The 144,179-nt window shown below is 44.5% G+C and overlaps 5 protein-coding genes, 2 long non-coding RNA genes and 1 pseudogene across 21 annotated transcripts; 2 read left to right on the top strand and 6 right to left on the bottom strand.

The window, feature by feature from the left end:
- Nucleotides 1-24,998: 24,998 nt before the first annotated feature.
- On the bottom strand, nt 24,999-32,006 carry LOC117866875 (uncharacterized). Of its 2 annotated transcripts, XM_034751166.1 has the most exons (4): nt 31,891-32,006; nt 31,520-31,813; nt 25,825-27,544; nt 24,999-25,701 (listed from the first exon to the last, which is right to left on the bottom strand). In XM_034751166.1, the coding sequence occupies exons 2-4, from the start codon at nt 31,777-31,779 to the stop codon at nt 25,228-25,230; spliced, it is 2,454 nt and encodes an 817-aa protein (XP_034607057.1). In that variant the 5' UTR covers nt 31,780-31,813; nt 31,891-32,006; the 3' UTR covers nt 24,999-25,227. The 2 variants fall into 2 exon arrangements, with proteins under 2 accessions (XP_034607057.1, XP_072151906.1); XM_072295805.1 differs by having other exon boundaries at nt 31,520-31,954.
- A 25,944-nt stretch (nt 32,007-57,950) lies between these two features.
- LOC140220162 (uncharacterized) lies at nt 57,951-67,062 on the bottom strand. 2 transcript variants are annotated; one of them, XR_011896280.1, is made up of 3 exons: nt 58,958-67,062; nt 58,398-58,881; nt 57,951-58,329 (listed from the first exon to the last, which is right to left on the bottom strand). XR_011896280.1 is itself a non-coding variant. In XM_072290187.1 (2 exons), exons 1-2 carry the CDS (start codon nt 60,029-60,031, stop codon nt 58,477-58,479), a joined length of 1,479 nt encoding a protein of 492 aa, XP_072146288.1. In that variant the 5' UTR covers nt 60,032-67,062; the 3' UTR covers nt 58,383-58,476. The 2 variants fall into 2 exon arrangements, 1 of the variants encoding a protein (XP_072146288.1); XM_072290187.1 differs by lacking the exon at nt 57,951-58,329 and having other exon boundaries at nt 58,383-58,881.
- A 4,722-nt stretch (nt 67,063-71,784) lies between these two features.
- LOC140223685 (uncharacterized) lies at nt 71,785-78,068 on the bottom strand. Its single transcript, XR_011899089.1, has 6 exons — nt 73,471-78,068; nt 73,061-73,386; nt 72,910-72,996; nt 72,783-72,842; nt 72,580-72,705; nt 71,785-72,508 (listed from the first exon to the last, which is right to left on the bottom strand). It is a non-coding gene; the product is annotated as an uncharacterized lncRNA (long non-coding RNA).
- Nucleotides 78,069-82,589: 4,521 nt separating this feature from the next.
- LOC117866676 (uncharacterized) lies at nt 82,590-107,325 on the bottom strand. 12 transcript variants are annotated; one of them, XR_011899064.1, is made up of 7 exons: nt 106,990-107,244; nt 105,793-106,895; nt 105,568-105,660; nt 97,406-97,670; nt 97,247-97,324; nt 96,577-96,994; nt 82,590-86,751 (listed from the first exon to the last, which is right to left on the bottom strand). It is a non-coding gene; the product is annotated as an uncharacterized lncRNA (long non-coding RNA). The 12 variants fall into 12 exon arrangements; XR_011899061.1 differs by lacking the exon at nt 82,590-86,751 and having other exon boundaries at nt 96,716-96,994; nt 105,793-106,284; nt 106,389-106,895; nt 106,990-107,299; XR_011899060.1 differs by lacking the exon at nt 82,590-86,751 and having other exon boundaries at nt 96,716-96,994; nt 105,793-106,683; nt 106,768-106,895; nt 106,990-107,299.
- LOC117834248 (L-type lectin-domain containing receptor kinase IX.1) lies at nt 91,093-93,735 on the bottom strand. Its single transcript, XM_072295615.1, is given in 4 exon segments — nt 91,093-91,942; nt 91,945-92,046; nt 92,049-92,203; nt 93,276-93,735. Coding segments are annotated over 4 exon segments (1,383 nt in total). The 3' UTR covers nt 91,093-91,276.
- A 9,761-nt stretch (nt 107,326-117,086) lies between the features above and the next one.
- LOC117834247 (uncharacterized) lies at nt 117,087-118,238 on the top strand. The gene is made up of 2 exons (XM_034713866.2): nt 117,087-117,256; nt 117,340-118,238. The coding sequence occupies exons 1-2, from the start codon at nt 117,119-117,121 to the stop codon at nt 118,156-118,158; spliced, it is 957 nt and encodes a 318-aa protein (XP_034569757.2). The 5' UTR covers nt 117,087-117,118; the 3' UTR covers nt 118,159-118,238.
- A 400-nt stretch (nt 118,239-118,638) lies between these two features.
- LOC140223623 (uncharacterized) lies at nt 118,639-119,886 on the top strand (annotated as a pseudogene).
- A 3,978-nt stretch (nt 119,887-123,864) lies between these two features.
- On the bottom strand, nt 123,865-126,713 carry LOC117866831 (L-type lectin-domain containing receptor kinase IX.2). Of its 2 annotated transcripts, none has more exons than XM_034751117.2 (4): nt 126,408-126,713; nt 125,570-126,243; nt 125,311-125,445; nt 123,865-125,185 (listed from the first exon to the last, which is right to left on the bottom strand). In XM_034751117.2, exons 1-4 carry the CDS (start codon nt 126,545-126,547, stop codon nt 124,278-124,280), a joined length of 1,857 nt encoding a protein of 618 aa, XP_034607008.1. In that variant the 5' UTR covers nt 126,548-126,713; the 3' UTR covers nt 123,865-124,277. The 2 variants fall into 2 exon arrangements, with proteins under 2 accessions (XP_034607008.1, XP_034607010.1); XM_034751119.1 differs by having other exon boundaries at nt 126,395-126,548.
- Nucleotides 126,714-144,179: the final 17,466 nt, after the last annotated feature.

Genomic DNA, 144,179 nt, shown 5'->3' with positions numbered 1-144,179 from the left:
CTCCCAGTGTTCTGAAATGAGCAAAAAAAACAAAGTTAAAGCATCGTCCTTTAGCATACCATTCAAAGTATTTTGCCTGAAATAGTGAAAATTTCAAGTAACCTAATTTGTGCATAACATTACAGGACCAGATTTCAGAAGAACAGGATATAGACTATCTGATCACGAATTTAGGAATGAACCTATGAAGCATACATGTTTCAACAATAAGCCATCAGCTTTGAGAAGGATAACTGCATACTCTCCACAACAAAGAGCTTCCAATCATCCTTGGAAACAAAAAAAAAGTGGTTTTGCAACACAGTCAGCCATGATGTCACAGTGAATGAAACGGAAGAAGCCATTTTAATTTAGAAAGGGAAATCATCCCTGTCTTTTTTGGAGGTTATTTTGTGGGTGTCACGGCATTAATCATGAGAAAAAAGAAGAATAAATTTACTCCTGAACAGATGAAAAAAAACATGAGTGCTTACTTGCTGCAGGTAATTTAGCTATGAGTGAAGGATACAAATAAGCCATCTCAATTGCATACATTGATGGCCTTATTGGTTGTTACTGATTACAAGAGTTCAGACAACTAACATTGAATTGCATCTCAGAAAAAATGAAAATCTAAGAGAAATTTCTAATTAGAAGGAAACTAGAAATAAATTTTGTAGGGCAACAAAAAGCTAGGAAATGTTAAATGAATGCCAGAGAATGGAGGGAGAGAGACTTACATCAGATACCAATGATCTGAATGCCAAGTGTTGCCATAACAGAAGAAAATAAAATGTATTCCATAAACAAAACATTTTAATAATAGCTACTTACATGTGTCTTTGGATTCAACAGGTACATGATAAATAAAGATACAAAAGTCAAAATAAAGGGAAGTTTGAAGGAGCGTAAAAGGAATCGCAATGCAGTTTTATTTGAATCCATGTATGCATGTACGTGCATTCTTGTGTTCAGTTATGACAAAGAGGGTTAGGAGGAAAGAGAAGTACCTGCTATGCTGCTGCATCTGGTTCTTTTCCTGGCAAGAGAAACAAAATAAAAAATGAATAAGGTGCATAAATAACATAGTGCTGCAATGCTAAAGGAGGAAACACAAAAAACATTTATGAAATTGATTATGATTATTAGTAACTAAATACATTCAGAAAAAAATAAAAAACATTTGCATTAGGGCTAGGCGATATAACTGAACCGTTAGTTCGCAAAGATCAAGCCATGTCACTATAAGCAATGCTGGTAATGATAGGGAAAAAAAGAAATAACAGTTCTGACAGAATCACTTATGATTTGGTTGCACACACAAAGTAGCGAGGAAAGAAAATAGTGCATAGACAAATGACAACTTCATAAATCAAACTGCCGAATGATTGCAAGGGAGGTGCATACTTCCTCTTTCCGTTGCCCATAGCATTTGTCATGTCATCCTTCGGCATATTGGTGCTTGGAGTTCCCACACTGTTCAAGAAAGAAAAGGTACAATTTCAAGTTTCATTAACACAGTGCTGATAGAATCACAGCTGTTACTCTGTTAGAATCCATTGAGTCCAAAGTCTAAACATGTATATATGAAGTCTAAATATATAGGATATGCAAGTAACAGCAATTATAATGGGCAAATGAACATTGCACTGCCTGAATTGCCATGTCTACATGGCATTTAGCCATGCAAACTGTACAGAATGGAAAGAAAATTTGAAGTAAACAACGATCAGTCTATCCAAATATAGACTCAAAGAATAATTTCACATACAGGCACAACATCTCGGCCTGGAGAATGGCACAACATCTCCAGCAGGCCGTCCTCCAGGCCTTGTTTCATAATTCAGAAACCAGGTTTGGTGCCTTCCAGCAGTGGGCTACCATGCACACAGTACGTCCATACCTAACCAGATGGGCCAAATAGAGGCGCATCACCAAACCAAATCAATTTTCATACTCCGTCCCTCCCAAATTATAAACTATTTCGGTATTTCTAGATTCATAGGTTTTGTTACGTATCTAGATATATACTATGCTTAGATACAAGCACTAGTAGAGAATTGGCTTTCGATCCGCCCCCTTTTGTCCCGGTTTAAAGTTGGCCCGGGACAAAAGGGGGTGCGCCGGGGTGGGGAAAATTGGAGGGGAGCATTACTCCCGGTTGGTAATTGCAACCGGGACTAAAGGCCCCCCTTTAGTCCCGGTTGCAACGGCTAGCTGGGGGGCGTCGGTGTCGGGACCCTTTTATCCCGGTTGGATCCTCCAACCGGGATAAAAGGGACACCCTTTTATCCCGGTTGGAGGCACCAACCGGGATAAAAAGGTTAGTCCCGGTTGGTGCCTCCAACCGGGATAAAAGGGTGTCCCTTTTATCCCGGTTGGAGGATCCAACCGGGACTAAACTTCCAACCGGGACAAAAGGTGTTTCCTTTTGTCTCGGTTGGAGTTTTTAACCGGGATAAAAACTCATCCCCCACTATATCCCGAGACAGAGACTTTCTTCTTCCTCCAGCCCGAGCCAGTCCAGCACATTGATAGAGAGCTGAGCTTCACCTACTCTCCGGTGGTGTCAAAGCAAGGGAGGTGCTGCCCGAAGTTTTTTCCCTCATTTTCGTGGGAATTTGACTCAGCCAACACAAGTGTTGCGAAGGTTTGCTACTTCATCCTCGTGTTATGCTTTGATTTATGCTTTGAAGATGGAAAGATTATTTGCTACAATGTGATGATGAAGTAGAAAAATGGAGAGGTATTTTGAGCTAGAATGTGAGTGAGATTGATGTGTCATATATAGTATGCATTATTTCAGTGGTTTAAAAATGATGCTACCTTGTCTAGATGGTTTATCTTATCAAATTCAATATGGTTTTTTAAATCCATATACTTGTTGAACTTGCATACCGTGTTCATTTCTGCTACGATGTTCTCCGCCGAGTAGCAACGTATGTCAAGAAGGAGGTTCGATTCTACGAGAAAGAGTGGATACGGACATCGTGACCGTGTCCCCTTTTCCGTAGCATCTAACCTCTTTCATGACGAAGTGCGGTGCCGCCCAGCTGAGGACATCCTCGCGAAATGAACACGGTCTTCAAGTTCAACAACTTCTGTAGTGGTAAGGAAAGAATTTTTGTACATAGATGACTTCTGCTACTTGTTGAACTTGCATACCGTGTTCATCTCGCCGAGGATGTTCTCCGCCGAGCAGCAACGTATGTCAAGAAGGAGGTTCGATTCTACGAGAAAGAGTGAATACGGACATCGTGACCGTGTCCCCTTTTCCGTAGCATCTAACCTCTTTAATGACGAAGTGCGGTGCTGCCCAGTTGAGGACATCCTCGCGAGATGATCACGGTCTTCAAGTTGAACAACTTATGCAGTGTTAAGATAATAATTTTTGTACATAGATGGCTTCTGCTACTGGAGGAAGTGGCGATGGTGGGGGCGATCGTGGTTCCTATTATGGCAAGGTTCCAATCATAGTTGGCCCTCAGCATAAGCCGAAGAAAAAGAGCGCGCTGGAAAAAGCAATGCTTCGTTATTTGCAGCAACGTCATGAAGAAGTCCTCCATGATAATAACCAGTGGATGGCTTGTTGTATTGTATAATGTTGTTTGGGACTTTAATTTAAATATGTGTATTTGGATCTTCATGTTGTTGTATTGTACCATGTTGTTTGGATCTTTAATCGATTTTCACGCGTAATCCATTGTCAAGTGTAATCCATTTTCATGCGTAATACGATGCAGATGGACCGGCAATGGATGTATAATGCAGACAGGCGGAGCAAGGCGTTTATTGATGGCTTGCATTATTTTTTCGAAGTGGCAAAAGCGAACAAGCCAGAGAATGGGTTCGTATGTTGTCCATGCTTCCAATGCAATAACAGGAAGGAGTATTCAAAGGATTCCTGGGGGACTATTCATAGCCACTTGTTTAAATACGGTTTCATGCCTAACTATTTGGTTTGGACCAAGCACGGTGAACTAGGGGTTGTAATGGAAGATGGCGAGGAGGAGGAGGAAGATGACACCATTCCGGACTGGGTTGCAGGCCAAGCTTTTGCAGGTACTACAATGGGCGAGGCTGATGAAGATGAGTTTGCAGAAAATGACCCTACTGATGACCTTGGTCAAGTGATACGAGATGCATACAGAGATTGCAAAACTGAGAAGGAAGCAGCAAAGTTGCAGCGCATGATAGATGATCACCAAAAATTGTTGTACCCAGGTTGCCAGCAGGGCCATAAAAAACTAGGTACGACACTAGAATTTGTGCAATGGAAGGCAAAAAATGGTGTGTCCGATAAGGCATTTCAGGGGATGTTGAACATTGTCAAGAAGATTCTCCCTGAGAATAATGAATTACCGTCCACAACATATGAAGCTAAACAGATTATTTGCCCTCTCGGATTGGATTTTCAGAAGATACACGCATGCCCTAATGACTGTATCCTCTATCGTGGTGATGAATACGAGAAATTGGATGCTTGTCCCGTCTGCGAAGCCCTGCGGTATAAGATCAAGCGAGATGATCCTGGTGATGTCGAGGGGCAGTCTCCCAAGAAGAGAGTTCCCGCGAAGGTGATGTGGTATTTCCCTATAATACCACGCTTGAAGCGCTTGTTCAGGAACAAGGCGAATGCTAAGTTGATGCGATGGCACAAAGAAGACCGTAAGGAAGATGAGATGCTGAGACACCCCGCAGATGGGGCACAGTGGAGATCAATTGATAGAACATTCCCAGACTTTGAAAGTGAAGCAAGGAACATAAGGTTTGGTTTAAGCACTGATGGTTCAATCCATTCGGTGAGTTGAGTAGTGGTCATAGTACTTGGCCTGTGACCCTTTGTATGTTCAACCTTCCTCCTTGGCTGTGCATGAAGCGGAAGTTCATTATGATGCCGGCGCTTATCCAAGGCCCAAAACAACCCGGCAACGACATTGACGTGTACCTAAGGCCGTTGGTTGATGACCTTTTACAGCTCTGGAAGGAAGAAGGTGTACGTGTGTGGGATGAGGATAGACAAGAGATCTTTAATCTACGAGCACTGTTGTTCGTCAAATTCCAAGGCTATGAGATAAATGGTTACACATTTTACACGAGAGCCCAGGACCAGAAAAGCACGAACCAGAATAGTGCTGTCCGCATAGATGCCATGGACAGAAATAATAGCAAGGAGTCGTATTATGGTTTCATACAGGAGATATGGGAACTCGAATACGGACCGCTGTACATCCCTCTATTTCTTTGCAATTGGGTGAAGCTAACTGCCGTCACCAAAGATCAGTACGGAATGACAATAGTAGATCTGAGCAAGACTGGATACAGTGATGACCCATTCGTACTTGCCAATGATGTGCATCAGGTGTTCTATGTGAAGGACATGTGCAGCAAACCCAAGAGGAATCCAGAAGAGACATGGGAGCCAAAGTGCCACATAGTTCTTCCAGGTAAAAGAAAAATCGTGGGAGTCGAGGATAAAACAGACCAATCAGATGATTATGATCAGTTTGATGGCATGCCTCCATTCGCCGTTGAAATTGATCCAAGCATCCTGCTATCCAAAGAAGAGGCTCCGTACTTACGCCGCGATCATGATAAAGGAACTTTCGTGAAGAAGAAATTTTACAACGTTGTATTGTAATACGTTAAATGTACATGACATTTGTGTATTAATTGATACAATTTGTAATTTACCCGGCCTATGTATGATTTCATGTGTTATTAAATTTGTTAGGTGAAGATTTTTTAGATAAACATGAACATTGTTACCCACATACTAACATGGATTTTTCTGCGCATTCAAATAATTTAATTGAATAATTTCTTGATCACAGCAATGCAGTAAAATAAATATTTTACAGGCTAAATGAGTTGGTATAGAATTAATGATTACTTCATACTTATTGTCAATTTACTCGTTAATTAAATATATTTTTGCATGTACAAAATCTGTGAAGGTTTTGTTTTTCATCCTGAAATGCAGTGAAAAGGTAAAATAAAATCCATTTTCAAAAAACAGGCGGGAGAAGAAAAATAGGAAAAAAGACCTTTTGTCTCGGGTGCTAACAGCAACCGGGACAAAAGGCCCCCCTTTTATCCCGGTTGCAGTTGGCAACCGGGATAAAAGGGTACGTTTCGTCTCCCGCCCGAACGTACCCTTTTATCCCGGTTGCCAACTGCAACCGGGATAAAAGGCCCCCCCCTTTTATCCCGGTTGGTGACGGGACCCGGGATAAAAGGGTGCGCTCCCAGCCCCACCTGGCGGGGCACCCTTTTATCCCGGGTCCCGTCACCAACCGGGATAAAAGGCCCCCCCCTTTTATCCCGGTTGGTGACGGGACCCGGGATAAAAGGCTCTTTTGTCCCGGGTCCCATTACGAACCGGGATAAAGGGGGGGGGTTAAAAGGCACTGTACTCCCTTCTACCCCCCGCTAGTTACACACTTAGCCAAAATTTCGCAAGTCCCGCGCGTTCTCCGCCGTCGCCGCCCGTCCGCCTCCCTCGCCGGCCGCCGCCGTCGTCGTCCCCCATTGCGCCGTCGACGTCCCCCATTGTGCCGTCTTCATCCCCCGGCCGGCCTGCCTCGATCCCCTCCTCGTCCGTCGACGCGCCCGGGCCCCGGCCCCCTCGTCGCCTCCGGCCACCGGCTCCACATCCTCGTCGCCCCTCGTCGCCCCTCGTCGCCGTCCCGCCTACGCCGCCGTCGTCGTCGTCGCCTCGGCCGCCGTCGTCCTCGTCCCCTCGGCAGCTGCCGTCCTCGCCGCCCCAGCCGCCGCCGTCCCGCGCGCCGCTCGGCCGCCGCCGTCCCGCCGTCCCACCGCCCCGGCCGCCGCCGTCCTACCGACCCAGCCGCCGCCGTCCCGCCGCCCCGCGCGCGAGAGGTCCGCTGCCGCGCCGGCCGGCAGCGCCGGGAGGGTTTTCTTTTTAAGTTAGAAAATTGAGTTTTATTTTTAGATAGATTTCTAATTTTGTTAAGTTAGATTTTTAGATTTCTAATTTTGTTAACTTAGATTTTTAGATTTCTAGTTAGTTTGTTAAGTTAGATTTCTAGTTAGTTTGTTAAGTTAGAGTTGATACAGAGATCGCCGAGTAGCCGCCGTGATCGCCGCCGTCCCGCCGAGTAGCCGCCGTGATCGCCGCCGTCCCGCCGCCCATCACAACCTAGTAGGCACCGCCCGTGGTTCTGGTGAACCGTCCCCGCCTCCGCCGTACTGCCGCCCTGACCGCCGCCGTCCCGCCTCCGCCGCCCTGATCGCCACCGTCACAACCTAGGCACCGCACGTGGGTATTGTTACAAATTCGTAGAAATTCGTCAAAATTCGTAGAAATTCGTAGAAATTCGTAGAAATTCGTCAAAATTCGTAGAAATTCGTAGAAATTTGTAGAAATTCATATAAATTCGTAGAAATTTGTAGAAATTCATAGAAATTCGTAGAAATTCGTAGAAATTCATACAAATTCGTAGAAATTCGTCAAAATTCGTAGAAATTTGTAGAAATTCATAGAAATTTGTAGAAATTCATAGAAATTCGTAGAAATTCATACAAATTCGTAGAAATTCGTAGAAATTCGTAGAAATTCATAGAAATTCGTAGAAATTTGTAGAAATTCATAGAAATTTGTAGAAATTCATCAAAATTCATAGAAATTTGTATCAATATTCTGGACTTTGTACGATTCATGTTATTTTATGATTTCATTATATACATGTATGATTCCGGACTTTGTAGGACTTTGTACAAACTTGTAGTAAGACGATTTCTATGGCTGTCATGTATGATTCCATGTATGTTTCCATCAATAGTTGAAATGGCAGACGATGAGACCGCAAGGTATATCATGGAGCAGATAATCGCTGGTGATGGTAGTGGCGACAACGTTCCACTATCATACACGGATGAAGAGGGCACCCAGGCGGACATGTTCCTCAACATGTCCGCCGATGGGAATGAAGAGCAACAGCCGCAGCAACAACTTGCCGTGGCGGAAGGTTCCGGCGAGGTATATACAACCATTCTTGTATTGTTTCACGCCACCGCTACTACTACATACTAATTAACGAATCTTGAACTGTTAGCCCTCCGGATCGACACAAGGGCAGAAGACCCGAGGTCATACAAAGGTGATGGAAGGGAGGCTTGTCATCACCGAAGTTACAGATGAGGGCAGGCCGGTTGCTCCCGAGAAAGTAGCAAAGAAGTACGTGAGTCAAATCGGGGCAATGGTCCGGGACAACGTGCCTATCAGCATCAGAGAATGGAAGGGCAGAAGCGATAATCCGTACGCCCTTCCAGAGACAGAAAAGAATATGCTGTGGGAAGACGTGAAGAGACATTTCACATTCCCCGAAGGATATAGTGAGAAGGATGTCAAAGCGTGGACGCTTAAGAAGATGGCTACTCAATTCCAAACATTCAAGAAGATGCTGGATACCCACTACATCAAGAAGGGCAAAACTCCAGACTTCAACGCGTGGCCAAAGTTGAGGGACCACTGGGATGCATTTGTTGAATACAAGATCAACACAGCAAATGCTAGTCAGAAGGGCTACCACCTTCATTTGGGGCGAGGTGGGTATGGCTCAGCAATTCCCAAGTGGAGGAAGATGGAACAAGATCTGATCGAACGGGGAATCGTACCTGCAACTATTGAATGGCCCGAACGATCAAAGAACTGGTACTACGCTCATGGAGGCTCCCTAAGCCAAGAGGATGGGACGTTGATTTTCAATGACACAATACGTGAGAAGGCCGAGCATCTCATGAAGAACATTGAAGATTCCAAGGCTGGGAGGTTGAGGGTGGACCGAGAAAATGATGAGCTCACATTGGCCCTCGGTAATCCAGAGCACCCAGGACGTTGCCGGGGGTTCGGGGTGGTTCCGTGGAAGTTCGCTTTCCGAGGCGACAGCGCCTCTTACAGAAGCCGGAAGCGAAGAAAGGAACATATCGAGGAGAGCTGGCGGCAGATGCTAGAACAAAGAATGATGGATGAAATCAATCGGCGGGTGGCCGACGCAGTTGCCGAGTTGGCCCAATCTGGAGCAATGCCGAATCCTAACACCGCCAGCCCTTCTCAACGCCTCAGGAGCAGTTGTGCTTCTACAGGGGTCCCCGATGCGCAGACGCCCAGGTTACCCGTGGAGGAGCAACGGTTCCCCGTGGATGCCATCACGCAACGGACCTCATGTGAGCTGCATGCACCGTTCGGCAACCTCACTATTAAGGTATACTTATACATAATATTTATGTAATCTTGTCAATTAATCCAGGCCTCGAGATCGGAGTTCAACTTGTTTACTTCTGCTATATGTACAGGTAGCGTACGGGAGTGCGTTAGCAACCCTGGCAGGGCAGAACAGTCATGGCATGGACATTCCAACAGGCTACGCCAGCGTCTGCGTCGAGCAAATAGTTGATCCCCAGTATGAAGGTCTAGAGCTCGACTTCCCGGGAGGCGACGGGGAAAAGACATTGGCAGATGCGCTTCATGGGATCATTCTATGGAAGAAATGCTACATCATTATTCCCGGCACGGAGCCATCTCCTCAGACCTCAAGACCGCTCCCCGTAGATCCCCAGCAGCGACCTTCTCCTCATACCTCGAGACCGGCATCTCCTGCTCCAGGACCGTCCCTTCCATCTATATCAAGGTCTCCATCTCCACCACATCCTGGTGCTGGGAGCGACGACGACAATAACAACACCCCTCCCCGATCACCGTCGCCGGCACCAAGAGCGGCCCCCTTGAAGGAACCTGCAGCACCACTAAAGAAGTCACGAGCACCGCCTCCCAAGCAAAGACAGAGAAAGAAGAAAACAAAGGACCCTGAAGTGGCTCGTAAGGAACGCTGGGAGGCAATGTCTCATGAAGAACAGTGGGCAGAAATCCAACGAGAGGCCAGTGAGTGGTTCAAGAAACAAGCCGAATTAAAAAAGGCAAGGGAGATGGAGCCACCGCCAGTAAGTCGGCGAGATTTAAACGTTTTTATCAGGATGGAAGAAGGAGCCAAGAAAAGGATACCACTCTTGTCAAACTATGAATGGGCTCTAGTAAAGGCTGATGAAAAGGATAAAAGGAAAGGAAAATCATCCTCCAGCGGTCCAGTCCCCGACCTCAGCCATTTATCAAAAAAAGATGCTCAACGGGTAAAAGCAATGCCCTTGGATCAACAAGCAAATATATTGAAGTTCATGGAAGAAACAGGTATGGGACTTGATGAATGCATAGGGCAAGTTGAGATGCCAACTGCACCGCCCCCTGGGCCGAAGTGGACTTATGAGCTAGGCAAACCTCTAGTAAAGCCTTCAATGCTACAGAAGCTATCAACAAAGATGTACGAATTCCATCAATGGTACATGATGGCATCCGCCAACTCGAGGGAGATGATCGGCATGAAGGTAAAACCGATAGATTTTCACGGTGAAGGGGAGAAAGTGCTGTGGCTAGACTTCAAGGATATATACGAAGTGTACCATCATGATGCCCTGGACGTCTCTCTGATCAGCGCTTAGATTCTGTAAGTGTCCGTTTATTATCTCTACATGTAAATTTTGGCGTGCGTCACCGTACTAACTTCATCTTCCATTTCATGTAGGATGCTAATTCAGACATGCCGCCGAGAGGCGTACCTACATGTAGGCTTCATGGATCCATCTGTAGTTAACCAACAACAGATACAATTAGCGCCAGAAAAAACCTTTGCGGAAATATACAATTTCCTACACAAACAAACATTCAAGGATTTCATACTACTTCCATACAACTTCAAGTAAGTGTGTGTATACCGTCTACTTTCGATGTCTTTTTCCTTATCTCTACATGTTAGTTAGCTCTAATATGCATGAACATTTTACGCACGCAGCTTCCACTGGATCCTTATTATAATTGAGCCTGAAAGAAGCCACGTCACTGTCTTTGATTCGTTAAGGAAAGATCCGGTGGACTACCAAGAATTGCAAGACATGCTAGGCTTGTAATAATTCTGGACCTTTATCTCTATGCAAAAAATTATTTCCTAAATTTTATCCCTGTTACACTATGTCATTCATTATTCTAATCCGCAGCGCATGGAAACAATTCATAAGGACACACAAAGGTCCATTCAAAGAAAATCTTACATGGAACACAGACTTCCCGGTACGTATGCAGTCTGCACATTTATTACATTGTATAACACGAATATTTCATAACTTATTTTTTTCTGCACTGAAGTGCTTAAGACAGGAACCCGGGAATAATCTATGTGGCTACTACATCTGTGAGCATATGCACAGTTTTTTGGGACCCAAGGGACCGAAGATGACGCCGCACAACTTTAAAGTACGTAAAATAAATATATTACTAGTTAATTATTTTCTAGCTCCATATATGTATTTGTTCATGTAACATTCACAAATTTCCAAATTATAGATGTTAAATATTCAACAAGGACTCTTGAAGGAAGAAAGAGTAGCGGCAATATGTGAAGGTCTCATTGGATTCATAATGGACGAGGTGGTAAATCCAAGAGGAGAATTTTATTACGATGGACGACAATTAGACACTCCGATCAGCAACACCACGACGGGAAGATCGTAGGAAGATACTTTGATTTATTTGTATATATAATACGCGCTAATTATGATCGATTTGTACTAAGCTAGTTGAATTGTGTATATGAACTGTGTATAAGGATTGTGTATATATATAGTAATTGTATAATTACAAATCCCATTCGTTTAAATACTAGTTGATTTCGTTCTAAAAAAATCTCAACTACAAGGTTAACAAATTAAAAGGGCCGCGGTACTACGTATACGTGATGCATGCATGAAAAATTCAGGCGTCACGGCAGTGCCATGCAAGCGCCATTTAATCCCGGTTGGTATCGAGCCGGGACTAAAGGGGACCCCTTTAGTCCCGGTTGGTGTCACCAACCGGGACTAAAGGGCCTGTCCCGCGCCTGGCGTGGCAGGCCCTTTAGTCCCGGTTGGTGAAACCAACCGGGACTAAAGGGGGTCCTTTACTCCCGGTTAAAAGACCCGGGACTAAAGACCCCCCCCTTTTGTCCCGGTTGGTTTATCCTGGTTGGATATCCGACAGATATGCACCCTACCAACCGGGACTAAAGGCCAATTCTCTACCAGTGAAGTAAATTCTATGAAACTAAAAATGGCAAAATGATCTACAATTTGGAACGGAAGAGTAGTATGCAACAAATGTCAAATGTGCTATCGACAACCAGGTAATTTGTTTCTGAAAGTGAGTAGGGTTCAGTTTAGATATTGCAAGAGTTGCAGAAGCATCCCCTGTAACGACAGAGCGGCACATGGAGATTAGAGTTGAAGACATTGCAAGAGTTGCATAAGCATCCCCACCGAGATTATCTTGGATCGAAGGTTGGCATCCATTGGTGTTCCAAATCTCTAATCACCGAGAAAATCTCCAAAATTAGCAACGCAATACAAGCACGAGATGACACGAACCTGCAGCGCGGCTGGTGGAGCCGTCCTGGATCCCCAATCCCTTGAGGTGCTCGCCGACCTTGTTTATGTCCTTGCCGCCACCGCCATTGCCTACGTACCCGACCAGATCAACCACAAATTAGATTAGGCCACACCAGAGACTGCGGGGACTGCGAATGGAGGGGAAGGACCACAACATATTAGAATAGATTAGGCTGCACCACATATAGTTAGCTTGCATCATATACCGCAACATTCAATATAGTATGTACATGCATGAAATTAGGAAAGGGAAAAGAACCTGTAGGATGGAGCAGGCCCTGCATGAGGCGAGCGCGGACGCCGACCTAGCGCGGGAGAGGCGACAGCGCGGGGAGGGGGTTTAGGGTTGGGAGGTTGGGGGCTGATGGCGGTGACGCACCTGGACGTAGACGCTCTCCTTGGCGCACTCCTCCTCGCTTAGCAAGCAGCCCTTACCGTCGCTGAGGAGGGGCCGGCTGCCGTGGGGGCCGAGGGGGCATGGAGGCACGCGGGGAGGAAGGTCAGCGCGGACCGCATCGCCGTGTCATCGCACTCGAATCTGCCTATGGTGGCTTGGTAGGGTTGAAGGGGAGGAGAGTCGCCGGATCACAAATCGAGCTAATGTGGAATTGAGGTCGGGAGAGCAGACGGGAAGAACGAAAGAAATGGGGGCGCGTGATTCGCGGGCGCGATTGAGGTGGGTAGCGCAGGCCGGAAAAAAAACGCGCGGTATCAAAATGGGCGCGGGCGGGATTTCACAAATCGAGCTAATGTGGAATTGAGGTCGGGAGAGCAGACGGGAAGAACGAAAGAAATGGGGGCGCGTGATTCGCGGGCGCGATTGAGGTGGGTAGCGCAGGCTGGAAAAAAAATGCGCGGTATCAAAAAAAACGCGCGGAATTGATGGTCCTCCCTCGTTCATCGTAGTTCCACAGCTGAACGGTGGGGCATCCGTAAAGGGAACACCTGGACAGTGTGACCTCCTTGAGGGGTACGTGGGTATTACTCTAGGTGGGAATTGACATCAATTCTTTCGCTTCTTTATAGTATAGATTATAAGCCGATCTCTTTTCTTGACAGATTATTTTTTAAATAACTTTTCTTGAAAGATCACAGAGTAGTTTCAACACACAAAATTGGACATATACGGTCATCGTATACATATATATATACTTAGGCAATAACCTTTTCATAGTGTACACCATGCCATGTATATGCATATATTATGAGTCGAATTTTTCATCTCAGGTTGTGGTCGTCATATGATGATCAATCTTCATTAATGTGACACTATTGGCTCACTCACGCTTCTTCGAGCACAATTTGTATTTTGTGCACACAAGTTTGAATGAACCTTTTAATATGTCATCGTAATTAAGAACTTTTATCTCACATCGTAGTAAAGGACCTAAATCATACAATGTCAAGTTAATAGACTTAGAAGAATGAGCTTACTTGGTGCGAGATCATTTAAAATGTAATGTCAACTACAATTAGCATGATTTAAGAAGTAGAAATAGAAAGGCACGTCCTAAATAATAGTCTTTTGAACTCAGTTCCGAAAGACTCAGGAATTTCTCAAGATCAGTAATACAATTTAACTCCAGAGTTTTAAGTTTATTAAGCTTTCCAATAGACTGAGGCAACGTCACAAAACCTTTGCAAATAATACAATGAAGTGATTGCAAATTCCAACATTCTGAGATAGCTTCTGGAAGTTCTGTGCATCTAACACGATGGATTTCAATATATCTAAGATGTCCCAACTTGAATATGAATAGTGGAAATAGAATGTCAATCGCATCGTCTACAACAACACTACGGATATAGCAACTCTTCTCAACAAGGTTATCAAATTTTGGGTTATATCCAGAGACATATACAGCACGGACTTTGTCAAATAGGCCCCTCTTAACATTGTCATTGCAAGTTACATTGTCAAAGATAAATAGGAACACAGGAGTGATCGAATTCATGTTTCCTCCTCACAGATATAGGAACACAGGAGTGTGTACCAGTGTGATAGTTGGTACGGTTATCCACTAAATCTGATCGTTACAGGTCGGTTGTTGTACAAGAGTACTAGTCGGATTCGACTTGAGAGTCCTACTCTAGTTGCTATGAGTAGTTTCCTAATCCTTGACTAGTCCTTGTCCGCCATGTAGACCACGCCGTCCAGCACCATAGTCTCTATGTCTGATACATCTTGGTGTACAACCCAGTATTTTAGGACTGTCTAAGCCTCCCAGTGGACCCATAGATGTATAGCCGACAATCCCCCGAGTACTTTTTAGTCAAATGTAGTAGCCCGAGTACTTCTGTAGACATCAACGACTAGTTTGTGGTGCTCCTTTGAGTACTCCATCGAGTTGTATCTTCGAATGTGCTCGAGTACTGCCATGCGGCTAGAAGGTGCTCAAGCCTCATTTAACTTAGTCTTGAATCTTGAATCTTATAAGGAAGTGCGATTTGAAAACATTGCACTCCATATGGAGTAGCCCCCGAGCCTTAGGTTGAATTGAAGAATCAGGCTGAGGGTCAATCTTGTAATTTCACACATTTTTCCCCTAAAAAATTTGGAGAAAAAACTTTTTATCCAACGGACACGTGGCACACAGCCCTCAAGCCATTGCATGACTAGTTTGGGTGTAAGGGTCAACCACTGGTCCAATGTGACCGTTCATCCTCGAAAACTTATCTCTTCCAAAAAACTTTTTAACTGTTCCAGCAATAACTGATGGCTTAAAAAATGGAATATTCCCCGTAAGATTCGCCGCTCAGTTACCTTGTGCCGCGGTTATAAATGATGGAGGAATCTTATCCCTTCTGTTTACTTGAGCTTGTGTGCCCGAACCATTCATCTTCTCCACTTTCGCCCTAGCGCCGCTGCTTACACTCCCCAATTACTGTTGCCCTAGCGCCGCCGCTTGCCATCCCGGAGTGCCGCCACCCCCCCACTATGTAGCCATCCAACTGATGTGCCAGAAGACCATCGGAGCAATGGCGCCCAAGAAGGCATCCTCGAGCAAGGCGGCGGAATCAAAGAAGCACAAGGCCACCAAGAAAGAGAAGGAGGTCCAGCTACCGGTGCCCAAGTATGGGAAGACCGACCAGACGGCGTAGCCGAACCAAGCCATGGCCTGGAAGCCATCCACTTTGAAGGAGGCGGACATCCAGGTGCTAGTAGATGCGAATCTGCTCTAGGAGAAGGAGTTCAGTGATTGGAGGGAGGTAGTTGGAAACCCATGGCCCTTTGAGACATACTCGGATGAGATAGTGATCTTCGCGCACTTCATCGAGCACAGGCTAGCTCTGCCATCGTCTGAGTTCTTTAGGGGGTTGCTAAGGTATTACAATTTGAACTTGTCCACCTCAACCCCAACTCCATTTTGCAAGTTGCCATCTTCGTGCACCTCTGCGAGGCCTTCCTAGGGTTTCAGCCCCATTTCTAGTTGTTCAGGAAGTTCTTCAGAGTAAAACACCAACCCCGGATGGACCACACGCTAGTAGTCGGGAGGACGGGGATCCAGCTTCGGGAGCAGTACAAGAGCCAGTACATTGAGTATGAGTTGATAGACTCCCATTTTGGATGGAAGCAACGGTGGTTCTACATTGCAAATCATGAGCCCCGTCTTCCTCGGCCATCGTCCAGTGTGGAAGAACCATTGGCTGGATGAGCCGAGTAGTTTTGACATGGAAGTCTGTGATGACAGAGATGCTATGTTCCTAGAAGTAGTGTTGTAGCTTTCGCGAGGTGAGTAGTATTGCATATAACAGCTTATGTACTGGCGAGCTCCTGGTTTTGGAGTTTGACAACACCTCGCTGATGAAGTAGATTGGCCTTTGTACTTTGTATACATGGCCTGGTTCTGGTCTTTCGACCATGATCGCCGTGCTGACGATGTTAGTAGTCATAGCAATGTAGAGCAGCAAGTCTTCATTGGGAGTAGGCTCCATGAGGACAGGTGGCTTTGATAGGAAGTCTTTCAACTGTTGAAAGGCTTGTTCCACCTCCTCAATCCACTGGAACTTGTCTTGTTGCCTGAATAGTTTGAAGAAGAGTAATCCCCATTCCCCAAGTCTTGAGGTAAATTTGTTGAGGGCCGCCATGCATCCAGTCAGCTCCTGGACGTCCCAGATGCACGATGGAGCATGCAAGTTGGTGATGGCAGTGATCTTTTCGGGATTGGCCTCAATTCCTCGATGCCTGATGATGAACCCGAGTAGTTTTCTAGAGGGTACACCGAACATGCACTTTGTTGGGTTTAGTTTCCACCGATATGCTCGTAGGCTTAAGAAGGTTTCTTCCAGATCCGCAACGAAGTCTTCAGGATTTCTGGTCTTTATGACCACATCGTCCATGTATGCCTTTACATTGTAGTGTAGCTAGTTCTTGAAGCACTCCTGGATGGCTCATTGATATGTGGTGCATGTGTTCTTGAACCTGAAGGACATCATGGTGTAGCAGAAAGCTCCACTCGAGGTGATGAACATGGTCTTGATCTGGTCTTCTTCCTTGAGTGCTATCTGATGATACCCCGGGTAGCAGTCGAGGAAACAGAGTAGAGCGCACCCAGCTGTCGAGTCGATGACTTGATCAATCCTAGGGAGCCCGAAGGGGTCCTTTGGATAGTGTTTGTTGAGGTCTATGTAGTTGACACACATCTTCCACTCATTGTTGTTCTTCTTCCGTACCAAGATGGGGTTAGCCAACCACTCTAGATGAAGGACTTCCTTTATGAAGCCAGTCGCGAGTAGTTTGGCCCACTCTTTTTTGATGGCTTGTCTTCTGTCTTGGGCAAACTGCGTAGTCGTTGTCAATTGGGCGTTGTTTTGGGATCCACAATGAGTGAGTGCTCGATCAACTCCTTGGGCACCCCCGGCATACCAGATGGCTTCCATGCAAAGATGTCTCGGTTGGTCTGAAGGAAGCAGATGAGCGCATCTTCCTATTTCGGATCCAGCCCTGAGCCAATCAGAGCTATCTTGGAGCTATCGCCGATCTCGAGGTCAATAGCTTTGAGGTCAACCTCTCCTACCGGCTTAACCTTGGTTGCCCCTGACTTCTTCTCTAGGGTTTCGAGTTCTGTCGAGGACAATTTCTTGGAGGCGGCGAAGACTTGCATCATGGAGTTTGGCACTTGAGTAGTCGCCGCTAGCTCCACAGCTTCTATATCGCAGTCATACGATCTCTTCAAGTCTCCGCGCAGGGAAAGTACTTCCTTGGGTCCCGACATGTTGAGTACTAAGTACATGTAATGTGGGATGGCCATGAACTTGGCCAATGCTGGTCTTCCGAGGATGGCATGATAAGAAGTCTCAAAGTCAGCCACCCCGAACCGGATGTACTCAGTCCGGTAATGAACCTTGGTCCTGAAAGTAACTGGCAAAACCACTTGACCAAGTGGTACAGCCGCGTTACCCATGACAATCCCGTAGAATGGAGAGTTCGTCGGGGTGAGCATATTTGTCATGTCGAGGCCCATCTTTCTCAAAGTCTTGGCAAAGAGCACATTGAGGCCGCTGCCGCCATTGCTGAGTACTTTTGTCAGGTGAGAGCCTGCGATGATTAGATCCAGGACAAGAGGATAGCATCCTAGGTTGGAGAAAGTAGTCCACTAATCTTTTCTTGAAAAGATAATTGACACCTCAGAACACTTAAGGAATGTAGGCATTACTGGCTCAATGGACATGATTTTTCGAAGGGTTAACTTCTGGGACTGCTTGGTAGCAGTACCCGGAAAGCCACCGAATATGACATCGACGGTGTTGGACGGGTTCTGGAATTTTCCATTGTCATCCTTGTCTCCGTCTTCTTTGGCCCTTCCCTTGTCTTTAGCTCCAGAAGATTCTGGTATATCTTTCATGACTCTACGAAGGCTTATGCAGTTCATCATAGAGTGTTTGGAGTTTGGGTGCCATGGGCATTGCTTTTTCAGGAGCTCCTTGAAAGGAGTCCTCTCTTGGTTTCCACCGCTCTTCTTGGAGGACTAGGACATTGCCGCGATAGTATTGTCTGGCTTCCTCTTGCGGTTTTGACCACTTCAGTAGTTGCCTCAGTTGTCATTTGGGTGATCGTTGCAATTCTTGCCGTTACCTTGGCCGTTGTTTTGGTTGTTGTTGTTCTGGCCTCTGTTATGACTGGATTCAAACCGCTCAATCTTCTTGTCTTCTTCGTCTGCCCAGGATTGGATCATGGTCTTGAGAGACTTGATATCCTCCGGGCATCTTCTACCAAAGTCTTGGAACGTCCAGCGGTCATAGAGACTATTCTAGAAGCACTCTATGGCATCCTTCTCCGAGTTGTCCACGACAATAGCCTTCTTGTAAAAAAATGATGTAGGTAACTACGCAGGGTTTTGCCTTGTTGCTGTTTGACTTGTGACAAGTTGATCTTGTTGCCAGGATGTTGCATCACCCTAGCAAAGTTGTTTGTGAATGCTGCCTTCAGTTGACTACACGTATCGATGGAGTTCCTCTTCAGGGACTCGAGCCAAGTGAGTGGCCCTACCTCCATGTAGATGGGGAAGTAGGTGACCTTGGTATCGTCGTTTCCTCCTGCTGCTTAGGCCGCTAGCGAGTAGCACCTCAGCCATTGGACTGGGTCCTGCTTGACGTCGTATTTGTTGATACCCAGAAGTTTAAACTTGTCGGGTAGAACTGTCTTGCGTACTCAGCTTGAAAAGGCAGGGAACCCGTCAGTGTGTTCTCCCAAGTAGTCGACTTCTTGATCGCATTCGCGGCGGTGCCCTGCAATGATGTCACGCATGTCGTGATTCTGGATGATCTGCTCGCGAAGGTCGTGACGTTGCTCAGGTTCCAGGAAAGGCTAACGGGGGCCAAGGCCTCCCGAAGGTCCTACCCGACTACCTTCCGCCCTATTTGGACTTGCCCTGGGTTGCTCAATCCTGGGAACCTCATTTCTAGCGGCTTCGTGGTGACTTGGATGCCTGCCACTGCTGCCATGGTGGGAAGAGGTGCGTCAGACCGAGTGGATCGGGCTCTGTCGATTGAGTAGTTCGTACGCGTGCTCCGCCAAGAAAGCTAGTTGCCTGGTATACTTGTGTTGCACCATTGCCCGAGTAAGCAGGTCAATGAAGGTGACGGTGGCAAGAGGAGTGTTATGTTGATGCACTGAAACTGCTTCGAACGCTTGGTCCAGGTTCGTGATGGGTAGGTCATTTGCCAGGCAGCGTCGACGTCCTGCTTGCTTCGTGTTTCTTGCTCGTTGGTGCGCCCTTTGATCTTCTGTCTCTTCTCCTTAAACATTGGCAAAGAGTTCATCTGCTGACACATCGTGTGGATGGCGCTCGCATCGTGGAGTTCTTTCTGGTTGTTCTCTGCCGTCATCATTGGCTCTTTGAGGAGTGATAATGGTGAGTAGTTCTCGATCTGGGGAGAAACTACTCAAGCTTGACGTGATGATCTCCGTAGGGCCATCTTCTTCATAGATAGGAGACAAAGGTGTTCCATCTTGGTATGGGAGGTTGTCGAGGTACGCGACGAGGTGTGACTCGTCGTCCCTGATGAGGGCAGATGGTTTCATGCTAGGCTAGTAGATGAATCTACCTTGTGGAGTAGATGTGATTACCAGGCCCTGCTACGAACCTGATAAGGGAATCTCCTCGTCCGGATCCGAGTAGTAGTCAAAGCCCTCGATCAAATCTGAGTTAGATATGGATCTGGACAAATAAAGCTTGGTAGACGGTACTCGCGTTGCGGAGTCCAAACGGGAACTGACTTGTGTGGAAGGTAATCTGAGTTGGACTACAATACACGTTCCATGATATCCGGGCAGATTTGAACTGTCTGGTTGCCTTGTCTTGTTCTCCAAGTATCTTCATGTCCTTAGCCTATACACCCTAGTCAGGCGGGCCCACTTGTTAGGTCCGACCAGTATCCTAGTCAGTTGGGACCCATGGGGTACCCATATTCCTCATTAACTAATACGAAACATAACACACAAAAAATTTAGCTCAAATGTATGTATAAATAAAATTTTCCTCCATTGTAGCTTAGTCTAAAAATCACAAATTACTTTATCTCTAAAGCACAAAACATAACATATTAAACATGAAATAAGGGAGGATGAAATTGCTAACCTTTAGAACACTTGGATATGTGATATCCCCATGAAATGGTGAAAAATCGGGCAGCACCTCCCCTAGGACGCCATGGAAGAATGAAACCCGAGCTTTGGTGGGTGGCTCGGGTAGGAGGAAGAAGACCCCAGCTTTATAGGAGCTAAATTAGTACCGGCTGAAGGCTCCAACAAGTATTCTCTTTAGTACCAGGTGGAGACTTCACCCGGTACTAAAGGGCCTCAGTCCCTTTAGCACCGGGTGGAGGCTTCACCCGGTACTAATGGTTTACCCATTACACTACTAGGGAATCAACGTTTAGTAGCAGTTGGGAACCCCCTTTTGTTCAGTTTTGCAACCGGTAATGGTAGTTCAGTACAAAAGGAGAGGCTTTAGTACCAGTTGAAATAACCGGTACTAAAGGATTATTAAAAAATTAAAAAAAAAGAATCCCGCCGCCGTCCACTGCCGGCCCCAGCCTCCAGCCGTCCCGCCGCCCTCTGCCTTGCCGCAGTCCCGCTGCCCAGCGCCACCCCCTCCACGCCGTCCGGCTCTACCGCTGCCGCCCTCCGCCTTCAGCCCCGCGGCCCTCCTCCCGCCTCCGCCCTACCACCCTTCGCCCCACCTCTGCCTCCGCCCCGCCTCCCCTCTACCCTCCACCACCCCCTCTGCCTCCGCCCGACCCCGCTGCCTCCTCCACCTCTACCCGACCCCGCAGCCTCTGCCTCCACCCAGCCCTGCCGCGCCTCCGCCGGCTCCCGCCCGCCCGCCCACTGCCGCTCAGCCCCGCCGCCTCCGCTGCCATCGCTCCCGCCCTCCCGCACCACCACCGTCGCTCCCGCCACCTCCTGTCTGCCGTGCCTGTGCGAGAAGTATATGCATGAGAGCCTGTGAGAGAAGTGGGCGTGAGAGGATAAGGCCGCCTGCTGTGAAAGAAGTAGTGTGCCTGCATTGGAATTGGGGAGAGGAGAGAACCTTTAGTACCGGGTGGAGGTTCCACCCAAGTACCAAAGATGACCCTTTAGTATCTGGTGGAGCCTCCACCCGGTACTAAAGGCCCTCAAGCACATTAGTATTAGGTGGAGCCTCCACTCGGTACTAATAAGCGACTGTAGTACTAGGTGGAGCTCCCACCCGATACTAAAGGGCCTTTGGGGGATCTTAAATTTTAACCCGCTACTAATGCTAACATTAGTACCGGGTCAAAATATGACCGGTACTAAGGGAGTGGATGAAAGGTCCATTCCCTAGTAGTATTAGTACCGGGTGAAGCCTCCACCCGGTACTAAAGGGCCTCCTAGGGGACTAGCCGTTAGACCCGGTATTAAAGCTCGCATTAGTACCGGGTCAATAAGCAACAAATACTAAGGTCGAGGACGAATGCTCAATTTTTAAGCAGTGATGTACATAGCACGGTTTGATGCAGTATGTACAAAATAATACACATCCAGGCTCTCGTTTTGTCAACTGATATGGACCATCAACATAGGGCCACTACAAGCACACAGGACTAATGTTTGATTTGGTGGGTGCCTGTTCTCTTTCTGCCAGATAGAAGTTTAGAAGTACTTTTAACAAGGTCCGTTTACATTTAAGGGAAGTGAATATTACTTCACTTTTTGTAGTCCCTAGCGTGCTAGTGTTTGCTCTTTCCTCCTATAATGTAACATAGTGTCCCTACTCCACACTACGGGAAACAGTAAGTTTGCACTCGGCAAAGGCCCAAAAACACTCGGCAAAGCGTTTGCCGAGTGTAACACTCGGCGAACTTTCCCTCGGCAAACAGTCGATTTGCCGAGTGTCAAACGTCGGGCACTCGGCAAAGGCTTTGCCGAGTGTCAAAAAACACTCGGCAACAATTTCAGAAAAAAATAAAAAAAATCCAGTCGCTGGCCGCCACCGCCGCCACCGCCGGCCACTACCACCACCACCGTCATTGGCCCAAGCCCTCTTTGAATCTCATCGCCATCTCCCTCCCCCTGGCCAGCGGCGCCGCCATCTCCCTTCACCTGGCCCGCGCCGCCATCTCCCTCCCCCTCCATGGATCTCGCCACGCCACCGTCGTCTCCCTCCCCCTGGCCCGCGCCGACGCCGTCCCCTCCGCCCCTGCCCCGCGCGCGCCGCCGTCTCCCTCCTCCTCCCTGGATCTCGCCGTTGGGTGAGGGAGGGAGGGGGCGGCCCCAGCCGCCGGATGTCGCCGGTAGGGAGGGGACGGCCAGAGAGGGAGGGGGGCGGGGAGAAGGAGGGGGCCTCTGCCGCCCGAATCTCGCCGGTGAGAGGGAGAAGGCGGGGGCCGGAGCCCGGATCTTGCCGCTAAGAGGGAGAAGGAGGGGCCGCCGCCCGGATCTCGTCGAGGAGGGGTGCGGGGAGGGGGCGGCAGCCGGGGGAAGGAGTGGCGGCCGGCCACCGCCAAATCTAGCCCCGAGGGGAGGAGCCGCCGCTGGATCTGGCCTGGAGGGAAGGTGCCGCCGCCGCATCCTGCCTGGAGGGGAGTGGCACCGGGGGAGAGGCGCCGGGGGAGGGAGGGCCGCCTCCCATCCTCGCTCGGATCTGGCCCCTGCCACCCGGATCTGGCCCGTCCGCCGGGGGAGAAGGGGAGAAGGGAGGTGCCATCCGGCAGGAGGGGAGGAGTGAGGCGCCGTCCGGCGGGAGGGAAGGGGCGGCGTCCGGCGGTGTGGGTGGGGAAGCCGGGGTCCGGCATGGGTGGGGGAGGAGGGGGGCGGCGTGAGGGGAGGTGGGACAAGGGGTGTGGCGTGCGGCGTGGGGGTTTGCGGGACTTGAAGGGGGCGGCGTGAGGGAGGCGGGCCCGGTGCAGGGAAAAAAATCACCGAGTGTCCTATGTGTGACACTCGGTAAAGGGTTTCTTTGCCGAGTGTCTAACCTAGGACACTCGGCAAAGTTTTTTTTAAAAAAAAATTTAAAAAATATCCAACAGTTCCAAAAGAAATACCAAATTTTCACATGAAATAATATATGTTCTCTATTGACTATACAAAAAGTTTGTAGTCAAACCAAAACTCGACCGTCACTTTGACTCCAAATCTTATCGAATCCTTCTCAAAGTTACTATTCTTCTTCTGAGATCCTTCGGTTTGTAAACATTGTACGTGATGAAATGTGCAAAACCTTCTCAATTTTTTCCACAGCCTCCACGTATTATATCATCACATCATGACAAATCTCATGATTTTTAGACTTTGCTTGTTTTTTTACAATTTAAAAATACTACTGCCACACGTTCATGGTCGTGTTTCCTGAACAAGATGTTCGAAATTTCTTTTTATTTCATGGGTCAGGTCTCAAATTGGGCCAAATAACCTGAATATCATTTTTCTACTCATTTTATTCTATAATTTGAATCACTTGCAGTTCAAATTTGACTTATACCAAAAATTTCTTTAAAATGCAATTAATTAAATAAATATAGCAAATAAATTCAAAAATATACCAAATTTTAACATGGAGTACCATATGTTGTATGTGGGGAGTAGAAAAAATTTCAAGGTGAAAAGAGAAAAAAAACTTTTTGCCGAGTGTCAAAAAAACACTTTTTGACACTCGGCAAAGCTCTCTTTTTGACACTCGGCAAAGCTCACTTCTTGCCGAGTGTTTTTTTTGACACTCGGCAGAGAGAGGGGTTTGCCGAGTGGTTTTTTTTTTGACACTCGGCAAAGCCCCGATTTGCCGAGTGTTTTTTCTTTGCCGAGTGTTCGAAAAAAAACACTCGGCAAAGAAAAAACACTTGGCAATTTGTTGTGATAGTCGAGATGTGTTTTATTCCATTGGTTAGACAAGTCTGACATATTTCGTGATCTACGAACTGCCACAATGAGAAAGACACATTTATTCCATCCAAAGAAAATTTGTTCTGAAAATGTATATGATTTTTAAGGTCTTGTTCTATGCCAATTGTTTACCCGCAGCGAAGCGCACGCGGGCACAATTGCTAGTATCCTTAATTTCATGCCTCAAACCAACATAAAAATGACAGATTTTATCATTGGTTTCCTCTGCTACCCCACAATGGATCGTGCTCTTTTGAAGCTCACCATTGTACTCCTGAACAGACATAGTATCTTGTTCTAGGTGTTGCAATTTCTTATGCAAGTTATGTTGATAAGAAGGATGAACAAATCTATTACGCATGCCCTCTTTCAAAGCGTCCCAAGTAATAGGTTGTAAACGTGTGTTACCTAGCTCATTCCACCAGGTTATAGGAAAGTCCTTGAATTCACTAGTGGCTTGTCTAACTCTATGTATCTGAGGAACTAGGTGTGAGTTACAACTACATCATCATACCTATTGGGATTATTCCATTCTCAGCCACTTACCTTAGTTACACCAAACCTAGTTCTAGTTATATCACCGATTTTATCTGTGCAAAAACAATTCTTGCACATGGAAAGCGCATTAAATTACGTACAAACAAAAGTCCATGACTTCGACTTGGGATCAACCCGTGCTAGTTACAATACAAATTCACACGAATACATTGAAATTCATCAAAATCCGTAATAAGCATACCATGCGACGCATGCACATTACATTGTCATGAATTAAACCACTTTGTAATGCCGGTGTCATCTGAAGAAAAATTTTAATCACACGATCTCACAATGCCATGCCTATGTTGCAGAACAGAGATATAAAAGAAGCCAAGGCGTAGTCTGTCTTGGAGAATCGGAATAGCACAAGGGTATCAATCTCGATTAAGTTCTTTCTCTATCTCGGAGAGGAGAGGCGTGGCTATCATCTTCAGTCGAAGTTCTGTCCCAGCAAAAAGAACGCAACTTTCAAGATTAGACATAATTTTCTTAGCCTTGGATAGTGATTCTGCGAATCCCTGGTTTTTGAAATGTTCAGTATACTGGTTGCGCATCATCATTGTTGCAGCAATCTGGCCGCAGAGCTTCACAATTCTCAAACTGATAACTGTTTCCTTACAGTTCTCTTCTACTATAGTCTTGAGCTTCACCACGAATTCTCCATTTCCTAAGCCGTTCTTTTGAATTGCATAGTCGAAATCATCAAAGCTGATCAGCTTGTCATATATCACGAGAGTAAGCGATAAAAAATTTTCTTGCAGTCCTTTTGTTTCAGTTTGCTCATCATCTCCTTGATCGTCGGCACCTTGGGGCGGTTCCCTTTTATTGGACTGTATTCCCGTAAGGATCTGCAAAGACAAATTGATGTATTTTTAAGGAATTATAATGGCAATGACATTCAAATAACTGCATGCATAGTTTTTGTGCTGCTTGATATGTTTTCATTTAGCGAAACATAATTTTAGAGTTACCTGTGGCAGCAATGTGTCCTTCACACATTCTTTGTCTAAATCACAGTGAGCACATATATTTTCCAAGACCTGTGCTGCTATCATTCTGTATGTGGTGTTGTTCTTGGCGTCAAGTAGTTCAGTGAGATGACCAAAGTTATCTTTGACCACGGAAGAGTTCACTTTGCTGTTGGTTGTCAGGAATGTCAGTGTTCTACCTGCTGTGGCTTTGAGATCCTTGGATATGGCAGCAGATTCTTCGTCAAGGAAGATCTCCAGCTGCTTCTTCATGAGATTTTCTTTCGTTTCCATGGTGAGGTTGGTAGATGAATCCAAGGCCAGTTCTGTTAGGATCTCCATTGCTCGCATCTGCAGCTCCTGGCCAGCTTCATTGCTCTGGTCGAGAATGCTCTCCAGGTTGCTGATTCCTTGTTCGCTAGTAGCGATGTCCCGGCGCAGACATTTGCCGGTCCAGCCAGGACACCTGATGAGCCTGTACAACACCTTGAAAGATCCATTTACCACGTCAGCCCATGCACTGGTCTTGGCCCCTTGTATCAAGGTGTTGGAACAGAGCGGAGCCATGATCCTGGGAAGGAGGCTTGGGTTCCTACATATGTCCATGCAGTTATGCTGGTCGGACGCTAGCCTCTCCAGGATCGTCAGTCCTTGCAGGATCAGCTCGTTGCAGCCACCACCTTTTACGTCGACCACGTGCTTCTTGTGCTGCCTATCATCATCATCATCACCTTGCCGATTAACCTCTTGTTCACGTTCCTTTGGCATAAATTTTTCAGTGATATTAATCCATGTATGCATTGTGGATCGGGAACCAGTACAAAGATGGGTGTGGTCTTGTTTCTGGTCGCAGTTCCACCAGTACGTCAGAGTGGCTTCATCTTGGAGCAAAGTTGATATGCACCGGATCGCCCCAGGGAACTGGGCAAGATGGATGTCGCTGGCAAGATGCGCCACTATGCAAGCGGCAGCCTCCCTCATCTCCCTGCTGGCACTAGCTCTCCATCCCAGTGTGTTGATAAGCTTCTGGATTCTAGCCCTGGAGGGAAGCAGTAGTGACCTAACATCTGCTTCCTGCCTGATGAACGTGGCAAGCATCCTCAATCCAGAGAGGTTATCGTCCCAAGATTCAGAGTCTATCAAGTCGACGGCGTAGCGGCTCATTGTGCTGCCTTGGATGGATGCTGGGTCCTGCCAGCACTTCGCTCGGGTGTCGAAGAGGTAGTCGACAAGCCATATGTAGCCCCACTTTCTGGGTAGGTTGTAATCTTGGCGGGATGTTACGATAATAAATGCTCCCCCAGGAGGATGAAACCAAAGCCACGTCATGTAGAGCACACCTTGACAGAGGATTAGACAATAGAACAAGTCTAATGCCGGCGTCAGGTTTGCCTTGGTGTCGTCTCCATCATTACTGCCGTAGTCACGCTGCACAATGCGCCACAGCGCGAGCCCTATGCAGACGACGGGCCCACCATAGCCATAGAGGAACACTACAATGTAGCATCCGGCTAGCAACGGCAGAAAAGGTATGTATACCACTACGGCGTAGATAACAAGGAGAATCCTGAGCCAATTGGCTATCTTTTTCCGAGGTATGGGCTTTCCATCAATAGTCTGAAAAGCAAGCCATTCCCGTGCTAAGGAAACAGCTCTGCGGTTAAACGCAATCAGAAGATTGAAAAACTTTGTGACCAGTTGGTCTCCCAGATCGTTAAAAATCCTGCGTGGTACCATAGCAAATTACAGTGAATGACTGTTGTACTATCGTGGACAAAACATAATAGTAAATCATTTAAACAAAGCTACAGAACTGTTCATCTTGTAAAATGCATAAAAGATATGCACCAATCAATGATGACAAGTTCAAGAGAACATGAAGGGCGAGGATGAATAATAAAGCTAATCTTCAAGCTCATGAGAACTTATCAAAGGGATGGACAAATTATGAAGAAATCTCCGCTCTGAAGGTATTCCTGTCACCATGAGGGACATTGCCATCGCAGAGAGAAGGAATAGGCAAAAAAGGAACGGTACCTTGGACAATGTGAAAAAGGTCTCTTCGTTAAAGACCAAGGAGAATGAGGAGAAAAAACTCATGCAAGACCAAGGAGAGGATGAGGAGAAAAACCAAGCTTAAGAAGAACGAGAAAGATGGTAAGAGAAGAATGTAGAAATATGCATGATGCGTGAGTAAATGAGTCATGCTCAAGTGATGAACTCTCAAACCACAAAAGGTGCATTTATTCATGATCATGGTCTAGATAAACAAGCATATGCCTCATGGCCGAAGATAAAACTAAAAGCGATGTGAGTGGTGATGGAACTTTCACCTTGGAGTTTTCACCTCAATTGAACACCTTGGCATTCATGTTTCAAACCTTTGGGGGTACTTATAGAAAAGCTAAAAGACAAGGTCCTTAAATGAATGCTAGCTAGCTTATTAACAAATTGTAAGTGTTAGTAATTAAATTTAATGTGATTTTAAATAATAATGATGAGCCAGCCATACAAGTTACGGACCTTGAAGGAAAGAATAAAAACCACCAATAAATCTTAGGCATCCAAATATTTGTTTCATGTCACACCTAAAAAGTATGTCTTTACATTTTGCAAGGATTTAATTGATATATCTAGCTCATCCTCTTGCAATGAATCTTATTTTGATAATGTTATTACATAAATATGTGATGATCTCATTGCTATGTAAAATAATATGCTCAATCAAGAAATTTAGAACCTTAAGAAGGACTCGGAAATATCCAGAAAAGAAATTTCAGTCCATCTAATGATATATGTGACATCCCAGGTAAAGATAATGAAGTCTATGTGGTATAAGTTAGGGAAGATGGATCCCGAGTATAAGATCCCATTTGTAGATTTCCTTGGTTTTTAAGTTTAGTCTCCTGTATAAATAGATAGCCCGCAAACCCCACCCCCTCTCCCCTCATAAGCCCAAAACATTTAGCTTCCTAAGGGCATTTACAACAGTCAGATTGGAACTGTCTACAAGTTTTTGCCATGTCACATGAAGACAACACTATAGACAGCTCATATAATTGTCCTTTATTTATTGGATTGCCTTTCGAAAACTCTATATCGAATTATTAATTGATGATTACATATAGATGACATGTACTCCCATCATCCCAAATTAAATCAGTTTGTAGGAAGATTTGGACAGCTTACCAACATGGAGAAATATTTCTTTGCCCTAAATTAGTCATGACTGCCCTCCAAAAGGTGATTTTGATGTTTCCACTAGGTCAAAATGATTTGTGCTGGCACATCATTTTTAATTTCTGATGAACCGCCAGCACAAATATGTCTTTATGTCTTTATTTTTTCTTGGACCGTACTATAAAAGGAGGGGGGCCAAAGAGTAATAGATTGACCTAGGTGAGCCCTAGAGTTAGACGAAGAGTTAGGCACTAGATAGCCAAAGTTAAAGCCCAGAAAAGTGAAGAAGTAAAGTCAAAACTCAAACAAACTGAATTGGACAAGTTTTACAAACTTAGGCTGCACCGGACGGGGGTCACGGACTGAATCAGCATCGACAAATACATCACCATACTAGTCGGTGACAAAGGATTTAAACTATGCAGTGTCTCTAAGTGTGTAAGTGTTACACCGACTGGTCCAGTGTCAATGTGTCAGTCAACGTATTAGTCGGTGATCATCTGCTCTCAGCATCAGCTCTAGAAGTGTTTCGTGTCCCACCGTATGCTTCGGTGTGAACTATGTTTCACATACCAGATTAGTCGATGATCATCGGCTTAGCTCAATTTTGACTCTAGAAGTGATTTTGTCACACAAGATGCCACTATGTAAATAGTAACAAGCATCAATGGGACTTTTCTATGACTGCCGTGGACCATTGTAAAAGTAAAGTTTAAGTGCCACCGACTAAACCAATCACTACTGGAAACCACTTTTCTCATGTGTGTCCACCATTTTTTTCCTGTGCAAAGTGTTTATGCATCAGAGAAGTTATCTGGAAGTTTCTTAATTCAAGATCAAGGACATCATTTGTTCTTTGAGAGTAGCAAGTGTGCATCCACCTATCTCTTTGTCTTTGTGTAGGTCAAGTGAGATTCTTTGCTTATTACTCTTGGTGATCAGTATCACCTAGACGGCTTGGTTGTTATTTCCTTGGTGAACTATCAAGGAGTCATGTGAGAAGCTCGAAAGAGGTTATGCTAGGTTTGGAATCCATCAATCCAGAGTTGGAGAATGGATTAACAATAGAGAGCACTTGATGCTTGTGCCGATCCAGGAGGAGCGACAGCCTTGAGCAGGTGCTCCAACGGGAGTAGAGGAGAGTGCTGATTCTTCGATACCTTGAGAACAAATCGGTTTTCGAAGAATTTCAATTCCTAGAATTATCATATTAGTATAGGGTTGGAACTAGGTTGCAAAAATTTGGAACACCTAGTGTAGCAACACTTTTTCTAAAGTTTAAGCACAAGGGGTGATTAGGCTTATTTCTAGTTTTTAATTACCACAAAAAATTTGTTGAAGTCTAATTCACCCCCACCCGCCCCAGCATCTTGATCCTTCCGGTGTCAAACCGATATATTTTTTAAGAGGCACGAGCGTACGAAATTGATTTTTTTGTGGAACAAAAGCTTGGGGTAAAAACTCGTTTATCTAGGACACAGAGAGCACATTGGTTAGGTGCTATCTAATAATTTTGTAAGTTGTGTTAGACATATATCAAGGCAACTAGATTGTGTGAGTTTTCAGTTGCCACATCTTTGGACTCCTAGTGATGGCTCGCTATATATGTAACAACTTGTCACATTGAGATTAATAAATTATGTTAAGCCACTATCGTTTCTAACAAGTTGCGCTGTCATCGTATCTTGTGTCGTAGCCATCTCTTTCTAACAATTTTATTTTGCTCTCTGTTTCTAACAAGCCTCTCTGCTAATTTGCTTTCTGTTTCTAACAAGTTTATTTTGAATCAATCTTATACTAGGAATAAGTTTCTTATATATTGTGTCCACGTGACACCACCAGTATGAAAACTATGAAGTTGTGTCGGGGTTGAGAGTTTCCTACTGTTTACATGACGCTTGTACATGAATTTGCCCATCATCTTTTCGGAAGCTAGTATGCCCGAGTAGTGAACATCTTCTCCCGGAAGTTTTTCTTTACTTCTTTCACCTTTCTTCTTCCTAAATAGGGTGCATAGAATAAGGAAGGGGATACTATATATGAATTTCTTCTTCGGGTAAAAACAACTCTCCCCACACCTGAATTTATAGTAGTCATTTTATACTGGTTACTCCCTCCGTCCCAAATTACTATTAGGTGCATAGTAAAATCCATGTACTTAGAAAAGACAAAATGAAGAGTAATTTCGGACGGAGGGAGTACTAGAGTAACAGTTTTATTTCTGCTGTAACGGCTGTGTAGAAGGAGTAATAACTAAAATTTGCATGTGCAATTCATCTAAAATACCCGATTTTTACAATACGTTTATTCTGGGTGTGGAAATCATCTCAAATGTCTGTAATTTTTTTTCAAGGAAGTTGCATGCATGTTCACAAGATTCGGATGTGGGTGGGAAAATTTTCACCCGATTGTGAAGTAGACGTACGCGTTCCCGGCCGTGACCAGGGATCAACATGCATGTTTTTGGCCTAATGTATGGGCGAGAAAAAGAAATACCAAGGAATATTGCATTACTGACCTGGCAGCCTGCAGCATGCTAATGACCGTGAGGCACCAAAAATCCTTCCTCTGCAGCGAAGTGACGAAACCTCCGAGAAGGACTACCGTTGACCACGTCAATGCCAGGTAGCCCAAGCCCGTGATGGCCATGAGAAGGTACGTGAGCAAGTACACGTACCCGGTGAACGAAAACCCTCCTGGGCGAAACGAGGTGCCCATCTTCCGCGGACCGGACTCCTCGCCTTTCCTTCTCCTTTCTCTTCTGACGCTTCCGACCATCCCTTCACCAAGGCTACTGACCTTTCTTGCTTGCCTGGATAGCTGACTCTTGTGAAGGCGGCAGATTGCAACTGAACTAGACGATGAAATTAAAGGTACGGTGTTACGTACCCTTCGTGAACAAATAAGCTCTTGAGCGAGCGAGCCAGCCTGGGACCGGCAGCCTTGTTTATAGCGAGGAACGGAGGAGGAAGAGGAAGAGGGCGTCCTAAGCTCTTGGAATACCGAGCAGGGCTTTTAGAAGAGGGGTGCTAAACTTTAGCACCTCACTTTTAGCTCCCTTTTAGCACTTGGGCTTCCAAATAGGGGTGCTAAAAGGTGAAGTTTAGGACATCTATTTTCATTAGCATACCCAAGGGGTGCTAAAAGGTGCTAATGGGTGCTAAAAGTGGTCCCAAGCCCACTTTTCCCTATTGCCCTCCCACATTCCTCCTCTCTCTCTCCCGCAGTGCAATAAATGAGGGACACTGTTGTCATTTGCCACCAAAGATGTTTAGCACACTATCCAAACAGCCCAAGGTGCTAAGCTTTAGCACTCCATTTGAGAGTACTAAACTTTAGCACTTGGTATCCAAACAGGGTCTAATTCCTGTTGCTTTCCTGGATGCTCGAACTGTGTAGCGCGACAGGGTCCCGGCCTCCTGGGATGCTAATAATTCTGATTTCTGTGCAAACTCGCATGTCCTTTTATCGCAAACAAGAGAGCATTGTTGCTGCAACATTTATTACACTACTTAAAAAATGATTTGTAGGAGGGTCTGGTTTTTTTATGGATGGACTACAAGTACCACTAGCCTAGAAAATCCCAAGCAACACTGTAGCATCCGGAGCGTACCTGGAAATCATTTTCCAAGGGCAGACTACGTTGCGAAAAAATATATGTCATTGCAACATTCACAAAACTTTTTTCAAATGTATTTCGTTATCAAGGCCAATATGTATCTCATGTAAGGAACGACTCCCCAGACGCAATAAACGACTTAGCTTCCTCGCCTTGGATCCATGTGAAACAATGGAGACTCTACAAATCTACCCCTCTTGTTAGCACAATGACCACTTTTGGTTCGTTCTTACTCTTACACCCAATCAAACTCTTGGACATCCAGGTTCTTCCACAAGACAACTATAGCATAGGTGGTTTCTGCATGGGGAAAGAAAAAAAAAGTAGTGATGGAGCAATGCACGTATTATTTTACTCCCTCCATTTTTATTTATAAGGCGCGCACACATATCAAGATTTAAATTTTGCAATCTTTGACCAATAATTTGATTATTACTTTTTTATTTTATGATGTCAACTTTATATGGTTGGATTCGTAATCAAATATACTCTACAATAATTATAAGTTTAAAAAAATAAACATAAGATAAGATAAATTAAAAGTCAGTGTTATTTGGAAGATGGTACCAAATCATACCATACCTTATAAACATAGATGGAAGCAGTAGTGTTGCAGATGCATGGGAGACATTAATTGTGGAGCCAATGCATGTGCCGCTCCTAGCTAGAAATTTTTTCGTGCAGTTGACGAAGCAATGTAGCACTCCAATGTACAGTAGAATATTTCCTGATTGCTGTTGGCGTGCAGGCTTTTGCACTGGAACCGAAACGAGATCAGAGTACCTCACAGGTACCAACGCGGAATCTCGATAGGATGCAGTCAGGTCAATGGTGCGAAAAAAGAAAAAGACAAAAAAGGCACGGTGGGAGCGAGTTCCCTGGAAAGACAAAGAAAACCTAGCTGTGGATGGTAATGCAAAGGGGTCAAAAGCTTCTCACCAACCGATCCAAAAGCGTGATGTGAACGCTGGCTGAACTAATAGATGCGAAAAGCAAAGAGTGGAGACAGGCCGTTTGGTTCTTCTACCTTATTTTTAACACCTATCACATCGAATGTTTAGATACTAATTAGGAGTATTAAATATAGACTATTTACAAAACTCATTACACAGCTGGAGGCTAAACGGCGAGACGAATCTATTAAGCCTAATTAGTTCATGATTTGACAATGTACTGCTACAGTAAACATTTGCTAATGATGGATTAATTAGGCTTAATAGATTCATCTCGTTGTTTAGCCTCAATCTGTGCAATTAGTTTTATAATTAACTCATATTTAGTCCTCCTAATTAGCCTCCGAATATTCGATGTGACACGGACTAAACTTTAGCTTAGGAACCAAACGCCCCCTAAAAAACAGAGTGTTAAGCAAACTATCCCGTTTGTTGCGTTGGTGCACGATGCGCGGCTGGACGGTCGCGAGCTGATGGATCCTGTAACGCGACCAGTTCAGTGAAACGGCTCATGTTCACTCTGCATACTGGGTGGACCACACCTACACTGCAATCTGCTTACGTTTTTGTCCTCGTTGCTCGTAAAAGGATTAACCCAAGGTTACAATGCTCCCTAGAGTTAGCTATTTAAGTTGGCTAATCTCACTCTCCACTTCCCATTTAAAACTACTTTTAGAGTTACCATGCCTCATGCATGGTACTCAATTGTTGCCCAACTTAGACTCATGGGCTGTTACATATCCTCTCCCACTGCCGCCGTTCTCGTGCATTCCGTCGAACAGGGCGCAGCCGCCTGTGCTTCCTGCCAGTGCGGAGAGAAATTAGTGATAAAACATGCCAGCAACGGGAAGGAGTGAAAAAAAGACGGGGAGTTGCCGGCCGGTAGGAGACGATTATGACTGCAGGATCATCAGATCGAACGACTGTGATGCAGAGAGAATTTTGGCCCGGAATGCAAAACCGGCTGTAGAGAGTTATGTTCACAGAACCGCTAGTCATTAAATTTTGCCCAGAAATTTGCCCGGAACACAAAATCATGCTTCCCTTTTGGCGTGTCCTGGGTTCTCAGCCTGCTACTAACCATTAATCATATTTCCAACTTAGGAATGTGAGAGACAAAGTGCCAGTCCGAAACAATACCTTGCTTGTAAAGCCTAGTCAATTCAGGACATCATTCAACGGTATTTCCCAATAGTATAGTCCAAGTATTCTCCGGCATATATGGACTGGGGCATTTTCCCTCTCCCGCGCTCAGCCAGCCTAGCTCGCGCGCAAACTTGCGTCAGACGGCCCACCGCTCAGTCAGCCCAGCCGCGTAACCCTAGATCCTCTTCTCCAATTTTCCATCCACCCCCTCCCACTCGGTCTCACCCAAATCCCGCCGCCATGTCCGCACGCTCTCCCACCCCTCACGAAATCCCGCTCGCACGCTACCCCTCGTGGAATCTCCCTGCCGCACTCACCAAAACCCCGCTGCCACGGGCGCGCGCTGACCCCTCGCGCCCCTCGCGAAATCCTGCCGCGGCCACGCGCTGGCCCTTCCCCAAATCGCCGCCCCGCGTGCTCGCACTTCCCCAAATCGACTCCGCACTAGCTCCACCAGGCCAGAAATGATTTTAGCTGGCGGCTAAATGAGCTTTGTGCTGGCGGGCCGAGCACACGCAAGTAACTTTGAGCTAGCATAAATGGTGATCTATGCTGACGGGTGCTCGTCCGCTAAAACAGACCGCTCTGTGTTGGCAGGCGACGTTATCCACCCGCTAGCACAGAGGCTCTCTGTGTTGGCGGGTGGCATAACCCACCGCCAGCACCTGGCATTCTGTGTTGGTGATTGGTTATGCCACCTGCCAGGAATATTTATTTTCCCACCCTATTTATTATTTCCGTGATTTATTTATAATTTCTATTTTCCTCCAGTTTTTAGTCGGCAAATTTAAATATGTATCTCCAACCACGTAACAACGAACTTAAATAATAAATAATTCACATTATTCAAAATTGTATCGTAAAAAAAAATAATTCACATTATTCAACAAACTTGAAATATTAAATAATTTCATAATTCAACAATTCATCCGGCTACGAAGATGTTCGCAACCGTCCACCGCGAACACGCTATCTGGATCAACGAAAATAAAGTCTAGTACACATTAATAAAGTCTTACAAGATAATTAATAAATCTTACAAGAATATCAATTAGTCAAACAACATAAGAGAAAATAAATGTAATTTATCCTTGAACAATTCTTCCTTCACAGTCAGTACGTAACCATGGCTTCATGGATTTATCAATGCTTGCTTCAACACGCTTGATTCTTCGCTCATGGTCTTTGAAAAGGTCCAATTCCTCATACTGATTGTAATCCTTAATGTTCACTACACCTTCAACTCCAAGGATCCTTTGTTTTCCGGAGACGGCAATGTCCTTCTTTGCATTCATAGGGTCTGTTATATAGAATACCTGTGCGAGATGCTTAGCGAGTACCCATGGGTCATCTTTGTAACCTACATTGGCTAGGTCTACATAAGGCCTTGTTTCTCATGTATCCATTTGGATTCGACATGAACCATTCGTATGTCCACATCTGATGGAAGTACATAGGCCCTAGTTCAGTTATTTGCTAGACCATGTGGACCATGAGATGTTCCATGATATTGAAAAAGGATGGAGGGAAGCACATCTCGAGCTGGGCCTGAGTTTCCGACACAAACAGTTGAAGCCTAGCCAACTCAACACAATCAATCACTTTCTACGAAATCACGTTGAAGAAGCAACACATCCGTGTGATAACCATCTTCACGAATACTGGTTTGATAGTCTGAATCACAATAGCGAGAAAAACTATGATCATCACATGGCAATCATGAGAGTTATAGCCAGCAAGCGTCATGTCCTTCATGAGACTAGTGACCGGATGTCTGATGAGAATCCGGTCGGCACTTTCAACCCACGCAAGTACTTGCACATGGCCAATCTCTCTGCTGGTGTTAAGTTGTAGCTAGCTGGGGGAAGCTAATGCTTACCATTAGGTACTTCTTGCGGGTGGAGCTCTGGCCTGATTTGAAGGTCAACAAGATCCTTTCGTGATTTTAGTCCGTCTTTCGCCTTGCCTGATAAGCCCAAGAATCCGATGGTGCTATCGAACACATTCTTCTAAAGATGCATCCTATCAATGGCATGGTGCACCACCAGCTCTCGCCAGTATGGCAAATACTTAAAGAAGATAGACATCTTCTTAAATGGCACATCTGCGACGTCTGTAGTTTTAGCCTGCTTCCTTCCCCTTCTCGACTTATTAGCACCACCTAATGACTTCTTACCGAGTTTGAATTTAACCTTCTCGCACATTTCAAATACTATTTTACCAGTAGTCGGTTTTGGAGCAAAGGCATTCTCATTGGTGCCATCGAAGAAGTACTTCATCCTGCGGTATTTGTGCGTCTTCAATAAGAAGCACCTATGCTGCATGAACACTGTCTTCATAGATCCCTTAAGGTACACAGATGATGTTCCATCCAGGCAAACTACGCATGTTGTCTTACCATTTACCTAACCTGTCAGGGCAAACAGGGTGGGATAATCATTGATGGTAACAAAGATAATGGTCCTTAGTGTGAAGTGCTCATGTCTGTACTCATCCCACATTCGAACCCCATCTTCCCAAAGCTTCTGCATATATTCCATCAATGGTTCAAGGAAAACATCTATGTCGATGCCAGGCTGCTTCGGGCCTTGTATGAGAATGGTTAGCAAAAGAAACTTCCTTTTGTGACATAGTCATGGGGGCAGGTTGTATATGACCTCAGCACAGGCCATGTGTTGTGCGTGCTGCTTCTTTCACCAAACGGATTCATGCCGTCTATACTCAACGCGAACCGTACATTTCTTTTCTCAACTGAAAACTCTAGATGACTGGCATCTAAGGTCCTCCACTGGCGAGCATTGGAAGGATGTCGAAGCTTTCCATCATCCTTTACTAGGTGATCAGCATGCCAACTAATCATTTCAGCGCTCTTTGGATTTGAGAACAAATGCTTCAGACGGTCCACCACCGGCAAGTACCACATCACCAAGGCAGGGACTCTACGCTGAGTCATCATGTCAGTACCTATACATGACTCATCCTCCACTTGAGCACCAGCACTTTTATTTTCAACATTCTTTCTCTTATTCCCGATGGAGGAACCGGCACGGTCCTCACAGAAATCGGCATTACTTTTGTAATGGCTAGCATCGCAATTTGGACACTTTTCCAATGCCGCGTACTCACCGCGGTTTAATATGCAGTGGTTCCTGCACACGTGTATTCTCTGCACATGCATCTTCAATGGATTGATAATCTTCTTTGCTCGTATGTGTTTTTTGGCATAAAGTTCGGCTTCGGGAGCAAATTGTCCAGCAGAGTAAGGAGATCATTGAAACTATTGTCTGACTAGCCGAATTTAGCCTTCAGGATCAGAATATGAAGGATGAAACGCAGCACTGTCCACTCCTTCCCAGATCCCACATACATATGGTCCTTTGCTGCCTTCTTGAGCATCTCAAAATTCTCTAACCCTTTAGCACTCCCTAGCAACACTTCCGGTTCAATGTGGTGCAACATGTCCTCCATATCAACATCACGTTCCTTATCCACCTGTGGTTCCACACGCACATTTGTTTGATCACCATTTTGATCTCCACGGTCATTATCATCATCCATCATAACATGATCATTGTCGTTTGCATCATCATGACTCACTTCATCATAGCCAGTATTGATGTCAGTGTTGTTGGAACTACCTCCTGCCTCTCCATGGCGGGACCAAATTTTGTAGCCATCCACAAAACCTCGCTTTATCAAATGCCTCTTGATGACATTAGTATCCTCCCATACAATTTTGTTGCTACATTCAAAACACATACAACGAATTTGCTTTGTCTTGCAAATGCGAGCGAGCTTCTTCGCAGCCTCCACAAACATCGCTACCTCTAACATGAAAGTAGGCGAATGCCTCCGTATGCCATACATCCATGCTCTTTGATTCACCTTTAACAACCTATGACAAGATTTCTATGTTATATTACCTAATTTAATGAGCTATTCCATAAACTAATTGAATTATGGATGTATTAACTAAATGATGGATAGAAGTTGAAAAAGAAGGTTGGAATGGCACAAACTCACCTTATGTAGCCGCCTCCTCCAGAGAAATCAAGAGCAAAACCTCCCCCCTCAAATTTGGTGTTTTTGGAGCTTTTCCTGAGCAGTTAAACCTAGGATGTAATAATTCATAAGAAGAATGAAACAAAATTCAAACTCAATTATATATTAATTCAATCAAATTCATTAATTGAAACTATGGATGTAATAATTAATAAGTAGGGAAAATATAATAAGAAACCAATTCTATATTACCCTAAATGAGAATCAATTGAACCATGGATGTAATAATTAATAAGAAGGGAAAAATCAAACTCAATTAAATATTAAGATAATCAACTTCGTTAATTAAAACTATGGATGTAATAATTAATGAGAAGAAAAAATATAATCAAACTCAATTGTATATTACATTAAAATGACAAACATAGCATTGTAATGCTTATAATAAGACCATATAATTTTATTCAAAAAATAATCCATGTCTAGTTTTTTTTCTCTCTTCCCTCCTCTCTCTCTTTCCTAGTTCTAGACCTAGATTTGTAATTTCCATGGGACAGCAGACATCATACACCGTCGGGTTGCTCTTCACCACCCTGAACTGCCGCTGCAAAGAAAAAGTGGACCATCACTTCACAGCTGCCTTCACCTCATCCCCACTAGGGTACAAAGAACCTATGCAAACCTCATTCTTCCTGTACTCCCAAGGGACATTTTCCCCTACATTGACCTGTAGGGCAGAATGGTCATAAGTTGACAAGTTCCACGGGACAGGGTAAGCATCTTCCTCATCCGACGAGTCATCATCCATGGCACCATTGGCCTCTTCTCCTTCCCTCTCCACCTGCTCAACTAACTCAGGGATGTCTTCCCCCTCATCAGCCTCCCTATTTGCCTCACGGGTTGCAACATCATCCTCTGCATCTCCCTCTTCTGCCCGATCTTCACCATCTTCTTTATTTTTCCCATCAGTACTCTCCACACCTTCCTCAGCTTCAACTTCAGCACCTCCCACTTCTTCTTCCATCTGATTGCTAGACCCAACCTTCGCGAACACTTGAACATACAATATAAGCGGTAAACCGCGCTTCGTGCAACCATTTACATAAGCCCGGTAGTTCTGGGTTCCTTCAAGCAGGATCAGCTCCCAAAAGTTTATGTCAGGCCGTCTCCTCACTATAGCCCTAACAGATAGATCCACTTGATCTCTATTAAGATCGAAAGCCTTACAAAGCCACTTGCATATTGAACCCCAAGTCCTCTCTCTTGCTCTTGGTAAAGACTTGCATAACGACTAAAATCCACTCAAATCTACCCCTTCTGGACCATATCTAATCTCCCCAAGACCATAGAACACTTCGAAATATAACCTTTCCGACATGCCTGCCAATATACACCGCACGATTAGTAATAACCATTTTAGAGTAATCTAAAATTACGAACAAATTCATTTCATTTTACCCGGTCAATATACACGATACTACCATAGGCAATTACTAAATATTACTACATTAATCTAACACTAAACAGTAGGTCAATATACGCGACAAGAACAAAAATTCTAACTAAATCTAATAATTCCAACCACCCCTGAAACAACTACATTTTGAATACCTATACATAATATAACCCATAATATTCATCTAAAATTAATCTACATAAATCAACAAACTAATTTTATTGTCAACTAAATACCTAAACTAAATCCACTAAACTGACTAAGCTAACTAAGCTACATTTTTCTATGTCTCAAATGCACTAAACTAACTAAACTAACTACTAGATCTATGTATTATGAGCTAACCTAAACTAGGGGATTAGAAAAAATACCTCTAACGAAGCGAGGAACGGGCCTTCATTCTCCCCTCCCCTCCCCTCCTCCCTCCCTTCCTTTCTTTCCATTCTCCTCCCTCCCTTCCTTCTTCTCTCCCTCCCTTCCTCTTCTCTCGCACAAGCTCGCTTTTGCTCTGGCTTCTAGCTCGTGCGGGCGCAAATGAAACGGAAGAAGTGCCCGCGGCGGCCGCGCACCTCATTTTATAGGGGGAGCTACCACCGCTTCAATTGGCGGAAGCTTTCCCGCTTCTTCTATTTCAAATGGCGGAGCATGCTTCCACCAAATGAGCTGGCGGAACAGCCTCAGCCCCCACGCCGCTCGTTTCTGTGTGTGGCCTGCCGGATGGGAGGGCGGTAAGGTAGCTACCGTCGTTTCACCTGGTGGTACCTTCTCTAACCGCCGGTTGAGATGGCAGTAGCCAGTTACCATCGTTTCAACCCACGGCATAGGTCCATTTCTACAAATTTTTTGATCAATTATTTATTTCTGCAAAATTGTAAAATAAAAAAATATAAAAATAAAAAAATTCCTCAGCCTGGCCTGGCTCTACCACCATGTAATGCCTGGCCTAGTAACACCGAGCCGTGGCGCCCATTTGGCTATGCTTAGTCCAGACGGAGAGGCCACGTCGGTGGTGGTTAACGCGGTCTCTTGTGCGACCAAGAAAGACAAGAAAATGAATAGAGAGTAGTCAGCTATCTCTTATATTATTGGTTTTTTTTTCAATTGATTGGCAGAGGACACTGAGGTACATCAAATGGTTCTTACAGCGAATGTTACTTTTTACCCTAAGTAAAGCACTAAGTTTATTGGTGTGAGGATAAAACCACCATATCCTCTTACTTTTACTCTAGTATGCTAAACATCATCACATACGAATTGAAAGAAACATGGGCCTTAGAGCATCTAGAAGCATAGATGGACAGATAGGCTAGGCCCGCTGGGCGGCATGAGGCCCGACCCTAAAAATCCCATCCCTAACAGGGCCCGACACGAGGGCAATAGTGCTCAGGCTGGCCCAGCCCTATGCTCAGTCTAGTGCCTGGGCCGCCACCTTTGCACGCTGGGCCAGCTCGAGCCCGACACAAAAAATGGGCTGGCACGACAGCAGCCCATAAATCCCAGCCAACCGTAGGTATATGATGGCATCATCTTTCATCTCCTGCCTTGCCCTCCCTAGTCCCCACGCCCTAACAGCTGTCGCCCCCTCTCTTCCCTAGCTCCCTCATCCCACTCCCCCTCAGCTCTCCAATCTCCCCCGCCGGCAGCCCCTTCCCCGCTGGCAGCTCCTCCCTCCCTTCTTGTCCTTTAGCGAGGCCACATGTTGACGTCACTTAAGCATGCCAATTTGTGAACCGCAAGTGCACGAATCAGTTGTATCTTTTCCCTCAGAGTATTCCCCCAAGGTTTATCAATCCGTGCAACTTATAGCACAAGATCTATTTCAACTAGCATTGTTAGTATTAACTTGATGTTTATGAGAGATTCAGATCCAATCTACAAAACATGTGCAGATAGATAACAGATAGAGCAAAGGTAACAAATCTAGAGCAACCTAGACTATGCATATGTTGTAATTCTAAGCATGGATAGATAGCAAAGCAACACAGATGTGAATCTAGTAAAAGCATCTTTCAATCTACACCTCCAGTCCGGATCCCAAAACCCCCCACCATACACAAGCAAGATCCTATCACGATCCTCTCTATCGGCGCAAGTAGGTTAAGGGCATGATCAAAAGAACATGTCATACTCATCGGTGGATCACGCATGCAAATTTGGTCACCACAACCACAAGAACACCCTAGGAAATCTATCATCAATTCATAGATTGAAAGTAAGCAAACCTGATAAAGCATGACACCATCAAAGAAGATATTTAGATCGCTAAGAACATGAACACATCTATTACTTGACCATGAATGATTGTACATCACAAGATCACCACCAGGATCCTCCCTTGATCTTAATGACTCCTAGCTCCAAAACTCCAGCGTGATCTTCCTCGCAGGGTGATCACGCCAGCAGAGGTTCGCCAACACTAGCCTCCGACAACTGCATAGCCCTTGGCTCTCCGGGGAGGTGTCCCTGAAGCTCCTTTTGCTTCTCTGCTGCTTCACATCATCTACGAATTGTTTATTCATGCCTCTGCCAATTTTTTGCATGTATTCATAGTCCAAGAGGTGGTGGCAAAAATTGTAAGGCGAGGGGGCAAAGGAAACACCCAGCCCGATCAGCCTGGGATCTTCCTTTTGCCCTCTCGCGCTCTTCTTCGTCCCCAAGTCTTCTGGAAAGCTGAGGAGTGTGATTTTCACTTGCATGTGGGCCTGACACATTGATTGCTTCAGGATGAGGTCGATCTCCATTGTCTTTCCAAATCTCATGTTGATCTTCTCTGATTCCTCTTTGATCCCGAAGTGGTTGTTGCCTTATCTTCAATTTCTTAGCCCTTAAGCAATGTTGGAGGATGACTTGCCAAAGATGAGCACCAGGGGGCACCAGAAGATACCAGGACGATTGGCCTGGGCCTACCCTCTTTCTAGGCTCTTTGACCTTCATCTTTGTCTGGATCGATGCTCGTTCATTGCTTTATCCAAAAATATGCTTTTAAGCCCAATTTCCTACAAAAACACAACATCCTCCAAAACATGTTGCATCTGTGAAAATAACCGGTTTAGTAGGTGCGATTAATAATTTAGATATTAAGTTCATGTCATTATTGAAGATAAGCAGGGGTAAAAGTATGTCAATAATGCGCGTAAATAATTCCCCGATGCTTAAACCTTGCTTGTCCTCGAGTAAATCTTCAATAGAAACCAGTGTTGCCTTTCAATGTTTAATCCTGCACTTTATCACACACAAGAAAACATAATGCTCTCATCAAGTTTGTGAGTTAATGTTCAAGTTGTAACTAGCCTTTTCTAATATGGAAGGTAGATATCATTAAGCACATCCCACAATAATTTAATTTTCTTGCTCTCAATTTTAAACAAACCTCAAAAGATTTTCAATACAAAACTTTTTCAAAAACAAACTGAACAAAGACCAACAATTTAAACTTCAATATAATTGCTCGTGTTCTCTCAGCTAATCAAGTCTCTAAAGCCTATGCTATAACTCCTCCAACCTATCATCACTCATAAAATATGTGTAAGGCTTTATCTGGATCTTTGGGAAAGGTTGGTCCTAACAAAAGTATTATCATCAGGATATTATCAAGACAAGAAAGACTTCTGATGGATCTTACTGAGACTTGTTAAAAAGATCATGGAAAATAATTGCTTATGGAGAGGGAGAAAATGAACACACATATTTAGATAGGTGGACACGTGCAAGGGCAAAGAGTGATCGTGAGGCACAACTGAAGTCCTTGTAATCAGATTGCACATGGTTGGAAAAATTGAGTATGGAATAGTCCTTAATCTTGAAAGCACTTGGGATCTTTATGAAGCTCAAAGAACTTAGGAGTATTTTATTTCTCTTTTTATTTTTCTTTCTTTTTGTCTTTTTTCGATCTTCTGGAAAAAAATATTTTATTCCTCAGGAGAGACGTCCATGCGAAATTTCAGAAGCAACAGAAGGGGGAACACCCCAGGCCGATAGGCCTGGCCCCTTCTGGGCTCTATTTTTTTTTCAAAATTTTATTCCACGCACTGATGGATGCCTCTTGGTCTTGATTTTCTTGAAAAGACACTGATTATCCTTCCATATCGATGTAGAAAAAATTTCCATACTCAATTATAGGTTGTGGTCCAGGAGGTAGTCACAAAAATGATATATTTAGGTTTAGGTTTAGATGCCCAGCGAAGTTTGTGAAATTTTCGGTGTAGAAACTCACAATGCATGGACAGAAAGGCTAGCAAAAAGAGGTTACACAAAAAGAAATGACCAGCTTTTAATTCTCATACCATAGAGGAAAATCCTGTATCAATTCATCCAAAGATAAACTTTGCATTCTAAGCTTTATCATGGTAGAAATATATGGTTTTGGATAGGTAGAGCAATTGCACAAAGTATTGTTGACAAGGTTAGTGTAAGCAACTTTTCACAAAACAAAACAACTTTTGATCCATTGAAAAGAGAGAGCAATAAATCAATATATAGGTCCAAACTATCATAACCTCCACAAAAAGATAAGCTAGTCTTTATATAAATTTCAGTTCGTGTTAGAGAGAGCATTAGTTCAATGGTGCAACAACCAAGTACAAAAATTAAATAAAGCGGCAACTATCAGTATCTTTCAATATGACAAGAATTAAACCATCACTATTAATCATATCATTAAGCTTAAGTGATGCATTTTATTCAAGGTGAAACACAAACTGAAAATAAAGAAAACAAAACAGAAAAGAACTGCGCATACTCAACACACATGCTGAAATAAATAAAAAAATAAAAGAAAATGCAAACCACATGTGTGGGAATTTTATTAAACATTTCGATCTTCAAACCCATTCATTCTGTGATGGGTCATAATGTGGCTCTCCTAGTGGTGCATCTCCTTGCTGCTGATATTCATGATAGCACTCATAGTGCTCTGTGCTCCGCCCTGGTATTGATTTGGGGGCACGATACCTAGCATTCCGAAGTGATAAGCTATTGTTGCACTCCCATCATCAATCCTGTTGGCAGCTTGCCTCATACTTTCTGAGTCTTCCAAATTTCTCTGTATATATGCACCTATGATGCACGCACTCCTATGAGGCTATGATAGGTCACCATATTGAGCAGACAGTGGTGCATGCAGTGGAGGTCCCTGAATGGGTGGTGGCATGTAACCGTGAAAAGCATATGGAGGTGGTGGTGGAGGCTGCGCTTGTTGTTGAAAATGTGATGAATAAGGGCCCTATGCCCATGCTTCTACCGATGCCTTCGGCCACTGCTCCGGTTGCCACCCTTCAGACACTCCTTCATAACTGGTGAATTCAGAAATTCTGTCTGCCAATAGCTTGAGCTGGGATGTGGCATTTGTTCTTCCGGATCTGCTTGCGAGGACGAGCCTTCCTCAATTATTTTTCCCCTTTTGTCCTTTTTAACATGAAATAAAATACCTTCCTCTCTCCAGTTGGTCTTGCCAACATGATAAATCCCGAGTCTTCTATGAGGCAATTTAAAATTAGTGACCCCCACTATGTATCCTTTATCTCTGTCGCCGCCAATTAGATGTGCATTCTTCATGGTCTTGGCGTCAACGCCTCCTTCTTTTATAAACCACTCGGGGACCCTTTCAATAACTGGCTTTAGAGATGATGCAATCATAGTTAGGTAGCATCCGAACCCAACCATGCCAGTCCATGAGGTAGCTTCTGCAAGCCATCTTTCTATCATAAATAAAGCAACGTTGGTCACTTGCTTCCCCACTACTGCACGGTAGAGCCAATTGAGTTCAGAGTCAGTAATCTTTGTTTCTCTCATTCTTCCAGAAACTCGGTGGCTCATCCAAAAATGAAAGACCTGAAGTATGGGGTTGCAAATATTCTTTCGTTGCCTGTTCTCTTCTTTTGCAATTTTCTTCCAAAAATCCATTAATTTTTCTTCTTCTATTTCACCATAAATTGGAGCTTTTGGATTAAAGCCCAGCAGTGTTGTAATGGCTTCAAATGAAATAAGCTTCCCTTCATCTTTTATCCTGAAATATAAGTGTGGAACCTATTCATTCTTCTCTTCATCCCACTGCATGATTTTCCTCATAGTCATGAACATTTCCACCACCACTTCTTTTTGCACGCTAATCAGACCATTTAGTGCAATTTGTGTCCATCCGAGATTCCCTAGGAGCTTCTAAATATCATTACGAAAACCAATAGCTTGAAGGAAATCATCATCGAAGTCATGGTTGGCAATGATCCTTGTTTCAACATTTTTCAGCCGCTCCTCCTCTTCCTTGCTTTTAATTACGAAGCTGTATCCCGACTTCTACTCGGCGAAGCCTCTGCGTGAGTGAGTCGTTCTTCCTGATGTTTCTAGGATGGCTTCGGGAATTCCACATGGTTCACCAAACCGCATGGAAGAGCTTCTTGTGTTCATCCCACTGAGCAACATACGGTCGCTGTGTGGTGGTGCTTCGGTCGATGTCCATGCCTCGCGGCGACTCGGAGACCGAGTGCCGCCACGAAGCGCTAGATATAGATGATGCTTCGGCCGACAAGCGCGACTTCTTCTTCCCGAAAAGCCTTTCAATACTCTTCATTGCTGCACACTTCAAAGAAAGTATTCCGCCGAGGTTTCTTGCCGATGAAACATTCGGACAAGAGCAAGAACTAGCAAAAGGGTGTTGCTGAAATTTTTATTTTGCTGGAATTTAAGTGGAACTTTGATTCTCAAAATTTTCAGAGGCTACATGTGACACCCAGTGTTAATAACAACTTAAGTATGACATCAAGAAGTAATGGTGAAATTTGGATTAAAGGAAGGTAATTTGAGCAAAAATCGAATTTGAGCCGAATTCGACCAAATTTGCAATTTGGAGTTTCAAATTTGGATAAATTTGGCAAAAATATGAAATAGAGTCTTGAGAGTATTCAGAACTCAAAGGAATGAATCTTGAAGTCGAAATCAAGTCATAAAGCTCTCAGAAATGCAATCGAAGATGGAATCAGCAAAGTCACTATTCGTCGTCCGAAAACGTGCAAGTGTGAAAATAATGTTGAGTACATAACTTCGGAGCCAATTTCTGGAAAATTTTTCTTGTAAATGAGCAGATGTTTTTGGACATTAGTGAAATATGGCTATGGAGAAGGTAAATGAAATGTTGTTGTCCAGAGAAAGTGGGAGGTTTAAATTTAAAATGAAGCCCAAAATCAGCAAATGAGCAGATTTCAGGCTTCTCGCTGAAATTATCCTAAGTCTGAAAAACAGCATTGATTAGCAATGTTTGGGGCCAATTTCAGAAATATACAGTGTGTAAGAGATAGGTTCTTATGTGCAAAATGGAACCTTTGTTGTATGTTGGACTAAGATCAGTGGAAGTTGGGCAAGGTAAAGTGAGTTTGGGTAGTTGGAATCGAACCCAAAATGGAGCAAATGGCTCTGCCGAGATGACTGACGAAACTGAATCGTTCGATTCAGTTACAGTCTCGGGTTGTCAGGAACTTTGGAGCTCGAATTCACGGTCTTAGAGCGATCCTTTCAACGCGAAGCAAAAATAACAAATGGAGTACTTGGATTACTCTACAAGTTTACTTAAAGGAGTTTTACGAGTTGAGATAGAAAATTTTGAGTAAGGGAGACCTGAACATGTCGGTTGGGAAGGGATAAAAGAAGAAAAGGAAGAACAGAACAGAGACGGCAGGAGCCGTGCCACCGCCGGCACTTCTGCCCGCCGGCCAGTGCGACAACCTTATCCGCGCCACGCATGCCCGTGAGCCGCCGAGGTGGCCTCCATGCACGCGGTGAATACTTGAATATATACCGCTCCCGCCTCATCCATTCACCCTGCCGCCTTATTCACCAGGGCAAGTAGAGCATGACAGTAGCGCCGCCGCCGGCCAATTCCACCGCGCCGCCGCTCCTCTCCACAATTCCTTCCACCCGAAGCTCCGCTAGCACCTCACCAACACCCCACACACCTCCGTTTTCCAGTTCCCTGCCGGTAAGCCCACGCCCGCCACATCCTCTGTCCGTCGGCCGCCACCACCTGCTCCTTCGGTGAGCCCTCCTCGCCGCCTCTTCTCCACTCTTGTGCTCGGGTCTAGGGGCTGCTTAGGTAGTATAGAAGGCGTAGGGCCTGGCACCGGCCGTTCTTGTGCCGCCAACAGGGCCTTGCGCCGGCCGGCCGAGACCTTGGCCGCCGCCACCCGCAGGGGGCTCGGCTCAGGCTACCGCCGGGGGCCAAGCGCCGCCTGTGGGTGCTCCGTGGCCTGGGGATTCTCCCCAGCCCGGCCACGCCGCCGGGGAGGCCGCCGCCGGCGAGACCCCGCCCCTGCTGCCGCGCCCTGCCTTGGGGCGCCAGGAGGAAGAAGCCCTGGCGTGGGCCACGTGGGCCAGGGAGAGTAAGGGGAAAAGGGAAGGGGGCGCCAGGTAGAAAAGAAAGGAAGAGAGGGGCCGGTCCAAGGGGCCCCACGAGTCTGTGAGGGTGGGTAGCAGAGGCCCGGTAGGAAAAAGAATTCCGGGGGTTTTCGGATAAGGTTTAGTTTTTCCGGTTTTAAAAATAGATTTAAATAGCAGCCAAACCATTTAATTCACTGTAAATTGTATAGGTACCCAAAAATAATGAAATAAATTTTAATAGGTTTATTTTTATCTCCTTTACTCATTAAAATTTTTAAAACCTATTTATTTATATAAACATTTTGGGTATTTATTTAGTGCCTTTAATTAAAGGTATTAAATAAATACTTAATAATTCCAAAGTACATAAAATATGAACTAATGATTTTCTAATTACAAATTAACCATAATATATAGTAATTAGGAGTTCAAAGTTAGAAAATATTTTTGATGCTTTTCAAAAATAAAAGAAAAGGCTTGCTTTTAAAAGATAAATATTTAAGTATTTATTTAATGCCTTTCCTTAAAATGTTTAAATAAATGCTTAAGCTTTATAAAATAAATAAAATTCTATTAATGTTTTGATTAATTTCAAACAAATGTTAATCTATAGTTTTGCATTTTCTTTTACATTAGAAATTATTTCAAATGCTTTTCAAAAATAAAAAGAAAAATCTAAAATGGGTTTACTTAAGGGAGTTTTAAATCGCGAGTTAGACGTTATGGGTAGAGTTTTGTTGGCTTGCAACTTTATCATGAAGTTAAGTTGTCTAAGTCACTGTTGGCTTGCAACTTTATCATGAAAGAAGTTGTAGAGTCCTGTGCTTAAAACGTTGCATCTCTGACTCATGCATACGCTTTATCGTAGATACTGAAGCTCGAGAAGTGGAATTTCTGGAAATTTCTGAAGAACCTCCAGAGTTTGAGGAAATTATTGAGTTGATCCCTTGTGAACCCGGACCGTCGGGCAACAGTAACATTTTTACAAATCAAGGCAAGCCCCGGTGCATCTATGCCTATCTATTTTGGAGCTATTATTTCATGTGTCCAACTTTTGGTTATTTCTTTATGAATGCATTAAGTCTAGGAGTTGATTGAAACCTTACTTTTATGCACAATCCAGCCTAGTTATTAAGGACATCTTTGCCACTTGTTCAATAATTAGTAAGTATCCCATGCTTAGCAAAGCATAGTCGCGCTACCTTTACCATTCCTGAGTACCTATGGTACTCAGCAACCTAAGGTAACATTGTCATACATATGTATATCAGAGAGATGACCTGTTTTGAAAGATAGTGGACGGAAGGTTGGATGGAATCAAGAAAGGAGTCTTGAGTTCCGTAGTTCCGTCTACTTGATTAATTTGATTAAGGACCGATCGTTGTTTTAACCCGTGATCAAGTGATATTACCTGGTTGCTTACTGCTATATGGGAACCATCAAGTCCGGTTGGTTGGTTGGCTCTCTGATCGGAAATATTTCGTACCCGTTCTTGGCGTGCAGTGGAAGGGCAGGGCGTAGCCTGAAACTCACAATGGAGATCACCAGACGTGGGGTTCCATGTGGGGGTGCGCCCCTGGGTTCGAGTAGTCATATTTCCGATCGTTGGGTACATCTAATCAAAAGGTCATTATGTGCAACCCGGACAGTTGTACATGGCTGGTGGTCGGGTATCTCCTGCAGGATGTAAATCGGTCCGGATCGCCGCAATTCTCGGATATGAATGCACTTGATCATTGCTTAAGCATCGTAGTGTAACAAAGAGAAAGGAACCGTTGCTTTCGAATAAATATGTTGTATGACTTAGTTCCATCTGGTTGCTAAATTATTTTTCATCATCTAGACTGATCAGGTAATAAACTCAACCTAAAAAAAAAGATAAAACTAAGGTTTCACTTATAGTAAGCTCTTTCTGCAAAAGGTGAGTCAGCCAGTACACCATAAAGCTATCATACAGTGTGTCAAAAATATTTATATTGGTTAGACGAGTCAAACTTGCTGAGTACTTCGTACTCAGGGGATCCTTTGTTGTTGTTTTCAGAAGCCCAGCACAGACCCACCGAGGAGGAAGCACCGAAGAACTAGGGTATCTTATGAGTCTCATGATACCCTAGAATAAACTTAGATGTTTAATTACTTACCCCGGACTATTTTATATTTTAAACCTTAGCAATGGTTTAACTTGCACTGTTAAGTTTCTGCAATCTATGGTTTGTAATAAATCGTACCCCTGTTATGTATGTAAAAATGTAATGTTTGTTGATGCTATCTCATCGTGGAAGCGATCCTGATGTATGGCTATGGAACACACCGTGGAGGTTTTGAAGGAGTTCTGTGAACAGAACCCTTGACGGACTACCGGACTTACACTGTTTTAAGTGCGTTATGAATAATTGTTGTTCTGACAGCAATTAGGCGCACTTAAGCCAGTTTAAGTTGGGCGGTTCCGCCACACTACACAAGGGTGTTCTTGGTGTTCTAAGTAGAACAAATGATGAACAAAGGTGTGAGGGGGGTACTGACCAAAGGGGAGCTGCTGGAGGCTTAAAAAGAGCTCAGACCGATCAGCCTGGTGCTTTTTCTCCACCATTGCTTATCATCTTTTGTCACATGGTTGGTCATCCATATTTGCACTGAATTTTTGGGTCTCCACATGCCTGCATTGCCCAAGCATTCTCCACCACTCCTTGTGTTGTCACTTTGTTGAAATTTATGCACCTATGGGTCATAGCTCCATTCTTTTCTTCATTGTCACTCAATTCATCATCTTGTAACCTGCACAATGAGACATGGATGCCCACTTTCTTGGATTATTTTGCATGTGGTGGTAGGTGGCAATGTCTCCATAATCATTCCTGTGCACTTCAATCAAGTGATTAGTGTAAAAGAAACTCATAACCCTTCCAAATCATGTTTTGATGCTTAATCCTCCTCTAATTTCAAAAATTAAAAATTAAATCAGAGCTAACAATAGGTTCAAATAAATTTTAGAGGAGTTTTGAGGCACAAAAAACATTTGTAAGTCGAAAGGATTTCCGACTACATTAATTTCGGTTGCACCGGTATCATTCAATCTCATGAATTGAGATGAAGCAATTTTGATTCCAACCACAGGGTTATAGGTTTAGGTCCTAATTTTAGCCAAAAGAAATAGGAATTTTGAATGAAATAAATAAAGGTGGCTTAAGAAAATTCTAATTCTAGGAAAACTGATCAATTTTTTCAAGTTTTGTTGAAACCAAAATCTTATGGTTACGCGAGTCCTAGCATGCATAAAAAAATTTCAAAATGAGAAAAACGCGGCTCTACTCATGTGTTTATCATAAAAATAAGTCAGACTAAACATCATGGTCAAGATGAAGAGTCCGATAGGATAGGGATATATGGTTCTAGTTTGCCAAAAACATTCAAATAAAACTTAGGATGGCTCAAGTCATTGGTTTATGAAAAAGAGAGGAATAAAAAACGACCAAGCGAATAAAACTCCAAATATTGTTCTGGCTGAAGGTTCAACTTATTAAATGATTACTAGGTATGACGTAGTAAAATCTGCAACTAACTTACTTGACTCTTGAAACAACTTGAGGGTTGTCCTCCTAGTAGCTTATTCTTGAATCGACGATAAGGTTGCCTCCCGCAAAGCGCTTCGTTTATAGTGAATAGCTAGACTCTTCAATTCTTCACTTCAGACCAGCACTCGGTGTTGGCACTGCAGTCTTTGGCACCTACTTCTGTTGACACCGTTTTTTGACATATGTCAAAGATGGCATCAAAGAGAAGCAGAGATGCCGATGCATAGTGGAAAGACAACGGCTAGTAGGATCGGCCGATGAGGTTGCAGAGGGCTCAGCCGATGAAGCTATAAGAGATCAGCGATGATGGTGAAAGCCTTGCCAATAGAGGAAGGTAGAGGCCTAGCCGATGAAATCACAAGGGTGTAGCCAATGGAAGATGACAGGGGGATAGCCGATGGGGTTAGCCGATGCGAGCAGGAGGATTCCAACCGATTGGAGATGTTGGGGATTCGGCCGATGAAGAGCAGGTTTTGGTCGGTGGAGGCCAAGTTCATTTCTGACTCCTATACGAGTCATTTTTGTTTTGTTTAGAAAGTTTGTGTCTTTAGAGATAGATCTTGTGTTTTGTCGTAATCGACTAGGACTAGAAGTCTTGAGGTTTAGGGTATAAATAGAGGCCATGCGAGGTCTGGAAGGATATACACATCACAATCAATACAAATCTACTTTTCTTCGCAATTTACTTTCAAGTCAGCGACTTCGCCATCATTTTCTTTTTCTCACGAGTTCTTTCAGCTAGTTGGGCTGCATCGTCACGATCTCCGGTTAGACTGTAAGTTCCATGTCTACCAAATATTTTCTAGGCTTTAACTTTGGGTGCATCGTTGTCGTTTTGTCTAGATTTATTCACAAGTTATCGATATTTGCTAGATCTCCAAGTTTTTCTTGTTGTTTTAGCTCTTATCACAGTTATCCAGCTTGGAATACGTTCAACTCGGCTTTCACATTGCTTCTCTATTGGTTCATTATCATATAACCGATTAGATCTATTTTAAGTGTTGATCGCGTAGTATTGTTCAGGTCGTGTTTTATGTTTCCTTTACATTAATTACGCTTACATCGGCTGATCTAGCCGATTGTCTTTTTCTGTATCGGCTACCTGGCCGTGACTTTTCTTTGGAGTTAATTGTAAAACTAGCCGATTCGCTCTAGTATTTAACATCTTGTTTATCCTTGTCAATCAGCAGGTCAAATTGACTGGCACGCCGCGGATCGAGAGGGCTACAACCCGAACAGGAGCTAAGCAGATTCTCCCAGGTTTCGTGTGTTAGTGTGCAGGAATCAACAGTCTGATTTTTTGCGTCAACACACTTTTGGCACGCCCAGTGGGACCATAACGTTGTTCTTCCAGAAGCTGCTGAGATCTCAGATGAGAACATTCTGGATGTCATCAAGGAAGATCTTAAGGATCATTAGAAAAGTGAACTGGCCAGAGCTCTGGAGGCATACAAGTTGCTGTGCTTGAAGTCCTTCAGTAAAACCAAAAGAGGAGACGTTGTCAAAAAGGGTGACTTCCAGGCCCCTCGTCAGATCACTATTGAGGAGAATCCAGGGAAGATGCAAGAGATGGTCAACCAAGCAGTACATCAGGCGTTGATCAATCAATCCTCTGTGATGACCAATACCGTCCACAACACCGTCGTCAACACTTTGTTGGGTGGAACTTCTCAAGGACATCGAGGCCTAGCCTACGAACCCGCTAAGGATATGAGTAATGCTCCAACTAGACAGATCACGACAGCGCATGCCACAACTTATTCGGCTTCTCAGCCGACGCAACCGGGCGGAAGTTTCGTAACTGCGTCACCACTGCATTCTGGTGCTATACCGCTTCCATCGATACAGGCGGCGTCTCAGGTTTTGCCTGCCTACTCTACTCCGTCGTTGCTGACTTCACCATCCGCACTCTGGAGGGCAACGCAAGCGCCGATCGGATGGGATCCGATCACTGGGTATGGGATGCCTCCAGGATCATTTGTCTCAACTATTGGATGATATCAATCAATACCTAGTGTCACCCCTTGTGTTGGTTCCTCCACAAGCTAACAAGCCATTCAAGTTGTATCTATCAGTCGATGAGCTTGCTATCGGATTAGCTCTTGTCCAAGAATTTGAAGGGAAGGAACGAGTAATCTATTATGTGAGCAGAAGACTCTTGGATGCTGAGACCAGGTATTCTCCAGTCGAAAGGCTGTGTCTGTGCTTATATTTCTCCTGCACTAAGCTTAGACACTATTTATTATCGGTCGAGTGCGTTGTAGTATGTAAAGATGATGTGGTCAAATACATGTTGTCATTGCCGATTTTAAATGGAAGGATTGGGAAGTGGATTCTGGCTCTGTCAGAGTTTGATCTAAACTACAAATCGACTAAAGCTGTCAAAGGGCAAGTAATGGCCGATTTTGTTGCTCAGCATTGTGAGCCAAAGGTTACTATTGTTGAAGTAGCCCCATGGACTTTGTTCTTCGATGAATCTTCATGTGGGACTGGATCGGGAATCGGCATAATCCTCATATCGCCTAGGGGGGCAAACTACGAGTTCTCGCTGCCGATCGAAGCTTCTGCTACCAACAATCAGGCTGAATATCGAGCCATGTTGAGTGGTATCCAATTGTTGAGAGAAATCAAAGCTAATGCTATTGAGATATTTGGGGACTCTATGCTTATTATCAATCAGCTGACTGGAGGATGTGAATGTAGAGATGATGTCTTGAGAATTTACTATGAGCAGTGCCTTCAATTACTTAAAGAGTTCAAGAGCGTGACTATTGAGCATATTTCCCGGATATTACAATGAGGATGCTAACAAACTCGCTCAGCATGCCTCTGGTTATCGGCCGATTCGTGGTGCTGTGGCCTTAGAGTTGATGACCGATGACTGGAGGAAAGAAATAGCCGATTACTTAAAGGATCCCTCCAAGAAATTTGATAGGCGAGTTTGATTTCAGGCTTTGAAATATGTATTTCTTGAAGATGACCTTTATTATCAGACGATCGATGGGGTCCTGCTTAAATGCCTCGGTATTAAAGAAGCGAAGAATCTGATGAGCAAGATCCATGAAGGGGTTTGTGGAGCTCATCAATCGGCCTTTAAAATGAAATGGATGATTAGAAACAATAGATACTATTGGCTGACGATACTTGAAGACTTCTTTAAATACTATATGGGTTGTTAGGATTGTTAGAGGTTTGGCAATGTGCAAAGGGCCCCGACATAGACTATGAATCCGATAATAAAGCCGTGGCCATTTAGGAGTTGGGGCATTGATTTGATTGGCCAGATTTATCCACCTTCAAGTAAGGGCCATAAGTTCATATTAGTAGCAACGGATTATTTTACTAAGTGGGTCGAAGCAATACCCCTGAAGAATGTGACATTGGCGAGCATGGTTGATTTTGTCAAAGAACACATCATCTATCGATTTGGTATTCCTCAAACTATCACGACTGATCAAGGGACAATGTTCACTTTAGGAGAGTTTGAAGAATTTGCTACTAATATGGGAATTAAATTGTTGCATTCTTCTCCGTATTATGCCCAGGCAAATTGCCAAGATGAATCATCCAACAAGGGAATCATTAAATTAATTATGAGGAAGATCGAAGAGCAGCCAAGGCGCTGCCATACTACGTTGAATGAGTCCTTATGGGCGTATCGGAGGCTTGTCACAGAGCCACGAAAGTATCCCCTTACCAGTTGGTTTATGGGCATGGAGCAGTGCTGCCTTGGGAGTTAAAGACTGGATCTAGGCGTGTGTCATTGCAAGATCAGTTAACAGCCGAGGAATACTCTGCCTTGATGAAAGGGGAGTTGGAAGACTTAGCAGGTCATCGGCTAAGGGTTTTGTTCAGTATCGAAGAAAATAAGAAAAGGGTGGCTAGATGGTATGACAAAAAGGTCAAGGTCAAAGAGTTTTTCCAAGGAGATCTAGTCTGGAAACTGGTATTGCCAATTGGGTCTAAAGATCCTAAATTTGGAAAATGGTCGCCTACGTGGGAGGGACCATATCGGATAAACCGGTGTGCTCCAGGCAATGCGTATATTTTGGAGACACTTGAAGGAGAAGAGTTCACAAGGGCTCTAAATGGAAAATACTTGAAGAAATACTACCCTAGTATATGGGTAGATGCATAGCCGATGGCGCAATGCTTTAGGTTGACATAGCCGATACTAAGGATACTGAAAAAGAAAGAGGCAGACATATGGATAGCTGATGAAACATAAACTGATCACAGTTTGGTACATCGGCTGTGACACGGCCGATGCAATACAAGTCGCCCTTAGAACAAATAATACTTGCAACACTTGGGATACAGAAGGTTCTTACATCGAAGTCATCGTCATACCATGGCCAAGATATTTTATCACATGCAAATCTGGCTGGCTCTATATTGGTATCGGCAAATACCTATTCCCTTTGGCAAGATATGCTTGGGAGACGCCCCAGTTGGGTCTCAGTAGTGCTGATTTCCCTATCGACTCGGCCTAGTTCCAGTAGAAGTTGGATCCTCCTTGCTTCCAAACTAGTCAACTTGTCTTCAAGCGATACGCGAGGGGGAGGTTGATAGCTTTGAAGGGTTGGCTACTGCACCTGCTGGCTTGAGCCTGCAGCTTCGATTGAGGACAGGATTGATTTGACGTTCGCAGGTAGATGGTCTCTGAGTCGGTCACGATGAGCTTGGATCAAGGCTTTGTATGTCTGGGTGAGAGGCTCGTTGGAATGGAGGATCCGGATGGCTCGTTCAAGCTGTTTGTCCACTTGATTTGGCTAAAAAAGAACGAAGAGTTAAGGTTTTCTTCACAATAACCAATTCAGAATTGAGAAAGCATAATGATACCTGATTGACCGATGAAGAAGATGACATTTTGGAATGAGGGTTTCGGTTCGAATCAAGTGTTTGCAGAGGCGAAGGCTAGTGCAGTTGTGCGAATGCGTCTAAGGGGAACAACTGCTGCTCCTATTTATAGAACAACATTGGAGGATTCGGACGCTAAGCAACGGTCGGCCAGAAGAGGCGCATTAAATAAAATAGCCGTTGGCGAGTCAGAGAAAGCTGCGAAGAATTGGCCAATCCACATTCAAGGCGGACGGTGCATGATGACATCACAAAAGAAAGATACATGAAGGCCGATAATGTTTCGTTACAGCTATTCTAGAAGGGTTTGGATAGCATTTATCGCACGCAGGCGAATCTGATCGGCCACTTCTATTATTCTCTAGTCATCATTGGCTGAGCCGGGGGTATCTGGTATGCTTCGATGAAGCCGGATAGCTTGACGAGCATGGGTTTGCTTCTCGTGCTCTAACTGCTTGAGGACGATTGGGAGTTGAGCGAGCTTGTTTTCCTCTATAGCAGTGGCGTCACTAACAACCTTCATTTCCTTGGCGAGTTCTGCCCGCCGTGCTTTAAGCCAATCTATTTCACTGACTATGTTCGGCCGAGAATTGCTTAGGAAACTGATCCTGTGATGAAGTTCATCAGCACGGAGCCTGTGGGATTCTTTCTCTTGGTGCAACTGCTCCCGCCTGGCGCGATCGGCTATACGCTGTAAAGCCCTTAACACCGAAATCCGCAAGCTCTCTATGTATGCTGCAGGAAACAGAGCTTCTTCCGTGTCCTCGGGGACATGGCCTTTGAGCTCAGAGAGGATTTTGCGTATCGGCTCTGCATCTTCCACCAACTGGCCAATATTCTACTAGAGGAAATCCCGCATGCTTTGAAGCTTAATTTTCACATCATCAGACAAGGATTTAATAGCCGGCGAGTGCGACAAAATCTCTTCTTCCTCATCAAGTCTTCCAACCTAGAAGGAGAAGAGACTGTTGTCGGGGCTGTCTTGAGCCAATACAACGTAAACAAAATATAAGCTAATGATGTTAAAATAGAAATCAGCTACACATGAAAGGTGCTTACCTGCTTCAACTGGATTTCTCTGGTCTGTGCCGATGGTTCTGCTACATCCCATGGAAGTTCTTGATGAGTCGGCTCGTCGGAAGGCAGTTCGTTCTCTGGAATTGCACCAGTTGAAGAGTCTCTGGTAATTATTGGCTCGTAAAGGGTTGCTGATGTTGGGTTCGGGAAAATTTCTTGAAAAAAGAATGTTTTCAATAAAATAAAGGGTGTTGAACTGAAGAATGACAAATGATCCTTTACCTCTAAAACCAATGCAACTAATGGTTCAAGAGGGTCGCCTGATGCATCTGGGTTAGCCTGTATAGAGGATTGGCAGAGTTCAGCAATGAAGGTTACAAAGATTAAAGCAAAACATACTTGGTTACCTTGGTTGGCAGAGTTGTGACAGGTACGGTCTCCAGAATGACCTCAGCATGAGGATCGGCTGATGCTGGTATAGGTTGCTCATGTGCGGATTGTGCAGACAGTTGAAAGAAGCAAAGTTAGCATCGATAAGGTACATACAAAGTTTGAAAGCAATGAGATTACTTGGATAGCCTCTATCAAGAGTGATGCTGCCACCAATGCTACTTCTGTCAGGACGGCCGTTTGGGGTGCCGCTGCTCCCGTCGGATTAGTCTCCGGGGCTGACGTTGCTACTAGCGGATCAGTTGCTTGAGCCAATGTTGAACCCTTTTGAAGACGCTTCTTGCAGGTAGTCTTCTCAAAGGTGGAGACTTTGCGCTTTCGGATTGTGGCTATGTCCATTAAGGATGGCGCACCATAGCTGATGAGAGGATCAGCCGATGGAGGGGCATAGGCAATCGACTTGTTGCTTTGGCTAATGGTTGGAGGTGTAAATTCAATACCCTGCAAAGAGGAGAGGTATTAGTGAGAAGAAAATATCTATGACCAAAGAAAACTCGGCGAAATCGGTAGTAATTACCCCTCCATCAGGATCATTGAAGTCTGGGTCAAACTTCCTGCAGTATGTCCCTGTCGCCATGCAGAAGAGATGATTCTTCCATTCCTTCCACCACAACCTGAATTGTTTAACGTTGAAGGTGGCAGCTGTCCATGATTCTAAGTTGATGGTGGTGGCGTCTGGGATTAAGTTGCTAAGTCTGTTATATTCAAAACCGCTAGAATGTTTCCCATGGGGCTTCACAAGATCAGCGAAGTAAGCTCTTATCGGCAATTGTCCAAAGCCGAGTTGACGAGCTGCTGCCGATGGGTGATTAAATTCATACGTCAGGTATTGACCTTTACCAGCAAAGAAATTAGCTGGGAGGATTCCAAGTTTGATGATCGCCTCTAAGGTTTCTCCATTAAAGGTGCACGTGACGAAGTCGAAGCAATCTGGCAGCTCAAAAATGGGGACTTCACTGTGATAAGCGTACCAGACAATAGCCCCTTTAGTGAGTCCGTTGTAACAACACTTGAAGGCCTCAGCTACCATGGAAGGGGTGAGTTTACTGCTAGGAACAGCTGATGCTGCTTCACCATAAGACATGCATCGACGGGTTGTAGCTGGCTCTTCCTCTGGTTGATCTATGGGAAAGGACATACTCTTAATGTCATACTCGTAGGCATGTTGCAAGTGAAGATTGAGCCATAGATTGATGAACCACGAGGGGCCGCCCAGATTGCCGATGGGTTCTCCAGCCAATAGTTTGTTGGATACTTGATGCAGTAAGTGATAGGCCGATCCAAGAAGATGCTTTCCTAGGGGAATTGAGGATCCCATCGCCAATGCTTCGGCCAAAGGTTCCAGATTAGTGGTTGGGCCGGCTGATCTCCCACAGAACACAAATTTGTCCAACCACATATTCAAAAAGGCTACATGCTCCTTTTCATCAATGATTTCGCTTTTGATGTGACGATCAATGTAACCTTTCCATCGGCCGATGGATTTTGTCTCTAGCCGACGAGAACCCTTGGCCGGGAAGTGAAATGGCAAATCGGCGGAAGTGATATCCAAGCCCGTCAACATTAGGACGTCGGCTAAGGTTGGGGTCATCGGCTCGTGACTGAATAAGAAGATGTTTAGGGCATCCGACTAGAAATATGATGCGGCTATGAGCATGGGTTTGTTTCTAGTCATATCTGACAGAGAAAGGGTAATGCATTGGTTGATGCGGCGCTCTTGCTAGAAGACCCTTTTGGAGTTGGCCATCCTAAGATACCACTTTTTCCATCCAGGTGTGCGGTTGGTCCAAGATCTAAAAGCATGATCCCAATGGGCCAGATTCATCGATGCAGATTTGAAAGGGATTCTATTGGTCTCCAAATTAATCAGATTTGTCGGATCAGGGTCTCCCATAGGGCCTAAAGCAATGAATCCAGAGGTGTCAACTATGGGGATAGTGATTCTATCTCTAAACTCTTGAAAAGTGCGCAAATGGCTAAGTAAGAAAAGGAAGATAGAAGCATAGGGAAAATGACAAAGGCGGGGAAGTGTACCTCGGGGACGGTGGTAAGAGTGGCCATGGAGCTGGTTGCCTGAGATTTGTGGTTTGAAGCAATCAACAAATAAATCACCGATGGTCACTGAAGGTCGCCTTTCGCTCGGAGGAAAGTGGAAGCAAGGTGTGGCGGTGCGAGAAGATGAACCGGTGGGGAAGAAGATGACAGCTGTAAATTTATAAACTCACCAGAGAGGGTAAATGTGAAATTTCATCCGCCGCCTGCGCGAAACCCGAAGAGCTGTTACCCCCGCGCGCTTTTTTAGGCAATCATGATTGAGGAGATTTCGGGATGAAAAAGATCTTGTTACTTGGTGATTAGTAGGCATTGGCGTTTTCCCAGAGAAGCTGTAAACCGTGGTTAAAATAATTTCGGAGCAAAAGATATGTTTCACTCCGAAACTGGGGGGCATGTGTTGACACCATTTTTGACATACGTCAAAGATGGCATCAAAAAGAAGCAGAGATGCCAATGCATAGTGGAAAGACAACAGCTAGTGGGATCGACCGATGAGGTCACAGAGGGCTCAGCCGATGAAGCTATAAGAGATCAGCTGATGATGGTGAAAGCCTTGCTGATAGAGGAAGATAGAGGCCTAGCCGATGAAATCACAAGGGTGTAGCCGATGGAAGATGATAGGGGGATAGCCGATGGGGTCAGCCGATGCAAGCAGGAGGATTCCACCGATTTGAGATGTTGGGGATTCGGCCGATGAAGAGTAGGTTTTGGTTGGTGGAAGCCAAGTTCGTTTCCAACTCATGTACGAGTCATTTTTGTTTTGTTTAGAAAGTTTGTTTCTTTAGAGATAGATCTTGTGTTTTGTCATAATCGACTAGGACTAGAAGTCTTAAGGTTTAGGGTATAAATAGAGGCCCTGCGAGGTCTGGAAGGATATACACATCACAATCAATACAAATCTACTTTTCTTCGCAATTTACTTTCAAGTCGGCGACTTCGCCATCATTTTCTTTTTCTCATGAGTTCTTTCAAGCTAGTTGCGCTGCATCGTCACGATCTCCGGCTAGACTGTAAGTTCCGCGTCTACCATTTATTTTCTAGGCTTTAACTTCGGGCGCATCGCTGTCGTTTTGTCTAGATTTATTCACAAGTTATCGATATTTGCTAGATCTCCAAGTTTTTCTTGTTGTTTTAGCTCTTATCATAGTTATCCAGCTTGGAATACGTTCAACTCGGCTTTCACATTGCTTCTCTATTGGTTCATTATCATATAGCTGATTAGATCTATTTCAAGTGTTGATCGCGTAGTACTGTTCAAGTCGTGTTTTATGTTTCCTTTACATTAATTACACTTACATGGGCTGATCTAGCTGATTGTCTTTTTCTGTATTGGCTACCTAGCCGTGACTTTTCTTTGGAGTAAATCGAAAAAGCAGCCGATTCGCTCTAGTATTTAACATCTTGTTTATCTTTGTCAATTAGCAGGTCAGAATTACTGGCACGCCGTGGATCGAGAGGGCTACAACCCGAACACGAGCTAAGCAGATTCTCCCGGAATTTGTGTGTTAGTGTGCAGGAATCAACCGTCCGATTTTTTGCGTCAACAACTTCTTCACCACCTTTGGCTTTGATGTAGGTACAGGCTCGGCTATCTTTATGGTCTTCACAGGCTGGCGTTCTTCCTTCTTCTTGACGATAGCAACCTTTTCTTTTGGCTTGGTTTCTTCTTCCTTCTTGTTCTTTTCCTGCTTGACACAATGGTGTGGTGGTATATACTTTCTAGAAATCATATTACATACCTCAAAGCATGGGTGAAACTAGAATGCGCTCATAGTGCCATTGATATCAAACTTGATCTCGCCCTTCCAAACATCTATGTTTGCTCTTGCGGTCTTTAGGAACGGCCTTCCCAGGATAAGTGGGGATTTAGCTTCTTCTCCCATTTTGAGTATCATGAAGTCAACAGGGACAAAGTGATTCCCGATCCTCATAGGTACATCTTCAACAATGCCTTCAGGATAGAGAACCGAGTTGTCTGCCAATTCTAGGCACATAGCAGTTGGTTCCGGCTGACGCTCACTTGCGCTGAGGTCACATAATGCCCTTTCGAACTTCAACGCTCCAATTGAACACAGGATGGTTGGACATCCAGGATCTCTCTTCTTCTCGGGAGCTTCATTAGTGATTGCAGCGCTGCATTCTTCTGTCATCTTGATGTGATTTGTAGTGAACTGTGGGATCTCTCACTTGTTATTCAGGATATCTTTGAAGTAGCGGGCATAAGTTGGAACTTGTAAAGCGTCTAGCAATGGCATATTGATGTTCAACCTGTGCACAACTTCAAAAACCTTTTCAAATTATATGCCAGTTTTACCTAGATGATGGCATGGCTTTTCTTGCAGAATCTTCGTGTCATCTTGATCAACTATTTCAAACTCAGGCTATTCTATCTCCTTCTCCGGGGCTGGGATAGGTGTCTTCTCCTTTGAAGTCATCGCTGCTTCAACAGCTGGTTTAAGTTTCCTAGCTCCTGCTGGACGTTCTGGATCTTCTGTTTCCTTGCCTGAGCGAGTCTGAATAGCTTTAGCTATCTCTAGATTGATCGGTTGTTCTGGTAACTTTCCTTGATTACTTGTAAAATTCCCAGTTAGCTGTGAAACTTGAGTCTCAAGCATCTTCATCGTGTTCATCACTTGGTGGTTGGAAGTTCCGACCTCTGTCACCTTGCTATCAATATTTTCCAGAATTTTGTCCATAGCCTTGAACTTAGTGACAATATCTTTGTTGATTTTGCCTTGCTCCTCCATGAATTCCTTCAGTTTAATGCGTAAAGGCACAATGTTCTGGATAGATGAGCTTGCATTAAATTGAGGTCTATTATGTCCATACCAAAAGTTGGATTGTGGAAACCACTCCCCCTTGTTCATGTATTCTAGCAACTTAGCTTCCTCTAGACAGTTTCTCCCAACATGACCGCAATCACCACTTTCTTCACATGTTGATCTTTCTTCTGCTACCTTCAGGTCGGTAGCTTGAGCTTCCTTTATCTCCATCTTCTCTAGTCTCCTCATCAGCGAGTCAATCTCTCCTTCGAGTAATTGATCACGCTCTACCTTCAGCACTCCTTGTGTATTTTCAGTAGGTTGAGCTAGGAATAGGCACCCAAATGATGCCCATGCATCGTTGTCTGCAACCTTCTTGAATAACTTGAAAGCTTGAGTTGGGTTGAGGTCTATAATTCATCCTCTAGCTGATGCATCGATAATTTCCCTTGATGATGGTGTTAGCCCTTGATAGAACTTCTAAACTAGGTCTTCCCTTGGGTACTTATGATGTGGAACTATGCGGACGTAGTCATTGAAGCACTCATGAGCTTCAACTATCATCTCAAAAGCATATTGAGCAAAAGTATCTATCTTGCTTCTAAGATTCTGAGTCTTGACTAGCGAATAGTGTTCCGTTAAGAAAAAAGCCTTCATTAATTCATCCCAATTCTGAATTGTTGTCACAGGTAGAGAGTAAAACCATTGAAGTGCTCTTCCAAGTAGAGAATAGGGGAACAATCTCGTCCTTAGTTGATCTTGAGTCAATCCATCCACATCGAAAGTGTTGCATAGCTGAGTGAACGCTTGTAGATGAAGGTTAGCATCTTCCTTGCCAATGAAAGTTGAGCTTTGCAAAATCCTTAGTCTTGAAGTATTGATCCCAAACGGTCAACTAACACCGCCCAATTCATGGATATGTAAGTCATTGATGTTCGGGATGCAAAGTTCCCCGATAGTTGGCTCTCGCTCTGGCTGTTGATGGTCTCCCATTGCAGGTTCTTCTGGTGTCTTTGGAGCAACTGCTGCTCCTCCTCGACTTGCTAGTGGTGTCGACTTTGGAGTAGATGACGACGATGATGATGATGTTTCCGAAACTTCCACTTCGTCCTTAACAACTGAAGCCTTGATTTCCAATTTTCTTGCTTGTGCTAAACATTTTCCTTGCCTGTAAAGTTTTTCTGGATCATCCACAAAATTTTTCAGTTTGTTCAAGAGGTAGCCATCCATCTCCTGTTAGCGTTAGTGAAAACAAAACACATATATACAAGAAGTAGATGTGAAATTTTGATTGAGATTCAACAAAACCAAAAAGATTAAAAACAAAAGACTGAAAAAATCATGAATAAAGTGTTATATCTACAGATGCATAGTTAAACTAGAAGTTGACTATTAGTTCCCCAGCATAGCTGCTAGAAAAGCTTGTTGACGTCACTTAAGCACGCCAACTTGTGAACCGTAAGCGCACGGATCAGTTGTAGCGTTTCCCTCAGAGTATTCCCCCAAGGTTTATCAATCCGTGGAACTTATAGCACAAGATCTATTTCAATTTGCATTGTGTTGATGCTGGATTTTGACACGTGTTTTGAATCAGCGTCAAGGGAGGAAAAGATTGGCCGATGCGGCAAGCTAAAAGCTACAGTTGGAAATCGGCCGATTGAGGCTTCAGTGTTTCGACCTATTGACGAAAGGAGTCAGCAAGGATTGGCCGATTGGGAGCTGGAGCGGCTTGGGCAATATGGGCCGAAGGTGGGCCGGAGAGAAGATTAGCTAAAGAAGAAGGTTGTCCCATGGGATATGATAACCAACTCCGATACGAGTTGTGTTTGTGAATATTTATTATCATTTAAAATTAGAGATAGATCCTAGTTGTTTAGGAAATCAGTTGTAACAGGCTATAAATAGCCATCTCTAGAGTTTGTAAAAATACATCAATCAATACAATCAATCTACTTTTTCCTCGTACTTTACTTTCAAGTCGGCGACTTCGCCAAAACAACTTTTTCTTTCACGAGTTCGTACGGCTTGGCCGATTCTGTAAGTTTCGCTTATCGAGTAATATCTAAGCTTTAACTTCGGGCGCATCGCTGTCGTTTCGTTTAGATTTATTCACCAGTTATCGATAATAACTAGGATCGTAGGTTCTACCTATTATTTTAGTTTTTATCACCAGTTATCCAGCTTGAGATACGAATTGTCGGCTTTTATTGCTTTCCTTCTCTATTATCATACAGCCGATTAGATCTATCCCAAGTGTTGTTTCTCTGGCGTTGTTTAGTTTGCTCTAGTAGCTTTTCTTTACGATCGCTACGCGGTATCGACTATTTTATAGCTGGTTACTGCTACAGTGAATCGGCCGATTCGCCGATATACTTCTGAAGACAGATCGGAACTCTAGCCGATCGGAGTCCCTGGAATTTAATACTTTTATTTCCTTATCAATCAACAGGTCAGATTGACTGGCACGCCACGCGAACCGAACCAGGGCGATAACCCGAACAGGAGTTAAGCAAATTCTCCCGGGTCGTGTGTCCAACGCTAAGGATCATCGGTTGATTTTTAGCACCAACACACTTTTGGCACGCCTGGTGGGACAGAAACAACATGCAGCATGTCGAAGGCTGCCGAGATCTCCGAAGACAACGTCATCGAAATTACTGAAGTAGATCTCAAGGACGACCAGAAGGAAGAATTGGCAAGACAACTAGAAGTGTACAGGAAGACATGCTTGCAATCCTTTAGTCGTACTAGAAGCGGGGAGACCGTCAAGAAAGCTCCTCTTCCAACTCCCTGCCACATCACCATCGCTGAGGACTCAGGGAAGATGTCTGACATGATTCAACAGTCTGTTTACCAGGCCATGATCGACCAGTCCACAATGATGACCAACACGGTATACAACGCCATCATCAGTTCCTTGGTCAGCGGAGCAGCTCAGGGGTATCAAGGATTAGTATACGCCCCGCCCATCGTAGCTCCAATCAAAGGCTTCTCCGCTGTACCGAACGCGTCTCACTCGGCTCCTCAGCCGATACCGACGCAACATGGAGGGTACAACGCTTCAATGCCCCTAGGGTACAATGGTGCGCCATGCTACCAATCGCAAGCGCTGTCTTAGTCTGCCCAAATTTCCTCCGTGCAATCGCTGCCCTCAAACTCAGTGCCTTGGGGGGCACCAGCAACGACAGATGGGCTGGATCAGTCAACCAGTTACGGGAACTCTCCCGTCCAAGCATCATTCCAATCAGCCATCCGGCCAACGGTCCCACAAAACCAGCCGGCTTCGTTAGAAATCGGCAGGGGGGCAGACACTGCAAAAACACTCAGGGGTGCCACGCCGATGATACTATACGATGGAGCGGCGGATCCCCTGCACCATCAACTATTGGCTGCTCAGCCAACTACGCAACCGCAAAATCTGCAGCACGCTCTAGTCCATCACCCAGCCACGGCACCGCCGGTCCAGCAGCATGTTCTGATTCCTCAACCGGTCATACATCAATAGCAGGTGGATTGGACCGCAAGGATAGCAGAAGTAATTCAAGATCAATTCGGGTTGAAACCAAAGGTGCAAACCTATACGTACAAGACGCCATACCCGCCTACCTACAACCTGTTGCCGTTTCCCTATCGGTACAAGGTTCCCGACTTCACCAAGTTTTCGGGACTGGATGACACATCAACTGTGGAGCACATGAATAGATTCATTATCCAGTGTGGGAAGCCACCACACAAGATGCTCTGTGAGTACAATTATTCTCGTCATCCCTATCTGGATCGGCCTTCCAGTGGTTCACTACGCTGCCACCCAATTCCATCGTCACTTGGGCCGATCTGGAGAAGTAGTTCCATAAGTACTTCTATGCGGGAGTCCACGAGATGAAGCTCTCAGATTTGACCAGCCTCAGGCAAAGGAGCGACGAACCAGTGACCAATTACGTACAAAGGTTCAGAGAAATCAGGAACAAGTGCTACACCCTAGTCCTGACTGACGCTCAGCTGGCCGATATCGCCTTCCAAGGTCTCCTGCCACACATCAAAGAGAAGTACACCTCCTAGGAGTTCGAAAGCTTAAGTCAGATCATCCACCGACTGTCCGGTCAACAAGTGCGCCCTTTCGACCAACGGTGGAATTTTCAGAAAAAAGTGGCATACTTGGAGGGGTCTGAATCGGAGGAAGAGGCGGAAATCAGCCTAGCAGAATGGATAAAAGGGAAAAAGCCGATATCGTGCCCGTTTGGAAAGAAAGAACTAGAAGCATTCAGCTTTGACATGTCAAAGGCCAACAAAATCTTCGATTTACTTCTCCAAGAGGGGTAGATCAGGCTTTCACCTTATCACACGATTCCATCGGCGGAGCAGCTCAAAAAGATGAAGTATTGCAAATGGCACAATGCCATGTCCCACGATACGAACGAGTGCAAGATCTTCCGACAGCAATACAATCGGCCATTGAGTAAGGCAGACTCAAGTTCAAAGTTCTGACAAAGCCAGTAAAGCCAATGAAGATTGATTAGCATCCTTTCCCTACTAACATGGTCGATGCGGGAAGGAACGTGCCCCAGACCAAGGTGCTGAGGTCAGAATCAGCTAAGAGAAGTGGCACCGTGGACCCCAGAAATCAGGCCACGGTCGAGGATGTCAAAGGAAAAGGACGGATCGAAGACAAAGGCGAAAGATCAGAGAGATCACAAAGACCTATCACCTCCCAATACTTACTCAGCAAGTATCAGCGGCAACAAGAAAGTTCGAGATGCCACGAGGAGATGATGTGCCGACACGAGGATCACTGGCGATGCCCGTTCTTCATCCACTGCTGGGAAAACAACCTCAGGTTACCATCAGCCGATAATTGTCCTGAGTGCAACGGTTAGTATCGCAGCGGTCGCCTGTTCAAGAGGTCACGCTCCAGGGATTGAGGATCAGAGCCGATCAGCAGATACTGGCGTGAACAAGAGGATCGGCGCGTTTCAGTGCGTGATCGGCTAGGGGGAAGAGTTGAATAGTATGATCGGCCGGGGGGCAAAGTTGACCAGCGTGATCGACTGGGGGGCAGGGCCAGCGCACATGTTCGGCTGGAGAAGATGGCTGATGCCAGAATGTCTGACAAAAACCCCCTAGGATGAGAGCTAGACTGGGAGCGTGCAAAACCGCTGATCAAACCAGTGAACCCCAGATGGTGCCCAGACGGCTTGACCAAATCCCAGAAATGAAGAATCCAGCGAATGCGCCAATGGGAACAACAAGAAGAGGAACAGAGGTAGACGATGGATAAGAAGGACGACAGGTCTCAAGTCTGGCGCCCCAGAAGAAAAACCGACGAGCAAGACGACAATCAGGGGTCGGCAGCTGACGTGAGCATGGTGTTCATCTTGCCGATGGAGTTCATGGCTCCCGCTGATCCGGACGACGCAACGGAAATAGAGGAGCAAATGGCACATTTGGCTTTGGAGCCAATAACAGCCACTTTTGAGAAACCCGAGGATGAAAAATGACAACATCTCAAAGCTCTGTTCCTCAAAGGACACGTCAACAGACGACCAATTACTAGACTACTGGTAGATGGAGGCGCTGCGGTCAATATCATGCCATATGCTATGTTCCGGAAATTGGGCAAAAGTGATGAAGATCTGACCAAGATGGACATGATGCTCAAGAATTTCGAAGGCAACGTGTCCCCAGCTCGCGGAGCACTCTGCGTCGACCTCACCATTGGCAGTAAGACCCTACCTACTACTTTCTTTATCATTAATGGCAAAGGGTCCTACAACATGTTGCTCGGGCACGATTGGATACACGTGAATTGCTGCGTCCCGTCTACAATGCACCAATGCCTCGTCTAGTGGATTGGCGACAACATCGAGATAGTCACCGCCGATTCTGCCTACAGTGTTGCTGCGGCCGATGCACAACAGTGGAGCTGTGAACACGTCAGGTGCATATCTGGCAGAACCTGGGACACCGATTTCCTAAGGGTCTCCGATTTTGGACTACAGCCAATCCAAGCAATCAGCTCTGAAGAATCAGACTAGATGGATCAGTTCGTCCGAGAAGACGGGAAGCTTGGGCACGGATTTACGTCAGCCGATTCATTCGAAATGGTCAACTTAGGAGATGGCAGCAAGCTAAGGCCGACGTATATTAGTGCTACTTTTGACCTCGAGTATAAACGTGAATTGACAAGTTTATTAAAAGAGTTTAAAGATTGTTTTGCTTGGGAATACCATGAGATGCCTAGTCTAGACCGATCCATCGTTGAACACCGGTTGCCTATAAAACCAGGATATCGGCCGTATCAGCAGCCCGCACGACGATGCAACCCTAAAATCCTACCTGATAAAAGGCTAAGATTACAAGATTGATTGAAGCAGGATTTATTCGGTAGTGCTGTTATGCCAAGTGGATTTCCAATATTGTACCTGTATACAAGAAAAATGGAAAGCTGCGCGTGTGCATTGACTTCAGGAATCTTAATCAGGCTATGCCGATGGATGGGTATCCAATGCCAACAGTTGATGTTTTGATAGACGCCGCTGCAGGACATTTGATGGACGGTAATACTGGGTACAATCAGATATTAATGGCCGAAGAAGACATTTCAAAGACAGCTTTCAGGTGTCCAGGTCTCCTCGGTTTGTTTGAGTGGGTGGTGATGACCTTTGGTTTAAAAAATGCCGGAGCTACATATCAATGGGCTATGAATTATATTTTCCACAAGCTTATTGGTGTCCTGGTGGAGATTTACAACGACGACGTCGTGGTCAAGCAAAGAGGACATCAGGAACATCTGGTCGATTTGCAAGAAGTATTGGAGTGCACAAGGAAGCATGGACTGAAAATGAACCCAAACAAATGTGCCTTCGGTGTTTCGGCTGGACAATTTCTAGGATTCATGGTCCGTGAGCGCGGGATAGAAGTCAACTGGAAGATTATAGCTGCCATCAATAAAGTTGTATCCCCACAGAACAAAACTGAGCTACAGTCCCTAATCGGCAAAGTTAACTTTATTAGAAGGTTCATATCCAACTTGTCCGGGCGTATTCAAGCCTTCACCCCTTTGTTGAAATTGAAACCCGACCAGGAATTCGTGTGGGGAGAAGAACAACAAAAAGCGTTAGAAGACATCAAGCAATACCTGATCTCACCACCAGTGTTGGTTCCACCACAGGCTGACAAGCTGTTCAAACTATACTTGTTGGCCGAAGAACAAGCTATCGGATCGGCGCTGGTACAAGAATTCGAGGGAAGAGAAACGGTAATCTATTATGTCAGCAGAAGACTCCTAGACGCCGAAACTAGATATTCCCCAGTAGAACGGTTGTGCCTTTGTCTATATTTCTCATGTACCAAACTCAGGCACTACCTGTTATCGGCGGAGTGCATAGTCGTGTGCAAAGACGACGTGGTAAAGTACATGTTGTCATTGCCGATTTTGAAGGGAAGGATTGGAAAATGGATTCTAGCTCTATCAAAGTTTGACCTGAGGTACGAATCAGCCAAAGCTGTCAAGGGCCAAGTAATGGCCGATTTCGTGGCTCAGCATTATGGACCAGAAATCGCTGTCATTGAACCAGCTCCATGGACACTGTACTTCGATGGTTCCTCATGTGGGGCCGGATCAGTAATCGACATCGTCCTCATATCGCCTCGGGGGGCAAGTTATGATTTTCTCTCTGTCGATAGAGACATCCGCCACCAATAATCAGGCGGAATACCGGGCTGTATCCAATTATTGAGAGAAATCAAGGCTGATGCAGTGGAGATTTTTGGGGATTCCATGCTCATTGTCGATCAATTAACAGGGAAATCTGAATGCAAAGATGATGTCTTAAGGATTTACTATGAGGATTGCCTCCATTTATTGAAAGAGTTCAAGTCTGCGACCATTGAGCATATTCCCAGAAGTTACAATGAAGAGGCCAACAGGCCTTCCCAACATGCTTCCGGGTATCGGCCGATTCAAGGTGCCATGACTCTAGAGCTTGCAGCCGACGATTGGCGAAGGGAGATCACCGATTACTTAAAAGATCCATCCAAAAAAGTGGATCGGCGAATATGTTTCAGGCCATGAAATATGTGTTACTTGAGGGTGATTTGTTTTACCGGACGATTGATGGGGTTCTGCTCAAGTGCCTTGGAGCGGAAGAGGCGAAGGTTCTGATGGGAGAAATTCACGAAGGCGTATGCGGGGCTCATCAATCAGCTCACAAAATGAAGTGGATGATCAAGAGCAATGGTTATTATTGGCCGACGATACTCGAAGATTGCTTTAAATATTATAAATGGTGTCAGGGTTGCCAGAAGTTCGGCAACGTGCAGCGTGCACCAGCCTCGTCTATGAACCCAATAATTAAGCCATGGGCGTTTAGGGGTTGGGGAATAGACCTCATCGGACAGATTTATCCTCCATCAAGCAAGGGACACAAGTTCATATTAGTAGCCACTGATTACTTTACAAAGTGGGTGGAGGCAGTACCCCTGAAAACTGTGACGTCGGCCGCTATGATCGATTTTGTGAGAGTCCACATTGTTTATCGGTTCGGTATCCCTCAAACCATCACAACCGATCAAGGGACAATGTTTACTTCGGGAGAGTTTGAAGAGTTCACCGCCGATATGGGAATTAAACTGTTGAATTCTTCTTCGTATTATGCTCAAGCTAACGGTCAGGCCGAATCATCCAATAAGGGAGTAATCAAGTTGATCAAGAGGAAGATAGAGGAGCAGCCCAAGAGGTGGCACGCATCCTTGACTGAATCTTTATGGGCCTACAGGATGGCCTACCACGGAGCTACTAGAATATCTCCCTATCCTTCGCCGTTTGAGGCAATCTATGGTACCAGCGATGTCCGAGCAAGAGTTTTCGAGAAAGCTGATTCGTTGGTGTACTTCTTGAGCTCGGTGTTTGTAGGAATCCTCCTCTTCACGTGCTTTTGCTAGTTTGGCACGATCAGCCATGTGTCGTAAAGCTTTGAACACCGGGATTCGCATTGACTCGATATATGTTGCGGGTGCTAGGGCTTCTTCTGCCTCTTCTGGAACTCGGCCTCTGCACTGAAGAGCTGCCGAATCGGCGAGGCAGCTTCCACCAGTCGGCCGATATCATCTTGGAGAAGAATCCGTATGCTCTGGAGCTTGGTGCAAACTTCATCAGCAATTGAACTCAGAGCAACCTGGCGTGAGGCGACTTCCTCGTCATTAGAGATTGCAACCGCAACAGAGAAGAGGCTGTTGTTGGGAGTGTCCTGCTCCTGATAAAATAAAGAGACGGATTAGCCGATGGCAGTAGAAAATCAGCCGATTTGGACATCAAGTTTCTTACCTCTTTAAAACGGATTTCTTCTGTTTGTGTTGGTGCGAGTGCTACCCTCGTTTCGGGAATCGATGCAGTTGGCTCATCAGAAGAAGAGGATTCGACGGTTATCCGCGCCACACTCGGGCCAGCCTCCTGGAAAGTTACAAGAAATGGATCTCTGTAAGTATGAAGCAATGGTTAAATCTGATGATGAATAATAGCTGCTCTACCTCTGCGAGTCATCCAGCCGGTGATCGTTGGAAGGGCACAATCGACGCACCCAAAGTAGCCTGCATTAGAAATCGGTCAGATTCCGATTAAGGATTAAGAGATTTGAGTAAAACAAATATTCTCTACCTCAGTGGGAGGGATTGCTGGCATCTCGGTCTCTGCCTGGAGTGTGGCCGATTGCTGCGGAGATTGCTTTGGAATGATTTGTGCAGCCTAACAGAAAGAAGAAATTAATACTGACAGAATACTTTGAAAAATACAAGGCGCATAAAGTTACCTGAAGAGCTTCTAACAATAGTGACGCAGCTGCTGCTCCAACTTCTGTAGCAGCCTGAGGGTCGAATTCTTCAGCAATCGGCAGAGTCGGTGTGGCTAAAGACCCGGCCGATGCCACCGCCGATTGGTCGGCCGATCTATACGGGCGCGCACCCGGCGGCTTGTCTTCTTTGAAGAAGATATCTTCAGCTTCTGCTTCAATCGACCGGTGGTGATGTCTTCGATGGACAAGGACTGAAAGCCGATGAGTGGAAATGATGTATACGGATGGCGATTTTCTATCGGCTTGCCGCTTCGGCTGCTTGTTGGAGGGAGTTGGCTTCCAGACTGCAAGGGGAAAAATAAAAGTCAATGGTAATCTTGCAGTACAGAAGGAGCGACATTAAAATTGGCTAAGAAGGGGAGAAGTACCGCTGCATTTGGATCAATGTTGGCGGGATCCAGGTCGTTGCAGTATGTTGCGGGGGATACACAGAAAAGATGTTGCTTCCATTCTCCCCACCATAATTTGAATTGCTGAATAGCAAAAGGAGCCACCACCCAGTTGGTTAAGTCAATGGTACTGGAGTCTGGTGCTAGACTGCATAGCCAATTATAGTCAAGTCCTTTGGTATGCTCATCCCGAAACTTTGCGCGGCCAGCAAAGTAAATTTGAATTGGCAACTGTCCGAGGCCAAATTGCCGTGCTGCCACCGATGGGTTATAAAATTCATAAGTTGGAGAGTCCTTCCCTGAAAAGAGGTTCACTGGTAAGATCCCTAATTTGATCAGGACATCTGTGAGCTCATTGTTGAAAGAGTTGGTCGTCGAGTTGAAGCAAATGGGATGTTCAAAGAGTGGTTTAGCTCTTTGGTATGGATACCAGCTTATGGTTTCTTCACTGAAGCCGTTATAAAAGCATCTGAAATACTCGGCTGTTTTGGTAGGAGTAAATTTGCTGCCAGGAAAAGCTGATGCCGCCTCACCAAAACAAGTGCACCGTCGTCGTACTGTTGGTTTTCCTCTAACTCAATATTGGGAAATGTTTTGGTCTCTACTTGCTGCCGGAAAACCTTACTCATGTATAAATTGAGCCAGAGAGTAATAAACCACCAGGGACCACCAGGGTTACCAATCGGCTCTCCGGTTGACAGCTTGATGGCGATCTGATGCATCATATGGTAAGTCGATCCTAGCAAGTGTTTTCCTAGAGGGACAGTAGATCCTCTTGCCAGGGCTTCGGCCAAAGCTTGTGTATTAGAAGAAGGGCCGACTGCTTTACCGCAAAAGAAGTGCTTCTCTAACCACATCATTAGGAAGGTCGTGTACTCTCCGTCACCGATCGGCCCAGCCTTCATGTTTTTATCGATATATCCTTTCCACCCGCCGATTCCTTTTGTCTCCAGCCGATGGGTCGGCTTGACTAGAAAATCAAAAGGGGAATCGGGAGAAGAGATGTCGAGGCCGGTCAACATCAGGACATCTGCCAAAGTGGGGGTCATGGGTCCGTGTCCAAAAAGAAATGCATTGAGTGCGTCGGACCAGAAGTAAGAGGCCGCCATCACCAGGGGTTCGTTCTTCTCCATCTGGGACAAAGACAAATTTATACATTGCCCGATTTTCAGTTCGCCCCAAAGAACTCTTTTGGAGTTGGACATTCTTTGGAACCATTCTTTCCAGCCAATAGTTTTGTTCGGCCAAGATCTGAATCCACCCGTCCACTGGTTCAAATCCATGGGTGACTGCTTAAAGGGAATCCTATGGGTTTCTAGGTTGATCAAATCGGTGGGATCTGGATTCCCCATAGGACCTAGGCCGATAAGATCAGGTGCATCAGAAATGCGGATAGTGATTTGCTGCCTGACCGCCTAAGAAAGGTAAAAAAGGGAAATTGAGAAAAGATATAAAAAGCGCATCAGCGGTGAAAGGTAAAAGGGTGAAGCTTCAGATATTTACCTCTCGAATAAAGCTCATAGTCGCTGATGGAGCCGCCATTGGAAAGAATGAAACGGGGTGAGGACGAGAAGAGGACCACCAGAAGGTTGCGACCGGGAGGTGAAAGGGCGCCGGAATGTGATGGAAGATGATTTGCCGGGGAAAGGAGAATTTCTGAGCTCGTGGAGAAGAAGCGGCGGAGAATGCTTGTATTTAAGGACGGTTCGAGAGAAAGGGTAAAGGCGGGAATTTTACCGTGCCGTCTACATGAATTTCGGAGGAGCGGTTGCCTCAGGCGCACAATTCGAAAAGATTGCAATCATCAGGTAAAAGACTGCAAAACAGAAAGGAGTCTTGGCCACGCTTGTCTCGGAGAGAAAGTTAAGATTAAAAAAAATTCGAAGCAAAAGTTATGTTTGACTCCGAAACTGGGGGGCATGTTTTGACGCTGGATTTCGACACGTGTTTTGAATCTACGTCAAGGGAGGAAAAGATTGGCCGATGCGGCAAGCTAAAAGCTACAGTTGGAAATCGGCCGATTGAGGCTTCAGTGTTTTGTCCGATTGACGAAAGGAGTCAGCAAGGATTGGCCGATTGGGAGCTGGAGCGGCTTGGCTAATATGAGCCTAAGGTGGGCCGCAGAGAAGATTAGCTAAAGAAGAAGGTTGGCTCGTGGGATATGATAACCAACTCCGATACGAGTTGTGTTTGTGAATATTTATTATCATTTAAAATTAGAGATAGATCCTAGTCGGTTAGGAAATCAGTTGTAACAAGCTATAAATAGCCATCTCTAGAGGTTTGTAAAAACACATCAATCAATACAATCAATCTACTTTTACCTCGTACTTTACTTTCAAGTCGGCGACTTCGCCAAAACACCTTTTTCTTTCACGAGTTCGTACGGGTTGGCAGGGCTGCATCGACACGATCTCCAGCCGATAATTGCACGGCCCTGGCTCTTCAGAGAGGTGTCCCTCCAGCTCCTTCTGCTTCTATCCTGCTTCACATCATCTACGAATTATTGATTCATGCCTCTAGTGAATTTTCACATGTATTTATAGTCCAGGAGGCCATGAGAAAAATTGGAGGGCGAGGGAGCGAAGGAAACACGTAGGCCGATTGGCCTGGGATCTTCCTTTTGCCCTCTCGCGCTCTTCTTCATCCCCAAGTCTTTTGGAACGCTCAGGAGTCTTATTTTCACTTGCATGTGGGCCTGGCACGTCGATTGCTTCGGGATGAGGTTGATCACCATTGTCTTTCCAAATCTTGTCTTGATCTTCTCTGATTCCTCTTTGATCTCGAACTGGTTCTTGCCTTATCTTCAATTTTTTAGCCCTTAAGCAATGTTGGAGGATGACTTGCCAAAGATGGGCACCAGGGGGTGCTAGAAGACATCAGGCCCATTGGCCTACCCTCTTTCTGAGCCCTTTGACCTTCGTCTTCATCTGGCTCGATGCTCGTTCAGTGCTTTATCCAAACATATGCTTTTAAGCCCCATTTTCTGCAAAAACACAACATTCTCCAAAACACATTGCATATGTGAAAATAACCGGTTTATTAGGTGCAATCAATAATTTATGTATTAAGCTCATGTCACTGTTGAAGATAAGCAGGGGTAAAAGTATGTCAATAATGTGTGTCAATGCCACAACCAGGAGGTGCGCGCCTACCGCCAGTGTTCGCGAGCCGCGGCGGCGGCCGCCACTTTGGGCTCTGGCCGGGAGCCGCCCCGACCGCTACCGCCTTAGGCTCCAGCCCGAGATGCCCCACTGCCGCTCCTCGATCTCCAGCAACCACTAGCTACCCAACCGCCGCCTCCCCTGTAGGCGGAGCCCGACCCTGGCAGTGGACCTACTTCTCAAAGCTCGGCGATGTCAGGGTACGAGATGTAGGTGCTTGACCGACGGCTGGGGCCGGCGGCGGTCCACCAGGCAGGGTGGCGGGGGGCCGGAGGGCGGGGGGCAGCTGGTCCCTTGTACTCGGGCTGGACAGACACGTTGGGCCGGATGTGCCGTCAGGCCGGACCGGCAGTTCAGCACGATTGTCTAGCCCGACCTGGCGCGAAAAAGCCATTAGGCCTCATAGTATCGGGCTTAGCCAGCCTAGGCCAAATTGGGCTTGTGCGAGACGGCCCATCTAGCCATCTATATCTAGAAGAATTAGTAAGAAATGAAAGAAAAATCATTTAAAAAATACCATGGCAGGTGTGGGTGTTGTCGTGTTGTTCCTGTATATCGTGGGAGACAAGACAAGGTGGTGGGCCCTCAATCCTCCTAATCGTATATACAAACATCATGAATATGGAAGATAAGGTGCCAATAGGACCCCAGTCCTTGCTTAATGTCTAGCCAAATTAGGGCAACCCATAATATCCAAATCGATTAGAGCTGTAGGGCTTTGTGTGGATTGGGGCAGGCATTGAAGGGCAGGGCAATTCTCCATTCAAAGCCGTCAAAGTACAGAGAGTTGCCCGATGCACTAAGGCACCACGACAAGATGAGTTGTTGAAGGGAGGTGAGGTCCTGAACTATGGTAGGCAGCTGTCCACTGTTAAGTTGCAGGATTCGTTGAGATGTAAGGTGATCTATCGATTGAGGGATGTTGTCCAACATTGAGGTCCCAATGACACCTAGATCCTGTGAAGAGTGCAATTGTCCGAGCCACTCAGGCAAAGTGCGAAGGGAAGGGCATCCAGTGATGTAGGGCACCTTGAGGGACGCGAGGCTTTGTAACCCTGGGCAAAAATAACCGAGAACGGAGAACCGAATCGAAATAAACGAGAACCAAACCGAACTAATCGAGAACAAAAATCTCGGTTCCCTGTTCAGTTCTCATTTCCTAGGAACCGAACTTTGTTTGGTTAAATTGGTTCCTCCTCTCGGTGAACAAAACTAACCGAAGAACCGGGCCCAATAAGGCCCACTTCTGCTTCTGCTTGAGACCCCGAGCGTAACCCTAGCCTGCTAGCCAAACGCCGAGTCTCTGCTCTCCAGTTCCACGCGCGCTACACCCAGCTCCTCAGTACTTACCCGCGCTGCCTCTCGGCTCCTCACCCACGCCGCCTCCCCACCCGCGGCGCATCCCCTGCGGCCGGCGCCCCCCTAGTCCTGCGTCCTCCCGCGATGCCAGCATCCTCCTGCGGCGCCGCATACCCACTAGGCGACCGGCGCGCCCTCCCAGAGTCCCACACCGGCGCCCCCCTTGGCCCTGCATCCTCCTGTGGCGCCGCATCCCCGCCCGTCGGCCGGCACGCCCTCCCGCCTCCTGGAGTCCCGGCGCCCCCCTGCGTCCTCCCGCGGCGCCGCATCCCCGCCCGGCGGCCGACGCGCCCTCCCGGAGTCCCGGCGCGGCGTCCTCCCACCAACCACCGCCGTCCATTGCGTCGCTGATTTTTTGGAAGCCGGAGTTGGTCGGTTAGTTCGGTTTGGAACCGGAATCGAACCGAAGTAACCGAAACCGAACTTCGTCGGTATCCATTTTTTAGAAGAACCGATTGGTATCGACTTATCTAGGAACCGAACTTCGTCAAAAACCGAAGAACCGATCGGTTCGGTTCGGTAGTACCGAATGCCCAGGCCTAAGGCTTTGCATGCCTCTCAGGTAGTTGTGACAGGTCATTGACGCCAGAAATGTACATGTTTTACGACTATAGATCTCATGATAACCCTGCCCGAATCACTTATTAGGAGTTTAAGGAAGCTTTTCACGCATTCCACATCCCAAACAAGTGTTGGGCAACAAAACTGAAGAATTTCATGAGTTGACTCAGGGGACAATGAGGGTGCAAGAGTATGCACGACACTTCACCGGAATGATGCAGTATGCCCGCAACCATACCAACACTGAAGAGAAGAAGTAGTTTTGGTTTCACCGATTGGTGAACGGAGCCTTAGAAGTTGAGAAAGAACAGATTGGTAGAGATGAAAAACTTAGTGCTAAGAGGACAAGAGCTGAGTACCAGTCACACATTAGCCCATCTCAAAGGCCTCAGAGTTTTTTTTTGATGAAACAGGAGGGGATGATCCCCTGCTGGATATATATTAATTAAAAGAGGGAAAAGAAAAACAACAACAGTTTGAGAGGTACAATTCAGGAAACAAAGAAAGAAAAAAAGAAAATCAGAAAGATTACAATGTATGCTCTAGCCATTCCAACATTGGTTGCTTCCAAGCCTCTTTTACTCGAAGGATAACCTGAGTAAAAACAATCTTGAACCGCAACATGGCACCTTGAACTGATGGAATAATACCTCTGAATATCCAGTCATTTCTTGCCATCCAAATACACCAGCTCATGAGAATTATGATTTCCATAAAAAACTGAACTTGCAGTTGAGATTTGAAGCTATTGAGGATGGTGTAAGGCTCATCTGACAAGTTAGCAAACAGGCTTATATTGATCCAACATTCCTGAGCAAAAGGGCATTGTAGGAGGAGATGCAACAAGGTTTGCTCATTGTTATGCGGGCACAAGACACAAGAATAAGAGGGTAGATCCATATGTTTTCTTCAGAGTACATTCCTTGTACTTAGTCTGTCATTGAGGAGTAACCAAAAAAAAAATTTGTGCTTGCTCTGGCATTTAGATTTCCAAAGCCACCTAAAAACTGGGTGAACTTGTCGATGTCCTGATAGTGTATGATAGGCTTTTGATGAAGAGAAGTGTGAATTACCCCAGATATATGTCCAACAGTCTTGCTCCTCATTAAATTGGACTGAATTCAAATCTGTAGCTAATTGAAGTAACTGAGCCATAGCTTGAGCTGATAAAGGCAAGTTGAAAAACTGATGCAAATCTGACAGCACATAGGCCTGCCTGACGGAGATATCATCCTTTGTAGTGAAAGAGTATAAGTGTGGGTAAGTTTGTGCAGGGATCTTATTGTTCCACAAGTCATGCCAAAGTAGACATGTCACACCATTATGTACAGTTACTGATGCTAAACCTTTGAATTTATCCAGAAGCTTGACAACATCTTTCCACCAAAAGGAGCCTTTTCTTACTTGTCCTGGTAACCTACCAATAGCATAATGTTTCTCCCAGATTAGATGGACCCATGGAATATCTGCCCGGTTAAAGAATTTATGAAGATATTTGAGTAGAAGAGCTTCATTTTGAGTCCTCAGGTTTAAAACACCAAGACCACCCTCTTCCTTTGGCAAACAAACAAGTTCCCAGGTACCTTTTGGTGGCTCTCTGTTATTTATATCAGATTTTCTCCAGAGGCAACATTTTCTATATTTGTCCACTTGTTTGTACACTGTCTTATGTAGCAAAAAAGTGCACATATGGAACATTGGCATAGCTGTGAAAATTGAATTTGTCAACTGGAGTCTTCCTGCATCTGACAGAAAATTTGAGGTGGTTACCAATCTTCTTTCACATCTAGTTACCATGGGCAAAAACTCTTCAATCTTGGGCTTGGTAAGACCAAGAGGTAACCCTAGGTAAGTAAAGGGAAATTTACCAATAGCACATCCAAAAGTCTGTGATAAGAACTGTAGTTTATCCTCTGTGATATTAATGGGCACCATCATTGATTTACAAAAATTAACTTTGAGACCAGTGGACAGTGCAAAATTGTGGAGAAGCTGCTTCAAGTGCAGCAGCTGATTGGGGCATCCCTCCATGATTATTAGAGTGTCATCTGCATACTATAAAATGGGGAAATCTTGACTGTATGTCAGAGGAATTGGTAGAGTGAGATGACCTTGTTCTTTGGAGGCATTAACAATAGATTGTAGAAGATCAGCCCCTCAAACAAATAAAAGGGGGGAAAGAGGATCCCCTTGGCGAACTCCTCTCTTGCAAGTAAATCTTTTCCCAGGCACACCATTCAAAAGTATGGAAGATGTACCTGAGGAAAAAATCTGTTCCATCCAGTGAATCCATTTTTCTCCAAAACCCTTCTGTTGCATGATTGACAACATAGCTTTATGCTCAATTTTATCAAAAGCTTTTTCAAAATCAAGCTTGAGGATGACTATCTCCTTTCTGGATTTGTGACATAAATGGAGGTATTCAAATGCCCAGGCAAGACAATCTTGTATTGTCCTTGTCTTGATAAAACCATATTGATTTGCATGTATGAGTGACTGGATCAAATTTTGCAGTCTATTGGCTAGTAGTTTAGTCAGGAGCTTCATAGATGTATTCAGTAGGGAGATTGGTCTATAGTCAGATACCTTTGCTGCACCCTAAACTTTGGTTATTAGAGTGATAAATGAGCCATTTATGCTTCGCAAACAGACATTTCCCGAATGAAAATTCTCACAAAGAGCATAAAAGTCTTGCCTGATGATTGGCCAACACCTCTTTATGAAATTTGTATTAAATCCGTCTGGACCTGGGGCCTTATCATTTGGCATATTACTGATTACAGAGTCTATCTCTTCATGTGAGAAAGGTTCATCCAGACAATTCAGATTCTCAACTTGGTGTAGAAGTTGTTGCACATCAAAGAACATGGAGTTATACTCAGAAGTGCCCAGCCTTGCTTTATATGCTTCCCATAGAATTAACTCCTTGACCTGATGGTTATATTGAGGGGTCCTAGATGTGTCTTCTAGAGATCTAATATAGCTTTTACCATGTTTAATGGTTGCATTCGCATGAAAGAATTTTGTTGATTCATTACCAAACTTTACCCATTTAATTGATCCTCTTTGTTTCTAGTAGATGTTCTGTTGTTTGAGAAGGCTTTGTAGCTTCTCCTGCAGAGTCGCTTTGAAGTTCCATTCTATTAGAGTCATGTCCCTATATTCTTCAATTAATTCCATAAAAGAGACACATTTGAGAGAAGAGACTTTAGATTTGAATGTTGAGACTGCCATGCTCTTAGGACCCTTCTAAGATTCTTGAACTTTTGTGTAAGAATTTTTGCCTTATCAGTTTCTTGAACTGAAACTGACCAACCATGTGAGACTATGTCCATGAATTGATCATGTTCGAGCCAATAATTTTCAAATCTAAAAATCTTGCCCTTCGGGATATCTGTAGCAATGTTGATGACACATGGGGAATGATCTAAAGTTTCCATCACCAATGGGTAGGCCGTTGTGTTTGGATGATTAAGGACCCAGGAGCTAGAGGAAAAGAACCAATCTAGCCTTTCTAACAAAGGTGTTTGCTGTTTGTTTGACCAGGTGAACTGCTTGGATTTAAAAGGAATTTCCACTAAACCAATAGTGTTAATGGCCTCGTTGAACATGAACATGTCATTATAATTACCCCCTGGCTTGTTTCTATTAGATGGGTCTCTTATGAGGTTGAAGTCCCCCACTACCAACCAGTCAAAATCGTCCGGCATCTGGATGTGTTGGAACCATTGGATGAATGCTATTTTCCCCTCCACAGTGCAAGGTCCATAAATGTTTGTTAGAATCCATTCCCAATCAGTAAGATTGGAAGATAACTTCACTGAAATAGCAAATTGGTTCATGAATACCAATTCCCCATGAAACACAGATGATTTCCAGATTATGGCAATCCCACCAGAGGCCCCTGGCGAGGGCAAAAACTCAAACTTGTCAAAAGATGAAGAACAAAATTTTTTGATGAAGAGACTGTCTAAAGCTTCTCTCTTTATTTTTTGGATGCAAATGATGTCACAATTACTCTCAGAAATTTTATCTTTAACTGAGTACCATTTCTTGTCAGAATTAATGCCCCTTACATTCCAGCACAAAATCTTCCAATCTCTTTTGTTATGAGAAGAGTTCATCAAAATGTATAAAAGAAGTTTAACATCCATGGTACTGAATGGACAGCATCAGTACAGAGGTAGAAAAGAAAGACACTCCCAGAGGGACAGAAGTCCATAACAATGAAGCATAACATAAAAGGTTTTTTTCTGACTAACAAAATAAAGCATCTAGTCACCCTTCCAAGTCTACTACTTTTTCGGCTTTTTCTTCTGATCCGCTTTGACATCACCATCTTCATTCTTGTCAGCTTTTTTCTTGGGCAGCTTCCTTCCACCAGTGGGGCTCCAGTCTTCTTCTTCTTCTTATTCAGAGCAGCTACTGAAAGCTTTGAAGATTCAATTTTACAAAAAGTTTCTCCAAGATTGCGAATCACTGACTGTGATAAGAAAGGTGGCTTTACCGAACACCCAATGCAATTTTTATCTTTACATCCAGAACCTTTGAATCCTTTGTTGTGATTAGCAGTCCTTCTGCTTCTTCTAAGGTCTTCATCAGAAAGAGTATTGCCAACAACATCCTGCGTTAACTTATCCACCATGCTGGCCTGCTGAAGCAAAGACTTGGACCAGGGACCAGTGGAAGATGTAACCTTCTTAAGTAGTCCCTAAACAGGCGTAGCAGGAGAACCAGTCTGGGTACTATTGGGGGAGCCTAAAGTAGGCATCCCAGGGCACTGAGAATTATTTGCTGAAATAAAGGGAGTAGCAGAGGAACTGGCAATATGTGATTTATCAGTCCCTTCAAACAAAATATTCTTGCCTTTGCTGTCAACTATTTTATTGGCATACATGGAAGAAGAACAAACAGTTGCTGCGGTATAAGGGCATTTCCTTGGAATGGAGAAGTTCAGGGCTTGATCAGGCTCAAGATACTGCAAAGCTGGAGAGGATAAAAACTTCTTGGCCCACACAAACTTCCCTAGGTTAATCAATTGAGCCATAAAGAAAGATGCCCAAGAAATAGGTACCTCTACCTTGGGTTCATCAGAACCTGAAGAGAAGTGTTTTGCCCACTACCTATAAAATTCAACATTTGGCTGGTTAAAAGTAGGCTAATACAAAGATTCCATTTGAGCAAAAACTGGATCTTGGCTAGGCTGAATAAATTCTACATAGCCCAATTGCATGATATTATTATTTCCTTCTTCCAGTTATATATCCTGATCATGATTAACTCCCATGAGTTCATTTTCATTTATTTCATCTTGCACCATATGAACAGGTTGCCCATCAGCATGAGGGATGAACACTTCAACTTGTACAGGATGCTCCATCCCCTATTGAACTAGAGCAAGATCATTGTCAGAGTTGTCTGAACCCTCAATCACTTGATTATTATCTTCTTCATTGGCTGCTCCATCTATTTCCTCATCTGACTGCACCAGATTTTCAATTCCCCCAGATCATCACCAATGGCCATGTTCAGATCAATATCAAGATTGTCAACAGCTACCCCCTGACCATTACCAACAGGATCATTATTCCCAGGATTAGGTGCAGCCAGTGCCTGAACAATAGGGACATCTGGATCCTCCTGGGCTACTTGAGGACCAATGAAAGGCCCATCTTCTTGTGCTTGTGGCCCATCAGGCCAGAGGCCCCATTGTGGAGCCAGCTCTTGATTAACAGGCTGATTAGCATTGGGGTTAACATTCCCTGCATTTGCTGCATTTCCTGAAGGTTGCCCATAGCCAACGAAATCAAAAAGAGTAGGTTCCACATCATCTGGCGGTTGGCCTTCATCAGCAGGGCCCCCACCTAACATCCGGTATTGTAAAATTTCACACTGAGCAGTCCATGAGTTGCCTTCAAAGTCTTCGCCCTCTGAACAGACTAGAAACCAAGGTATTTCAGAGAGATCAACCACTCTTATTTTAGCAACAACTCTAGCAAGGTTGTTAGGATCCTCTTCCTAAACCAGAAGCCTACCAAACTCAGCAACAACCTTTTCTAAGTCCGTCTTTGTCCAATAATCAATGTTGAATCCCAGAATCATGATCCAGACTTCACAGTTCATTGTTATAAGTCTATTATTCCAACCCTTGTTATGGTCAGAAAAAGAGATTCTATACTGACCATATTCATGAGGCCCCCCTCCAATCAGGAAATCTTTTTCATGAACAAAATGAAATCGAACATAGGCTTGACCATAGGGGCATGGTTGGATAGAGTGAACACCCATTCAACAACGATTCCTCAAAAAGTCATCAAGCAAATCTCTTATGGATTGAAAAGATACCTGTTGCTGTGGAAGGGGCTCAATGGTTGCTATTGCCACATCACTCTGATTTCTTCGTGGACCACCAAGAATAACCCTGGACATTGGCTTGCGGAAGCCCACCAACTGCCGCTGACTACCACGAGGAAGGTTTTAAATGAAGTAGGATCCACAAATCTGTATGCCATGGGAGACAAAGGCGGATTCTCCGGAAATGCCGCTTGCCACAAAGTAGGATCACCTGAGAAAAGCAGATGGCAAATGGGGTGGGAGCAGCAATGCGGATGCGCTTCAGCAGGATGAGGTAGATCGCCGTGACTGGATTCTCGTGGCAAAGAAGAACAAGGCAAATGCGATGACGGTGAGGAAAGCTTGGAAGTTGGAGCGACAACACCGGAGACTGGGGTTGAGGGAGAGAGTTGCCAAAGAACTGTTATTTCGGGAGCAACGGCAGGAGCACCCAGCAGGGACCGACCCAGATGTTGGAAGTTTCCAACTACTGGCAACCTTTTTGTAGTAGGTCCACTCGCCATAGACAGAGGGGATTGAAACCACAAGTGAACATTTGCATTTTCCCAACCGGACTGAGGCACCGAGGTAGTGAATTGCATATCCATGGAGAGGCCTGGGAACCGTGGAGGATATCTGCAAGAGTGAGCCACATGGTCCAATCTAAAACAAAGGCCACATCTTACAGGCCGAGAACATGAGGCCCGAGTATGCTTGTTAGAAAAACACCTAGAACATGATATTCGGCCCATTTGAGAGTTTGGCGCCGCATTCAAATCCAGCGCCAATTTATGAGACAATCTTGCATAATCATTTGCTGGAGAAACCTGCAATGATGGCCCCAAATTAAGCCCCAGATTAATTCCTGAAAAGGGGGAACTTGAGTTTGAAATCCTAGAAGGACCCGTGTTCTTCGCTGAATGATGCGGTTTCTTGATCCAATTCCTGCCCAATCGATTAAACACAGAATTCTGACCTCTATGATTAATTCGTGCATATGAACCATCAGAGGAAGATCTGATTGGGATTAGATTTGATCCATTCAGAGGAGGGTAGCCATTAAAACTCGCTTTCTTAGAAATCACTGTTGTCCAGTCCGAACAAATTCCTTGAGCTGAGGAAAGGACGGATCTTGCAAAATGAATCCCCCGGTCATTACAGAGATGAAATGCCACTTTGAAAATGTCACATTGAAAGATGCCCAATTGATAAACCAGTAACCCAACTTTCCTTGGAAGAGACACAAAACTTGAAAATCCAATCTTCCAATTCAGAAACTTGGAAGAGGTTAGCTGAGCCTCCCAAGACAGATTGCAATAAGAAACTAACATTCTCAACTGACAGCTTTATCTTCGATCTGGTGAAGGTTGCAAGCAGCCAGAAACTCGATCCAGAAGATGGAGTGGTAGAAACTGACGCTCCAAGGAGGGATCGTACCTTTGTTGAGAATTGGAGACCCGGACGAAGGTCCACCATCGAAGTATCCATGGAGGAGCAGCAAAGAGAAGGCCACCCAGAGAGTAGCAGGAGAAGCAGCTGACGCCAAAAGCCGGCGACTTCCAGCAGGCGAGATTTGGACCCCGGAGACCAGAAGGTCACCGGCGGGAGAGCGCCTCCGCGCTCTCTCCAACCCTTAGCTCCTCCATCGCCCTTTCACCCACATGTATGTCATAGCCTTTTGAGTTTTTAAAGGCCTCGGAGTTGACAGAGCAACCTATTAAGGCCCAATGTCCGCTCAGTTCCAAGTCGGTAAAGCAGTGACTCTCGAAGAGGGACCACCAGAGCAGTGATGTAAGGCAAGACATTGGACAGCTGCGGGATGGAAACACTTTGGAGCAACAGCCTGAGAAGGCCAACACAAAAAAAAATAGATCAGGCGTTTTTTCATTAAGAAGAAGAAATAGGTACCCAAATTCAAGTTAGAAGGGACTTGAACCTAAGTTATTAGAGTGCACGACCCCACCTCCCACCCTAACCAATTGAGATAGGCTCACTCTGAGAAGGCCAACACCACTGAGAGTGTCGTGCTCAGATGCCATAACTATAGAGGACTTGGACACAGGATGTTGGAATGCCATGGGAAGAATCGAAGAAACAAGTCGAAATCAACGAAGACACCAGCACCTACAAGAAGAACACCACAGCCACGTGACAAGGCACCTGAGACTGCAGATCGAGGAAGATTGAACCACTTCATAGAGGAAGATGTAAGGTATGCGCCTGAAGTTGTCATTGGAGAGTTTCTCGTCAATGCAACTAAAGCTTGGGTTTTGTTCAATTCTAGAGCAACTCGATCATACATATTCTCAAAGTTTGTTGCAGAGCAATTGATCACTTCCGACAGCACCGAGATGGAAGGCAATTGTCACAATCTCACCTCTTGGGGATATCAGAAGCGCAGAGATCTCCAAGTCAGTGCTGAAGTCAGATGGAATAGAGGTGATACTAGGAATGGATTTGTTAACAAAGCACAAAGGAATTATCTCATTCTCACCAAGACTTGTGCTTTTGGAGCACCCCTGTGAAGGAAACATGCAGTTTGAGCCTCCGAAGTCCAGATATGTACCGATGGTGTACAACCTCACAACACAGACTTTGGTAGATGTACCCGTGGTTTGTTAGTACCCAGATGTATTTCTAGAAGAGTTGACAGGACTGCCATGTAGAGTTTGTGATTAACTTGGTCCTAGGGACCCATCGATAGCCAAGAGGCCATACCGGATGTCAGTTAAAGAAATGGAGCTGAAGAAATAGTTGAAAGGTCTATTGGAAAAGAAGATCATTAGGCCGAGTGCCTCGCTATGGACATCACTAGTTCTATTTTTGAGAATGAAGGATGGATCCTTGAGAATGTATATATTTTTTGTAAAAGTTATATTTTATGCCTTTATTTAGAAAAGTTATTTTGTATTATGAAAATCATTATGTAATTGATATCATTGAAAGAAAATTTATTTTATATAGGTTTTTATGGAAAAATTATGTTCATAATTTTTACATTGTTCTTTTTCTAATAACCTTTGCGTTTGAATGGTATAAAATTTTTTGTGGAAAACGTTTAGACTAGGGGGTTATTGTATATTATGTTTTATAATGGTAGATGTGATTAATTTAGATTAAGGCCAGGGGTGGTTTAGATTATTTTCATAATGTAGAGGGTTTGTAATTTAGATATAGATTTAGGCGATATTACTTTTTTACTGTTTTTATAATAGCAAAGATTGGTAATTTTCTCAGAAACAAAATAAATGTAATGGCTATTATTGTCTATGATGATTGGAGCCTATTGAAATGATGGATGGACATATGTATCTGATTGCCATGAGATTTATAGGATCTATGTTTTTTAGCATATCTTGTCAGAATTAACGCGGATGTTAAAAAAAGAGCCTCCCATCAGTGATAGTATTGGATGAAATATGATATACCGCTAAAATTTTGTCGGACTGTCGCAAAATCTGCTTACAAAACAAGCAAGGCACTACGGGAAAGCATAACGTCGCCGAGTGTAATTACTTCGCCGAGTGCTTTTTTTCGGGCACTCGGCGAAGCACCGTTTTGCCGAGTGTAACATAAAAAACACACGGCAAAAACAAAACACTCGGCGAACGACCGGTTTGCCGAGTGCCACACAAAAAACACTCGGCAAACACCCAACAGGCACTCGGCAAACTTTGACACTCGGCAACATGACGCCCACGTGACTTCCCCGTGCCGCCGGCGGCGCCCCTCCGTGACAGCCGTTAGTGTTTGCCGAGTGTCAATATAGGGCACTCGGCAAAGGCACTAGTTTGCCGAGTGCCATGATGGGACACTCGGCAAACTATAGTCTGTGCCGAGTGTCTTGATGGGACACTCGGCAAACCCTATAGTTTGCCAAGTGCTAGGGGGTACACTCGGCAAAATATAGGGTTTGCCGAGTGTCTTTTCACACACTCGGCAAACATAATTTTTTTTTCCTCTCCTCCACCCTCCAAACTTTTTACACTCCACATGTATGGCATTTGGCACTGCATGGTAGAAGATGGACTATTTTTTGACCTGTTTGCTATATTTAATCAATTAATTTCATTTAGAGTAATTTTTTGATTTAAGTCAAATTTGAACTGCAGGTGGTTGGAATAATGGAATAATATGAGTGAAAAAATCATATTCATGTTAGTGAGTCTAAATTGAGGTCTCACCCAGAAAATGAAAAGAAATTTCGAACATTTTGCTAAGGAAACACGACTACGAACGTGTGGCCAAATGATTGTTTAATTCTCAAAAATACAAACGAAGTTTGAAAATCATGAGATTTTGCAAGATGCTTTGATTTCATATGCAGAGGCCGTGTAAAAAATTGATAAGGTTTCGCCCAAGTTTTGACATATGATGTTTACAATTCGAAGCATCTCCGGAGAGGTTTCAGAGAAGTTCAAAGGATCCGCTAAGATTTAGAGATGAATCGATAAATGTAATTCTCATTGAGTCCAAATTTTTTTTTATAGGCTATAGAGAACATAGATAGGTTCATGTCAAATTTTGGGAAATTTTCAGTTCCGTTTGGTAATTTTTATTCATTAATTGGACGTATATGAATTTAATAGATATAAATTAAATATGAGCTATAAATCCATGAAATAATGGTACAATATTACTTAAAAAATGGAATACGCAATGTTTAGTGAATTGGACTAGGTTTACGCAAAGTTTACGTACTTTTAATTACTAAAAGTGTTGTTGTACATGCAATATAGGTAGGTGTTTGACGAGTGCTACGTAGGGCACTCGGCAAAAGTATGGTTTGCCGAGTGTCACAAATAGGGCACTCGGCAAAGTCACCCCGGGTCCACGTCGCAGTGTCAGTACGAAATTCGGGGAAAAAATACCCTTTGCCGAGTGCCCCGGATCTAGCGCAGTTCCAGATGGAGGCTCTACACGTTCTTTCTCTTCCATTCATCGTTCGTTTGTTGTTATACTTTAGCTTTGCATTATAACATTGCAATGAAATATTGTAGGCCCAGGTGGAAGAATCAAGGAAGGCACAAGAGGAGATTAAGGCGCAGATGGAGGCGCAGATGGAGGAAATGCGGCGGAGGATGGAGGAGGAAAACCGGATTAGGATGGAGCAGATGTTCCAGTACATGCAGAACTTTGCTACGAGCATGGGACAGACTTTGCCTCCGCCACCGCCGATGATGTTCCCTCCGCCTCAGCCACCCACGACTACTCCTGTGAGTCACTTGACACATTGTGCTTAAGATTAAATAGTTTAAATTTGACAACTTTAGATGTTACCTCAGAATGTCCTATCCTATGTGCAGAATCAATCGGCGGCTTCGAATAATGAAGATCAAGATTTGTCGCAGTGGTCTCCTTGGCCTCCACGGAAGTAGACTTGATTGTGAACAATGTGGAAACTAAATTGTGAGAAGAACTTGGATTTGTGGATTATTTCGTGCTTATGTTGAACTATGCCTGTGGTGTTTATGAATTATGCCTGTGGTTGTGAATTATCCATGTGGTTGTTTATTACAAATGCCTGTGATATGTGTATTGTGAATTGAGAGGGGTCCGTTATACGTGGCAAAATATCGAAAAAGGGGCGGTTCTGGTCACTTTGCCGAGTGTTACACTCGGCAAAGAGGGTCCTTTGCCGAGTGCCTTGACCATAGCACTCGGCAAAGGGGCATTTCCCAGGTGTAGGAAAGGTCCTTTGCCGAGTGCTATGGTCAAGGCACTCGGCAAAGGGTGCCGGTTTGCCGAGTGCCCGGGAGCCGGCACACGGCAAACAGAGCCGGCTTTGCCGAGTGCCCGGGTGCCGGCACTCGGCAAAGGGACCGTGTTTGCCGAGTGCCAGGCGCGTGGCACTCGGCAAACTCCCCGTCTTTGCCGAGTGTTGGCACTCGGCAAAGACCAGGTGTTTGCCGAGTGCCTCCCGTTTGGCACTCGGCAAACTCGCCGTTACCCGACGGCGTCAGCCCGCAATTCACCGAGTACATCTGGTCGCCGAGTGTTTTTCGGCCGTCGGCAACATGTTTGCCGAGTGTCCGAGTTTTGACACTCGGCAAACTAGGCTTTGCCGACACAACATTTGCCGTGTGCCCTTTGCCGAGTGTTACACTCGGCAAAGGCTTTGCCGAGTGTTTTCAGGCCTTTGCCGAGTGCCCCAGGCACTCGGCAAAAGTTCTGTCTCCCGTAGTGAGGAATTAATATATATATATATATATATATATATAATCTGGCCAAATTAAATACAAATAGTGCACTAGCACCGCTAGGCACACCTGTGCGTAGCAGATAGAGTTAAGACACGTGCTATACCTTGTAGCAATCGTGCTTTGGTGCATGCGGTCAGGCATTCTGCTGTACTACGAGAAACCTATTCAGGCAGCAAGTGGAGGTACCGGATGGCTGGGATTGGACAGCCAGTTGACGGCGTTTCTGATGTCCGGACGGTCTTTGCGCTCGAGTTGGGCACACAAGAGCCCGACGTGGAGCACCCGTGTCGTCTGGCTCTCGTCGAAGTTGCCCTTGAGCCGTTTGTCGGCCATCTCGAGGACGTTACCCCTGCCGTTCGATTCCCGGACAGCTGCGACGAGTGTGTTTGTGAGGTGACCTCCTGTGCCAGGCACCTCGCCGGGCTTCATGCCGGTGGCGATCTCCAGCAGCAGCACGCCGAAGCTGTACATGTCGGACGCGGTGCTCACTGTATCCCTGCTGATGCATACGGGATCCATGTACACCCTGGTCCCAATCATGGTGGTGCCTCGGAGGGAGCCCTCTCCGGGGTCGACCTGCCAGACGAGACCAAAGTCACCGAGCTTGGCCTCGAACGAGGCGTCCAGCATCACGTTGCTGGGCTTGATGTCCCGGTGCAAGATGCGGTTCTGATAGCCATTATGGAGGTAGTCGATGACAGAACCGACGCCGAGCACGATCTTGTACCTCTCAGGCCACGCCAGCAGCGGCGTCTCCTGCCCATGGAGGTGCGGCTCCTCGAGGCTCCTGTTCCTCACGAGCTCGTATACGAGCAGGAGCTTGTCGTTGCGGCGCCGTCGCACCAGCCGATGAGCCTCACCAGGTTCCGGTGGCTCTGCCTGCCCAAGGTCATGATTTCGGTGACGTAGTCCCTCCTGGTCTGCGGAAGCCTCAGCCCCTGGTCGTCAACTTCTTCACGGCCACCGGCGGCATGCCCGGATCCCGCAATTCTCCTCTGTACACTTCGCCGAAGGAGCCCGCGCCGAGCTTCCTATCCTCGGAGAAGTTGTTGGTGGACTGGGACAGCTCGCTGTACGAAAATTCCTTTGCAACTGGAATGAGATTTAATTCCCGGCGCAGAAATGGGCTTTAACTCATTAACGATAGTACTCGTAAATCATAATAACAGGTACTCCATCCGTCCCAAATTATACATCGTTTTGACTTTTCTAGGTTCATAGGTGATACAAACATAAACAGCTATGAACCTAAAAAAACTATCTAGACGGATACAAACACCTATGATTTGAAACGGAGGTGTAGATACTAGATAGAGAGAGATACCTTGCAACGCTATCTTTATCCCCGGGGCGCAGCGGTGTCTACGCATAATGGTGTAAAACACAGCAGCCACTATTGATGCGGCCAATAATGGACATGCAACTGACAACGATATTATTAACCACAGCGGCATCTTGCTTGAAACTGACACTAGCTCTGTGTATGAACAGCAATACATGACGACGGTAAGGATCTACCTCTCCAGACAATAAGACGAGTAATTAGGTGAAAATCAGATTTTTCTCTGGTACCTTCGTATAACAAAAGACAACTACCTAAGCATAGTTGGTACGATAATAAGCAGTGTTGCTTTTGTCCTAAAGACGAGACAATCAGACACCTGTTTTCGTGCTATCTAGTCTATTTCACAAGCTGCTTCATCTTTAACAACCGCGTAGTGTCAAATATGTTTAGGGCCTGCCTATGGGGGCTTTAGTGAAGATCTGAAACCTCCAGTGTTGTTATGGGGGCAGCCATATGCTGGTCAATATAGTTCTGTAGAAACGAATTAAATTTTTAAAGGAAAACTAATTGTTCCCCACGTACTTCTCTACAGGATTTATTTACGCGGCATCTCAACGGTTGACGCAAGTGGCCCAGGGAATTTTTTTATTGAGCCACATGGGTGGCAGCCTAGTCGACGAATTGAATGTCATTGGTGTGTCGTTTTTTCTTTTCTGTGTTTATTTTATTTGGACGTGTGTATCCTGGTAATGCAGAGATAAGAGTATTTGAATTTCTTTGTATCAACTCAATGTAAGATCTTGAAATTAATACAACTTCCTTTATTGAAAAAATCCCGAGTAATTAACATGTTGGAGGCATAGCAACAAGTCACCTCACCTGTTGAGCTGAAGGACCAAGAGAGAAGCAGGTTCGTCTGAACGACGTCCACCCCGGTCGCTGCCGAGAATCCAACAGCCACCTCCTGCGGCACTCCGGCATCCCTGAAGTCAATTAGGGCTTGGATGCTACGAGTTCTCCCGTCTGCCAGTCGCAAGGTAACCACCATCAGCTTGGAGCCACCGTCATACGTGATGTCTGCTGACATGGTACCGGAGAGGTCCCCCTTTGCCAGGTCCTTGGTATAGCTGCCAGATCTGATGCTGTTCAGGTCGATGCCAACGTGGTCGGCGGCGGCGATGTCCTTGGGGTCCCAGTCTCTGTCCCAGTGCGTGTCGAACTCCACGCCTACGGTGGCGGGCGCCGCCGGTGATGGGTTGCCATTGCTGAAGAGGCCCAGGAACGGGCTGCCCGAGACCGGCGGCAGGCTCGAGGGCAATGGGCCGATGAAGAACGCCATGCCTTCCCCTCGGGCAAGCTGGGTGGTGTTTGGGTTGTTGCTGCTGGTTACACTACGGGAACAGGGAAGATGCCGAATGCCAGGGGCACTCGGCGAAGCCCCAAAAACACTCGGCAAACGACACACGGCAAAAATCTTGACGGCAAACACTGATTCGCCGAGTGTTTTGTGTCGGGCACTCGGCAATTGTGTCGGGCACTCGGCAAAGACTTTGCCGAGTGCCAAAAAACACTCGGCAACCAATTATTGAAAAAAATAAAAAAAAAAGTCATGCTCCGCCACTTGCTCCGCCGCCGCCGCCGCCACCATCCTCTCCTCTTCTCTTCAGGCCCCGGCGCCGGCGGATCCGGTGGAGGGGACGGGCGGGCGGCGGATCCGGGGGCCGGGGGCCGGGCGCCGGGGGGGGGCGGTGGCGGATCCGGGGGCCGGGGGCCGGGCGCCGGGCAGGCGGCGGCGGATCCGGGGGCGCCGTGCGCCGGGCGGCGGGCGGCGGCTGATCCGGGGGCCGGGGGCTGGGCGGGCGGCGGCAGATCCGGGGGCCGGGGGCCGGGCGCCGGGCAGGCGGCGGGGCCGGGGGCGCCGGGCGGCATGCCGGGCAGCGGGCGGCGGCAGGGGGCGACGGGCGGCGCGCCGGGCGGCGGGCGGCGGCGGGGGGCTTCGGGAGGGAGAGAGGAGGGAGTACTGACGGGGGCCGGGAGTAGTGAGGGGGCGGGTGCTTAAGTCCTTGGGCGGCCGGGCATTAAGTCGCCGAGTGTCCTAGGGGTAACACTCGGTGAAGGTTGCTTTGCCGAGTGTCTACACTAGGACACTCGGCAAAGTTATTTTAAAAAAAATTAAAAAATATCTAACAATTTCAAAAAATTTTAAAAAATTTACATGAAATAATATATATTCTCTATTCACTGTACAAAAAGTTTTGTAGTCTAATCAAAACTCGACCGTCATTTTGACTCCAAATCTTATGCAATCCTTCTCAACGTTACTATTTTTCTTCGGAAATACTTCGGTTTGTAAACATCGTACGTGATGAAATGTGCAAAACATTCTCAATTTTTTTCCACAGCCTCCACCTATGATATCATCACATCATGACAAATCTCATGATTTTCAGACTTTGTTTATTTTTTTTTATAATTTAAAAATATCACTACCACACGTTCGTGGTCGTGTTTCCTGAACAAGATGTTCGAAATTTCTTATCATTTCATGGGTCAGGTCTCAAATTGGGCCAAAAAACATGAATATCATTTTTCTACTCATTTTGTTTCATAATTTGAATCACTTGCAGTTCAAATTTGACTTATACCAAAAATTCCCTTGAAATGCAATTAATTAAATAAATATAGCAAATAAATCCAAAAATATACCAAATTTTAACATGGAGTACCACATGTTGTATGTGGGGAGTAGAAAAAATTTCATGGTGAAAAGAGGAAAAAAAATTATTTTTTTGCCGAGTGTCAAAAAAAACACTAGGCAAACCCCCATGTTTGCCGAGTGTTTTTTTGACACTCGGCAAACCCCCCTCTTTGCCGAGTGTTTTTTATTTGACACTCGGCAAAGCCCCGGTTTGCCGAGTGTTTTTTTTTTGCCGAGTGTTTTTGGCTTGGCACTCGGCGAAGAGCTTGTTTGCCGAGTGCTCGAAAAAAAACACTTGGCAAAAAAAATACACTCGGTAATTTTCATGTTTCCCGTAGTGTTATCATGGCGAAGGAGAAGCTAGAGTTGAAGCTGGCTACAGTGTTGCCGTCCCAGAGGCGCACCAGGTGCGAGTAGAAGGCACGACCGGAGCTGTTCGTCTTACCCGGGACCGAAAGGTAGAGCACGTCCCTCCCGCGAGCGGAGCCGTTGACGTACGTGAGGTCTGCTAGGCTGCCTGGGTCTGGGATGGAGAAGTTGTAGCTGAAAGAGAGCGCAGCGGTGCCAAGGGACACGACACAGATGTGAGCTTCGAGGAAGAGGAGAAGCAGATGGGCTCTTGGATAGCCCATGCCCATGGCTGCACAAGGAGAAGAGAGGTATCGCTGCAGGTTGGTTTTTGGTGTGTCATGCGATCGAAGGAGTGTCATAGGTAGTACTTATCGAAACTATTCTAGCTACCAGATCTATAAATGGTTGACCGGACTCCTCGCCTTTCCTTCTCCTCTCTCTTCTGACGCTTCCGACCAAGGCTACTGACCTTTCTTGCTTGCCTTGCCTGGCTAGCTGACTCTTGTGAAGGTGGCAGGTTGCAATTGAACTAGACGATGAAAGGTACGGTGTTATCCTTGGTTAATAAATAAGCTCTTGAGCGAGCGAGCCAGCCAGGGACCGGAAGCCTTGTTTATAGCAGGAGGGAGCAGAGGGCTTCATAAGTTGTTGGAAAACCGAGTCGGGCTTTTGGCCTTTTGCTTTGTTCGGGGTCCCGGGATGCTAGTTCCTGTTGCTTTGACTCGAACTGTAGCGTGACAGGGTCCCGGCTCCCGGGATGCTAATTCTGATTTCTGAGCAAAGCTCGCATGTCCTTTTATCGCACACAAGATAGCATTGTTGCTGCACTACTACAGATATGATTTGTAGGAGGGTCTGGAGGGCCTGGTTCTTTTATGGATGGACTAGAAGTTCCACCAGGACTAGAAAATCCCATAACTTTTGCAACTCTTCTTGATATACACTATGTCTACATATATTGAAGAGAGTTGGAATGCACACGCTGACGGGGGAGTCAGCGAGACTGGCTCTAGGACGTTACATATGAGATGAGCTTAGCTATCTATTCCTGCCTACGTAGTAAAAGTTATGAATCTAAATATGCTAAAATGATCTACAATTTGAAAATCATGGAGTAGTATGGAGTATCACCTAGTTATAGTTGTCTTGTGGTAGAACCTGGATGTCCGAGAGTTTGATTGGGTGTAGGAGTAAGAGCCAAGAGTGGTCATTGTGCTAGCAAGTAAGAGGGGTAGATTTGTAGAGTCTCCATTTGTTTGACATGGATCCAAGGCGAGGAAGCTAAGTCGTTTATTGCGTTTGGGGAGTCATCCCTACATGTGACTGATATTGACCTAGTTAACGAAGTACTTTTCAAAAAAGGTCTGTGGATGTTGCAATGACATACTTTTTCACCACGTAGTCTGCCTCTGTAAATTGATTTCCAGGTGCGGTCCGGATGCTATATGGAAGCAAACTCACTGGCTATCAGTGAAACTAGCTTGCTGCCTGCAACCTTCAACACTCCAGATGCTAAAGCAGCCTCCATTCCACTCATATTTCAAAGCTCCTGGATGAAATTAATTACAAAACAAACAAGTTAATATATCAAGACTTACAAGCCAATACTACTTCAGAGCTCATGTAGCATCTACTCAGGAACCAAATAACAGATGGAAAAACTGATGAAAATAACTTGTGCTGCCTGGAGATTTTATTTATTATTTCGCATTTAATCGAAGTAAATATAATAATGAGCATCGGGGCATATATGTTGGGATATACAGCGAAACAAATCTACTGGTGGCAAGATGGTGCTTACGGAAAACAGAAGATGAATTGACAATTTGGCACGTGCCCAGAAGGCCAGAGAAGCAGCAGCAACAGGACGATACATATCCTGATAACCAGCTGAGATGGAATCAGCTTCTTTTACCTATTACTAAACTGTGTGGCGCCGGATCAGAGTTGAAAGAAGTACCTTGAATCCCAGCTAGGATCCTCCTTTCTCCAACTCCCTGCCCCCAAACACAGCACTTTCTTTCTCTGGAATAGTGAGAAACATATGACTAGCTTGGTGTCCACTGCTTCCCGATCAGGTATTCTTGCTAAACACCACAAACGCGAAGGAGATATTTTTTTCTTTGGAATATATAGAGAGAAAGGGACTTTGTAACGACAGGGTGCACACTGAACCTTCCTTCCCATCTTCCAATGAAAATTCAAACCATTGTCATCCGAAGGAGCTAAAACAAGGTCCCACACATTAGAAAGCAGAACAGCTTGCAAAAACTGGCTGGCGATGGGGCGAATTAGATCTCAGTATTTTACCAAAATGCAATAATAATGCAGATATTTTATTTCTTCGGTGACAGCAAAATAATAAAGACGCAGCGGCTGTTGGAGGATGCTGACAACAAAAATGGAAAAAGGTGGTGTGATGAAACTTTCCTGACAGGCAAAACCCAAAAACTGGTGAGGAGAAGAACCCAAACTTGGTCCCACACGTTAAAATGCGGTTGCCGACGTGCAAACTGGATGGCAACAGGGGAGCACAGATTTTTGGCTCTTCTGTCCCTCCTCCACGTACGCCACCAGCTCCTCCCCTGCGGCAGGTGGCAGCGACGGCAAGCAAGTGGAGGCGGGGGCGTGTAGGGGACGGCAAGCGTATGGCGGCGCACAGGTCACTGCCATGGCGGCAGGGAGCAGCGCGACGGCGAGCTGGTAGGCTGCGGCGCACTGGGGTGGTCTGCGGCGCACTGGGGTGGTGACCGCGAGCAGGCGGCGCTTTGCGGGGAGCCAAGCGAGGGGCGCCGTGCAGGCCGTATGGGCCGCATCGTTCTCAGGTCGTCCCGATAACCTCCCGTGCTTGGACCCTCAACTCAGCCCGTGGACGCCCGGCCTGGCCTGGCTCTACCACCATGTAATGCCTGGCCCAGTAACGCCGAGCTGTGGGGCCCGTTTGGCCATCCATAGTCCAGACGGATGCAAACTTGCTCTGGTGGTTTACAGGGCGAGAGGCCACGTCGGCGGTGGTTCACGCGGTCTCCTGTGTGACCAGGAAAGACAAGAAAATGAATGGAGAGTAGTCAGCTATCTCTTATATTATTGGGGGTTTTTTTTCAATTGATTGGCAGAGGACACTGAGGTACGGCAAATGGTTGTTACGAGAATGTTACTTTTTACCCTAAGCAAAGCACTAAGTTTATCGGTGTGAGGATAAAACCACCATCTCCTCCTACTAGTACACAACACATACGAATAAAAAGAAACATGGACCTTAGAGCATCTAGAAAAATTAGTAAGAAATGGAAGAAAAATCGGTAAAAAGTTACAATGTCAGGTGTGGATGCTGCCGTGTTCTTCGTGTATCCCTCGTGGGAGACAAGGCGGTGGGCCCTCAGTCCCCCTAATCATATATACAAACATCAGTAAAATGGGAGATAAGGTGCCAATCGGACCCCACTCCTTGCTTGCAACGTCTAGCCAAATCAGGGCAACCCTTAATATCCAATTCTTTTAGATCTGTAAGGCTTTGTATGGATTGGGGCAGGCATTGAAGGGCAGGGCAATTTTCGAGCCAAAGCTGACGAAGTGCAGAGAGTTGCCCAAGGGACTCAGGCAGCACAGACAAGTTGATCTGTTGAAGGGAGGTGAGGTCCTGAACTACGGCAGGAAGCTGTCCACTATTAAGTTGCAGGATTCCGTGAGACGTAAGGTGATCTATGGATTGAGATTTGAGGGATGCTGTCCAGCATTGGGGTCCCAATGACACCTAGATCCTGTAAAGAGTGCAGTTGCCCGAGCCACTCAGGCAACATGTGAAGGGTGTGGGACATCGTAGAGCACCCGGCGTCCTCCTCCTCCTCGCCATCCCCGCCAACTGTTAGGAAACTAGACAGTACTAATTTAATCCAGAAAAATAGTACCAAGATGGTGACATCAAATATGCGCAAGTGTTTGGGTGATCTAAGCTTCAGGAACATATAGACAGTACTAATCAGTACTGAAATTAGAAGATGAAGTGTAACAGAAGCATACCCAGCACCATTCATAGCTTCTGTTGATGCAGTTGTTCCTCTCGATGCAGCAGATGTCGTCCAATGAGCAGTCGCGTCTCTTCTAGACACTCCCCAAAAACTTGAGGGCCACCGTTCCGAAGGCCTGCTCTCCCTACTCCTGTGCTTGCAGAAACAGGGACAGGAAAACTTGATGTGGCAGCGAACTCAAATTCTCTCAGTTCTGAATGTTGAAAGAGTTCTCCTCTTATTCTCACAGGCAGAATCTGAACTGAGGAGTCACGAAGTAACCCCCGCAGACACTAGCTCTGAACTAAGGAAACTCCTCTCCCTTAGAAGCCACTGGAATTAATTGCCTTGAGTGACAAAACTCCGCTTCGCATGCATGCATGCAGGCAAGGCATGGCACGGCACGGCTCGGCTCAGCGGCGGCGGCGGCGCGCGCATGGCACGCCTTCACCCTTTTCTCCACTTTTCAATATAAGCAAATATATTTCATGTATATAAGTCAAGTCAACATTCTGTCAAATTCCCATATGGTACTAAACCAGATATTACATACAATATCTATATGGGCCTTAGAATTATTTGATTTAATTAGATAAAATATTGGGCTTGGCCCACACTAAATCCGACAATCCCCACCAAATTCTAAGGCACGTGTTAAATAATCTTAAATTCATAGTTCTTTGATATACAAGGGCTTTGATGGAGACTGTTAAGTTGAACATCTATCTAGGACAAGAGTTACATTCATTCGCAACTGAACAATGGATTATGCCTTGAATTGACAGTTTTCTTTGATATACAAGGGCTTTGATGGAGACTGTTAAGTTGAACATCTATCTAGGACAAGAGTTACATTCATTCGCAACTGAACAATGGATTATGCCTTGAATTGACAGTTTTGTGTGAAGTGAGTTTTACCCAAGTTCTTTTCTGGTACTAGGCTGCTGCAAGCATCCCCTCTGGTTAAAGCATATAAGTCACACTTCGAGGTCTTTCATGAGTATCTAGAGATTACCCAGATCTCATAAACTGTGACTAGCAATCGAACTCATATAGGTGTGTTCCTTCTAAGATATTCTGTATATAGGTGTGTTCCTTCTAAGATATTCTGTAGGACAATATCTCTGCTTAAACAAGCCACTCGGATCACACTAAGGTATATACCAGTATAGGAGAAACGTGCATCTCAAACGATTTGGACATTTATTGTAAGGGGTTTTCTCCATCTCAGTCAACCACTAGTATGTAGGAAAGGTTACCACCAAGGTATGACTTCAAGTGGGTCTCAAGCCCATTTCCCTAGATGCACATTCTATCACATTACGTGATAGACCCTTAGTGAACTAATCTGCCAGATTCTTAGATGTATGGACATAGTCCAATGCTATTACTCCGGAGTTTCTCAGTTTTTTGATAGATTTCAACCGTCTTTTCACATGCATAGTTGACTTCATGTTATCCATAGAACTATTTACCTTGATTATCACTATCTGATTATCACAGTTCATAGAAATAGCCAGTATCAATTTTTCAACTACCGGTAAATTCATAATGAGTTCACGAAGCCACTCAGCTTCAACTATGGTGGTATCTAACGCTGTGAGTTCTGCTTCCATTGTTGACCTTGTTAAAATGATCTGCTTGCAAGACTTTCATGAAATAGCGCCACTTGCAAGTGAGAACACATATCCACTTGTGGCGTAAATCTCATCAGCATCAGATATCCAGTTTACATCACTATAACCCTCTAGTACCCTCGGGTAACCAGTGTAGTATATGCCATAGCTCATAGTCCCTTTTAGATAGCGCAATATTCTCTCAAGAGCATGCCAGTGATCATCTCCCGTATTTGAAACAAACCGGCTGAGTTTGCTCATAGCAAATGAGATGTCAGGTCTTGTTGCACTAGCCAAATATAAAAGAGAGCCAATAATTTGAGAATATCTCAATTGATCTCATGCTATTTTTTGATTTTTCCTTAATAGCACGCTCGGATCGTCAGGAGTTTGAGCAGATGTGCAATCACTATATCCAAAGTGATTCAACATCTTTTCCACATAGTGGGATTGCATAAGAGTAACCCCACCATTTCCTTCTCTCAGTAGCTTTATGTTAAGAATAACATCAGTTTTTTCCATATCTTTCATTTCAATGTTATTAGACAAAAAGTCTTTAACTTCCTTGATCACATTGACATTATTTCCAAAGATTAGTATATCATCCACATATAAGCACAAGATCACACCTTCTCCCCCACCATAACAATAATAAACACATTTATCAGCTTCATTCACAATAAAGCTAGCTGATGTCAAAGTTTTATTGAACTTTTCATGCGCTTAGGCGCTTGCTTTAGGCCATACAGAGATTTCAACAACTTACACACCTTAGCCTCTTGACCATTTTTTACAAAACCATCAGGCTGATCCATATAGATCTCTTCCTCAACTCTCCATTAAAGAAAGATGTCTTAACGTCCATCTGATGAACGAGAAGACCGTGTGAGGCAGCCAAGGAAAGTAACACTCGTATGGTCGTTAAACGGGCAACTGGTGAATAAGTGTCAAAATAATCTTTGCCTTCTTTCTAGGTATAACCCTTGGTCACAAGCCTTGCCTTGTACTTCTCAATAGTACCATCAGGCCTAAGATTTTTCTTGAACACCCATTTACATCCTACAGGTTTGCACCCGAAAATACGATCAACAACCTCCCAAGTTCCATTAGACATAATGGAATCCATCTCACTCCATACCGCTTCCTTCTAATAGTCATCGTCAGGAGAGGAATATGCCTCTTTTATGGTCTTTGGACTGTCATCCACAAGGTACATAATGAAATCATCACCAAAAGACTGCAACTTTGCAGTCTTTTGTCTCTTGCTTCTCCTAGGAGCTTCATTGTTGTCCTCCTCTGGATTTTCCACATGGGCTTCAGCAACAGCGTGTATTACTGGTTCATGTATTTCAGGCAATAAAAGACTATGTTCACTGATATGAAGAATACAAAATCAAACCACATGCTGCATACTGCATAAAAAATCACGTTAGCTACCTGGTAAGCTTCATGATTAGCAACAATCCTCCTGATAATAGTACTTGTAATGATATCCAAAGGACTCTCTAGCCTACTCTAAATGCCCATAGCTATTGGAACAGCATATGGATTTGAATCATCCTGATAAATGAGTGAACAACGATGAATTATCAATGTTGTATCATTTTTATGTTCAAAAGAGAAATGATACACATTAATAAAAAGTAAAACTTAATTACCTCCATAAAGTCCATGTTCTCAACAATTGTTCCATGAACAACTAATGAAATATTGAATGTGGTAATCTACACATGGAAAAAGGAAGTTGGATCCTCCCTCTCCCCAAGCCGAGGCGGGCGGCGCGGGGAGCCGAGGATGCCAGCGACGGGGGGAGGGGGGTAGGCCGAGGACACCAGCGACGGGGGGTGGGTCGTGGTCGCCAGCGACGGGGGGCGGCGCGGGGATCCGGGGCGACGGGGTCGGGCGGCGACGAGGCGAGGACCCGGGGTGACGGGGTCGGGCGGCGACGAGGCGAGGAGGAGGCGAAGAGGGGGTGCCGCGGCGGGATGGCGACGCTGCTTTAGCTGGGCATCCAGGTCTTCTAGTGGTTGCCCTTGGACTCCTGAAGCTCCGCAACCTCTAGTAACGCGTGCCGTCGCCGCATCAGGGAGGAGGAGGAAAGCTTGGTGGAGATGGAGCCGTCGGGGGAGATGGCGAGGGAGCATGCAGCGAGGGAGAGCGGCGCGTCGAGCGAGTGAGGGGCACGGGTCCGCGCACGGATAGGTGGATCTGGGGGCGGCGGCTAAGTTGGGGCGTGGGCGATGCGGAGAGGGAGCGAGCGGAGGGACGGGAGGGAGAGAGACGGAGGGAAGGAGAAGCTTTTTTGCCTTAACCCCGTCCCTTCCCTTCTTTTTCCAACCGAGCCCCTCCTATACTCAGAATTGGACTGCGGGTTGATTACTAAAAACTTGAGGGACTTTTTTGCAAACTTAGGGCGACGTACGAAAATCCTAGCCGAGACGTTGCTTGCTTTAATAATAGGTATAGATATAGATTTATGCCCACAAAATCTGAGAATGCCACTCAGAAATAAGAAATCTGAGAATGCTACCTTACCACAGTTATTCTCCTGTATCCTACCTTCTTTCTCCATTGCCGGTTCCTGCATGTTCCTGCTGCTGTGCCTAGAGAAATAGCACCACCACATGTTATTGTGTGACACACTATCTGGCTGCAGTGATGGGACAACAGGTTCTCTGGCTTCCACTGCTTCGTGTTGGTGTGTTGCCATTAATAAGAACTCAAGCAAAAGCTTGAGAAGATCACAGATTAGGACCTAATCAATGATCAATTTATGGCCAACACTACCTACATGATCAAAAATTTAGTGTAGTGCAGTGGTAGAGCTGCCGGTTGTGATGCTCCCAGCCCGGGTTCAAACCCGGAAGTCTGCACATTGAAAAAAAGGTCCCTCGCTATGCAAACTACAATCCTGTTTGGCAGAGCTCCAGCTCTGAAAAAACAGCTCCAGATCCATAGATCCATCTAGCTTCACCATAGAGCTGCTCCACCGTGGATCTAAGATCTCAAAAAGCATTTGGTATAGCTCCACTCTTATCTTTGTCTCACTGGCAATTTGGACCCATGCATCAGAATAAAAAAACGTCTCCTTCCTCGTCGCCGCGAGTGTGACCTCGCGCACTGGCGTTGGCTCACGGAGTAGCAGAGCTCGAGCGCAGGCATGCCGCAGAGCTCCGGGATCTCGTGGTAGCTGAAGCCAAAGCCCAGATCCACGCAACCCTTCAGCTCCTCCAGGTCATCGACGGTCAGGCTCCACGCCCTCTCCACGCCGCCACTGCCTTCCCTGCCAAGCGTCGCCGCGCTGGCGGACCCACCGCCCTCCTCCTCGCCTGCGGCCACCACCACGGGCCACGACACCCACCGGGGCCACCACGACGCCTCCCGCAGAAGATCTCCGGTGGGCGGGGCGGCGCTCCGGCGGCAAGGGCGGGCAAGGGCAAGCAGGGGTGGGCGGGGCGAGCAGAGGCGAGCAGGGGCGGCGCTCCGGCAGCAGGGGCAGACGGGGCTCCGGCGGGCGGAGCGAGCGGGGCGAGCAGAGGCGAGCAGGGGTGGCGCTCCGGCGGCAGGCGCGACGGGGCTCTGGTGGGCGGAGCGAGCGGGGCGGGCGGGGCAAGTAGGGGCGGCGCTCCGACGGTAGGGGTGGGCAGGGACGAGCAGGGGCTCCGGCGGGGACGAGCAGGGGCTCTGGCGGGCAGGGGCGAGCAAGGGCGGGCGACGCTCCGGCGTGCAGGGGCAAACGGCGGCGTAGCAGAGGAAGAGAAGGACGACAGCGTTTTGCACGGAGAAGAAGAAAAAGAAATAGAACGAACCGGTCATTTTCCACTAATGAGTGGCAGTGGTGGGTAATTTTCTCCAACTCCACCAAATTTAATTTCGTGGAGCACCCCCTGAGGAGCTCCACCAAATCCATGGATCTGGGGGTAGATCCACCATTTTCGTGGAGCGGATCTGCGATGGAGTTGCTAGAGCTAAAACCGTTTGGCTGGAAATATTAGGAGCGGAGCTGTTTTTTAAGATCTGAAGCTGCATGGAGCTCTGCCAAACAGCCTACCTTCAGCTGCAAGCGCAGGAAACGCAGCCTGGGTGGGCAGCCTTCGGGACTTTTTCTAGACCCAGTAGTGGTTTAGATTCTTCTTAAATCAAAGCCGTGGGGGTGGCCTTTCCCCTGGGGTCTAGTTTTTTTTTTATCATCTAAAATTTAGGTTGGTCGCCAGCGAGTACATCAGGAGAGCAGTGCGGTGAAGGCTTATGCGTGTCGTAACACCACAAAGGAAACTTTCTCAATCAAGAAAAGTTCAGTATTTGCCATAGAACTGGAGGTAGACATTCAAAATGTAACTAATTAAATTGAATGTAATTCAGAATTTCAATAGCACCGTGAACAGTGAATAACACAGCAATCTCGTGCCAAGTTATTGAACAGATGGGTAGATTCAAACGGCATTAACCCTTAAAATTGGGCTTAAAAGAAACAGAGGTTTGATAAGGTTGCTAAATACCTCTCCAGAAGGCTAGAGCAGCAGCCACAGTAGTATGGCACTTGTGCTGATCTATTCAACAGGTCGAAACTTGATCTGTATGTGTGGCGCTCACTGATGAGAAGAAAATCAGGAGAAAGCAGGGGGTGGTTACTGAAGAAGCAAGCAGGAACAGATGTAATTAACCGGCCCCTTTCATCACCTATTAATTAGACAGTGTCTTGGATCAGAGTTCAGAGCAAGTACCTCGAATCCCAGTTTGGATCAGCTTTTCTCCCACTCCATGCCTGAAACTCTAATTCTGGGGTTCAGGATGCAGAACTCAAAAGGTGTATGCTGCAGCTTAGCTAGATTGCAGGGAGGTCACTCCATCCTTTGGTAGCTCCAGTACAGTTGTTCCCTGTCATGCTTAACACTACCAAACTCTACGGCAGACAATTTTATTCTGGAATAATGGGGAGAAAGAGACATGTAACAGCGCATGGAGAGCAAGTCAAGTCAATGGACGAAAAAGGGCCGAAAGTTCCTACAAAGAAAACTCAAACCACTACCATCAGACGGAGCAACAAGTTGCCCCCACGCGTTAGAAAGCAAACCAAATCCAATGGAATTTTGCAAACGGGATTGCCATGGCCCATAGGGAAAGATACATTTTACCAAGTGGTCCAAACGCGTGAGACCGAGGCATGTGCACATGTTAGCTATTCGCATCACTGTCCGAATACTAAAATCAGGTCACTATATGCACAAAAAAGAAAATAAAGCAGAGGAAACAGTTTAACAGGTTATAGAAAATGGTGAAGCAAACTGTCCGGAATGGCAGTTGTGCGAAGAACCATTACCTCCGTGTGTTTGACACCTATATACGAGGATGGTTGACAGTGTTGCTGAGCTCCTCCGGGCTCTCCCGTCCGCCGGCGTTGCTGCATGATGCGCAGGACGGACATGGGTTCCCATTACAGAGTCCACGCCACCGGCGGGAGTGCTAACGCCCAGGTCCCGGCCGCCTCGCCGCTGGCAGTAAGGACAGTGCGTGCTGGAGCAGCGAGCCCTGGAGTAACCACGCCGCCTTCGGCAGAAGTTTAGACTCGCTTGTCTGTCTTGGGCATTTCGTCGAGCAGGCTGCGGGCGATTATGCTGCCTTCGGGCGTGGAGAGAGGAGTCCTATGACAAATTAGACCAGAGAAAGATAGCGCAGAAGGAATGTTCTAGGTGCTTCACCTGACACCAGGGCGCTCCACATGTCGGTTTCGCCGACGCCGGGAATAGAAGGTCCACCGGTAGACCGTAGAGGCGTAGACCACCGCCAGACGGCTTGAGAAGACGAGGCGAGCGTCTGCATTCTGCATCTTCAACAACGGACAAGGGTAAGCTACGCAAATGCACATATAATATAATCAGTAGCTTAGTATTGATTATAAATAATCCAGCGATAACATTTACCTACAGAAGACGCCCTCCAAGCTATAGCTACAGCTAGCGATGGGGCTCAAGCAAACATGAACTTTGATAAACTAATTACATTATCCTTTATGGTATCCAACGAGTTTAGATTTTTATCCTAATACCGCAAACTCTCTGCCACCACTTACTTCGACTTCACACGCTCAAAGGATAAGGTATTGCCACTGGGTACTCATTATCCACAACCATGACCGTATCTGTTTGGGAGGGTATGGATTACCCATTCAAATATGGGTTGGGGTAAGGTATCGCCAGGTAGGAGTAAAATACCCATTTCATCTCTTTCCAAGAATAATAATAAAAAAACAGCGACCAATGCCTTCTCATCTCTTTCCTCTTGGCGGATAAAATGCTGTCACTCAATTGGATCGATAAACCCAAACAAACCATACAAGTTTGAAGAAACTGGCCTGCGAACTGGCTGGTTTTAATCGAAACCAGACGGTTTTTGCTAGTCCATTTTTACTTGGTGGGTTCCATGTCTAACCTTATCTATTTGGGTTCTATCTTCCAGCACCGTTTTCATCCGCAATTCCGCATGGGCTGCTACTGTGTTTATGTGTCATCTTGTGGGGCCATAGGGCCACGTGATCTGATGACTACCAGCAGCGGCAGAGGGGCCATTTGTTGGTTTGGGAGCTCAAGTAATTTCAGCAAGAAAGACGTAGGTACACAAAGGGAAGGTGAAACTTCCCAGTCGAAAATCCTGCCACTCCCATTTGTTAGTGCCAAATGCGAATAGGAAACAGAGCAGGAAAGAAAGCTAGGCTGGATGGGAAACCAACCAAATCGAACTGTCCTGGTCCTGGAAGACAAATTGTAAAACCATGACCACTTTACTAGATGGATTGATTTACTGCGTGCGGTTATATGTCCCTAGAGGGGATAAATCCACGCTTGTCACCTTCTATTTAGCGGCACCCGCGTCCATCAGCCTGCGCGCTTCGTTATCATTTGCATGCATGCATGTTGGACGGGATGTTGGACGGGGATGGGCTGACCACTATTGGGCCGTGGTGCATGTATGCATGTCGGACTGTTTTGCCACTTTTTTAATCAACATGCATGCAACAGATGAAGAAATTGGTGACATCATCCATATGCAAAGAAATTTTGAAAAAAAAATCAAGAGACCTTGAATCGTATATCCAAATTAAATTTGGATTACATTAGTGGATCTTCGAAACAAGATCCCATGATTATGTTTCGAAAATAATTTCATTTTTTTAATGCGAATTATTAATTTCGACTCCCGAGAACAAATAATTGAATGTTACGAACACATAATTATTTTCTACAAATAAATAATTAAACATCACGAAGAAAATAATAATGCACTAAGAACAAAAATAGTTAAAATCACCAATAATATTTTGTACAGTACACCGGTATCAAAATTATATTTCAATTACACCATTCAGTTTGTTATAATAAAATCTTCAAACAAAGATCCTCCTTCACTATATTGGTATAATTTTTATTAATTTTTGTATCAAGTTGACATATTTTCTACAAGACATCTACATCCGAAAGAAATCCAAAAGAAATTATACAAACCCATGGAACAAAATAATTATATATGCATCGAACAAATTATATGAACTTATAGAAAAAAGATATGCATCGAACAAATTATACAAACTCACGGAATAAAAAAGTTGCATGTATCGAATAAATTATACGAATTCATGAAACAAAGGCGTATACCCCTAGAACAAATTATATGAAGTCGTCAAACAAAGTATCGAACAAATTATACAAACTCACAGAACAAATTATACAAAGTTATAAAAAAAATTAAAAGAATAAAATAAAAATACATTAGATAGGAAATTAGAGGAAAACCAAATGAACTAAGAGATTAAAGAAAGAAGAGAACATAAAAATGAAAAACCTTCAAGTGTTATAGTAGCAAAACATATGATTTTTTATCAATAAATCTATAAATAATAAAATAAACAGATAAAGAAAAAAATATATATCTAAAACAAGTTGTACAAACTCAGTGAACTAATTAGAATATAGAATAACCTACCTTGCCAAGAAAAAACAGATAAAGTGATTACCAAAACAAACAAAAAAACAGAATGGAAAAGAAAAAAGAAACGTAAGGAAAATATCACGTGGGAAGGAAAAGTAACGGAAGGAAAAAAAAGAAGAAAACGAATTGAAGAAAAAACAAACAAAAAGTACGGAAGGGAAGGAAAAAAATAGAGAAACGGTGGGAAAATAACAGAAAGATAAAAAAGAAGGAAGGAAACGAACAGAAGGTAAAACGAAAAAAACACGGAAGGAAAATATTAAAACTTATTAAAAATATTTTTTAAAAAATCACGCAACCGTACTCATGTGTGGTCTTATTTTGAAGATGATGTCGTCAGAAATATAGAGGTGCAATCGGATTTTAATTTGGATGGAATCTATAACTTTTTTATTCCACATTTGCATGCAAGTGGGTACTATTATTAGTTTTGTCATTTAGTGTTATTAGTTTTGTCATTTAGTGAATGCACGCAAACTTACTATTACAGCAGTCCTCGAAGCGCACCAATTCAGGAGCAACTGTTGGATATGTGGGCCAACATGGGCTGGGAAAGGAAAATAATAATTCGCAAGGTATGGACGCGTGGGCACTAGAAGGCGAAAAGCAAAATAATAACTCGCAAGGTGTGGGCGCGTGGGCACTAGAGGGGATAAATCCACGCTTGTCACCTTCTATTTAGGCACCCGCGTCCATCAGCCTGCGCGCTTCGTTATCCTTTGCATGCATGTTGGACGGGATGTTGGACGGGGATGGGCTGACCACTATTGGGCCGTGGTGCATGTATGCATGTCGGACTGTTTTGCCACTTTTTTAATCAACATGCATGCAACAGGTGAAGAAATTGGTGACACCATCCATATCCAAAGAAATTTTGAAAAAAAAATCTAGAGACCTTGAATCGTATATCCAAATTAAATCTGGATTACATTAGTGGATCTTCAAAACAAGATCCACTTGATTATGTTTCGAAAATAATTTTATTTTTTTAATACGAATTATTAATTTCGCCTCCTGAGAACAAATAATTGAATGTTACGAACAAATAATTATTTTCTACAAATAAATAATTAAACATCACGAAGAAAATAATAATGCACTAAGAACAAAAATAGTTAAAATCACCAATAATATTTTGTACAGTACACCGGTATCAAAATTATATTTCAATTACACCATTCAGTTTGTTATAATAAAATCTTCAAACAAAGATCCTCCTTCACTATATTGGTATAATTTTTATTAATTTTTGTATCAAGTTGACATATTTTCTACAAGACATCTACATCCGAAAGAAATCCAAAAGAAATTATACAAACCCATGGAATAAAATAATTATATATGCATGAACTTACAGAAAAAATATATGCATCGAACAAATTATACAAACTCACGGAATAAAAAAGTTGCATGTATCGAACAAATTATACGAATTCACGAAACAAAGGCGTATACCCCTAGAAAAAATTATATGAAGTCGTCAAACAAAGTATCGAACAAATTATACAAACTCATAGAACAAATTATACAAAGTTATAAAAAAAAATAAAAGAATAAAATAAAAATACATTAGATAGGAAATTAGAGGAAAACCAAATGAACTAAGAGATTAAAGAAAGAAGAGAACATAAAAATGAAAAACCTTCAAGTGTTATAGTAGCAAAACATATGATTTTTTATCAATAAATCTATAAATAATAAAATAAACAGATAAAGAAAAAAATATATATTTAAAACAAGTTGTACAAACTCAGTGAACTAATTAGAATATAGAATAACCTACCTTGCCAAGAAAAAACAGATAAAGTGATTACCAAAACAAACAAAAAAACAGAATGGAAAAGAAAAAAGAAACGTAAGGAAAATATCACGTGGGAAGGAAAAGTAACGGAAGGAAAAAAAGAAGAAGAAAACGAATTGAAGAAAAAACAAACAAAAAGTACCGAAGGGAAGGAAAAAAAATAGAGAAACGGTGGGAAAATAACAGAAAGATAAAAAAGAAGGAAGGAAACGAACAGAAGGTAAAACGAAAAAAACACGGAAGGAAAATATTAAAACTTATTAAAAATGTTTTTTAAAAATCACGCAACCGTAGTGTGGTCTTATTTTGAAGATGATGTCGTCAGAAACATAGTGGTGCAATCGGATTTTAATTTGGATGGAATCTATAACTTTTTTATTCCACATTTGCATGCAAGTAGGTACTATTATTAGTTTTGTCATTTAGTGAATGTACGCAAACTTACTATTACAGCAGTCCTCGAAGCGCACCAATTTGGGAAGCAACCGCTGAATATGTGGGCTAACATGGGCTGGGAAAGCAAAATAATAACTCGCAAGGTGTGGGCGCGTGGGCACTGGAAGGCGAAAAGCAAAATAATAACTCGCAGGGTGCGGGCGCGTGGGCGTTAGAAGGTGACAAGTGGACAATTTGCAGCATATATGATATATATGAATGACCTGATTTAGGGTCATATTTGACCTTTCTAAAATACTCCACAAAAGAATGTAAATACCCAATGGAGTTACTTGAACTAAGGGAAGGCATCTAGTGTGATAAGAAATCAAAGATTCAGTTACAAAGCAGAGTACAGAGTTCAAACTTGAGACACCAAGCATCCGCATGTGCCAGGTCCCCTACGGTTGCCCTGCCTTCATAAATCCTTCATATTTATGGACCTTAGGACACCAAGTATGACCCCAACTCTCCCTAGCCTACCAAATTACAATTCAAACCTAATCGTAACCAAACCATACACATATTTGGCTCATATCTAATAAATTCCATGTATCTTGGCGAATATGCATGCCAACCTTGAAAACATCCATGCATGAACCACCTGTACCAGACTTGAGTCGTCTCCTTTGCTGCTTACTTAGAAACAGCCCGTCCAGGCTACTACCATCTCATCGACCTCCGGATAGAACACCACCACAATTGCACTGTGATCCATGACTCCACCTTCAACAACCCTTCCATTCAGTTTGTGTTGGTATGCACTTGACTTCTCACCAACCATAACCGTCTTACCTCCATGCATGAATCTCAAGCATGAATCTCAAGGTCTTCTTATCAGGCACCACCTGATACAACTAACCTTCATCATGCAAGATTGCAAACTAAATCAGATCCCCCTAGCCCCGGTATAGGCTTCACACCATTTAGTAGCACCACCCGAGCATCACACACCTTGAACTGATATCACCCACTCTTAGTAGAGTGCACATCGGATTATGGCTCGGCCCGCTATACCCACAGGCTGGTGTCCCACGAGGCACAGATCCACCAATGCCCATAACAATAAGGCCATGAACCTAACACAATCCAAAAAACTCTACCCCACCTTATATGTTGTGCTTCCTCACCATCAATTCCTGATATAGGACTAAACATAACAATCTCCTCTATCACATATCAGGTCCAACTCTTCTATCACAAGCAACTCATGTGATCTTCCAAAAGACGTTATCCTTGGCCCTGAGTCCAAATCTACAATCACACAAAACCTTGTGTGCAGAGACGTTCATGGGCAACCCCCTCCCTATGTGACCCCAGGTCCATCGGGGCCTACAACAACAAGGCTATGGATCTTCCTTGCCATCCCAACAACAAGTCACACGATTTTCACGTGAAATATGCGCGTGCGCGGTTCGTGAGATTCGAACCCACGACCTCAAGCCTCGTGCGTACCTTCCTTGCTATCCCACCTACACACCATATCTGACCATATAGGGGATCCAATCCTTTTATACTAACTCGTGGGGGACCCTTTTATCCCGGTTGGAAACACCAACTGGGATAAAAGACCCCCTTATATCCCGGTTGGTATTACAAACCGGGATAAAGGGCCCTATTTTATCCTGGTTGGTGTCGTGAGTTTTAGTCCCGAGTGGTAACACCAACCGGGATTAAAAGGGTGACCTTTAGTCCTGGTTATTCTTACCACCCGAGATAAAAGGGTCTCCCACGGGTAGCTGATTTTTTCACCCAGGATTAAAGAGTCCCCCATGGGTGGCTGATTTTTGAACCGAGACAAAAGGTGACTTTTAGTTCCGGTTGCAAATACCAACCGGGAGTAATGCTCCGCGCACCCTCTTTTATACCGGGCCTACTTTAAACCGGGATTAAAAGGGGGCGCATCGAAAGTCAGTTCTCTACTAGTGATTCTACTTCAGCGTATGGCACCCCACCATCACATTCTCTCTCCTGCTAGCTCCATGTAAAACTACACGCTAGAGCTGCTCCTGGGCATTCAGCCGAACACACCATCCATCACGACGCGCCTACTTTCCGTGTTTGCTGCCCTTTGGGCAGTTGTTTGGAACAGTGGCAGCAAGAAAGCCTGTGGCATCTCGCTGCCACCGCCGGCCACGACGAAGAGGTAGAGGAGCCCGAGAGGATTTGTGCCCTGATCACATTTGTTGGTGTGCTAGTTGTTGATGAAAAAACTGGACTTCAGGTTTCCGCATTGAACAATACGAAGAACCTGGAAGATGTGCTTAACTTCAGTGCATGCTCCAAATTGGCTCGCAAGTGGTGCAAGACGTGCTAGTCAATTTGACCTAAAAATTGACAAGGTAAACATTAAATTCTTGAGCTGATTGGCAACGAAGCCTTTCAAACTCATGGGTGAGCGTTTTTAGAATAAACACCATGACATATAGATATTCAATGTAATCATGTGGTGTAAATAAATAAAAGCATTAATGGCATGTGCCATCGGCTATAAGAGCCGACGAGCTAAGATAAATCATTTTAAAACGGCAGCCATAAAAGGAGCCCTTTTTAACCATGCGCACACCAAATAAACTAACAGATCTAGTTAATGTCTTGATAAGTATATTGAACTTAGATAAGGTAATACGAATGACAGGCATTGACATCAATCTATTAATCTAAAAGATTAGAACACAAGAACAAGGACTTCTTGCCTACCACTTACAAGTTGATTAAGCGAACAGATCTAATCAGTGTCATGATAAGTGTACTGAACTTAGACAACATAACATGAATGAGAGGACATTAACTTCAGCCCATTAACTTAATAGACAAGCTCACGGAAGCAAGACCTCGCATGCATCACCATCAGCTCAATGACATCGTCCCCACTACCAAGAGATATGGATAAGACCTAGCCGATGCATCGGCTCTCATAGGTAGCGTCTTGACATTAAGGATCTGATGGCTAGCATTACGAGGGGCAAGGGAAAAGATCTATCGAACCTAGCATATGTAAAGCAATAAAGGCATGCAAGATATAACTAGCCGATATGATCATACAACTGGTGAACATTTAAAAGAGACTAGGGAGCCGATGAAGACTACCTAACCAGATCTAAACCTTTGATAACTACGAGCACTTGATAAAACTAAAAGATTGATACGATGCAACTTAATAAAACCAAACAACTCCGTAACTTTAAGCAATGTCGAAGATAAGCAGAATATTGGACAAAGCTTAGAAAGTTCTACTTGCAATCTAAGATAACTCGATAACTAGCCATACGCACGAATATTAGAATATAGGACTTAGCTTAGCAAGTTCCGATAGGGCACGTAATGACCGGATGATGGTACTTACAAGCTCGCTTGAAATCGAAGCCGATGCAGCCCTGCACGCAAGAAGAAACTCGCCAGTTTCTACTCTACTCCTACTCCAAGAGTTTTGGGGGTGTGGCACCGAAAGGTTGTATTGATTGATTGATGATTATTCGTTACAAGGCTCATGGGTTTATATTTATACTCTGGAGTAAGCTAAAATCCTAGTCGATTATGACATGAACTATTACAACAAATCTAAAAACTACTAAAGATAAATCTCCACGCTTTCCCTTATTTGATAGAGTTGATTCTGCTTCAGATTGGGTCCTTTTCCGATCTTTTATCGACTTCTAGAACCCGGTCGCTCGTGGTGGGCCTTGGTCAACATCAAGCCGTCAATAGATCCTTTCTCTCTCCTCCATCAGCTGTTAGAACCTTATTTTTTTGGTTGACTCTGGTCAGAAACTAGTATCAACACATGCCCCCTAATTCTGGAATATAATATTATATTCCAAAATTCTCTTCCCTTGTTAGCACCTTCACAGGTCCCGACCAACACCTTTCTAAAAGAGTCGTTGCCTCAATCATAATCTTTTCTCTCTGGAGTTTTTGATCACACCCTCCTTATTTCCTGAGATTTACCCTGCGGCAATTGTTATATAATTTCTTCATCGCATTTGTCTTCTTCACAACAGCAGTTAGCCACCATAGTCAAAACTAATCCCCCTTCCTGCGCCTGGTGATTTCTCCATCGTTCTCCGCCACTGTCAAGCTTCACCCATCAAGACGCTTCAGATTGGCAATGGCGACACTGTCTTCAATTTCACAGGTACCATATGTCTTCATTATCCTTCCCCTTTCTTAGATCTAATAAAAGAACGGAATACTAACTAGCATAGCAATTACCTCTCCAGAAGTGTAGAGCAGCAGCAACGCCATGTGTGGTGGGGACTGAGCAGAGTCACAAGAAAACTTGCAGTTACCAGAAGATCAGAAAGCAGGAAGGGATGGATATGCAGAATCAAGTAGACAGTGTGCCGCGCTGGACCAGGTATACGAAAGAGCAAGTACGTACCTCGAGCTCCAACTGGGACCAGCTGCCTCCTCTTAGGCTCCTAATCCATTCCCAAGCACGGTTCAAGCTCCAAGAAATTGGCGAAAATGCAGGATGCACAACCGCAGATATGAGGTGCTTGCATTGCCATCTGCTTAGCTATTAGATGGCAGAGTACTGCAGCTTAACGGTCGATGCGTGACAGCTATATTTTTGCTATATCGTACTTCCTCCGTTCGGTTTTGACAGGCATATTTTCAAATCTGAAAAATTCTCTTTGGAGAATAAGCCGGCTGGGAGAAGTCCACATCGGTAGAAAAACAGGCCACATCGGAGAGAGACTACGGAGCCGGCGCTTCCCATCTCGCCCGACTTGAGCACAAGGTACGAGAAAAAAATAACTCTCCCAGCCTTCTCCCAACCCGCATATGAGCGAGATGCCGCCGCTTCCGTCTCCCGTCCTTCCCCTCACCGATCCCGTGCTCCGCTCCATCGTTCTCGACGCCAAATCGGCCAAGCTCTCCCGCCAAATTGCTTCTTCGCGCGTCAAATTGATAGTTGCCGCGCCAAATCGAAGGATTTAAGCCTCAATTCCTCCCCAATCGACACCTCACCCAAACCCTAGACGTCACACCCGCCGGCCGCCGCCGTTGCCTGTTCATCTGCGAGATGAGTCAGAAATCGAAGAGAACCTCTGCACCGACACCTATGGAGATCCCCCTGCCGGTGCCTCAGCCTGTTCGCGCCCCAGGCACTCAGCACGTTCCACTGCCATCCATCCCTTCCATGTTCGGACCCGGCACATGGTGCCTGCCTCGCCCACCGCAGTCCTTGCCTCATTCATCCTCACCATACTGGCTCGCCGGCGGCGTACAGCAACCAGGCATGACACCAGGCATGACAGGTTCAGCAGCTCAAGGTGCTTGGTGGACACCTGCTGGTTTTGGTGGCTCATGGCATTCTGACGTTTCTGAGGATTCTAATGTACAGGCATGGCACGTGATCCATTCTTGACTAATATTGATGTGTGTCCCTTTAAGTATTTTTAGTTATTTGAATGGAAGCTCTAGTAGTGGAAACGAAAGCTCATGTTGGTGGCTCAATCCAATAATGGAGCCTGCAATCATGTCTGTTTTGTAGCTCATTGAACCGTAAACCTGCATGTTATAATGATGGCTTATTTTTCTTTGTGACTAATTGACTGACCTGCTAGTGATACATAGTTTTCCTACAGGCTACTTCTTTGGGCCATAAATATAAATTGATCTAGTATCATAAATCAATCAAATTAATTTTTGGCTATTGTTATTCAAAATTTTATATAGATTTGCCGTACAAGATCTATATTTACAAGGTTCTATGTAATTAGATGGCTTCTTCCATGTGAGAGAATTCTACAAAGCAGCAAAAAATTTTCATATTTATTTTTGTCAGGGGATTACATTCCCACCCTCCCAGTGGTTTCCTTAATATGTTGAAGAGCACACCACAAGCTGCAAATAATGGGACTGCATCGCAGGCAATCCATATTGAAAGTGACAACAATGATGTTGATTGCAATAGGTCTGAAAAGCGCTTGACATGGACAAAAGAGGAGGATCTTAAATTGGTAAGTGTTTTTTTTTGTTAATTGAAAGGCATCCTGCGTTACATTGCTAGCACATCAATTGACATCTATTGATAATGTTACAGGTTAGTGCTTGGCTGAATAATTCAAATGATCCCATCCAAGCCAATTTTAAGAAGAATGATCAGTACTGGAATGGTGTTGCTGATCTATTTAACGGAACCATCCCAAAAAATCGAGTTAGATCAGCCAAGCAAATAAAGGATCATTTTGGGAGAATTAAGAAAAGGGTTACTTGGTTTTGTGGTAACTGGAAGGAGGCTAATTCTATGTGGGGTAGTGGTGAATCAGATGAAGATGTAATGAAGAGGGCATTGCAAAGTTACGAAGAAGATCAAAAAAAAGATGGTCCATTTGCGTATAGGCATTGTTGGGAAGTTCTTTCCAAGGAACTAAAATGGGAAGCCTATTTGGAACGCCTTGAAGATGTAGAGCCAGAGAAGAGAAAGTTTAGTGTTGATGAGGAAGTGGAGCAACAGTTCTCTCTAGATGATATTAGAGATGAACGATCAATAGGAGGCAAGAAAGTTAAAGAACAGCACAAGAAAAAGAAAAAGGACCAGACTTCTATAATAGATATCGAAGATGAGCTTCACAGCTTTTTAGATGCTCAAAAAGCAGCAAATGAAGGGCGTACAGAAATGTTAGAAACACAAAAGCGTGTGTCCAGTGAGAAGCTTGAATCTCGGAGGCTTGCTCACCTTGCAGCGAAAGAGCACAAGGAAGTAGTTATGATAGAAACATATCGATCGTTATTGATGCAAAACACAAGTGGAATGGATGACAATGTGAAAGCCGAGCATGTGTTGGCATTGAGGTGCCTGAGGGAGAGCATATTTAAAAAAATGACTAAGGTATTGCTTACTGTATATTTTTTATACTGAATGATTTACTATGCTGAAACAAGTTACATTTTTTATAGTGAATAATTTACTATGCTGAAATGAGTTACATTTTTTGTACTGAATGATTTACTGAAAATTAGGATTATTGAATTATGTGTTGCACTTAATGTAGTCAATGCTGAAAATGTGGATTATTGAATTATGTGCTGCACTTAATGTAGTCTATGCTGAAAATGTGGACTGTTAGCATGCAGTCCATATACCCATACATGAAGTCAATACTCCAGATAAACATACTACAATTAAATTGCATATAACTACAATGCAGTGTAGAACTACAAGGCAGAACAGAACACTCTATATTAATCCCCTCATCTTCCTATTATGGCTACAAAACTCTGTTTCTTTCCTCGTGCTCTCTGATCTCCCTACTTAGCCCAAGCTATGTCTGATTCATATTCGTACTTAGATGATTCTGATGAGCTGGACCTTTCCAAAATCATTGAGAAGCATGTTGCCGAGCAAAGCATCCTCGACTCCTTTGCTAGGAGTCTTACAATGAAGATCAAGGATTCCTTCTCTCCTCAGCGACAATATGGTCCTAGAAAGAGCATCCGGAGAGATCATGAAGGTGCCCATGAGCGTTTTGTAGAGGACTACTTTGCTGCAGAACCGCTCTACCCCGAGAGTATGTTTCATACTAGATTTCGTATGAATAGGCATCTCTTCCTATGAATTGTGAGTTCCCTTGGTTAGTGGAGTCCCTATTTTACTTATAGGGCAGATTGTGCTGGTCGAATAGGGCTCTCACCACTGCAGAAGTGTACAACAGCCATGCGCATGCTAGCTTATGGCAGTCCAGCAGATGCTCTTGATGAGTACTTGAAGATTGGGAAGTCCACTGCATTATAGTGCTTGGACAAGTTTGCACAAGGGGTGATTGAGGTGTTTGGTGGGGAGTACTTGCGACGCCCCACACGTGAGGATGTTGAGAGATTGCTCCAGGTTAACGAGTCTCGTGGTTTCCCTGGAATGCTAGGTAGCATAGATTGCATGCATTGGCATTAGGAGAATTGTCCTTTAGCTTGGAGGGGGCAATTCACCCGTGGTGATTATGGAGTTCCAACTATAATCCTAGAAGCCGTTGCTTCCCAGGACCTTCATATTTGGCATGCATTCTTTGGAGTTGCTGGGTCAAACAATGACCTTAATGTGCTCAACCAGTCCCCACTTTTTCTTGATGCCTTAAAAGGAGAAGCTCCTCAAGTTCAATTTTCAGTCAATGGTAATGAGTATAGCATTGGTTATTACCTTGCTGATGGTATATACCCGGAATGGGCAGCCTTCATGAAGTCTATAACACTTCCCCAAATAGAGAAGCATCAGTTGTTTGCTGAGCAACAAGAAGGGGTAAGGAAAGATGTGGAGCGTGCTTTTGGGGTAATGCAGTCCCGTTTTTCCATTGTTCGTCGGCCTGCACGTCTATGGAAGAGAAAGAGTATTGGAAGGATCATGAAAGCTTGGGTCATTCTCCACAATATGATAGTGGAAGATGAAAGAGAGGATGCTAATATTCATATTGACTTGAATGAGAATCCGGGGGCATCCTTTGCTCTACCTCCTGAAGTGAACACTAGTCGTAAACCACGCTTTTCCGATGTCATGCGTAGAAAAGCTGCTATCCGAGATCGTCCACAGCATACCCAACTTAAAAATGATCTCATTGAGCACATTTGGCATAAGTTCGGAAATAGGCAACATAACTAGCCATGGTATAATTCTGAAACCGGCATGTTTTTGTAATTTTTTCCTTAACAATGAGAATTAACATGATGTCTTACATGTCCCGTTTTAGGAATCAAGACTGAGCATGGTGTACTGAATGTTGCAGATGCTAGTTGCAGGTATCCACTCAAAAATTCTGAACACTTTGTCTTCAACATATTTGATCCACACTTGTCCACAAACACAAAACTTTTCTTACTAATTCTCAGGACCCATATGTTTAACTTTCACACTATTATGCTTGCAGTGTTGCCACTTTCGATGCAAATGGGATGGCTGCTCCATTGTACCGAAGTTCACCTGTCAACTTTGGCTTTATGCTTCTATCACCATCTTCTAATCAAGTGGATTCCGTGCGAGTGAACTTATTTAGTACTATTTTTAGTTAATGACCTGTGAGCTAACGAACTATCCTATTTAGTATTGCTTTTAGTTAATGGTATGTGTGCGACCGAACTTATTTGGATTGTTGCTTGGAATTTGTCATCTCAGATTATATTGTTTGGTATAATGCTATGGATAAGCATATTTGTTTTCTAGTTGAATGAGACATATATTTGGCCACGAAGATATGATTACAGCAGATTGTTTGCACTTATGAACATTAAATCACTGCAATCTGTACGTAATCTATGCTGTAGCCGGTCAAACAGCTAGCTTGTTGTATTAGTTGGCTGTATAACTGGCTGCAAATGACATGGCATGGGTTTGCAGCCAGCTGCTGGCTAAATTATTGCTCTTGCTCTAAGTAGGATGATAGGTAGGATTGTTTTCTTTGATTACTGTGCCATGAGCAGATAGTACTATTAAAAGAGAATGGAGGAAATATTAGCAAGTTACATCCGGTCAACTACTCTTAGACCCGGTCTGGTTCAAAGGAATTTTGGAGGAATCGTGAAGGAACTGATTCCTCTCGAAAGTTTCCTATGAAAGCTGTTTGGAACAAAGGAAATAGGAACGGTAAAACGGAGGAAAGTTTCCTACGCCAAGTTGATTTCACGGGAATGACAACATCCACTCTGACCTCAATTTTTGGCGAAAGTCCGAGGCAACGAGAATCGACGAGAAAAAAACATTACGAGGCCCTGCGTTACGAGTCCACCTAGCGCCAGGTGTGGCAGCTCCGTCAGCCAGGCCCTTGTGCTCTATGCGAAGGGAGAAACAACAGCATGGAGAGAGATGTGGCCTCTATGAGCACAGACGAAACTATAAAATATGGTACTGTGTTATTGTTGGATATTTGGATGGGAGCATTTGTGATGTCGCAAAGAATGTCCATTTAGAAAATTTTAGATACATCACTAGTGATAAGAAATATCTATATTGCTCATAATAACTAATACTAATTGTGATTGAAAATCGTGCTGTTTGTTTAATTTTCTAGATCGTAAATAAATGCACGTGCATTGGAACTAGAAAAATAACATCAATTAATTATTTGATTGGCTCTACGCGCTTCTCCATATATTTTTTTATTAGTGCGAGTGTTACTTTAATTAGATGTGGTTTATTAGGAGGTAAAATGACACTATTTGTGGGACAAATTTGAGAGTCTAAAAGGACACCCTTTGCGGGACAGAGGGAGTACACCCTTACAACCTTTTATTTCAACTTTTTGTTGGACTTTTTCAGTCCTGTATATTCACCTGACTAATAAATGCATGTTATGATTCGATATAAATCTGCATCAATGAGCAAATTTACACTTTATGAAGGGATTTCAGAAGAGAAACTCGCAGTTGTAGAGCAACATTTTGATGTAATCAATGTTGAGAGATTTGACCTATCATGGTGTTAAAAACACGGAACCACGATGTTTAACTTGTGGTATACGATAGACTGGGCTGGCCTTGTTTGGGCTTGTGCGCCAAACCAATCACAACCTAGGTACGTACTTCTGCAGGGGCCAAGAAAAAGGTGGGGTATACACCGCCCGACACAAGTGGCAACTTACCGTTTCAGATTCATGTGGGGCAACTCATTCATTTAGGTGATGAAGCAATGCAGTACTAGTGTGCCACTAGAAATTATTTCCCTTTGCATTGATTATCAGAAATTCACTGGCACCCACAGGCCACCGAGATGGCAACGACTTTGGATAGTTGCTATGGTCCAGGTCAAGTCAACGGGGGAAAAAAACAGAAGGTGCTGTGAGAGTTCCCTGCCAAAGACATTTTAAAACATAGCTGGACGAACTGGCCAATTGCGACCTGCAAGGCTGCAAGTTGCTATTAGAGAACTCGATGGCAATGCAAAGAGAGCGGAAAGTTGTCGCCCCAGTCCATCCAAACGCCTCACGAAAACTGAACGAGCTACCAGCCTCAGTGCGTTGCACTAGAACAGTGAGCGATGTTGCGGCGCAGAAATAGCCCTTCATCTATTTGGTTTAAAATTTATATTTTTATAGTTAAACGGAGCACATAATATTTATGCAATATCAAATAGTGGACTTTGAAAAGTATCTTGTAATTAAATTTCATTGCTAGATTTAATTTTTTTTATTGGATACCTCTGGTTGTAATAAAGCCAACCAAAACTAACTTATATTTTTATCATTTTTCTATGTTTCAAAGTGGCAGTCAATTTATTAGTTAATAAATTATCAGTTTGCATCCATATTATTTTTTTACATCTATATTTATATTACTTGTGGGTTGGACGGTGAGGTGATTTCGTTAAAGTAGATGGGTGAGGTGATTTCGTTAAAGTAGAGGGTTTTCGTAGGAAATTGTGTAAGAGAGGTCTTGGATGGCGGGTTCGATTCCGACGATGTTCGGGGTTATTTTAAATCTTACTAGGGTTATCTGTACCTAGACTACAGGTTGGATTTTGAAAAAATTTGGGGTGTTTTTTAAAAAATTTTCTGTACCAATAAAGATTTTCCTTTGGTTCATCCACCAGGGTGTAATATTAACAAAAGATTGTAAGGGTGGTAAAAAAATGTTGCTTTTGTGATGGTAATGAGACAATCAAGCATCAAGGGAATCAGTTCAGGTGGCAAGCAAAGCGCTGGAAGTTGTCGTTTTGGATATCTTTGTCAAGAACGGATGGAGAAGCGATAATAGACTTTGCTTATGATTTTTTCCCTCTTAACTTTTACTTTCATTTCGGTGATCAGCTTCGAAGCAGAATTTGCTATAAAAATTTGGCTGTGCGGTCGTAGAGGTTGAAAACAATTCCATTTTCTAAAAAACCATTGGCGGGATCATGACACTAATGGCCGACCTCTGAAGGTTATTAATGTAACAAGTCAGTTTCTTTAACCATCATAAGAACCCTGGATCGCGTCGACAAAACACCTGGCAAGTAGTCATGGGACATCTTCTCGTCACCCGAGGGTTCTAGAGGGGTTCTCGTTAACCCCAAGTGTATGCGAGATCGTCGATCTCACTAACGAATATCAAAGAGGTTTGGTTGTTTACTTGTTGTATTCCAGGTAGTCAAGTCTCTCGTAGCAAGGTTCAAGGTTTATAGCGAGGGTGGAAATTGAACCGTGACGGAAGCGAGGAACCTCGATGGCCGTTCACGGTCTGTCTGAAGCCTAAAGCCTCGAACCATAGTTCTCTCGATACGGTTTGGGTTGCAGCGAGGGTACGGGCCAAGCTGCGTGAGAAGCGTGACCCAAAGTAGGAAGTAATATTGAACACTTCCATCCTAAAGACATTCGTGTACATCATATTTCAGAAATATAATGGTTGAACAGGGATAAATTAGGGATGTAAAGTTGCTTTTCATTAACTATAAAAGGGATGATCTTTTCTAAATGAGAAAGTGATTGAGAATGTTGGAACTATGCCGGTTTTTGTTGCGTACTTGCTGTGTTCATAGAGCTTCCACACCACTACACCAGGGGGGGCACGCCGTCAAGCAACACAAGAAACAGAGCAGCTCTGAGAAACAGGGGAGAAAGCAGAGGACGAGGTGGAAGCAGCAGAGCGAGGGCCAGGAGCCCAGGACGGGAACTTGCAACAAGGTCATTAATTACTGTCTCGTTATCCATACACAAATATGTTGATCCGATAATGTGCCCTACATCTAAACATGCAATGTGTGCCCTTATTGATGAACTTGATATACACGAAACCCACTGCAGCACTTGGAGCACCAAAGAATGTGGCACCTGCGACAGATCCCATCAAGGGAGAGGAGCCTCATGTAGTTTTCTAGGGTAAGCAAGGCCACCTAGGATGCCATTCATGTCGAAGAGATGCAGCATAAACACTTGCACTAGGGTGATACACATCATGCATGTATACCTTTTGCTAGATTTTGTTTTTCTACATTAACAATAGAAGTAAAATATCATGGCCAGTCCTTAAACAAAATTGCTTTTTTGTCCCTAAACTATTGATGGCGAAGGCGAGCTAATGCTTTCAGGCACCAAGTTGAGGTACCGGATGGCTTGGATTAGACAGCATGTTGATGGCCTCTCTGATTTCCGGCCGGAGCGCGCGATCGAGTTGGACACACAGGAGCCCGACTGTGAGCACGCGTGCCATCTGGCTCTTGTCGAAATCGCCGTTGAGCCGCGCGTCAGCCATCTCGACGACGTGGCCCTTATGGTACGACTCCCGGACAGTGCTAGTCAGGCTGTTTGGGAAGCCCTTTTCTGGGTCGAGAGACGCTTGAGACCTCTTGCCGGTGGCGACCTCCAGCAGCAGCACGCCAAAGCTGTACATGTCGGACGCGGTGCTCGCTGAGCCATTGGTGCACTGGGGGTCCATGTAGTGGTAGCTCCCGATCATTGTCGTGCCTCTGAGGGAGCCCTGTCCGGGGTTGACCTGCCTCACGAGCCCAAAGTCGCCGAGCTTGGCGTGGAACGCGTCGTCCAGCATCACGTTGTCGGGCTTGATGTCCCGGTGAAGGATGGGCTCCTTGCTGCCGTTGTGGAGGTACTCGATGGCGAAGCCGATGTCAAGGGCGACCTGGTACCTCTCAGTCCAGGTGAGCAGCCTCCCTTGGCCGTGGAGGTGCTCGTCGAGGCTCCTGTTGGTTACCAGCTCGTACACGAGCATGAGCGGCTTGCCGTCGCTGCACCAGCCGACGAGCTTCACCAGGTTCCGGTGGCTCAGCTGGCACAGGGTCGTGACCTCGGTGACAAAGTCCTTCCTGATCTGCGAATCCATGTGCCCTGTTAATACTTTCACTGCCACCGGCGGCATGCGCGGATCCTTCAGGTCTCCCCTGTACACTTTCCCGAATGAGCCGGCGCCGAGCTTCCTGTCCTCGGAGAAGTTGTTGGTCGACGCCGACAGCTCGTTGTACGAGAACTCCTTCGCAACTGATATGGCATTTTCCGGAGTGGATTGTGTACGAGAATAACTCCATTTACTCGATTGTATGATTGAAGAAGAATTTACTCCTAAGAAATACTAAGCTATAGCAAGAGGGAGGGTTTTAAATTACCTGGCGACTCTATCTTCATCATCGCGGCCCAACGCTTACGCATGGTAAAGAAAATCAGAGTGGCCACTACTGAAGCGGCCAATAATGCACTTGCAACAGACGACAGTATTATCACCCATAACGGGGTCCTTGGATCTGTACGAGCAGCAATACGTATACATCATCAGCGGTAAGTTTCCTTTTTCGGATGCATAATTAACAGCAATAACAGTCTTAAGACGTTGTAATAGTAGCTAGTGGCTGTAGATAGTCTTCTCACCTGTTGAGCTGAATGACCACGAGATGAGGACGGGACTGAAATTGGTGTCCTCCCCTTTGCCGGTCGAGAACCCAATGGCCGCGTCCTGTGGCAACCGTTGCTTCTTCAAGTTGAGTAGTGCGCTGATGCTCGTAGTACTCCCGTTGGCCAGTCGTACGGTAACCTCCAGCAGATTGGAGCCTGCGTCGTACGTGACGTTTGCTGAAACGGTACCGGCGGCGAGGTCCCCTTTCGCCAAGTCCCTGGAGTAACTGTCGGAATGGATCGAGTTCACGTTGATGCCGACGTGGTCGCCGGTCGCGTCGTAGGGGTCCCAGCCGTCGTCCCACTGCGTGTCGAACTCCACAGCCACGGTGGGCGTAAAAGATGATTTGTCGCCGAAGAGGCCCAGGAGCCCGCCGCCTGAGTTCGGCGGCAGGCTCGAGGGGAACGGCCCGATGAAGAACGCGGTGCCAGGCCCTTTCGGTAGGGTGGTGGTATTCAACCCCACTCGGAGGCCACTCATAGAGAATGAGAAGCTAGTGCTGAAGCTCGCTCTCTTGCCGGTGAGGCCGTCCCACAGGCGAACCGGCTGCTTGTAAAAGACACGGGCAGAGCTATTCTTCACGTAGCTGCTATGTAGACAGATGACGCCTCCACAGCGGTTTTCGCTGTTGCCGTAGTCGGGGAGGGGTCTAGGCAGAATAACCATTGGTGTCATCTTTATAGCGAAATGATATGTACCATCTACTTATTGGATTAGTACTAATAAGCATATTTTTCAATGGAGATTATCACAATCTATTGGTGTCATGGGGACACCACAGAAGTGGCCTAGATGCACACCTGGCTGATGTACCTCAAGATCTTCCTGTTGATGCGGCCCGGATCCGGGATGGAGAAGTCGTAACTGAAAGAGAGCCCAGCGACGCCAGGGGACACGAGGCAGAGGTGAGCTTGGAGGACGAGGAGAAGAAGGGGAACTCTTGTATAGCCCATGGCCGCACAAGGAGAAGAGCTAGCAATGTCGCTGGCTGGGTTCTAGTGTGTGTGTGGCCAGCGAGACTGTAGCCACATATTTATGGTTTCCTAAACTGAGTGCGAAGACTGTGAGAAGCAAACAGATGGGCGCGCGCGCTATTTTGACCTTAAATAATCACCGTCGCGCAGCCGACAATCGGGCACTGCCTGCCCACCGCCGGCCGGCCATGTGCCGGCCATGTGACACTCCTCCCATCTTCCACGTTAAGTTAAGGGCGTGTTTAGTTCCCTCCAAACTCCTAATTTTGACACTATGCAAAAAGAAGATTCCTCATCACATCAAATTTATGGTACATGCATGGAGTACTAAATGTAGACGAAATCAAAAACTAGTTGCACAGTTTTGTTGTACTTTGCGAGACGAATCTTTTGAGTCTAATTAGTCAATATTTGAATAATAATTCACAAATACAAACAAAACGCTATAGTGTGCTACAGTGCTACAACTGTGATTTTGGACACCCAAATTTAGACAACTAAACAAGGTCTAAAATCCAACCAATAGATCCATGATCCATACGCCCGAGAGTACAGCGGTGGTACGCCAGGCGAGCTGCTCGTCATCTTGCTCGTGCCTGCGTAGCAAAGGATTTCAAGATTGCTTGCTGCTAGCGACAGCATCTAGAATAATTGGCTCTTGTAATTCGGTTTTATTATTGTTTGTTATTTTTTTGTGAGAATTAAATCGACCTTCACTTTGTCGTTAGATTCTGTTCTTGTGCGAGAGGAAGAGCAGGAGGAGGGCAACGGCCGCAGCAGGTGTCGCCGGCGGCGTGGCTCCGGATGCTAGCTGGGAGGTGCACTGGAGAAAAGAGGAGAGCCGAAGAGGAGTGCAGAAGAGAGAGACTGACATATGAGTTCATTTATAATGGGTAAAATAGATTATTCAGAATAATTTATAATGGGTAAAATAGATTATTCAGAATAAGTTCTCATGTTTTCAGAGCTGGAGTCCTGCAATCAGCCAAACACGTGCAATAACTCCACGTTTTCATGAAGTTGATGTAGCGAAGCTGTAAAAGGATGGAGTTGGTAGAGTTGAGCTATTTTTTCTGAAGTGGAGTGCTACCAAACACCCCTACCTCCCTCTCCTCTGATCCACGTGAAACAATATAATTGAGACTCAAGCCTGCATGTAGTCCTGCAGTAGAACATTTCCTTTATTTGCTGTTGATGTGCAGATCCATTCCCCACTCGAGCAAGTGATATCCGAAGGTTTGGAGATCAAGCTAAAGTTCTGGTCATGGTTTGTCCAACTATATAATTGACACCAGATCCTTTTGTAGATATTGGAGACACTGTTGGCTCCCAGGAGGATCAGATCTGGCATGATCTACACCGACACTGGGCCATGCTTGCTATGATGAGCAGGCATGGGGTCATGCCTGCTACATACATCAAACATTTTTTTTCTTTAGTACGAAAGATAGACATCACAGGGATCATGCTTTGACCATTTTTATTAACTAGCATATGTATCTTCTTTCAAACTGTATGTTAGTGTCATGCACCGACCCCATTAGCGGTGACATCCGTTCCTCTACACCCTGATCTGCCAGGAATAAATTAATCTTCTTTTAGCTTCTCATCACTAGTATATTGTACTTAGGAACCAAAATAGATCATCAACAAGCGGTATTTACCTGATTATTATGTTGACAAGGAAGAGGGTGGAGATGGAGGAGGATGATACTCGCAAAGCGATTCAAGAGACAAGATCTTTTCCTCATCGTGTTCCTCCTTCTCTTTATCTGTTAGCATGGAGACGACGCATTTCATGTCGCTGTTCGGCACCAGTCTCACCGCTACACAACAGTCACTGTGGATGTGTATAACGTTGCCAGTGGATCCTTTCTTGGTGAAAGTATGACAGTAAAACATGACTCTTGCCTTCTGAGTCTCCGTACAAGTACCAGTCACTACTTGAGGGGGCGATATCGCACATACTAACAAGATGGCAACTGCCATTTTCCAATAAAACATCTTGCTGCTAATTGTTAAGGAACTAGTAAGTGTCCTATGTACAATGGAATGCACACTTGCGCTCCCTTATATAGGATGGGCGGAACCCACGCAGGCACGCAAAGGATTTAAGGATAGGGATATTTTGAATATTTTGATCCGATAGATATACGGATATAGTTGGATATAAAATGCTTGTACACATGAAGCGTGATATGTAAGCATTTGTGACCAAGCTTTGCGTATATAGGTTTTAATATGTACTTAATTACTTTGAAGATAGATAGATAGATAGACAGATAGATAGACAGACGGACAGATACTACATGCAGTATAATACGTGATAAATCTGTGATCTCAATTAAAACATGAGGCTAAATTAACAGGAACACAAGCAAACAGATGAACGGGAGAGTGACACTCTGATTTCTCGCGGTGCTTACACGGCTAGGAAGTTTTACTGACGCAGGTTCGTTCTCACTCCTTCCCTTCGTGACCATCACCGGGCCACGTTTATAGGCTTCATCAGTTTATAAGCTTATAAGCTTCTCTTGGGTTAGTTGAAATTCCGCTTGAAACTAGACAGTTCACATGGACAAACAAGCAGCAATCTCCTCTACTAGAGAGACTTGATTGGTTCTTTACATCCAATTCTTCGATCCTGAATTATCCTAACACTATGGCAGCACCCTTGGTAATGGAAACTTCGGACCATGTTCCCTATGCTATTAGTATTGGAACAGACACTCCAAAAAGGAAATACCTCCAGGTTTGAGAATTATTGGATGGAACACGAGCACTTTACGAACATTGTTAAACATGGCTGGTCTGTGCCAGTTCACTATTGTGATAAATCAAAGGCCCTGACAACTAAGTTCAAGAATCAAGAATTTAAGGAGGGTGCTTAAGGCTTGGCAGGCTCAGCTGTCTAGTCTCAAAACTAACATTTCCAATGTGAAGTTAGTCCTTTCTCTTCTGGAAATCATAGAGGAATTCAGAGACCTCTCTTTGATGGAATGTAATTTTAAGTCTGTCCTGTAAGATAAGCTGGTAGCTTTACTAAACCAACAAAGAATCTATTGGAAATAGAGAGGGAATATTACGTGGGTGAAATTTGGTGACGAAGACACCAAATTCTTTCATGCTAATGCAACCATCAAACATAGAAGAAATCTGCTCACAAGTTTAGGAGATAATAATGGTCAACAACAAACTGCACATCATGCTAAATAAGTCATTCTTTGGGAGGCATATAAAGAAAGACTAGGCACCTCTGATCATTAGGCTATGCTTTTTGAACCGGAACAGCTTCTGACTGTCTCAGAAGGCCTTCATTATTTGGATGATCCTTTCACACATGAAGAAATTGATTCTATTACAAAAAATTTGCCCAATGATAAGGCTCCAGGGCCTGATGGCTTCAACATTTATTTTATCAAGAAATGTTGGCCAATAATCATGTAAGATTTTTATGATTTGTATGCAGCCTTTCACACTGGAGATATTTGTCTTAGAAGTATGAATGGATCTTATATCACTCTCATTCCAAAAATTGATGGTGCCTCTAAAGTTTTTGACTTCAGGCCCATTTCTTTTATTAAATTGCTCTGTGAAAATCATTACAAAGTTATTGGCAAATAGGCTGCAGAGAGTCATCATGGGAATCATCCACAAGAATCAGTATGGTTTCATCAAATCCAGAACAATTCAGGATTGTCTTGCATGGGCCTTGGAATACCTCCATATATGTCATCAATCTCATAAGAAAATTGTCATTTTCAAGTTAGATTTTGAGAAAGCCTTTGACAAGATAGACCATGAAGCGATGCTGGCCAATATGAAATACAAAGGGTTTAGCCCTGTACAGTTAAACTAGATGAGAGATATTTTCAGTTCAGGCACTTCCTCAATTCTACTTAATGGTGTTCTTAGAAAGACCTTCCATTGTAAAAGAAGGGTGAGGCAAGATGACCCCCTATCACCACTTCTCTTTGTCTTGGCAGCAGACTTATTACAATCTATCATGAATGATGCAAGAAGAAGAGGCCTTCTCCAGCTACCAATCCCTCTCCTTCATAGCTAGGATTTCCCCATTCTTTAATATGTTGATGATACCCTGATCATCATGGAAGGTTGTCCGTCTCAATTGCAAACTCTCAAGGATATACTGCAGACCTTTGTGGTACTTCTACTGGTATTAAAGTAAATTACTCCAAGTCAATGATGGTCCCTGTTAATATTGATGATGAGAGGTTAAGTCTCCTAGCACAAACTTTTGGATGTATTGTGGGTACCCTACCCTTCACATATTTAGGTCTACCTCTAGGCCTCACCAAACCAACAATTAAAGAATTCCTACCTATGGTTTCAAGATGTGAAAAAAGACTAGTTAGTACTTCAGCTTTTCTTTCTCATGCAGGAAGGCTAGAAATGACTAATTCAGTTTTCTCATCCCTCCTGATGTTCTATATGAGTACCTTCTTACTACATAAAACAGTTTACAAGCAAGTGGATAAATACAGGAAGCATTACCTCTGGAGGAGCTCTAATATCAACAACAAAGAACCACCCAGAGCTGTATGGGAAATGGTTAGCTTGCCCAAAAAGTAGGGAGGATTGGGGGTCCTCAACCTTCAAACTCAGAATGAAGCACTAGTAATGAAAAATCTGCATAAGTTCTTTAATAGAGCAAACATTCCCTAAGCCCATCTTGTATGGGAGAAGTACAATTCTAATGGGCGACTCTCCAGTCATGTTAAGAAGGGCTCCTTCTGATGGAAGGATGTTCTCAAGCTTGTGGATAAATTCAAAGGCATGGCTTCAATTTCGATTAAAGATGGACAAACATGCTATCTTTGGCATTATCTCTGGAATGATAGAGTTCCTGCTCAGGCTTTCCCTTAGCTATTCTCCTTCGCTAGAAGAAAAGACATCACCATTCAGAATTCTTAGGCCATAAGTGATCTAGATCAACTCTTTTATTTGCTTTTATTTGCTATTGCTCTGGAACAACTGACTGTCCTTGCTTCCAGTCTGGAGGATCTTCAAATCAACTCTGATCCTGATGTGTGGACATACATTTGGGGTTCTCCCTCATTTTCTTCACAGAAAGTTTATAAACATGTCACTGGTCATAGGCAAGTTCATCTGGTTTTCAATTGGCTCTGGAAGTCAAAATGTCAATACAAGCATAAAGTGTTCTTTTGGCTAGTCCTCCGAGACAGACTAAACACCAGAAACATTCTGAGGACGAAAAACATGAACCTGCCTTCTTATGATTGTGTTTTATGTATGAATGAAGGAGAGGAAACTCTATTCCTTCTACTACTGTTTGTTCTTTTGCTTAACAATGTTGGATTCTCTTGGGGCTTTTCATCGATATGTCTGCTGAGCCATATGACATTTTAGACAGTTTCAGAGGGTTGTTGCAGGTTCCTTTTTCATGGAAATCATCATTCTTATGAGGTGGTGCATTTGGATGTCTAGAAACGACCTGATCTTCAAAGGGATTTAGCCCTCTGTTCAAGCATGTTTAGCATGCTTCAAAACAGTTTTTGCTCTAGTTATTCTCAGAGTTAAAAGAGGAATGGTAATCGCCTATGTTTCAATGGCTAGACCAATCTCTGTAATTTGTGTTATTTTTTTCTTTCCTTCTTTGTTTCTTGAACTTTGCCTTTGTGTTGTTGTTGGTACTTTCTTAAATATATTATTAATTAGTAGGGGGTTTGCCCCTCCTGTTTTATAAAAAAAAGGGAGAGGGGACACCCAGCCAGGGAGAGGAGAGCCCCACGGTCGCAGTCCTTGCGCCCACACGGACTTTTGGCGGCACGCTCAGGCAGCCATGGCTAGGGGGCAATATTTTGTATTCCATAATACTAGGATGCGGGGCCTAAAACACGTAATTGTCGGCACACTCTTGTCCACAAATTATTTTTTAATTTCAAAATTTTATCCTCATATGACTGATGCAAATCCTCCCACCTGCATCTCTTTCTCTCTATCCGCATGAAGCAGGCTCACCGCATGCCGCTGACGCCTTGCCCCACCCGTCTAGAGGTGGAGGATCTCTGGACACCTCGCTGTGTGTCGCCGTCACCTTGCACTCCCAGCAGTGGCGGAACTAGCGAGAAAATTAAAGGAGGCCAGACAAATATTTGCTAATTCAAGAAGTTGATAATTGATCCTACTTTTTCATTGTTCACCCAAGCATACACTAGCTAATAATGACTACAGTAATTAATTATGCAACGACAATACACTAAAGCGAATAGTTTGCAAAAGTGGTCAATATATCTTGTTCGTTTAAATTTCACTGCGATATTCTTCACTATATTAAAATCATCAATAATCGAATATGTCATGACCTTTATTGCAATCTCTCTCAATGTGAGATAAAGAAATTAAATCGAAAACAGTTTAGGAGATATAGATTAGAAAAATAGAGCTCGTTTTACATTGGTTTGAGTTGGAGGAACATCAAGAGCAGGACCTGTCATTAAGTTAGCCTCCATTGTGGCCGCGGCTACCTGCCTACCCACTGTCATTTACGTGATGGCGCTGTCGTAGAGCCAGTCCGCGGAGTGGCACTAGACATTGGCACTAAGTCCGCTACGATTGCGAGATTCAAAATGAAATATTGCAAGGACAAGATCTTATATTAGCATCTTGACGAGCTGCTGCAGGCAGTTGTGTGCGTTCGGCAGTTAGGTTTGCCCCCACAGCATGCTAACCATTGACTAAATAAACTTATTTCATTTTTGCTGGGGTGGCCATGGCCCCTGCCAGCCACCCCCCAGTTCCGCCACTGCCTGTAAGGATCTCTAGCCACCAGCCCTAGGGAGCTGTCTCCATGTTACAGCTCCATGTTAAGGGGGCTTGCTGTGTGTCACCATCCAGTACCTGCTTGTGTCGCGCTGCTCGTCGGAGGATCTTTACCCACTGACCCCTCGAGCTGCACCGGTCCTTGCAAGTGGGTACTGGTGCGGCTTCGTTGATGCGAGGTATGGAGGTGCGTCCTTGGCTACGGATTGCGCTGGTCGACCTGCCACCCGCTGAATCTCATCACCCTCGTCTAGCAATATCATTGTGCAATACATTGCTAAAAAACGGTTTTCAGGAGTGATTGTTAGCGATTGAAATAGCATTTGTAGGGACGGGCGCGCTACCCGCTCCTACTTTTTGTAGCTACAAATATCTATTTGCAGATATGGGTAAGGTGTCCGCCCTTGCAAACCATTTCCAAGGGCGGGTCACCCCCTCACCGACCCCTCCAAATGTTATTTCCATAGGCAGGTGAGGAGGTAACCCGCCCCTAGAAATGTTATTTCCAGGGATGGGTGATGCCTTATCTGCCCCTACTAATTGATTAAAAAATAAAAAAAAACGTGTCGGTGCCATAGCGAGCTCCATCGCAGCCACATCCAGGGCAGGTCCGGATCAGTTATATGGCAACATGTGTTTCTTTCATACATTTATAGTAACTGTTTGGATCAGGAAACGGTCTCAAATAAAAATTTGGTCAACTGCAAAGTTTTAAATCTCATCAAGGTCTACAAGTTTAGTATAAAGTTCATCTTCATCTGAAATCATATGAAAAGTTACAATTTTTTCTTGTGCAGAACCATTTTCTAGGGGCGGGTGATGGCTGGTAAATTTCTTAGACTGTACTTGCCTAGCTGTGTTTGAGTGCTTGATTCACCATGGTGGCATTTTGTGAGATTATTTATTTTGATTGGAAATTGCTCATCCCTTTTTCGGAAATAGCAATGATAGCGACGGTTGGTTTGAAAGTTAGTTTTATAGCTCCATGTGTTTGAGAGTTGGATACCTACATCATCACCCCTTGGATGGGTTAATTAATTGGTTCGGTGGATCATCGATCGGTTGTGCTGATGATTGCAATCTTTTTAGGCCTTCGATCTTGTTGGCCCTTAAGGTCATCCCTTGCAATTGGTTTGATGAATAACCATGGTTGTGCCAATGGACTGCAGTAAAACTAACTTTCAAATAGCCATTGGACCCCCTACCAACTCCGATGCTTCGTCCATACACCATCGGATCATCCGGTGCTACTGATTTATCTGAGTTTAATACCACCATTTGAGCATCATAAATACCATCACTTGGAATTTGTGAATTTTTCTGTCATTTGGACACTTGAATACCTTAAAATAATCCTAAATACCATGGCTTGGTCAATTGAATACCATAGTTTGGATACTCGAATACCATAATTTGGATATTAGGAATACCATTATTTGGACCTTGCCATAGTTTAGTTTGCATTCTTAGGATCTGTAAAATCTACAAGGTACATGTTGGAAAAGCTATTAGTTCCAATGACTATGTTATCACTCAATCACCAAAATCACAAACAATGGTCTTACGAGGCCATGTTCGTTACACACTGCCACAGGCCCGCGGCCGGGTGCCGCTATGCAGCCTCTGGGCCGTCGTGGATGAGCTGCGCGCCACTGGGGCGGTGGGGCACTGCTCACAGGCATGCTACTGCTCCCATCATGGCTGCACCTTCCATCCTCGTGCCTCCCTCATGGAGGGCCACTAGTAGAGAACTCACCTTCCATATGACCTCTTTTGTCCTGATTTAAAGTTGGCCCGGGATAACAGGGGGCGTGCCACGGTAGGCTGGAATGGGGCGAAGCTTTACTCCCGGTTGGTATTTGCAATCGGGACTAAAGGTCCCCCTTTCATCCTGGTTGTAACGACTAGATTTTGGGCATTGGTGGCGCCACCCTTTTGTCCCGGTTGGAGGCTCGAACCTGGACAAAAGTGCCACCCTTTGTCCTAGTTGGAATTACCAACCGGAACAAAAAGTTTACTCCCAGTTGGTAATTCCAACCGGGACAAAAGGGTTGCGCATTTGTCCTGGTTGGTGTTTCCAACTGGGAGTAAACTTCAACCGGGACAAAAGGTGTTCCCTTTCCCTTTTGTCCTAGTTGAAATTTTAAACAAGTTCGCAATCTTCAAATTCAACAAGTTCTGCAGTGTTAAGGTATGAATTTTTGTACATAGAGATGGCTTCTGCTGCTGGAGATAGTGGCGATGGTGGGGGCGATCGTCGTTCCTCTCGCAGCAAGGGGAAAACCATCGTTGGCCCTCATGATAAGCCAAAGAAAATGAGCTCGTGGGAGAAAGCAATGCTTCGTTATTTGCAAAGATGTCATGCAAATGCTAGTGCGGTGGGTCCAAAACCTCTTTTTCGTGGTCGTTATGCTCTATCGCTAGACCCAGGTGTTTATCGTCCACTTAGTATTACCGTTGCAGTAGGCACAAATAAACCTTAGGATGAGGCTGGGTCAGCGGAACCTTCATCTTTGCTGCCCAAGGATGCTTAAAGTCCTCCTAGATAATACTCAGTGGATAGTTTGTCCTAGTGTATCATGTTGTTTAAATCTGAAATTTAAATATGTGTATTTCTATCTATATCTAAACTTTCAGCATCATTTGCACTACAAAGTTTTACATGCTTTCAATCGTGAATAGCATGTAGATAAGTCGTAAAGCGTATCAAATAACCGTCAATAGGCACGTAAAGATGAATTTTGATGCGAAATGGAAATGACACACTTATTCGCAATAAGAGAACCTAATATTTGTAATCATTGAAGGATGAAGAAACAATATATTTGAATTGGTACAAAAAAACAACTACCATATAACCTAATATTTATAACATTGGCAAGATATTAGAGACCTGCATACTAAAAATCATATTAAAATTAATTGTGTACAAAAGAAATAAAAAAGGGAAAAAATGCGTAATCCATTTTTATGTGTAATCCATTTTCATGCGTAATACGATGCAGATGGATCGGCAATGGATGTATAATACGGATAGATGGAGCAAGGTGTTTATTGATGGCTTGCATTATTTTCTCGAAGTGGCCAAAGCAAACAAGCTAGAGAATGGGTTCATATGTTATCCATGCTTCCAATGCAGTAACAAGAAGGACTATTCATAGCCACTTGTTTAGATACGGTTTCATGCCTAACTATTTGGTTTGGACCAAGCACGGTAAAAGAGGGGTTGTAATGGAAGACGACAAAGAGGAGGAGGATGATGAAAACATTCCGGACTGGGCTGCAGGCCAAGCTTTTGCAGATATTACAATGGGCGAGGCTGATAAAGATGAGCTTGTAGAAGATGGCCCTTCTGATGATCTTGGTCAGGTGCTACGGGATGCACACAGAGATTATGAAACTGAGAAGGAAGCAGCAAAGTTGCAGCGCATGATAGATGATCACCAAAAATTGTTGTACCCAGATTACCAGTAGAACCATAAAAAACTAGGTACCATACTAGAATTTATGCAACGGAAGGCCAAAAATGGTGTGTCCGATAAGGCATTTTAGGGGATGTTGAAAATTGTCAAGAAGATTCTTCCCAAGAATAATGAATTGTCTTCCACAACATATGAAGCTAAACAAATTGTTTGCCCTCTGGGATTGGAGGTTCAGGAGATACACGCATGCCCTAATGACTGTATCCTATATCGTGGTGCTGAATACAAGAAACTAGATGCTTGTCCCGTGTGCGAAGCACTACGGTATAAGATCAGGCGAGATGATCCTCGTGATGTTGAGGGGCAGCCTCCCAAGAAGAGATTCCCACGAAGGTGATGTGGCATTTCCATGTAATATCACGCTTGAAGCGCTTGTTCAGGAACAAGGTGAATGCTAAGTTGATGCGATGGCACAAAGAAGAACGTAAGCAAGATGAGATGCTGAGACACCCCATTGATTGGCCCAGTGGAGATCAATTGATAGAGTATTTTCGAACATTGAAAGTGATGCAAGGAACATAAGGTTTGGTTTAAGTACTGATGGATTCAATCCATTCGGTGAGTTGAGTAGTGGTCATAGTACTTGGCCTGTGACCTTATGTATGTTGAACATTCCTCCTTGGTTGTGCATGAAGCGGAAGTTCATTATGATGCTGGTGCTTATCCAAGGCCCAAAACAACCTGGCAACGACATTGATGTGTACCTAAGACTGTTGGTTGATGAACTTTTACAGCTCTGGAAGGAAGAAGGTGTACATGTGTGGGATGAGGATAAAAAAGAGATCTTTAACCTACGAGCATTGTTGTTCATAACCATCAATGATTGGCCTGCATTGAGTAACCTTTCGGAATAGACAAACAAGGGATATCGGGTCTGCACCCACTGTTTAGATGACACAGACAACATGTATTTGAAGCACTGTAAGAAGGTTGTCTATATGGGTCATCATCGATTTCTCCATGCTCACCACCAGCTGAGAAAGAGAGGGATGCATTTCAAAGGAGCGCCAGACAATCGTAAAAAACCTACACACCATAATGGAAAGCGTGTCTTTGAGATGATAAAGGATGTAATGATAGTCTTTGGTTAGGGTCTTGGTAGCCAACCTATTTCCAATGACGATAGTGGGCGTGCACCCATGAGAAAGAAGTCAATATTTTGGGAGCTACCTTATTGGGAAATCCTAGAGGTCTGCAATGCAATAGACATGATGCACGTGATGAAAAATCTTTGCGTGAACGTGCTAGGATTCATGGGTGTTTATGGGACCTCAAAAGATACATTGGAAGCACGATAGGACCTGAAAGCCATGGGGCAATGAGATGACCTACATCTGGAAAAGAGAGATAACGGATAGCACTACTTACCTGCCAGTTACACTCTCAGCAAGGAAGAGAAGGATAGCATGTTTGAATGCTTGAATAGTATGAAGGTTTCGTCCGGTACTACTCGAATATAAAGGGAATAATAAATATGAAATAAAAGAAGTTCACAAATCTCAAGGCCCATGACTGCCACATGTTGATGACCCAATTATTTCTGGTTGCACTGAGGGGTGTTCTACCAGAGAGTGTCCGGTTGCCGCTCGTAAAGCTATGCACGTTTGTCAATGCGATTTCGCAGAAGGCAATCGATTCATCCAAGCTAGCAAAACTAGAGAACGATGTGGTGCAATGTCTTGTCAGATTTGAGTTAGTATTTTCACCATCCTTCTTCAATATTATGATGCACCTCCTGGTTCACCTAGTAAAAGAGATTGGTATTCTCGAACCAGTATACTTGCACAATATGTGGCCTTTCAAGAGGTTCATGTTAGTCCTAAAAAACTATGTTCTTAATCATGCCCGTCTAGAAGGAAGAAACGCCAAGGGAAATAAAACAGAGGAGGTGATCGAGTTGTGTTGATTTTATTGACTCAATTGACTCAATTGGGGTTCCAACTTCATGCCACGAGGGGAGGCTGCACAGAATGGGCACGCTTGGAAGGAAATCAAGTTTGAGTAATGATATTGATTTATTTGACAAGCCATACTACACTGTTCTGCAACAGTCATCCTTTGTGGCTTCGTATATCAAGCAGCAGAGGCAAATGCTAGTTTCCAAAAAGCTGACGAAATCCGATGCCTGGCTTACACATCATCACATGGAAACTTTTCCCTCCTGGTTGCACCAACAACTTATGGGTAACTCTAAGATGCACCCACAACTCGCTTGGTTAGCCAGGGGACCTACTAGCACAATCGTGAAATTCCAAGGCTACAAGATAAATGGTTATACATTTTACACGAGAGTCCAGGATCAGAAAACCATGAACTAGAATAGTGGTGTCCGTATAGATACCATAGACATAAACAATAGTAAGGAGTCGTATTATGGTTTCATAGAGGAGTTATGGGAACTCGAATACGGATCGTTGTACATCCCTCTATTTTGTTGCAAATGGGTGAAACTAACTGGCTAACAAAAGATCAGTACGGAATGACAGTAGTGGACCTGAGCAAGACTGCATATAGTGATGAACCATTCGTAATTGCCAATGATGTGCATCAGGTTTTCTATGTGAAGGATATGTCTAGCAAACCCAAGATAAATCCAAAAGACCCATGGGAGACAAAGCGCCACATAGTTCTTCCAGGTAAAAGAAAAATTGTGGGAGTTGAGGACAAAATAGACCAATCAGATTATTATGATCAATTTGATGATATGCCTCCATTCGCTGTTGTAGTTGACCCATGCATCTAGCTATCCAAAGAAGAGACTCCGTACATACGCCGCGATCATGATCACGGAACTTTCATGAACAAGAAATTTTTTAACGTTACATTGTAATGCACTAAATTTTCTTCACCTTTATGTAAAGTTACATTGTAAAATTCTATGATTTCATGTACTGCTTGATACAATTTTTAATTTAACGTATGTATGATTTCATGTGTGTTTAAATTAGCTGAGATGAAAATTTATTAGATCAATATGAACAATGTTAACCACATAAATAAATTGAATTTTTCACGCGTTGAAATTATTTAATTGAATAATTTCTTGATGATAGCGATGTAGTAAAATAATTATTTTAGAAGATAAAAGAACTGGTATAGAATTAATGACTCATTCAAACTTATTGTAAATATACTTGCTAATTTAATATATTTTTGCATGTTCGAAATATGTAAAGTTTTTATTTTTCATCCTGAAATCCAGTCAAAACATAAATAAAATAAATTTCCAAAAAATATGCGGGAGACGAAAAATGGGAAAAGACCCTTTTATCCCAGGTGCAAATAGCAACCAGGATAAAAGGCCCCCCCTTTATCCCGGTTGCAAACTGGAACCGGGATAAAATGGTATTTTTCGATTCCCACCCGGAACGTACCCTTTTATCCCGGTTCCAGTTTGCAGCCGGGATAAATGGGAGGCCTTTTATCCCGGTTACTATTCGCATCCAGGATGAAATCCCCTTTAGTCTTCGGTTCAATTACGAGCTGGGATAAATGGGGGGATAAAAGTAACAGTCGTATTCTACCCCGCACCCTTCAACACTTGGGAGAATTTTTCACCGCTGCCAAGATCCGCGCCCGTCCACCTGCTCCGTCACTACCCGTCCACCTCCCTCGCCGGCCGCCATTCTCCTCGTCGCCTGTTGCCCCTGGAGCCGTCGCTCACCACCCCGGCCACCTCGCCGATGCCCGGACTGCCGCCTCCTCCATCGCCTCGGACCGCCACCTCCTCCGTCGCACCCCCTCGACGCTGCTACCTCCGTCGCGCCACCTCCTCACCACCACCGTCCTCGTCGCCGCCTCAATCCCCGTCATCGCCGCCGGCCTCCGCCCTCATCGCCGCCACCTCGATACGTCCCAACCACCCCGGCCTCCTTGTCCCGCGCATTGCCACTTCGTCGCCCCGGCCGCCGTACCACCAACCCCCGCCAGCCCTGGCTCCTGGACGTACGACGGGGCCCTTGTAGGCGCAAGCCACTGGTTTGCTGACGCAAGGACCCTTTTTTATTTTTTAGTTAGAAAATCAATAGAAATTTGTAGAAAATCAGCGGATTAGTAAAAAATCTATAGGAAATTACTATTATTAGTTGAAAATCAGTAGGAAATTACTATGATTAGTAGGAAATTAAAATAATTTCGTTGAGATGCTTAGTGTAATTTTGTATACATTTTGTATAACTTTTAGAACTTACTATGTTTTATTATAAATGATTCAAAAATTAGTAGAAATTTGTAGAAATGCTAAACACTCATTTAATATAAATGCTTAGTCTAATTTTGTATACATTTAGTACAATTTTTATTACGTTAGTATGATTTAGTACAAATGCTTCGAAAATTAGTAGAAATTTGGTAGAAATTCTTACAAATTACTAGAAATTTAGTAGAAATACTTAGAAATTAGAAGAAATTTGGTAGAAATTCTTAAAATTAGTAGGAAATACTATAAATTTTCTAGAAATTTCAATAAATTTGTAGAAATTTGTATAAACACTTCAAGTTTGATAGAAATTCTAAAAAAATTGTAGAAATTTGTATAAACACTTCAAATTTGGTAGAATTTAGTAGGAATTAGTAGAAATTTGTAGAAACACTTCAAATTTAGTGGGATTCATTCAAGACTTTCATGTATGGTTTCATGTTATTCTATGATTTCATGTATATACCTTAACGTACATGTAACTATGATTTCATGTAACACATTTAAGACATTTCATGTAATTAAGTTTCACTCAAGACATTCTTGTGTATTTCTTGTAAGTTTTCATGTAAGTTTCATTTTGTGTATGGTTTCATGTGTACGTTTCAATCAGTTTATTTTTTCCATGGTTGTTCTATGATTTTATGTATATACCTTAACGTATATGTAACTACGATTTCATGTGTGTTTAAAGTAGTTGAGATGGTAGACGACGAGACCGCAAGGTATCTAATGGAGCGGATTATTGCTGGTGATGCTTGTGGCTCCAACCCTCCCATAACGCACACCGATGAAGAGGGTAACCAGGCGGACATGTTCCTCAACATGTTCGGCTGTGGCAATGAAGAGCTCGAGCCCCAGCAAAACCTTTCCGTAGCGGAAGGTTGCGGTGATGGCAATAAAGAGCCCGAACCCCAGCAAAACCTTACCATGGCAGAAGGTTTCGGCGTGGTATATATCATTTCCATTGTTTTACCCCATCTATAATGTCTTATTCATTATTACTATGTACTAATTAACAAATCTTGAACTGTTAGCTCTCTGGATTGACGAACTATCACAAGTCCCAAGGTTGTACAAGGGTAACGGATAGGAGGCTTGTCATCACGAAAGTCACAGAAGAGGGCAGGTCGGTTGCTCCCGAAAAAGTGGCAAAGAAGTACGTGAGTTAGATCGGGGCAATCGTAAGGGACAACGTGCCCATCAGCATCAGGGAATGGAAGGGCAAAGTACTAATCCATACACACTCCCGCATACAGAAAATAATATGTTGTGGGAAGATGTCAAGAAACATTTCATATTTCCTGAAGGATATATTGAAAAGGATGTGAAAGCATGGACGCTGAAGAAGATGGCCATACAATTCCAGACATTCAAGAAGATGTTGGATGCCAACTACTTTAAGAAGGGCCGAACTCCAGATTTCAATGTGTGGCCAAAGTTGAGGGACATTTAGGAGGCATTTGTTGAATACAAGATGAGCGAAGATGGTGTGAAAAAAGGTCCAGACCAACACTACAAATGCTGGTCAGAAGGAGTACCATCATCGTCTAGGGCGAGGTGCTTATGGCACAGCAATTCCCAAATGGAAGAAGATGGAGCAAGACCTGATCGATCGGGGTACCGTATCAGCAACTATTGAATGGCCTGATCGATCGAAAAATTGGTATTACGCTCATGGAGACTTCCTGAGCCAAGACGATGGGATGTTGATCTTCAATGAGACAATACGTCACAAGGTCGAAAGCTTATCAAGAAAATTGAAGATGCTAAGGCTAGGAGGTTGAAGGTGGACTGAGAGAATGATGAGCTCACATTGGCCCTTGGGAATCCCGAGCACCCAGGACGTTGCCAAGGATTCAGGGTTGTTCCGTAGAAGTTTGCTTTCCAAGGCGACAGCGCCTCGTACAGAAGCCGCAAGTGAAAAAAGGAACAAATCAAGGAGAGCTGGCGGCGCATGCTAGAATCCAAAGTGCATTCACAAGAAGTAAGAATGCAGGAGGAAATCAATATCGAGTGGCCCACGCAGTTGCGGAGTTGGCCCAATCTGGAGCACTGCCGGATCCTGTCACACCCAATTTTAAGGACAAAATTGAGTGCATTAAATACATGTGCGCTAGGATCAAGTGACACAAATGTACGACATAAGTGAATAACAAAGACAGTGCCATAACGAAATAAAGAGAGTATTAACTAGTATTACATGATCGAAAATCTTAAATAAACTACAAAGTCTAATTATTACGTAGCGGACTCCAACGGTAGCGAAGACACTACAAGCAGCTGACTGAAGAACTGTACGCCTAGAACTCCTCAAAGTCGTGCAGGTACTCCTCCAGATTAGCTTGGTCTGAATAGCAGTTTTGCAAGGGTGGGTACACTTATGGTTGGTACTCAACAAGTCGTGGGGAACAGTGTAGTGTAAGGCAAATCAAGGTATGGCTAAGGCTTAAACAGCACCAGCTTGTAATTTAATTGGTCAAATTTTATTAGCAATTAACTAGATGTAAGTTTATACCACCTGAAATTAAACAAAAACATGAATAAAATAATAACATAACCATAAATGAAATGATAACAATTTAAATCCATCTTTCGATAGCATTATCATTTGAGGGTTCAGGCCGCTCTTAACCGTGAGCACGGCTGATCAATCAGTTTTATACTTTGCAGAGGTTGTACATCTTTACCCATAAGTCGCGTAAAAGTTCAAAAGAACTTTGGACCCAACCATGTGCTGTTTGCAAGGCACCATACCACACTTCCAAGGTGTGATTGCATAGGCACGCTACGAGGCCTTTATAAAGATTCATAAGTCAGTGGTAACCCGCTAAGGTTTCGATGTCTGGCGTGCACAACTCTTCAGAGGCCGCTAATGCAACGACTCAGTCCCCCCTCTTGCCTCATCCGAGTAAGATTACCCAGACTAAGGTTTCTAATTATTCAGCCAAGACCAGAGCCATTTAGTTTTGTGGTAGCACTGTTTTCCTAGGTGGTCGCTCCATGTTCCGATTAAACATAATGGTCTTGTAATAATGGAAGGTATAACATAAATAATACCAAATTTATAATGATTGAGAATAAACCACCATAACCAGGTTTGAGCACTAAGCACGAGCTACCCAAC

Source organism: Setaria viridis, chromosome 8, assembly GCF_005286985.2.
Source record: "Setaria viridis chromosome 8, Setaria_viridis_v4.0, whole genome shotgun sequence".
Lineage (NCBI taxonomy): Eukaryota > Viridiplantae > Streptophyta > Magnoliopsida > Poales > Poaceae > Setaria > Setaria viridis.
The sequence above is the reverse complement of the archived record's forward strand: the minus strand, read 5'-3'. Positions and strand labels throughout refer to the sequence as shown.

Coding starts and splice junctions, on each gene's coding strand:
- LOC117866875 (XM_034751166.1), bottom strand. CDS start 31,779: ATGGTCGGAAGCGTCAGAAGAGAAAGGAGAAGGAAAGGCGAGGAGTCC. Junction 27,545..31,519: donor AGCATGCTGCAGGCTGCCAG/GTCAGTAATGCA, acceptor GGTACCACGCAG/GATTTTTAACGATCTGGGAG. Junction 25,702..25,824: donor AGGACACATTGCTGCCACAG/GTAACTCTAAAA, acceptor TTGTCTTTGCAG/ATCCTTACGGGAATACAGTC.
- LOC140220162 (XM_072290187.1), bottom strand. CDS start 60,031: ATGACCCCAACCTTAGCCGACGTCCTAATGTTGACGGGCTTGGATATC. Junction 58,882..58,957: donor TCAATGATCCTGATGGAGGG/GTAATTACTACC, acceptor TCCTCTTTGCAG/GGTATTGAATTTACACCTCC.
- LOC117834247 (XM_034713866.2), top strand. CDS start 117,119: ATGTTGAAGAGCACACCACAAGCTGCAAATAATGGGACTGCATCGCAG. Junction 117,257..117,339: donor AAGAGGAGGATCTTAAATTG/GTAAGTGTTTTT, acceptor ATAATGTTACAG/GTTAGTGCTTGGCTGAATAA.
- LOC117866831 (XM_034751117.2), bottom strand. CDS start 126,547: ATGGGCTATACAAGAGTTCCCCTTCTTCTCCTCGTCCTCCAAGCTCAC. Junction 126,244..126,407: donor ATCAACAGGAAGATCTTGAG/GTACATCAGCCA, acceptor TATTCTGCCTAG/ACCCCTCCCCGACTACGGCA. Junction 125,186..125,310: donor GATGAAGATAGAGTCGCCAG/GTAATTTAAAAC, acceptor ATGCCATATCAG/TTGCGAAGGAGTTCTCGTAC.